At 34.4% G+C, this 139,627-nt stretch overlaps 23 protein-coding genes, 1 long non-coding RNA gene, 1 other non-coding gene and 1 pseudogene across 31 annotated transcripts; 13 read left to right on the top strand and 13 right to left on the bottom strand.

Annotated features, from left to right (window-relative positions):
- Positions 1-2,476: 2,476 nt before the first annotated feature.
- LOC142536996 (putative cinnamyl alcohol dehydrogenase 1) lies at positions 2,477-4,528 on the top strand. Its single transcript, XM_075642509.1, has 5 exons — positions 2,477-2,726; positions 2,838-2,957; positions 3,046-3,273; positions 3,348-3,787; positions 4,087-4,528. The coding sequence occupies exons 1-5, from the start codon at positions 2,653-2,655 to the stop codon at positions 4,152-4,154; spliced, it is 930 nt and encodes a 309-aa protein (XP_075498624.1). The 5' UTR covers positions 2,477-2,652; the 3' UTR covers positions 4,155-4,528.
- Positions 4,529-5,458: 930 nt separating this feature from the next.
- LOC142536995 (xyloglucan galactosyltransferase XLT2-like) lies at positions 5,459-7,401 on the bottom strand. Its single transcript, XM_075642507.1, has one exon. It carries the CDS (start codon positions 7,245-7,247, stop codon positions 5,742-5,744), a length of 1,506 nt encoding a protein of 501 aa, XP_075498622.1. The 5' UTR covers positions 7,248-7,401; the 3' UTR covers positions 5,459-5,741.
- A 3,051-nt stretch (positions 7,402-10,452) lies between these two features.
- Positions 10,453-12,233, bottom strand: LOC142538084 (uncharacterized; annotated as a pseudogene).
- A 3,925-nt stretch (positions 12,234-16,158) lies between these two features.
- LOC142536994 (uncharacterized) lies at positions 16,159-17,666 on the bottom strand. Its single transcript, XM_075642506.1, has one exon. The coding sequence runs from the start codon at positions 17,220-17,222 to the stop codon at positions 16,233-16,235; it is 990 nt and encodes a 329-aa protein (XP_075498621.1). The 5' UTR covers positions 17,223-17,666; the 3' UTR covers positions 16,159-16,232.
- A 3,639-nt stretch (positions 17,667-21,305) lies between these two features.
- LOC142536991 (putative prolyl 4-hydroxylase 9) lies at positions 21,306-24,130 on the top strand. Its single transcript, XM_075642504.1, has 8 exons — positions 21,306-21,691; positions 21,811-21,918; positions 22,278-22,435; positions 22,557-22,659; positions 22,799-22,894; positions 23,302-23,367; positions 23,477-23,596; positions 23,798-24,130. Exons 1-8 carry the CDS (start codon positions 21,566-21,568, stop codon positions 23,888-23,890), a joined length of 870 nt encoding a protein of 289 aa, XP_075498619.1. The 5' UTR covers positions 21,306-21,565; the 3' UTR covers positions 23,891-24,130.
- A 377-nt stretch (positions 24,131-24,507) lies between these two features.
- LOC142537874 (BTB/POZ domain-containing protein SR1IP1) lies at positions 24,508-26,929 on the top strand. The gene is given in 8 exon segments (XM_075643357.1): positions 24,508-24,525; positions 24,747-25,184; positions 25,186-25,314; positions 25,396-25,932; positions 26,242-26,322; positions 26,325-26,400; positions 26,403-26,590; positions 26,592-26,929. Coding segments are annotated over 8 exon segments (1,650 nt in total). The 3' UTR covers positions 26,775-26,929.
- A 3,310-nt stretch (positions 26,930-30,239) lies between these two features.
- Positions 30,240-31,953, top strand: LOC142536990 (peroxidase 51-like). The gene is made up of 4 exons (XM_075642503.1): positions 30,240-30,565; positions 30,653-30,853; positions 31,054-31,219; positions 31,368-31,953. The coding sequence occupies exons 1-4, from the start codon at positions 30,344-30,346 to the stop codon at positions 31,772-31,774; spliced, it is 996 nt and encodes a 331-aa protein (XP_075498618.1). The 5' UTR covers positions 30,240-30,343; the 3' UTR covers positions 31,775-31,953.
- Positions 31,954-33,252: 1,299 nt separating this feature from the next.
- On the bottom strand, positions 33,253-34,833 carry LOC142536993 (transcription factor MYB1-like). The gene is made up of 3 exons (XM_075642505.1): positions 34,424-34,833; positions 34,219-34,348; positions 33,253-34,138 (listed from the first exon to the last, which is right to left on the bottom strand). Exons 1-3 carry the CDS (start codon positions 34,554-34,556, stop codon positions 33,571-33,573), a joined length of 831 nt encoding a protein of 276 aa, XP_075498620.1. The 5' UTR covers positions 34,557-34,833; the 3' UTR covers positions 33,253-33,570.
- An 8,578-nt stretch (positions 34,834-43,411) lies between these two features.
- LOC142536989 (LOB domain-containing protein 37-like) lies at positions 43,412-44,623 on the bottom strand. The gene is made up of 2 exons (XM_075642502.1): positions 44,237-44,623; positions 43,412-44,151 (listed from the first exon to the last, which is right to left on the bottom strand). Exons 1-2 carry the CDS (start codon positions 44,418-44,420, stop codon positions 43,688-43,690), a joined length of 648 nt encoding a protein of 215 aa, XP_075498617.1. The 5' UTR covers positions 44,421-44,623; the 3' UTR covers positions 43,412-43,687.
- A 3,141-nt stretch (positions 44,624-47,764) lies between these two features.
- Positions 47,765-54,503, top strand: LOC142536987 (uncharacterized). Its single transcript, XM_075642500.1, is given in 6 exon segments — positions 47,765-48,902; positions 50,225-50,689; positions 50,792-51,832; positions 52,430-52,589; positions 52,900-53,624; positions 53,626-54,503. Coding segments are annotated over 6 exon segments (3,675 nt in total). The 5' UTR covers positions 47,765-47,840; the 3' UTR covers positions 53,848-54,503.
- Positions 54,107-58,865, bottom strand: LOC142536988 (calcium-transporting ATPase 2, plasma membrane-type-like). The gene is made up of 7 exons (XM_075642501.1): positions 58,249-58,865; positions 57,794-57,848; positions 55,758-57,706; positions 55,457-55,615; positions 55,184-55,355; positions 54,791-55,092; positions 54,107-54,690 (listed from the first exon to the last, which is right to left on the bottom strand). The coding sequence occupies exons 1-7, from the start codon at positions 58,420-58,422 to the stop codon at positions 54,445-54,447; spliced, it is 3,057 nt and encodes a 1,018-aa protein (XP_075498616.1). The 5' UTR covers positions 58,423-58,865; the 3' UTR covers positions 54,107-54,444.
- A 738-nt stretch (positions 58,866-59,603) lies between these two features.
- On the bottom strand, positions 59,604-60,782 carry LOC142537873 (uncharacterized). The gene has a single exon (XM_075643356.1). The coding sequence runs from the start codon at positions 60,780-60,782 to the stop codon at positions 59,604-59,606; it is 1,179 nt and encodes a 392-aa protein (XP_075499471.1).
- Positions 60,783-62,160: 1,378 nt separating this feature from the next.
- LOC142536986 (mitochondrial outer membrane protein porin 2) lies at positions 62,161-65,437 on the top strand. Its single transcript, XM_075642499.1, has 6 exons — positions 62,161-62,371; positions 62,459-62,526; positions 64,165-64,275; positions 64,353-64,439; positions 64,525-64,733; positions 64,856-65,437. The coding sequence occupies exons 1-6, from the start codon at positions 62,323-62,325 to the stop codon at positions 65,160-65,162; spliced, it is 831 nt and encodes a 276-aa protein (XP_075498614.1). The 5' UTR covers positions 62,161-62,322; the 3' UTR covers positions 65,163-65,437.
- Positions 65,438-66,027: 590 nt separating this feature from the next.
- On the top strand, positions 66,028-66,560 carry LOC142538083 (uncharacterized). The gene is made up of 2 exons (XR_012818641.1): positions 66,028-66,225; positions 66,452-66,560. It is a non-coding gene; the product is annotated as an uncharacterized LOC142538083 (long non-coding RNA).
- Positions 66,561-68,114: 1,554 nt separating this feature from the next.
- On the top strand, positions 68,115-71,035 carry LOC142536985 (BTB/POZ domain-containing protein At3g49900-like). The gene is made up of 4 exons (XM_075642498.1): positions 68,115-68,467; positions 68,580-68,652; positions 69,428-69,946; positions 70,178-71,035. Exons 1-4 carry the CDS (start codon positions 68,319-68,321, stop codon positions 70,925-70,927), a joined length of 1,491 nt encoding a protein of 496 aa, XP_075498613.1. The 5' UTR covers positions 68,115-68,318; the 3' UTR covers positions 70,928-71,035.
- Positions 71,036-75,058: 4,023 nt separating this feature from the next.
- Positions 75,059-80,337, top strand: LOC142536984 (peptidyl-prolyl cis-trans isomerase CYP65). 3 transcript variants are annotated; one of them, XM_075642494.1, is made up of 11 exons: positions 75,059-75,315; positions 75,407-75,469; positions 75,570-75,673; positions 76,833-76,924; positions 77,006-77,095; positions 77,203-77,278; positions 77,380-77,747; positions 78,799-79,055; positions 79,145-79,433; positions 79,584-79,694; positions 79,816-80,337. In XM_075642494.1, exons 1-11 carry the CDS (start codon positions 75,188-75,190, stop codon positions 80,023-80,025), a joined length of 1,788 nt encoding a protein of 595 aa, XP_075498609.1. In that variant the 5' UTR covers positions 75,059-75,187; the 3' UTR covers positions 80,026-80,337. The 3 variants fall into 3 exon arrangements, with proteins under 3 accessions (XP_075498609.1, XP_075498610.1, XP_075498611.1); XM_075642495.1 differs by having other exon boundaries at positions 75,180-75,319; XM_075642496.1 differs by having other exon boundaries at positions 75,180-75,319; positions 75,407-75,486.
- Positions 80,338-84,416: 4,079 nt separating this feature from the next.
- LOC142538082 (protein SHORT-ROOT-like) lies at positions 84,417-86,056 on the top strand. Its single transcript, XM_075643523.1, has one exon. It carries the CDS (start codon positions 84,470-84,472, stop codon positions 85,976-85,978), a length of 1,509 nt encoding a protein of 502 aa, XP_075499638.1. The 5' UTR covers positions 84,417-84,469; the 3' UTR covers positions 85,979-86,056.
- Positions 86,057-87,292: 1,236 nt separating this feature from the next.
- On the top strand, positions 87,293-88,102 carry LOC142538081 (uncharacterized). The gene has a single exon (XM_075643522.1). It carries the CDS (start codon positions 87,456-87,458, stop codon positions 87,945-87,947), a length of 492 nt encoding a protein of 163 aa, XP_075499637.1. The 5' UTR covers positions 87,293-87,455; the 3' UTR covers positions 87,948-88,102.
- A 1,018-nt stretch (positions 88,103-89,120) lies between these two features.
- LOC142536983 (single myb histone 1-like) lies at positions 89,121-91,451 on the bottom strand. Its single transcript, XM_075642493.1, has 5 exons — positions 91,319-91,451; positions 90,640-90,923; positions 90,231-90,314; positions 89,835-90,165; positions 89,121-89,395 (listed from the first exon to the last, which is right to left on the bottom strand). The coding sequence occupies exons 2-5, from the start codon at positions 90,916-90,918 to the stop codon at positions 89,379-89,381; spliced, it is 711 nt and encodes a 236-aa protein (XP_075498608.1). The 5' UTR covers positions 90,919-90,923; positions 91,319-91,451; the 3' UTR covers positions 89,121-89,378.
- A 1,498-nt stretch (positions 91,452-92,949) lies between these two features.
- On the bottom strand, positions 92,950-99,208 carry LOC142536980 (putative amino-acid acetyltransferase NAGS1, chloroplastic). Of its 3 annotated transcripts, XM_075642489.1 has the most exons (11): positions 98,776-98,893; positions 98,204-98,274; positions 95,973-96,060; positions 95,563-95,768; positions 95,258-95,409; positions 94,463-94,877; positions 94,255-94,352; positions 93,990-94,101; positions 93,746-93,905; positions 93,597-93,669; positions 92,950-93,536 (listed from the first exon to the last, which is right to left on the bottom strand). In XM_075642489.1, exons 4-11 carry the CDS (start codon positions 95,704-95,706, stop codon positions 93,386-93,388), a joined length of 1,305 nt encoding a protein of 434 aa, XP_075498604.1. In that variant the 5' UTR covers positions 95,707-95,768; positions 95,973-96,060; positions 98,204-98,274; positions 98,776-98,893; the 3' UTR covers positions 92,950-93,385. The 3 variants fall into 3 exon arrangements, with proteins under 3 accessions (XP_075498604.1, XP_075498603.1, XP_075498602.1); XM_075642488.1 differs by lacking the exon at positions 98,204-98,274 and having other exon boundaries at positions 98,776-99,208; XM_075642487.1 differs by lacking the exons at positions 98,204-98,274; positions 98,776-98,893 and adding an exon at positions 96,277-96,739.
- Positions 99,209-99,382: 174 nt separating this feature from the next.
- LOC142536981 (uncharacterized) lies at positions 99,383-103,809 on the bottom strand. Of its 3 annotated transcripts, none has more exons than XM_075642490.1 (10): positions 103,522-103,809; positions 102,391-102,607; positions 101,798-101,955; positions 101,521-101,666; positions 101,221-101,283; positions 101,032-101,124; positions 100,766-100,927; positions 100,570-100,676; positions 100,104-100,264; positions 99,383-100,006 (listed from the first exon to the last, which is right to left on the bottom strand). In XM_075642490.1, exons 1-10 carry the CDS (start codon positions 103,616-103,618, stop codon positions 99,741-99,743), a joined length of 1,470 nt encoding a protein of 489 aa, XP_075498605.1. In that variant the 5' UTR covers positions 103,619-103,809; the 3' UTR covers positions 99,383-99,740. The 3 variants fall into 3 exon arrangements, with proteins under 3 accessions (XP_075498605.1, XP_075498606.1, XP_075498607.1); XM_075642491.1 differs by having other exon boundaries at positions 99,383-100,000; XM_075642492.1 differs by having other exon boundaries at positions 99,733-100,000; positions 100,100-100,264; positions 103,522-103,808.
- On the bottom strand, positions 103,778-103,851 carry TRNAT-AGU (transfer RNA threonine (anticodon AGU)). The gene has a single exon. It is a non-coding gene; the product is annotated as a tRNA-Thr (tRNA).
- A 1,388-nt stretch (positions 103,852-105,239) lies between these two features.
- Positions 105,240-107,123, bottom strand: LOC142536979 (glycosyltransferase 6-like). Its single transcript, XM_075642486.1, has one exon. The coding sequence runs from the start codon at positions 106,669-106,671 to the stop codon at positions 105,367-105,369; it is 1,305 nt and encodes a 434-aa protein (XP_075498601.1). The 5' UTR covers positions 106,672-107,123; the 3' UTR covers positions 105,240-105,366.
- A 127-nt stretch (positions 107,124-107,250) lies between these two features.
- Positions 107,251-108,464, bottom strand: LOC142537872 (phytosulfokines-like). Its single transcript, XM_075643355.1, has 2 exons — positions 108,200-108,464; positions 107,251-107,879 (listed from the first exon to the last, which is right to left on the bottom strand). Exons 1-2 carry the CDS (start codon positions 108,326-108,328, stop codon positions 107,769-107,771), a joined length of 240 nt encoding a protein of 79 aa, XP_075499470.1. The 5' UTR covers positions 108,329-108,464; the 3' UTR covers positions 107,251-107,768.
- A 17,347-nt stretch (positions 108,465-125,811) lies between these two features.
- On the top strand, positions 125,812-126,423 carry LOC142537871 (uncharacterized). The gene has a single exon (XM_075643353.1). It carries the CDS (start codon positions 125,812-125,814, stop codon positions 126,421-126,423), a length of 612 nt encoding a protein of 203 aa, XP_075499468.1.
- A 10,837-nt stretch (positions 126,424-137,260) lies between these two features.
- On the top strand, positions 137,261-138,547 carry LOC142537870 (uncharacterized). Its single transcript, XM_075643352.1, has 2 exons — positions 137,261-137,485; positions 137,644-138,547. The coding sequence occupies exons 1-2, from the start codon at positions 137,261-137,263 to the stop codon at positions 138,529-138,531; spliced, it is 1,113 nt and encodes a 370-aa protein (XP_075499467.1). The 3' UTR covers positions 138,532-138,547.
- Positions 138,548-139,627: the final 1,080 nt, after the last annotated feature.

The raw sequence follows: 139,627 nt of genomic DNA, 5'->3' as shown, positions 1-139,627 counted from the left end.
GCACTTGTTTTAACCAGCAAGAGTGCAACAGAGAAAATTACTTAAAGTAAGAAGAACACAAGAATTTATAGTGGTTCGGCTTAGACCGCCTACATCCACTTTAGAACTCGGAGCAAAGTTTTATTAATGAACGTCAAAAAGACAATCCCAGAATTACAGTGATGAAGCAAGGAAGAAGATGACCCCGTTTTCAACTAACTTCTTAGGCCGTTTATAAAAGAAGTTAAATCTAATATCCGGCCCACAAGTAAAATTAGCCCAGCCCACTAACATTTATCCTAACAGGCCTAATCCTCTTATTCCTCAATTCATGTACACGGCTAATTCTTCCTTCATTCTTTGACGTTGAGGAATACTGATCATAGTTCAACAAAAAGCATCATTTTCTTTTGTACATATCCAGAACACACAGATTTTTGACAAACGCAATTTAAGAATATAGAAATTTAGCAGGCAACACTCTGCTTTTCTCTTAAAATACCAAGCCGAAACTTACTGTTAGCCATAGAGGAAGAAACCCCAAGACGGATGTAAGGGATGCCACAGCAATGCTTTAGATAATGCATTTGTAACATTTTGCTTACTGCAATCCATACATATTATTACATGAGAACTAAGCGTAAAAAGAATGGTAATGATGAGGAAATTATGTAGACCAAAAAATTAGTTTGTCGGGATTTGGCGACACAAAATGGGACCCTGGAAATATTGTCCTGAAGTAACAGCACATCAGCAACGGCTACAGCAGTTGCACTAGCACGCTCTGCTAGAACAATACCAACGGTGGCAGCAGCCATGGCCGGAGCATCATTAATCCCGTCACCTACCATCATAAGACCTCCATATGCCAAGATAAATCGAAAGATCGGATTATCACAAGTTGTACTGTTAGTTGTATATGAGCTGCTGGAGGGACGATTGAGTACTTATTGGATGGTAAATATAGCTGGTGGTCACGACGAATCTCAAATCTTTGAAAGAGAATGGTACAAAAGTTCAAGGATAACATTTCAATTACTATGTTGTATGGGTATCCACACAGCAGAGGAGAGGCCATTGTTGTTCCGAATAAAACCTAATGGGAAACAACATTTTATGCCACTAAACAGCAACAATATGTTTTAGGGAAACATTCTGCTAAAATTAACATCCTCATATAAACAAAAAAAACTAATTTATTAACATTTACTGTGTTGGGAAGATAATAGATATTGTTACCCGTCTCTCTGGGAATACTTGTCACATGATAGAGTTTGTCCTCTGGCTTTAGGCCGCAGTGAACCCTCTTGTTGTCACCAGTTAGCAGGCAACACTCAGCTTTTCTTTTAAAATACTATGCCGACTCAATTGTAAAACAATCGACCCAAATGTGAATTTTGAGTCATACTCAACTCACTCAAATATGAAAAGCTCGACCCAAATACGAAAAGTTCAACCTAAATAAAAAAAACTCGACCCAAACGACACAAACATGACCCAAATGTTAAAAAACTCAAGCCACATGTAATATATATAATTATTTATGTAATAATTCAATCGAATATGATATAATGTAGTGACAAGATGAGTTGTACAAAAATACATGATTTGGATCTGGATTAGATCAAAATGTGATCTTATTTTTTTTAATTTTATTTTAACAAACACGTGTGAAGATCATCTTGCCTTTAAATCAGTCTCTTTGACCAAATTTAAAAAGTCACTCTATCCAATTACAATAAATTAATGGAAAGCCATAAATTTTTAATCACCCCTTTTGACATCTCTTATTTTTGTTTTTCCTCTTCATAATTTAAAAAATAAAATAGATAATAATATTGTTGATTGGAATAAATATTAAGAAGCTCCCCATTTTATTTTTTAAAAGAAGCTACCAATTTTTAAATACTATTCAGTTTATTTAAAACTAAAATTTGCTTATTTTGAATATATCAAAGATCATAGTAAATAAAATCACTACATTAATTTCATATTGTTAACATGTTTTATAAAATATGATAACAAATAAATCCAACGCTTCATAAATTTTATTATAAATACATAAAAATGCTGATTTTACTTATTTATTAAACAACCAAAATTAAAATAAATTTACGAGAGTTGATATTTACACTCTATTTTTATTATTATTTGTACTCCAATCATGAATAAATGTGACATATATTTATATATATAGTGGAGTGTAGATAACACAAAATGGTATGTAAATAAACACCGTAAATTTTTTATATGTAACATAAATTTATATTGGTTGTAAACACATTGTTAATCACACAAAAATAGTTGAAGGCCTCGTCCCCAAACTCAATTTCCCGTCGAAGCAAAGTCTTGAATCCATCCATAACTAATGCATATTTAATGATTGAATTGCTCTCAAGATCGGCTGGGGGATCGATCGATCGATTATGTATGCTCAAGTCACTGCATGCATCATCACTTCAATTATACTTCAACTGCTATATTAAATTATTATAGAATATAATCTTAGCCGCCCACAGTGATCCATTATGCAGCAAAAAAGATTATCTTTTTAAATAACTCAGCGTGTACCTCTCTCAGTTCAATGTTGATTGTAAGTTTAGATTGACAAATGCAGTATTTCCATAATTAAGCTTCCACCCGCAGCATCATCAGTGTTTTCAGGTACAATTAATGGGAAGAAAAGTGAATGCTTGGGCTGCAATGGATTCATCTGGTCGTCTTTCTCCTTACTCATTTAATGTCAGGTATATATCTCTCCTTCACCAAATAAGATTACTACCGTGATAAATTCATCGTGAACTACCGAAGGTTCCCCTCCTGAGTTTGCTTCTCATGATTACTTGTTTTAACAAAAGGGAAACAGGGCCTGATTATATGCTGCTGAGGGTATTATACTGTGGAGTAGACCACACAGATCTTCATCAGATCAAGGGTGAACTAACAAGTAGCACTACCAACTACCCTTTGGTGCCAGGGTACGTGAAATAAAAATAATACTACTTTATGTGTATTTTTATCTGGTGTATATACACACACATTTATGGATGATATTGTTTCGTTAAGCCATGAAGTTGTAGGCGAAGTTGTAGAACTCGGAGCAGAAGTTAAAACCTTCACATTAGGAGATATTGTAGGAGCTGGAGGAATCATTGAATCGTGTGGTGAATGTAATTTATGCAACTCCAATCTGGAGCAATACTGTAATCACAGAATCTGGGCATACAATGATGTCTACAAAGATGGAACTCCAACATATGGAGGATTCTCCTCTTTTATATCTATTCATCAGAGGTTCAAAAATTAAATAATTTTTTTTGTATGCACGAGAACAACATCTGAGTTAATTAAAGATACATGTTGAACAGGTTTGCTGTTAAAATCCCACTAAAGTTAGCACCGGAACAGGCGACACCGCTACTATGTGCAGGGGTTACGGCTTATAGTCCTTTGAAACAGTTTATGGGTTTTGAAATGGTTTTCAAAGGGGGAATATTGGGTTTGGGAGGAGTTGGCCATTTAGGGGTAATGATAGCAAAGGCAATGGGCCACCATGTTACTGTTATAAGCACTTCGGACAAGAAAAAGGAGGAGGCATTGCAGCATTTGCGTGCTGATCATTTCTTGTTGAGTACCAGTGAGGTTGAAATGAAGAAAGCAGTGAATAGCCTCGATTATATTCTTGACACTGTGCCTGCTTTTCATCCCCTGGAATCGTACCTTTCGCTGCTGAAGCCAGAAGGGAAGTTGTTGATAGTCGGGGCAGCTCCTCAGAGACTTCAGTTTTTTGCTAGTGAATTGATAACAGGTATGTACAACCAACTTAGGATCCAAGAATTTGGGAGATGGTGGAGAGAGAGATTTTTAGGGCAAGATTTGTAATTCAAGAAAAGTCACGCTTAAAGTTTAAAATCTTTTGTGTCGCGATAGTGGTGATTCTCCGCCCCCTCTCACCTTTTGCAAGGCAGATCCACCCCATACATAAGAAATTCATATTTCTAATCCAATATTGTTGTCATTAGAAACCTTGTTTCTTATAATAAGCCCTATTTCTAAAAGATAAATATTGGTCAATCTACCTATTCAAATGCCATGTTCAATATGCAGGAAAAAAGGCGATAATAGGGAGTTGGCTTGGAAGCATAAAGGAGACGGAGGAGTTACTGAACTTCTAGGTGGAAAGGGGTTTGACAACTATGATAGAGGTGGTGAAGATGGAGTACATTAACGAAGCATTTGAGAGGATGGAAAAGAACGATGTGAGGTACAGGTTCGTGCTAGATGTAGCCGGCAGCAATCCTGAGTAAAATGCATCTCTGAGTTTCATTTCCTGTTGTGTCATGAAGAATTCTTTTGTCTTGTCCAAGATCTATGAAACTGCAATCATTTTATAATTAAGGCATGCTTCAACATGTGCACTTTTTGAGTCTCGAGGGAAAAATGGCTGGGAAGATTCAAGCATATGCATGCTTGAAAAACTTGCTGTGTTATATATATGGAACTTAAATCTGGTCTTGTTACATAAATATATTGATTTAAATCATTTGAACTCTGATACACTTCTATGATCTCTACCGTGCTTTCACTAAACTACAGAAATGCATTGAAATGAGGAAGGAGAGTTTCTGAATAATCCACCATCTTTATTATAATATAAACATGCGGAATAATAAATAGAGCAGACTACCCTCTGGTTCCAAAAACGGAAGTAGAGTAGAGGTGATTTTTACTAAAAAGTGCATGCATCCCTTCAATCATTTGCAGAAACAAATCCACAAGATAGGGATGCCCTTATCATGAGATAATGGAAGCTCTAACATCCTTGTCCAGTAGGCCTAAGCAATTGCTCTCATGACAGAGAATGAAGAGGTATATGGTAATGAAATTGAATGCTAATTGAATTAAAGACGGTGGACATTGAGCTCGGTTGTACTTTTGCACTACGAAAATAGAAACGCTATACTTACCAAGTGGATAAACATGGACAGATCTACACTGGGAGAAAGATCCCGCCACTGCGTCGCACTTAGCATTATGTGTTTTTAGCAAACAGAAATCATTTTTAAAAACAGAAAGAATGTCATTTTTCAAAATTTTCTCACTTGAATTGGGTGAGGACGATCAAACCTAACTATATCATATTTAATATGTGATAATAATAAACTTCGACCTTTTCGCATACTGTTGTAACTTCATAAAAAATAAAGTTGGCTATTGAACGAGTATAAATCTTACGTAGAAACAGAATAGAGAAGCACTTCAATGTTCCTGCTGGAAAAGATTAGAATTAAAGGTCTCGAAGATGATATTTTGAATTTCTAAGACAATGTAAGAGATTGGAACAACAAAAAATCCACCAAAACGAGATTAAAAGGAAAGGAAAGTAAAGTTGCCATAATTCTCATGCAATCTTAGCTTGAATAATCTATCTCCTTTCAAAAGAGTAACATAAAAGCAATTGATACGAGGAATACAGTAATTGAAGAACCAAATTAAAATGCCAATAAACAGGTAAATGTGGCATCATCATCTTATAATACAACAAGCTCTATAGATATTGTGTATAATGTTGGATTTTTCTGGTTATACAGCCAGCATACCACGGCTGGAAAATCAAACAGAGTAAACTGTAACTGCTTGCTTGTACCACCAGCAAGACACTGGTGATTTCTTGAAATCTCCTGGGAATTAATAACAAATACTTTCATATCCCGATCCCGGATGGATTCATCATTATCCCGTTTCCAATCCCAATCATCCTCTCACCTCAAGAAATCAGCCCATTCTTTCTCCTCCTTAATCCTCTCCAGAACTCCATCAAGAGCAATATCAAAAGCATCATTAAAGTTCCTAAATCCTCCATTTGGTTTCGCATAAATTATCCTTGGGATTGTCTCTATAACCTTAGCCCTTTTCTTCTCAATCTCATCCCTGCTGTAACTCAGCAGAACTTGCTTAATCGACGTCCCATTTCTCACCATCTCGTGATCTATAAAAACAGAGTAACTATCTGGATCACCAGGCAAGAACCATTCATACTGTTCGTAAGCAGTCCTCTTCCAGAAGAAGACTGGCACAGAACCCACCACCATACAATCAAACACGGATCTTCGTGTAAAGCTATCTCCTCTAGGCTGCAGGCAAAAATCCGAACTCAATAATGGCTTCAAGATAACCGAAGAATCAGTTGAACACTGGCTCACTGCGCAGTCCACCAGCTGGCACAAGGGGAATTCATCGCGACAGTAATTTAACAGAATACCTCTGAAATCGTTATTGACCCAATCGCGGGTGGCTCCTACAAATGTGAATAGGCTTGTCCTATTGTAGTTTTTCACGAAGTTTTGCCATTCGTTGAGGTTTTCCCTTGTTTTGGGGTGGAATCCGGTTGGGTAAGGTACACTTACATCCTGTTCATCTTCTGGCGCTTTCTCTATGATGAACCGGCTGACTTTCTTCATCGCCGCCATATTCAGAAAGCTTGAGCCCCAGGTTTTACCCGGATCAGACAACCGCCGGAAGTCCCATGTAATCCTACCTATAGTCAAGAAATGATCGGACCCGTTAAATTTATTCCAGTAATTTTGTTTTTTAACCTGTCGTAGCATCATTTTGCAATGCCAGTCCCGTTTGGAGGTGTCGTTCATCCAGAGAAATTTCCCCACCGCAAGCCCAGCGTAGAAAGGAATGTAGAACGCCGTAGCTGATTCCGGATCCGTTGTCCGGCATTTATGCTTCAGGATCCGGTGGTGAAATATTAGCTCCATCGAGAACTGATTGGTGTGGTACCATGATTTGAAGAGATTCTCCGGCAAGAACGGGCGGAGCTCAGTGGCGACCCCGCCATATCCATGGTTGGTTATAATGCCACACTGCCAGTTCCAGGGATCTAGTTCCGTGCAATTGGGTAACACCAGATCTCTGTTGAACATGGAGGGGAGATCGTAGGCGTAAATTCTACCCGACGGGCAGTCATCCGTGAAGGGAGGCGGACGTGATGCAGGTTCTTGCTGAGTCCCATTAGTCACGACGGATAAAGGCAAAGGGAAGTGGGTGACGACGGCTGTTCGGTCTGGGAAACACGGCGTCGGGGTTCGAACAAACGAGATGACAAGAGCTTGGATCCAGAGGAAAGTGACGAAGAGCCAGAATCGAGGGTGTGAAGATAAGTGGGAACGGATTAAATTGACGGTATTCTTGAAGAAACAGAAAGTTCTGGGCGGAGGTTTCTTTAGGGTTTGGGATTCGGAAGCGTACGCAGGAACCATCACTCAACTGCTGTAGGCTGCTGCGCCGAATGAGACGGCAAGAAAACGAAATGGAGAGACGGGAAAATGAAGCTGTTTCATGAAGTTTAAGTTTATCTTTTACCACCGACACCGTGGGGATACGAATTAATTTGCATTTCTTTTCAATGTGATTCTCACACTACTTTTCCAATGTAAATAAACACCAATAATCAAAAGTGGACATCATGTCTAAAGTTTTGTCCGGTCTCACGAATTTTTATCTGTGAGACGAAAGCAATACTATCAATATTCACGATAAAAAGTAATATTATTAACACAAAAAGTAATATTTTTTCATGGATGACTCAAATAAGAGATCCGTCTCAAAAAATAAGATCCGTGAGACCGTCTCTTACAAATTAGTGTCTTTATCCTTATTTAATTGAAACTCTAACCCTTGCTTTATTTTCTTCTACCTTAAATAAATTCAGGACCGGTCTAATTTATTTTCAGAATGTGTTTCAATAATGACTATGTCCTATTTTTATGAAGTTGACCTGTGGGAGGGAAACAAAGTAAAGATGAATTGAAGCCCAATATGTACTTTCAAAGACATGGTACAGATTTCAAAAAATAAAATAAAATAATTTCGACTAATATAATCTTTTTTCTTTGATTAAAAAATATTAATCCGATTCTATTTCTCCACAATTATAACAAAATAAAAAAACATAATGTGGCCTACTATACTATAAATAAATAAATAAAATAGTTGGTAAAAGTTTGATTAGGAAAGTTAAAAATTATATTTCTAAACGAAATTACAATAGAAGTTCTTTATCCCGGTTATTGCGGGGACATATATATCACATATTCACTAAATTCAATATACTCAATTTCACGTGTATTTCTAAGATATTTGTAATTAAATTCGTTTATGAAGTACCAAATTTTCATGACAATCGTCTTGTAAGATTATTAACGAGACGAGACCGTCTAATTCGAGTTTTTTGTAATTAGAGAAACGAACGGCACGAAAGCTGTACTGGTGCGCTAATTTTGGCGGACTCCACGGGCATAAGCTCGGATTACGGCTTACACAGTGTCATAAATGAAGGGAGTTTGGTCAAATCCCATTCCAGTTATTATTCTTTTAATTTAATATTTAATTATAAAAAAATAGTGATCAAATACCCCTATATATGGTAGAATATATATTTCTACCTTACACAAACAATATTGATAAAAATTTGTATGAGACGATCTCGCAGGTCGTATTTTATGAGACGAATCTCTTATTTGGGTAATCCATGAAAAATATTATTTTTTATGCTAAGAGTATTACTTTTTATTGTTAATATCGGTATGGTTGATCTGTCTCACAGATAAAGATTCGTGAGACCGTCTCACAAGAGATCTACTCAACAATAATATATTTTTCAGCAATATATTTGATGGCTATTATATATGCAACATTTATAATAGTAACTTTTATAAAATGGTATACATATATGTATTTGGTAATTATTAAATTATCGACCATCTTCATCTTGTCAAACTATTTTTGCCCATCTAATTTAATTATATAAATATAAAGATAAAATTTTCTCTATTATTCAATCTAAATTATTACAATAATCCATTTTAACTCTATATTTTCACGACATTCCTAAAAAATTTTGGACAGAAAAATGTAAGATGATGACGAGGCATAATGCGGTGTATTAGAGATATAGTTGTCGCACGTATTTGTAGGACTACCTTTTATTAAGTTTTAAAATTCTCCAATATTCATAGCCCATTTCAGTACGTGTTTTGTCACTCGATTATACTTGTTTGGATGCTTTTAAATTCCAAAAAAAAAAATAATAATTCGAATCAGTGAAATTCTCACATGCATGTCTGATAGTTTGTAATTCATCTACATCAAGATTTCAAATTTTGAAATGAGATATCGATTTCGAGAACAAGTTGTAACAGACTTCTCCCCAAACTCAAAAAAACGAAAATTCTCACGTGCATGATAAAGTTATTAATTTGAAAATCATAGATTAAATCATTTTCTTAAATTTATAATCTTTCACCCAAATGTAACTTTTCCAGTAATTCTGTCATTAGATTTCTTCAGTAACGATGAGATGAAATGAAACTTCATATTTTAAAATTAAATTTCATTTAAGTTTTGTACGATAAATGTAAGGATGAGTCGAAAACATGAAAGATTTTAGTTTCACATATTTTGTTCATTCGACGGATTTAGACGAGCCCTCTATTTTCGAAGGCCCGTTTTTACAAAAAGGCTTTTCTAGTATATTGTTACTTCTGCCACAGCCCGTTTATTTGATATATAAATTACGTGATGGGCTTGAAACCTGTAATGACCCAATAATGCTTTCCATGACCAAAATTTAACTATGGTTCATCAAAAAAAAAACCAATCGAATTTTTTTATGAGACCGACCCTTCTTATTAGGCCAATTAGAATTCACTTTTTATTAATTGGACTCTATTATTCTAATAACATTGGACATATCATAAATATCTTTTATCCGTCCCCTAAAATTTTTATTTTTATTGATTAGGAGGTTTAAAAATAATTATATATATATATATATATATATATATATATATATATATTTCGGCTATAGCATTAATTCTAATATGTTTTTATTGAATTATATTAGTTGGATGAAATGAAAAAAATTATTAATACATAGTTTATGTTATTTTTGTAGGTCAATGATGTTATGATAAATTGTTAATAATATTTTGTCATTTCTTCTATAATTTTTAATTTACTAATTTTTATATTTAATTTTTTTTCTTTATTGTTATCAATAATTTAGTAAATATACATAGTTTACTCGAAATAATTCAAATTTGAGGAAAATGCATTTATATGTTGTAATATGATATTTTGGGTAAGATATGGATATTCAATACTTCGATGTGTATGAGAATGAATATGAAATTGAATACCTGATGAGAATGAAGATGATGATTATGAATATAATAAATGAAAATGATAACGATAAATATGTAATCATTCTCAAACCCGATTCAATTTCATCCCTATTTTTAATCATACATATTTCAACAAGAGTAAAATGAGTATTTTTGTTGGCCCATATGAGTTTCAACTTTCAAGAGTAAAATGAGTTTTTTTGTCCCCAATTTGACAGTTGCTTGATCAATGTCTATGTAAAGCCCAGATGCCAAGTATCTAGATTATTATATAATCATATGGAACAAAAGATACCTTGAATCAAATAAATCAAGCATGAGACAAAATGTAAAAACCAAATGGAACCATAAATGAGAAGAAAACATAAGACTCCCCTCAAATTTTGGACCCTACGTACCAAAGAATACAAAGACTGGAAAACGCCCCAAATCCAAAATGTAATATAAAAGTACTAAAAAAAACAATGTTAAAAATGGACAAATTTAAAGATTGAGAAGACATAAGAATTAATCTCTAGAAGAAGAAGATTAAACCGAACAAGGCCCCTCCACCAATTGCCAAACTTCCAAGCAGCTTCTGCGTTATCACCAATTTCTCCGCCTTACTCTGCAATGTTAGCGTTCACCACCGTAAATTTTTTTAAAAAAAGAAAAGAAAGAAAGATAGATCCATAACTCAATGAAGTATTGTTTGTTTAATAATCAAATCCCATCTGACGTACGAAACAATATATCATATTGTATAATTATTTTTAAAAACAATTATAATAATTTTTTTCTCAATAATTAATGTGTCAAAATTAAAGTGTGAGCCCTGTACTAGCCAGACACAGTAATACTATATTATTGCAAAACTCGATATATACGCAGAGGGGGGTAGGAATGGACAGATTCAGCCTAATCCTCGTATCTTGCGCCACAAAATTTTAAGAATTTTATAATTTCTTGAGACAAGTTGGCATGTTCATTAGAACCTAGACTAGGTATCCACACTACGTAAAATCACAGAAAATATTTTACAAATATTAATATATATGTCTGGCTCTGGTAAGAGTGTGTGTGTGTCTGTGTGTTATTTTTAATTTTTTTAAAAGAAGTGTTATTTTAAAATTTAGTTTTATATATATATATATTCAACGATGTCAGTTCAAGATATACGTTACCTAGACGTACGTGAAAACAGTAGCACAGAGTTAATTACTTATTCAAATAATGGAAGAAGTGCAGAGGCTTATAAAAAACATGAAAGGAAAACATGCAAGAGTTGCGGTTGTCTTGTTGAATCGGCAATGGGGCCGCTTGAGCATTAAAATGCAGAGTTGCATGTTGTACCACGAAACCCTATTATAATTTATATCCCGAATTGAGTTGCTTTGGTTAGAGACATTACATTTACATGCATGTTTTGTCCTCAAATTAATTTGATAGCTCGTGCTAAAATTTAGCAGAAAATGAGAGGATGGTGTCACGCACTAGTAACGGATCTGGGATTTGCTTATGGATCGAGCTTTGTTGGGAAGAAAAAATGGAGAAGAATTTGTAAGTCGTACCTGATCGTTAGCAGCTGTTGGACTAGGAGAAATGGAATCAGTTGTTAGGGTAGATCCCGGGGTTGGCGCTGGCGGGCCAAGCAGCTTTGGCGCAGGAGCAGGCGCATTTTTTCCTTTCTTTTTGCTAGGGGCTGGAGCCTTAGCCGGGGGTGTGGGAGCTGGAGCTTGTACGGGAGGAGTCCTGGCCTCTGGCACAGGAACTGGTGGGGACAAAACTGGCGCGGGAGTGGGCGGGGAGGTGACAGGGACTACAGCTGGAGGCGAGCTTACCGGCATCAGAATCGGTGGGGAACTCACCTGGAACTGAAGCCGGGGGATTTGAAACGGGAGCAGCGACCGGAGGAGTGGTTGTAACAACAGGTGAAGCAGCGACCGGAGGAGTGGGTGTAACAACAGGTGAAGCAGCGGGAGTAACGGGGGTCGAGACTGGGGCAGAAGCCGGAGACTGAGCACCGGCAGTAGCCATTGCTACGCAGATGAAAGCGAGCAGATATACCGTTTCTCGGTGCATGGTTGTGCTGGATTCTTCGGAGGGTGGGGTGTGAAAGGGATATAAATAGTGAAAGTTTGGGAAAATGGACATGGGCTCATGAAACTGGACTGGGCCCTACTTCTATTGAATATATATATATATATATAACTTGTTAAAAATGCCGATCAATAAATTTAAATTTATTTTTAACAAGTATAATTTTGTAAGTGATCAAACGGTAACATAACATTTATAACAACATATCAAAATTTAAAAATACTTCTATAGTGCCCCATCTTTGACTTCGTTAAAAAAAAGTTAGTACATTCGATCCCTTTTTATCGATATTATATTTTAATGATAGTCATCATGGTTAATGGATTGGGCAAAATCCACAACCGGTTAATGTGGTTTAGGGTTAGATCAAATTTGATATTTTAGTTGAATTGAATTGGTTTTTAAAAACCTTGATTCGAAATTGAAACCAATCTGATTCGCAATAAGCTTTTTTTTATCTGGTCATGAATTTTTTTTTTATATAAAGGTTTTTGAGTAATTTGTTTTTTAATAAATGTCACTTGTAGTTCTACATATATCAAATACTATATTTAATTTTCAAATATGTTGTTTAATAAATGAAATGTTTAGGAATATATTGATTGAAGATCAAAAAAAAAGTTGAGTTTAATTCGACCTCGATTTGGTATTACTCTTTTCAAATTTGGTCCAATAGTCATCGAAACTATTGTTTCTTTCCTGTTTTCTCACTTAAAATTATCGCAACAACATTGACATTGACATTTAAAAGATAGATTCAAGAAATTCGAGTTTTTTTTATTACGACGAATTCCAATCGTTAATTTTCGATTTCTACCGGTTGAACACACAGAATTACCGCATTAACTTACAAACCATGCAATTTATAAGGTAGCTTACTCAATTTTGAAGATTTCCATATTAGAGACACAAACATAAAATATTAACAATTTGAAAATCTTGGTAACACCGACCTTTTATAATAATAATATATGAATTAAAAACTTGTACCATTGAATCTCCCTCGATCTCTGAATAGAGCTGGCAATTGTATGGTGACAGAATACCTTATTAGTCGGTTTGGATGTATATCGTATTAAAAATGTAATTTACAGCAATAATAAAGCGAAAGAGGGGCCCCAAATCCTTAATAATGGAATTACACCGAATTTTGGATCACCGATAGCTTGTTAATGTGCTGGAAGAACTAATGCACTGTGACATAGTCTTATTATAATGATGATGAAGTAATGTGACATGGAACTCGTGGCATGTTACCAATTATCATATTACTACATACAACTTCTGTCTAAATATTACTATGTATTTTTAAGTTTTTCTAATTTTATTTGGAGTATGTCTCTTGTGAGACGGTCTCGCAAATATTTATATGTGATATGGGTTAACCATATCGATATTCACAATAAAAGTAATACTTTTAGTATAAAAAATAATTCTTTTTCATGGACGATTCAAATAAAATATATGTCTCACAAAATACGACCCGTGAGACCGTCTCACACAAGTTTTTGTCTTTTATTTGACATGAATACGACGGTTGGATGTATATTGTATAATGAAAATACAATTTTTGTTCTATATGTTTGTTTCGATATCATATTTTAGTTGTATATTTTAAATTTTGACAATTTTAGTATTTTTTTATTGAAAATGTTGATGTGCCACTACATACATCAAAATTTCATCAAAACCGCATTCATGCTACTTCAGTGACATGTGGAAGAAAAGAATAAAAGTATCATAAATAAAAAAAAAATATTAAATTAATAGTGAAATTTGATAATATAAAGAATCAATTATTGTTAAAAAAAAAAAACAAATATACGACACTAAACATGCCATTTTTCTTTATATTAACACATTGTCTATATTCCATTTTCTCTACTTTATTGAATTTTAATGCTAGGTGAATAATAAAATAATTTAAAAATTAAAGGGCCTAACCGTTTTGCTAATAATGGGCCAAATAAAGCTTTGCCCAAACGACGAGGTCCAGATTACAATGTCTTTCCTTATACGTGATACCAACCCATTTAGCCCAACAAATCAATATGGGCTTTCGAACGTTCTTAAATTTTTATTTATTTTACAGTTACACAGCTGAAATTTGTAATAATATTCAACAATCAACACATGATATGTAATATAGGATTATTGTAATTCAAATAATAACCATTGATCATCATAGAGTTTTGAAAACTGTCAATGTTTATCGGGGCAAAGTGACGTTCCCAAAAAAAAAAGGGGGTGGGGTGTAAATGTGGGTGTCCTCGTATTCTAATTTTTCCTTTTTTTTCATTGATTTCACATAATTAGTGTCAATTTGACATCTAAAAATTTAATTATATCTGATTCTTAATTGAAATATTTGATTGGTGAGTATATTTTAAGTATCATTTTACGTTCGGTATTGTTTGGGTTAAAATTAAAGCAAAGATTTGAGTGAGACGGTCTCACGGGTCGTATTTTGTGAGACTGATATCTTATTTGAGTCATCTATGAAAAAATATTATTTTTTTATGCTAAGATTATTACTTTTTATTGTAAATATCAGTAAGGTTGACATGCTCACAAGAGATCTACTTTAAAATTAAATTGAAGCCCAAATGATTTGGCTCAAGTCCAATTGGACAAATTGATCGACAAAGTTAAAAAGAGACCCATCAATTATTCCAAGCAATCTGATTTGGTTTGACTCGCAAGTAGTTCAATTGATATCTCTGTGGTTGAAGATAGTGGGAAATGTAGGCAGAATGTGGGAAGGACTTCCCAAGAATTGAACTAAAAGAGAGAGAATGAACAAGACGACGACAAATTCATTGCTTAAAGCTACTCTACAAATTTTCAGTCCGTCAACTTTGTTATAACTTTATGTTTAATATTAATATTAGTTGTTGTAGATACAAAATTATGTTGGGAGTTTGTTTTTAATTTTTCCATCTCATTTTCTTTTTCTTAGCGTTTATATCAGCTTAGGAGATCATTGATAAATTTTAAATTTGATATTCGCAATCGTTCTGTTTTTATAATATAGTTTATATAACGTTTGTACTCAATCTAGTATATTTGCACCTGACACGTCGCACTCACAAAATTTGTGGCAAGAGTAATAAGTTTGAAATCCAATTGAAAATGCATACTTTTCCATCAAAGCAAGTTACACGATTTGAAATCATCAATGGATATCATATACATCAATACAAATACAATCTAAGTGAATAGCATATCGTACGACCTTTGGGCTTTGAAAGCGGGACAAGATTTAAAATTCCACGACGTCCGGATGTGTGCATAATTCCAACATCCACGAATGCAACTATTGAATTTTGGACACATTGAAACAGAGAAGAGGACCACGAATTGCGACATCTTGTGATGGAATAATTTAGGCCATAAGTTATTATTTGGCCTCATTACCATATTCATGAATTTTGCGTATATTCATTCATCTTCTTCCATGTAATGCATTTCTTGCCTTTATTTGTAAGTGTCTCCCGTGCTTCTTGGCAGTGATGAGATGCCACCAAAAGTGCTGCCAAAGTTTCACACTTTAACCATGAACCCACCGCTTTCAATCCTACTTTTAAATTTATATTTCTCATATGCATAATTATATATATATTTCAACTTTACCAGAATTAAATCTGACTCTGATACTATTAGCTAAAACACTAAATCAGAAATGGGAGCGTCTCACAAGAAAACTAATCAAACTATTGAACTATTTATGTCGGTCCAAATTTTACTTATTTTTTCAATTGATTATTGATGTATATAATTATTACATCAACCACTCATATTTTTACTTCAATACCTGGGACCTAAATTTTATCCCGAAGATAATCATTTAAACACTACATAGATTTTGTGATTTGAATTCCGTTAAGATTCTGCTGAATAAAGATAATTCAAAACTAATAATTAGTAAGATAATACCCACGAAAAGTAAATAAGCAGGCTAACACGATGTAGTGATTGGAATCAAGCTTCATCGGCTGGGCCTAATACGGAAAGTTGCTTTAACCATTCAAACGTTCGATGATGGGACAACTGCTTTTTTGACGCCTGCGGTTTCATGGGCTCGTTCTCATTCTCGACTTCAATCTTATGAGCTTGAATCTCGCTCTCACTGGAGCTTCTTTTGATTTCTGCGACTTTAGTACTAACTGTATCAGCCGCATCATTTGTACACATGCATCCACTAAGAAAGCCTCTGGGTTTCTTCTTTTTGTCGTCTTGGCTGATCTTGCTGCTGTTGCTTAGCGAACTGGTGTTGCTTCCCGTGCTGTTACGGCTCCCGAAATTCTTGCAATTCGTGCTGTTGTTGGTTGAACATCGTGTTTTGAGATCTTGCAATGCGATTTCGGGCGGAGCTGTGACCAAGCCCAGTGGGAAAATGTTCCATAGGGTTGATGATGTTTTCTTGGTGCAATTCCGGTTGTTTGAATTCAAGATTCCGTCTCTGTTTGAAGAGTTTAATCTGGGAGATGGGCTCGGGTGGGAATGGAATTGGTTTTGCGGGGGCTTCGGCCGCTGCTTATGGTGGGGCTTCGGGTGAGTGGCGGCGGAGGAGATGCCGCTGCTGGATGACTGGTGACTGCTGCTGATACTGCTGCTCCTGCTGGAATAGTATTCCATGGATTCGGACCTGGAAACTGACCGGGAAATAGAACCGCTTCCGCAGTACTGTAACAATCCTTTCTCCGAGCTTACCGAATGGCGTAATGGCAGAATTTGACCCTGGAAAAACACTTCATCCGCGGCGCACATTTCTGATTCTTTCGACAGAGAGCAGAAATCGAAATCTTCTTGAACTTCAATTCCTCTTAGAGGAATATTACTCCCGCTTTTTTCCTCGTCTCTCGTTTTTCTTGAATCATGAATCATCGGGAGATCACACAGAGACAGTGCTTCTTCCTCGTCTTCTTCTTCTTGCCGCAAATGAACAACTTTCTCCGTAGAAGTCTCCATCTCCACTCAAGAATTTGGTTCGGAACTCAAAATTTCCAACTTACGTCAAGAAAGAAAGAACTTCATCTCTAATATATAATATTACTGTCCCACAATTAAACGAGATTTCAAGAAAAAAACACAGCGAGACAGGTGGAACATAGAGATGAGAAAAAAGAAAAGTAAAGATTTCAGCTTTGATAGCAGATGAGATAACAAGTGGAAATGACGGCAGGAGACCCAAAATTGTGTGTCTGGGAAGAAGGAGAAGTCTTATTGGGTACCTAAGCCGGCTACCCTTTTTTAACTTAGCGTGAAATTTTTTTAGTTTCATTCATATATTTATTTCTAATAAAAAAGCTTAATTTTCCAGAACAACAAAATGATGACAAGCTTGTGCCTAAAGTGGGTCGGCCTGGGATTATTTTATGTATTCCCTTGCTTTATTCAGGGAATTTGAACTGAGAATGTTTCTAAATGATTAAAAAAAACTTGTAGTAAACTGTCACAAGGACGGCTTCTCCGAGGTGTGCGTGCAGTGTAGTCGGACAAATTTAAATATAGAATGTCTTACTACAATTGGAAAAATTCTATTGATTTATAAATCACAAACTCTGCAAAACTGAAACAATAAAAAAAGGGTAATAATATGAAGTTTCATCGTCACAAATAATCGAATTCACTTGTCACATCACAATCACGCCAAACTCTCCAGGAAATAAATAATTTTTTGTGGGGTTTGAGATTTTATGCAAGATCGTTATTAAGAATTATTGTTTTTCGATTTGAAATTAAAATAGAATTTGGTTTGTTAGAATGATCATACACGATATTAATGGAACAGATAGTGATGTTAGCTGTCTAGTACAGGAAAAAAAATAAATAAATTTAAATCCGAGACAAAACAGAGTCGCTGAAATTTAATATTCGGCAAAGTTTGTAGAAATTAAATAATGTTGGAAGTGGAACGAACCACTCTGTGCCTCAAAATGTCTTGGGGAAGACATTCGAACAAAGGGATAATAAAAGTAAAAGATATTATATTCTTTGGATTTATTATTTTTTTATTTTGATTCATTTACTTCTTCATTATATATATGTTTTGGTTATGAGATAAATGGGCCGGAAGAGGTAATTCACGTGTTTCAATATTTATAATTTTGGGCTCAAGAAATTTGAACCTAAATAATTAAGAATAATGTTAGAAGCACGTACACTGATATTTACAACAATTATATCGTAAGATTTTGTTATTATATCACGAGATTTTGCTATTATTTAGTGAGATTTTGTATTGAATTTATTATGATATTTTAATAAATAAATTTTTGTATTAAATTTTTTGTGTTGTAATGATTATTGTACAAAATTAGTTCAACATACAGCATTACTAATAATCCAAATGTTGAAAGCATTAAATTTCAATGAAAAAAATATATTTAAATTTTATATATAATATCTTGGGGAAAACATTATCTACCATGTCAGAACTAGGGATGTAATCGAGTCGAGCCGAGCCGAACTCTTGAATGTTTGAGCTTGGTTCGTTTATAATCGAGCCGAGCTCGAGCTTTATTTAACGAATATATGCATGACTCACGAGCTTATTCAAGCTTTTATCGAGCCTAAACAAGCTTAATAAATATGAATTATACATTTAAATTTTTTTTAAATTAATTAAAAAGTAAATTATATATTTTAAAAAAATATATTATTCTTATTAAAATTTGTCAATTTATTATAATAAATAAATTTAATAGATTTTTCTATATATTTCATAAATAATATGCAAAATCAATAAATCAAATATCAAAACTATTATTTTTTCATCTAAAAGATTACTCGTGAATTTACCAACGAACATCTTCACGAGCTAACGAGCCGAATACTGTAAAGCTTGAGTTTGGTTTGTTTATCTTAACGAGCCTCATTAAACGAGCTCAAACGAGCTTTTATCGAATCGAGCTTCGAATAGCTCACAAATGGTTTGGTTCGTTTACATCCCTAGTCAGAACTATTAAATTTAAGGGAATATGTTTTTTTAGTTGATTGCTTTTTCTACTTTGCTACATTTAACTTTCAATTTTTTCATATTTTGATTCAATTTAATAACGTAAATCACTAAATTTAGATAATGCATTAGTATTTTTGGGATCATAACAGCATTTTATCGTGTCAGATTATTATTTTTCGGTGTCACGTTAACAATCCGACAGGATAAAACTGAAAACCCAGGAAAAATCAAAATTAAAAATATCAGTCAACATTTGAAAACTATAAAGACAAAATAGAAAATTTTAGTAAACAAAAGTAGTTATTTTCCATGAATTTTAATAATGCATTCAATACAGTTCTTTTGACGTCACTCGTGACTGAGGTATAATAATTTATGCCAGAAGTATGACCCGTTTTGTCAAAGTCATCGTTCTCTAATTAACCACATATAATTGACTTGCATTCTAATAATTAATTATGCTGTTTCAATAATTATAGGGTATAAATGATTCAGTTACCTACACTCTTGCTTTAATTGATATCGTGAACTCTTTCGTTTAGAGGAAAGCAACCCTTTTGTGTGCATACAAAAATCATTCTCTCGTAACATAATCGTTTTCGGTCATACGTGCATGCATCACAAGTAGTATACAACGTCATACATATGCATTAAGAGGAAGATTTTAGTTGGTGAGCAGACGGACATTTAACAAGTGGTTAGGACATTGATTCTCTTTATCAAATTTTTTTTTGGGAAACTGTTCACGCATAGTTGGCTTAACGTAATTTTCTTGACTAACTTGTTTTGCGAGCTATTATGTTTATTTGAGGGTTTATCGAAATATATTTGATCTGAGTTGTTTCATAAAAACGGATTCCTATGACATTATTATTTCTTTTTTAAAAAAATATTTCATTCCCTTAGTTTTTTTTAAAAACTAAATATTTCATCGAATAAAATATTATTTTCAAAGAATTCATAATGAATTTACTCGTTTCATTCAATCTTTTAGGTCCCCCGACATCGACTCATAGTGATGTCAATTGAAAATTTGATGCTCGAATCTGGAGTCTTTCTCCAGCAAAGTCGAAGATGGTGAGCATGTTCTAATTTCTTGTCGGTTTTATTTGTATTATCCTCTAAATTTGTGGACATAATTTTAAGCTAAAAGAAAACATTAAAATTATATTATATTTTCTATGAAAGCCTAACAATTTATATTTTTTTAATATTTAATTTAATAATCGATGTGATATATATCTCTCTGTCTCTCCCTCTAAGCCGTTAAAACAACCTCTTATTCTAAAAGTGGCCCACCATTTTCAATTCGATAAGAGTAATCTATTCATCCCGGAAAGATATATCAATCTTCTCACTACTGCTAACATAAATATTTAGAAAATATTTCTGAATGATTTTTTGCGTTGCCCATTATGCATATGACCGTAGTTATGAAATGCCGTAATACTAATAGTGCTACTTTCATTTATCTCAAGACACAACAAAAGCCACCTAATATCACTGGTAAAAACTTGTGTAAGACGATCTTATTGAGTCGTATTTTGTGAGATAGAACACTTATTTGGGTCATCCATAAAAAAATATTACTTTTTATTGTGAAATATCGGTAGGATTGACCGTCTTACAAATAAAAATTCGTGAGACCGTCTAAAAAAAAAACCTACTCAATATCAATTTAAGAAACATATGATATTTTTGTGTTCGAATTGATAAAATAAGCTAAGGTTAAGCAGATGCAGTCGGCTGATATGCTCTTTATCTAGGTGAATAGTTAGAAGGCCAAGAGCCCACCAACAGTTTATAAAGTACTAGTATTTTGTACAAGAACAAGAATCCAACTAATCGACATTTCCGCATTTCATGAGTGCTAAATTTACAGCAGTTCGTATTTTAAGCTATTTGATAAAATGTTTGATAACTTATCATTGTATTATATATTTAATTTAAAAAACAGTCGTATGAGATCAGCTTGAATGTATAATTTTAACGTGATGGAATTATCAATTTGACTTGCAAGTTTGCCTAACTTTAGTGTTTAGGTGGTACAAATAAGCTCTTTGCATTTATTTGTATTAATGTAGGATAATTGATAAAGTTTGAATTTTAAATTAGATTGATTTAAAGATTTTGATAGATCAGGGTAAATCAATTTCGGATTTATCTTAATTTCAAATTTCTCGATCGTGCAAGCATTATCAAAATCTAAGTCGAAACCAAAAGAAATCCACAAAGAAAGTAGAAATTCCTACGAAACACTGAGGCTTTGCTTCAAATTCCACAAGAACTAAGGTCACTTGTATAAGTCCAATTACTATTTTGTAAGTGATCGAAACTCACATTTGCGATAATGAAGATCAAAGGAAGCAAATTTGGCGGAGGAAGTCGGACGAAATTAGGGTTGCCGTGGATTTTCCTCATGTGTCTATCCTGCTTCCTCGCCGGTTTTTCTGGTTCATATCTTTTTTCTCACCAGGTCAGTACGTATATAATTATTTTGAATGATTTTTGAAGTGTGAAGTGTTAAATCTGTATATGAGGGTACATGTTGGTGCTGTGTGTGATCGATCGTCCTTGTTTACTTGCGTGAGATAGGAGATGCCGAGGTCCCCGCAGCGGAGCATGGAGGAAGAGAAGATGGAATTTGAGCCTCTGCCACGTGGAGAATCCGGAGAAGAGTCCGTTGAGACGATACCCTTTCAGGTATGTTTCAAAATTTCCCCCCTTTTTTGCTGATGTCCCACAATGCAGTGGTGGTCTTTTCTTTTTATGCGGATTTGCTAGTTTCTGGTACAATAAACTTGGTTCATCTGAACTTGTATGTTTCATACACGATCAATATCACCTATTTGTCTAAGAATACAAAAGTTGGAGGATAAATTAAAAATTAATAGAAAAAGAAGGAAATAAACTTGCAATGAAGATATATGTGCAGTTAATTGACTCTTTGATGTGAAGCAGTTTGATGGCTGCAAGTCTGGAACTGTTTCATCCTTCCTTTGTATCTTTTTAATATCTTATTGTTTAACACGTCTATCGCGTTTCTTCAACTCAAACTGCAGATTCTGAGTTGGAATCCTCGTGCAGTTTACTTCCCAAATTTTGCGACTGCAGAACAATGTCAAAGCATTATCCAAATGGCAAAGGTGCATCTCACACCATCATCCTTGGCTCTACGTGAAGGAGAAACAGCAGAAAGTACCCAAGGAATTAGGACAAGGTGATTGATTACACATGCATCTGTGCTCTACGTGGTGGAGCAAGGAAGCTGTATATGGTCGTAGTTTTGCCTCTCTTTCATATCACCTTTTGTGAAAATGTTTTATGTTCTTTTGTACTAGTTCTGGCATGTTCATGAGCTCATCTGATGACAAAACTGGAATCCTGGATCAGATCGAGACAAAAATTGCTAAAGCTACGATGGTCCCTAAGAATCATGGAGAGGTAGTTTAGTTTTAATCTAGAGTATTTATTTTTTCTCCATGTAGTCTTTATTAGTCGAAAACTCTAATTAAACTAACAAAAAACATGATTTCAGTTTCTCTCTTAGATTTTCCTGAAAATGTCCTTGCATCATGTTCAGGCTTTTAATATCTTACGATATGAGATTGGACAGAGCTACCATTCACATTATGATGCTTTCAATCCAGCGGAATATGGTCCACAGAAGAGCCAAAGGGTAATGGAAGACAGACAATGTGTTATTCTCGAGTTCTTTACTGTGATAGGTGTTATGGTCCACATGTTTGACGGCTCATTACTTTGAGGAATCTTCGTATTAAAACTAATGACTACCCATATGTTTTTATTGTTCTGATAACTGCCAGAGTGTTCTGTTTCTTTACAAAAAGAGCTAAAACTTACACTGGTAAAATTTTGTTGTCACCAATCTCAGTTTTTTGTCTTTATTCACAATCGTTTGCATTTTTTGATCATTTTTTTTACAGTACAGCTGACCTATTTATCAACACAAGCATTACTGATTCATTTCCATGGGCTTTCTAATGCAACAATCGTTTCTCCTTTGTTGTCTGTGCTCTTACTAGTTTACTACTTTTCGTAACTCCTTACTCTGAACTTGTTCAGCTTTCTTCTTTCTTGTTGTATCTATCTGACGTTCAAGAAGGGGGAGAAACCATGTTTCCTTTCGAGGTAAGGTTCTCCACTTTTCACCAGTTTCTAGCTTTAAGTCCCTCTGGTGGCCATGCACCCCCTCGAGGTGCCAATTGCTAAACATAACAAAATGCTTTTTCATGTGCAGAATGGACAAAACATGGCTTCCAATTACAATTTTCGCCAATGTGTTGGTCTGAAAGTTAAACCCCGAAGGGGCGATGGACTTTTATTCTACTCACTGTTACCTAATGGCACAATTGATCTTGTAAGTAAAATTTAGGACATCTGCATTAGGATCCGTTCTTCCATAGAAAGCAATTCCATGTTTTTTGATCGTGTAACATGCTGATGTGTTTCGTTGCTTGTGATGATAACTTGATGAAGAGTTCATTTTTTCCTTATATTTATGTATCACAGCATATCAAAATATTATAAACTGATGCATTTTGCTTTGTTTGGTTCACAGACATCCCTCCATGGGAGCTGTCCAGTAATCAAAGGTGAAAAATGGGTGGCCACCAAGTGGATCAGGAACCAAGAACGTGACGAAGGATATTAATGTGCACAAGGAGCTTGGCATTTCTGAGAAATCAGTAGACAAAGTTTTGGATGTGCATAGGATACAGGAAACATTCATTTTTTTCGATAGAAGTAGCAAAGTTTATTTATATATGTTACTTTCAAAAATTCCTCCCACGTGGAAAGAAAAATTTGAGCAACATATTACATTGATGGGGACTGGTGTTGATTTACCTGCATAATTAGATATTCTGTTTCTGATTGCGATTGAAAATTTATGGAAAACAAGTAATAAACGAAGAGACAACATATCTGAATCATAGTGGCACAGACCAGGAACTATGTTTGGAACCCAAGTGGCCAACTTTTGGTTGGAACAATGTCTTATTTCATAACTCTTATTTTCAGTAAAAATAAAAAATAAACGAATAGGGAATGTTATGTGGAGTGGGAATATCAGAATACCAATATGGTCAGTGGGAATATCAGAATATAGTCAAGCCATTAAAATCAACAATTTTTTAGTTTAAATCTATTTCTACTTTGCAACAAAAAAGGCCATCTATCCCATGCCATCTCCAGGAAGTTGGATAAATAATTGTCGCCAATGGGACTCTCATATTTACCTGAAAGTAAAAACAAACTAATAAATAAGAGATGACTAATCAAAGCCTTGTAATGGTGGCGCAATGTTTTTAACACAACATGATAGCTACGAAAAGAAAAGTAAAGGATAACCATTGTGGCATGACTTTCAAACACCTATTTGGTCAAAAGTTATTCTGGCTAACATATATTTGACTAACATAGTTACTTCAAAGATATCTAGATTAACACAGTAGTGAAGTGATTCGCTAAGTCGGATTTTCCAGCGGCCGCCTCGTCAATCCTTATAGGTTATAGAGACTCTTCCCAGTGCCAATGCGGATGTTTCTGTAATCGAGATCCCTGATATCCCAGGCGGCGCCGATGGGTTCGAACTCGCTGCGAAAGTTTGCTACGGGATAAACTTCGAAATCAGCACAGCTAACATCGGCACACTGAGGTGCGTGGCTGAGTTTCTTGGCATGACAGAAGATTACGCAGTGGGGAATTAAGTAGGGCGGACCAAAGCCTATGTAAACGAGGTTGCACTCACGAGTCTTGCTGGAGCGGTGTACATTTTACATTCTTGCGAGACGATTTTACCTATGGCAGAGGAAGTTAAACTAGTGAATCGATGCATAGATGCAATAGCTTTTGCAGCCTGTAAAGATAGTCAGATTGCTGAAAAATTTAGAGCAGAAAACGGTTTGGACGACTCCAAGCCTGTTCTTGATCGGTGGGCTGAGCCCTGAGGATTTGATCGTTCTTCGAATTGACCTTTTTCAACGGGTCCTTGTTGCGATGATGGCCAGAGGATTCAAGAAACTTGCTCTGGGCGCGATAATAATGCTGTATGTGCAGAAATATCTTCGAGATTTCGTGAGGTTTTGTTCCATAAATTGGACTAGTGTGTTATACTATATGAATCACAAGTGTGACAAATTTTTCTTTAAATTTCAGGAGTTATATTCAAAGGATAGGAAGAATCTTGACGTAAGGCATGAACACGAGAAAGGGGTCGTTTTAGAAACCATAGTTGGCCTTCTTCCAATAGAGAAAGATGCAATTTCTGTTAGCTTCATTTCTATGCTTCTTCGTGCTGCGATATATTTAGAAACAACGGTGGCTTGCAGGCTTGACTTGGAGAAGAGAACGGCTTCACAACTCGGAAATGCCGTGATAGATGACCTATTGATTCCTTCCTATTACATAGCAGGGGACACGTCGTTCGATATTGAGACCGTGCAGTGGATCATGATGATTTTTTTCTGCTGTGAAACAGAGGAAAACAAAGAGGGATGCATTGAAGATCGAGATTATATATCCCCTTCGTCGCATGAGAAGGAAATGGTTGCGAGATTAATGGAGAGTTACCTTCAAGAAATAGCTTGTGACCGCAATTTATCGATTGCCAAGTTCATCAGTCTTTCCGAACTTATCCCTGGACAAACCAGAATCACAGATGGAGTGTATAGAGCCATAGACATTTACTTGAAGGTTTGCACATTCTTTAGAAATCTGGTACAATCTTAAATTATATCCGTTACCATTTATCTCACTATTAGAAAAAGCAAGTTCTAACATAACTTTAGAGACGGAGGACCACAAATTCAGGCGCTATTCCCTTTCATGTTCGATCAAGTTTTAGCATCTATTGCCAAACACACGACTAATATATATGTATATTTTGAATATTCTAGGTTAGGCCAGTTTGCAACTATAAATAGATTCTTACACAGGTTTTGTAGGCAAACGTTCTTTGTTATGGCATCAGCTTCATCTGTATCGTTTCGTTGTAATTTCCAGGCGCACCCCTCGTTAAGTGACGTTGAGAGAGAGAGAATATGCGGTTCAATGGACAGTCAAAACCTATCTCGCGAAGTTTGCGCGCCCATGCGGCTAAAAACGACAGGCTCGCGGTTCAAACTGTAGTCCAAGTCCTTCACGACGAGCAGCAACGGCTAACATAGTCATGGATGGCAGCACCAATACCCGAAATTCGTACTTCACAGAGGTTCACCCCGTTCCAGATGATTCCTCAATCTTGAATCTGCGGACGGAAAATCAAGACCTGAAACTTGAGTTGGCGAAGATGAAAATGAGATAGAAAGACTTTGAGAAATCTTCAACTACATTGCCTGGTCCTGCTAAGTGCTAGTCCATTAGCAGCAATCTCTTGCACCACTTCGAATGCAGTGAAAACGCCTGAGCCCCGGAAATTGTTCATGAGTTCGGTGTCCAGAAAACTTGGCGGATTTATTCGGGCTGATATTGAAAACATGCAAATTCCGAAAATTAGGACGAAATTGAGCAGAGACAGGCGCTACTCGATATCATGAAACTTTGATTTTTCCAAGTGAAACTATGTATTTTTTTTGCTCGAATGCTTGTGGCTTTGAACTTGTGGAGAGGATATGGATTGAATCCATTTTCTGTGTGATATTTGTATAAAATTAAAGAATCGAGTACATTTAAATCGATTTGTCTAAAACATGCCCGATTAAAATATTTGAATGATTTTTCGACGACGTGTGGCTTGTAATAATATATTGTTGTTTGAACAATGTTCATCAATACGAAGCAGTAAAATCGAGACTTCGATGAATGTTTTTATCGGTAAGACGAAATTATCCGTATAACAGTATTTTACGTTGACGGCAGTTGTCTTTAAGATACAACGACTTCGAATCGAGATAATGCAGTATTACAAACTCTTGATAATAGCGAACAAAAATATGCAGAACTTTCAATTATAAAATGAACGAGAAGTTTGTTCCGAACTTTCTAAATACGAACGCAACATTATGTGATAAATCAAGGGACGCACTGTTTGGTCTTTCTGTGATAGGCCAAGGGACACAAAGTTTCCGAATGAATACAAAGTTTTCGAATTGGTGCAATCTTTATTTCGAAAATATGAAATTATTTTTCAAATAAATTTTATCAAAAAAATTATTATAGTCAAGAGACTTTGTTAATGATCACTACAAATTTTGCCAGTATATCTTCACGTTTTTGAACGTAAAGATTCCATATTTAAAAATGGCATGTAATAGGACGTAATTTGTCGGAGTGAGTAAAACAGCACAACTGTAGCAAGTTGACCTCGATCCAATTAGTACAAAATATATAGATATTTAAACAATTTCATTCTTTTCAAAAGATTTTTATTTATTTTTTAATCTCAAATTATTTGTGTAAATACCATTATTCGTACCAATCACTAAATATTCAGATTTATATTTAACTTTAATTTCACAATTTCGATATTAATCTCCTAAAAAATAAATATATGTAGTTACTGCGTTTATTGAATTTCTTGAAGTGCCCATGATATACACATCACGGACCTCTACCACCATCTGGTATATTTCAATGTTTTATTATTATTATTTAACAAATAAATAAAATAAATAAATAAATGGGATAATTTTATTTTATCATGCTTTCAACTTTAGATTTTTCATTTGCTGTCACAAAATTAAATCTGGCTCAAACTAAGCGTGTTGAGCTCAATCTTCGACTATTATATATATAAATTAATAATTAATAAATGTATATGCAAATTAATAAATACCAAAAAAAGTCAACAGTTTATTTCACACACACACACATGTAGAGTAAGTATGCGTGTATAATATATATGTTGTATTAACATTTCAAGAAATTTCTCACTGTTCTTGTCGTTTAAGCAAATTCGTATCGAACCAAATAAAACTTGTGTGAGACGGTCTCACGGATCGTATTTTGTGAGACTGATATCTTATTTGAGTCATCCATAAAAAAAAATTACTTTTTATGCTAAGAACATTACTTTTTATTATGAATATCGGTAGGGTTGACCTGTCTCACAGATAAAGATTCGTGAGACCGTCTCACAAGAGACATACTCAATAAATAATTTTTAAAAACTCATATCTGAGCTGGGATAGACGAAGAATATTGAATCGATCAAACATGCATCAATTTGTTATTACGTACTATAATTAGATTCTTGCATGTTTCCCACTGATTATGTAATTTTTTTTAAAAAAATTCTTTAGTAGGTTCCCATAATTGCTGGTGCCAGCGTATTGATACCAATTACTTGCAATCATTAACATATCATATTTAATGTTCTTCAAATTGTTAAAAATAATCTTAAAAAAGTTAGATTCTTGAAATATTTACAATTTCTTTGAAATTATATATACCTATAAATCATCGCTATCCTTTTACCCAAAATATTTATACTGAGGTTGGATCAAAAAATGACCATAAGAGATAAACATATAGCAAGGGCTATACAAAGACTTTTTATTACAATATAAAAAATTTGAATTGTACTGTTATCACCCAATATAACATTTGGTAAATCGACGAGTTTTCGATTCTACAATCTTAAAATATTTAGATTTATTATACCTTTTAAAAAATAATCCCTAAAATTTTATTGTCTAGATCAATGTCAATTCCTTCAGCAAAGTGAAATGAATATAGCCAGCTAGCCACTCATATGGACTCATCTTTCTCTAAACTTTTTTCATCATGTTAGGTCATCTCCAATCTATATCCTCTATTTTTCATCCTCTATCCTCCAAAATAGAGATCCATGATCTCTATTTTCAAAAACATTCTCCAACCCATATCCTCTAAATATTACCAAGTACTCTATTTATTTCATTTTCGACCCATATGTCTAAAAATATCACATGTTTATCAATTTAAATTAAGTCAATAATAAGTGTTTATAATAAATTGTGTTATGTATTTCTTTGTCATTAAATTGTTCATTAGTTCCATTTGATAACTATTATAAATAGTAAATTATAATTAATTTATTAAAAAATTAAAACAATTTTTGATCAACAAGGTCGACCCAAGCTTTATCTTGGTCGACCAAAGCAAGACCAGTCTATCTTGCTTTGGTCGACCATGCTTTGACCAAAGCATTGGTGTGCTGTCAAAGTATGGTCGACCAAAGCATCTTGCTTTAGTCCACCAATGCGTTGGTCGACAAAAGCATATATGATATTTTCCTAATTTTTTTCTCAAAAGTACTATATTGTAATTTTTAAAATATTTATTTTTTAATCATTTCTCACTCTTTTTCAATCCTCTATATGAACAGTGATTCTCCATAAATAGAGGATTACTGTTGCATACTCTAAAATGGAGGAAGCAAATAGAGCACGGTTGGAGAAGATTTCATCCTCTAAAATGGAGGAATCTTCCATTATGGAGAACGGTTGGAGATGCCCTTATGCGTCGCCAAGTGTAGGTTTAATGTTTTTATTTAAGTAATCTTACAACGTAAACATCTATTGACAGTACGACTTATATATATAGAATAAGCTCTTTGAATTAATTAAATAATTTGAGAAACAATGAATAACCCCTTCTTGTTTTTGGGTATTAATAATTATGATAAAAATTTGTGTGAGACGGTCTCATGGGTCGTATTTTGTGAGACAGATCTCTTAGTTGGGTCATCCATGAAAAAATATTACTTTTTATGCTAAGATTATTAATTTTTATTGTGAATATCAGTAGGATTGACTCATCTCAGAGATAAAGATTTGTGAGATCGTCTCACAAAAAATCTACTATAATATTATTTACTAGATCTTACTTTTATCGTTAGATGGGAAATACATCATATATCAGTCGACGCGTTCAACTTTTATAAAAAAAATCAACAAAATAAATTAATTGGCGGCCATGATTCGAATAAAGTCAACTTCAAATATATAAATATATAAAAAGAACATGCAAACACGCATATGGTACGCATAAATAAAGCTGGAAGCTAAATATCAAATTTGACTACGTCTGTTAATAATTCGGACGATACCTTTTCGATGAGTACTATCTCTATATAAGAACCTCCCACCCATTTTCTCTCAAATTTTCAGAGCTTAAAAGCCAAATGGATCGGTTCAAATGTCTAATCAAGCTATTGTTACCTCTTTGTCTGAGTATTATTTTATTTTCGAGCTCCATTTCAGCACAGCTGAGGTCAAATTTCTACTCAAAAACTTGTCCTGACGTTGAGAAAATTGTCCGAACAGCTGTGACGGCCAAATTCCGACAAACATTTGTAACAGTTCCCGCAACCCTTCGTCTATTCTTTCACGATTGTTTTGTTTCGGTACGTCCAATTTGAGTTGATGTTTCTTTAAACTTCAATATAGACGTATTAGCATTTAAAATCTGATACGTGTTTATGAATGTATAGGGGTGTGATGCATCGGTTATTGTAGCGTCTACACCAGGGAATAAGGCTGAAAAAGATCACCCGGACAATTTATCATTGGCCGGAGACGGATTCGACACAGTGATCAAAGCCAAAGCTGCCGTGGATAAAGTTGCTAGATGCAAAAATAGGGTATCTTGTGCTGATATTCTTGCATTAGCCACTCGTGACGTCATTGTCCTGGTTCGTAAAATTGGAGCATTGTTATTACTGTTACTATTACTACGTGATGTTATATACAATACCATTGTGACATGTGCGTGTATATACATATATATAATATATATAGTAAATTCATACATTTAGATTCAATAATATTCTAATTTTTTTGCAAATTTTATTCTGATATATGAATAATCATTTCTAAAATTTGTAAAACATAGGCTGGTGGGCCTTCATATACTGTGGAGTTGGGGAGATTGGATGGTTTGAGTTCAACTGAAGCAAGTGTTGATGGAAATTTGCCTCAGCCAACTTTCAATCTGAACCAGCTTACTTCCATGTTTGCGACAAGAGGCCTAAATCAGACAGACATGATTGCTCTCTCAGGTAATCAATTTCCCATGTAGAATAATTAATCAATGAACGAACAAGCATCATAAATCTGTCCTTATTACATTAGAGTAGTAAATGGTCAAAGTTTTGGAAATATTTCAAGACTATGTTATTTTATGATATTCACTATTGTTCCGTGCAGCTGCCCACACACTAGGATTTTCCCACTGCAGTAAATTTTCCAACCGGATATACAGTTTCAACCGGACCAACCCTATCGATCCAACCCTTAACCGGCAGTATGCGACCCAGTTGCGAGGAATGTGTCCCAAAAAAGTTGACCCGACGATTGCAATTGACATGGATCCTACAACACCAAGAACATTCGACAACGCGTACTACAAAAATCTTCAGACTGGAAAGGGCCTATTCACTTCGGACCAAGTCCTTTTTACTGACACGAGATCCAGACCCACTGTTAACACATGGGCATCCAATACTCGAGCCTTCAATGCTTCTTTCATTCAGGCCATAACTAAATTGGGCCGGGTCGGAATCAAGACCGGGAGAAATGGGAATATTCGGTTTGACTGTGGAAGATTTAACTGAGTTAGGGCTTCCTATATGGGTTGGATTTTTTATTTTATTTTTATTGGGTTTCATTGATTAAATGTATAGGGACTCAGAATTATTTAATAAGCTGAATGGGTCTGTGTTCATTTTTCTAATTATTATTAAAAAGGATTTTTCAATAAAACTCATGGCGTGTAGATTCAATTATGAGAAGAAATAATGATTTAGTGGAAAAGCATTTGTCATTTCGTTGGTTATTAGCGACTACATGACAACCAATTCGAAATATCACGGAACTCTAGGAGATCTAATCTCCCGTTGTAACTAAAAATTTTCTTTTGACCCTTTCTTATACTTGAGCAAGAGGTGATTGATTCACTCGACCTATACGAGACTACGGTATATATGATGCCCTCTCCTCTCAAATCAAGCGGTAAAAAAAAACTTCATTATTTGTGTTTAATCTAATAATAATATTCGTGTTCGATCTAATGTATACACTTGAGTATTTTCGAAAATGCAGTTTCAAACTCCTATTGACATAATACATAATTAAACCATGAAGTACTAATTATTTAAGGAGATTTAGAATAAGAAGAAAACATAAGTAGGTTTGGTTTTCTCATAATCTCGTCAATTTTATTTGTTTAATCAGTGATGCAGTCAGAGTCCATCGGTATTGGATTCCAGACAGGGCATCCACATTCGTTATTATTATAATCTCATCAAAAATCGTAGGATTCACATGTCACATTCAAATTATATTAACACATCTGTCCTCCTACATTCATTTTACATTAACACTCATTATTTGTAGGTTCCGCTGTCCACTCATTCATCTTATTTTTATTTAACATTAAATAAATTCAATTTCAAATTATTTACACAATTTAAATTATTATTATTTTATATATATATATATATATATATAATATAATATATAGTACGTAAAGTTATTTTATCTTATTTTATAGGTGTCATTTATTTAAAATTAAAATTTTATTTTAAACTTGAAATGAAAGAATACAACATATAAAAATAAATCACACTTACATAAAATTTAAAAAACTAACATATAAATTAAACTTAAGAGAAGCTGTATCAATATGAAGATAACTTTTCAAATTTCTATTATTGAGATCTTTATTTTATCAATAAACAGTCGCATATACAAATTTATTTTTTGCCTTTTCTTTTTCGTCGACAATTAAGAAATAAAAAGGGATCTTGGAAAATAATTGTTGGAATCTTTTGCCAAGGAAAAAAAAAGTATCAAGTTACGGATATAAAACGAGTTTATTAAAATTGGAAAACAATTTTCCAAACAAAGCGAGCTGGTAGTCAAGTAATAGGCCCTTTTGTTGGCTGCAAAATAGAGAATTTTGCCAAATGCGGAGAAGAACAAATTTTAATAAATTCTTCATCATCCATAGCAGCTGTCTAAATACACTGTCAATGGACGGCCTTTCCCCGTAAATCAGCAAATAATCTATATAACAGCATGCTTCAGTAATTTCGTCGCACCAAATTCATTCTATAAAGAGAAATGATATTAAATGAATGTCATAAAATATGATTGTATCGATGACAGATGACAAGCATTAGACAAAAATTTCTAAATCTTGATCCATTATGCTCAACAATTTCACAAAGATAATGTTGTAGAAAACTTCCACCCTCCATGTCATTAATTGCAGAATAATCATATCAATATTGAACTCAACCAATACATGGATGATTCGGTCTCAGTCACTGACTCGATATCAAGATCCGCGAATTGAAATGAGTTTGGAGAGTAAACAATAAACTTTCGTTTGTTCGCAATCAGTCGATCAATCTTGAAACCAGTCCATCTCAGGATCTATATTCATCATCGATCCCATATCAAAATCCTGCTGCTTTTCATCAGGAATCTGACACGAATTTGTAGTAGGATAGCCGGTGCTGTTCTTCATGTTATTGAGTGAATCCTCCCCCAATCCATTATCCAGCTTCTGATCAGAAAATGTGAAGAGCTCAGAGCTGAATAGATCGGAAAAGAACTTGTCGTCCAGTTTGAAATCCACCATGCCAAACTGATCAGATTCCAACTTTTCCGCCTTATGATTTTCAACTTGTGACTGTCCAAATGCAGATGTGGATTCAACATTTTCAACATTTTGGGACGGATTCGTTACGACGAAAGCCTCAGAAGCCCTTTTCGCCTTCGTACGAATTACATGTGATACTACGCTGTTGGGAAGTTGAGGTTGGCTTGCTGATGGATTTTCTTTCTTCGTTGTGGATTGTTTAGCCAGTTTAGGATCAGCCATTGCTCGCTTCTTGGCAATGTTGGTGTTCCAGTAATTCTTGATTTCATTGTCTGTTCGCCCCGGAAGCCTTCCAGCTATTAAAGACCATCTATATAAAATTAAAAGCACATTCAAGAGTGCGACACAATAAAGCTTCTATATAAGAAACAAAATGAGGCAAACAACGACCTGTTTCCAAGGAGCTTGTGAAGTCTGATAATAAGATCCTCTTCATCTGTACTTAGATGTCCTCTCTTGATATCCGGTCGTAAATAATTCAACCAACGAAGCCTACAACTTTTTCCGCATCTATTAAGGCCTAAATTTTCACAAAAAATGGTTATTTCAGTTAAAAAGAAAATCATATTTGATAAAGTTGAATTCCAATTTTTACCTGCTTTCTTGGGTAGCTTTCGCCATTTTCCTTGGCCATGTATCTTAACATAATCTGTGAGAATTTTGTCTTCCATGGCAGTCCATGCCCCTTTGTTTAAGCCTTCTTTGGAACAACAAGGACTTCTCCCCATTCCTTATTTCAAAAATCTTGATAGTGTGTGTTCCAAGTTTGAATGTGTCTCTTCTATGCCATGAGACAACACAAATTGTCCCTTTAAAGGTTGAAGACTTGTGGGGACTTGTTATTTTCTGGTGGGGTGTGAACTAGATGTCGTTTGGACCTCCTTTTCATGTAGCAATTTGGGAAATGCTAGATACATAAAGTTGTTTCACACACGATTTTGTTACATCATTTGATTAGATTGAGTAGCGTAAATGTAAAAAGTAATAGAAAAAATCGTTCTATGGAGTCATAGGTCAGTGCATCGAATCAATAAGATGGAAAAATATTGGAAGTCTTAGATGGAGATTAGGGTTTGCCAACATTGGTAGGGAGTTTGGAAAACTAACTGAAAAAAGCTATTTTCTCATTTTTATGATATATCTTGAACAAAAATCCCTTATGGTTCATTTGAAGGGATTTTATTTCAAAATGGATCGATTCAAATTTCTATTCAAGCTATTGTTACCTCTTTATCTGAGTTTTTTTTTATTCTTGCGAACTCCATTTCAGCATAATTGAGACTAACTTTCTACGTAAACGCTTGTTCTGACGTTGAGAATGTCCGAAAAGTCGTGACGACCAAATTCCGACAAACATTTGTTACAGTTCCTGCAATCCTTCGTCTCTTCTCCCACGATTCTTTTGTTTCGGTAACCCGAATTTTGGTTGATGTTACCGTTTCTTTAAACTTCAATACAGACGCACTAACATTTAAATCTAATACATGTTTATGTATGTGTAGGGGTGCGATGCATCGGCTATGGTAGCGTTCACACCGCGCCGGAATAAGGCTCACGCGGACAATTTATCATTGGCCGGAGACGGATTCGACACAGTGATCAAAGCCAAAGCTGCCGTAGATAAAGTTGCAAGATGCAAAAATAGGGTATCCTGTGCTGATATTCTTGTAAATTAGCTACAAAAACTCTCTCTATATATATATATATATATATTTTTGTGTCGATGGTGTAGTCATGAACTGATTTTGAAAATTTAAAGTTGTAAGTAATGTATGCTAGTTGATTTCACAGAATTCTTGAAATAATGTGTTTTTGGTTCAATTTATGTATGCAAAAACACATTATTTCAAGAATTCTGTGAAATCAACTAGCAAAATAAACGCTTTGATTTGAAAGTGTTCAATTTATATGATAAATATTTTACATAATTAATATTATCAAAAACGAAGTACGTACTAATTATTTGAGAAGATATTACATTATAATATTATTAATAACATATAATAAAATTATATAAATTCGTATACAAATTCAAGATTGACGCAAGTTATTACCTTGCCAACCTCTACCACCGAATATTCATTGGAATACTTTCTGGAACAGGAAGAAAATATAAAGTAGGATTAATTTTCTCATGAGAATATTTACTCACATGACTTCCAAAGCAAATTTTACAGTTTCTTTTTCGTTATTGAAGAAACAAATTCTTTAGTTCTCGATGAAAATTATAAAATGTTGGTAATGTCCTGTCGCAGTTAAGCTAATTAAATTATTGGGTTCTGGATATTGGTACTACTACTTGAGATTCTTTTTTCTTTTTCTTTTCCCCCTCTCTTTTCAATAAAAATATTCCCTCTTTTTAATTTATCTTTAAGAAAAAAAAAAAGGCAAAGATTATACATTGCCTAATTGAGGACAGATCCGTATGATGTTGAAAAATAGGAGGACACGTGAAGTTCATGTGTTGCTGACCCCTTCCTGTCGGGGTTTTCGAACGACTTTAGTCTTTACTTTTATTCTAATAAATCTATCAATTTTATTCTTCCATAATTCATGAGGAATAAATCATTTATCATACGGTATATAAGTCTTTCGATTTATATTTATAAAAATAATAATATTTTTGACAAAAGATTAATATTTTTTTCTTGAAACGGATAAGATTAAAATTGATTTTATTTTCCTTTATGATGCCCTAGCTTCCTCTTCGTCTATATATTCGTTAAAAAATATAGTCAAATCAAAATTGTTATCTTATGTTTAAATAATTTAAAGGGTATTTATTTCCATCTAAATTAGTTGAGTTTCAGGCAAGCATAAAATAATATCATGTTATTTATTTTTGAGTCCCCACCAATTTCAAATCTGACATTTTTTTCATATTATATAATATCAGATATATATATATATATACTTATACACACACACACACACACACACACACAAATATGGGAGGGCAGAACCCGAGATTAAACGACCTTGAAATCTATTGAAAAGCCACGTTCCTCCCAAGTCGGAGACAAAACGTTTCGAGTTTCAAGTGCCCATAAATTTAATAATTTTAAAGCTAAATTAATATATTTATCTAATAATAATAATTAGGCAGGCAAAGGAGGCCCAGGCATTGACAATCTCAAAACTCCGCCATGCGATAGAAAATTATGAGGATGATAACGTCACAGCCTTCATTTTCACCTACACTTTGTGCAGCCAACTTGTTTTAAGCAACTTGCAAAAATAAAATACGAATCGTACATAAATTGTCACAGATAGAATGGGCCCCGTCAAGTACTACTTTCTGATATTCTTAAATTAAAATAACATTTCAATATAATTCAAAATTTCAATGATTTGGAATCAATTTTGGCTCCGTTTGATACGTGTGATGGGATAAGTAAATGATTAATAATTAGAGTGATTAAAAAATGAGAGTTATGGATTAATAGTATGGTGGGATAAATAACATAATGTTTGGTATGATTTTAAAATGATAGATTAATTTTGTAAATTTTATTATAATGACCAAAATGTCGTAAGTGTTAATTAAATATATATTCTTAAAATAACATGATAGTTATTAAATTATTATTATTTATTACTATTCTTATCACGTATATATTATTTTTATTAGTATTATTGTAATTCTTAATATGTTATTATTTTTTCTTACTGTTTTATTATTAAACCTTTTTAAAAATGCGTACATTTTGTGATATATTGTGAAGTAAAATATCTATTTTTTTAAGCTTAAAAAATATATATTTTTAGTATTTTGAAAACCATTTTATTTTGTAATCAATTTATCATTTTTTCATTTCAACCTTAATTTCACATTTTATCTCAAAAATTAACGAGGTTGTTGAAAAACTATAAACAATTACGTCAGGTTATAAGAGTAATAAACTATTCTAATCATAAACATGCACAAAGAATCACACCTCCAAAGAATGATAAGACATCACACACTGTCGGTACAGTACGGGCCCAAATGAGGGCCAATAGGATAACTAAGAACATATAATATTCCAACCAAACGCAGGATGATGAATGATTAGTTATTAATCCATCCTTTATCCACCAACCAAAACGACGCTTTCAGTTCAATTTACAATAGACAATCGCGTCATATTGATAACACAAATTGGATTTAAAAAATTGGGAAAAAAACGCAAATTTGAATTTATATGAGTTAAAAGTACATCTGATTGTATTTTTTAAGAAACACACATTTTTTATATACTGTTTTAAATTAATTATTTAATTGTTATTGCCAAGAAGAAAGGAAAATTTGTCGTCATTGGCCGAGATCAACGAAAAGGAGCGGTGGTGAAACCCGCGTCACACTTGCCACTTGTCTTGAGTTAATATTACAATATACAATGATTTCATGTCCATGATCATACATCCCACTTCCCGACCATGCGTATGTTTTTCTAAAAAAAATTAAATAAACCGACCACATCGTTAAAAGAATAATGCTTTAATTGCCATTACTTTTTTTTTTATTGTCACAATTTTACCATTGCATTTCATTTCTAAAACAATTTTAATTTCTCTACAACTATATTATTGTACATGAACGATCAACTTACGTGTTCCCATTTTGTAGATGGTGCTCAACGTTTCAAGCGGGAACTGCTAATATGTTTATAGGATTAAACTAGGGTCGATCTTAACAAATTTTAGGCATGAGTCAAAATTTAAAAAGAGTTTTCTATATCGTCACGTGCATTCATATTTTTTTAGACTCGTCACAACTTTTTTCGTATTAAATTACTATCTAGAAAACAATATAAAAATTAAACAATGCACAATAGTCAACAAAATCTTTTTTTTATATATCGATACTATTCTATTAAGTTTAAGACACTTAGAGTAACTACACTACGAGAAAAATGATTTTCTGCAGCACGTCATCAACAGCGTGCATTAAAAGCACGCTGCGAATACTAATTTTCACGGCGTGCACCCATATGTGCGTTGTTAATAGTGTTGCACTTGATACTATTAACGGCGTGCATTAAAAGCACGCTGCAGATATTACTATTGACGGCGTGCATTAAAAGCACGCTGCGGATAGTAACTTGATACTATTAATGGCGTGCATTATAAGCACGCTGCGAATATTACTATGGACGGCGTGCATTATAAGCACGCTGCGGATAGTAATATCCGCAGACTATCCGCAGCGCACAATAAATGCACGCTGTTAATAATACTATTAACGGCGTGCATGTTTATGTGTGCTGCTAAAAGTAAATCATTTTTTTTAAAAAAAATTGTGTTCAGACATTAACGGCGTATATTAATAGCACGCCGTCAATAGTATTATTCACGGCATGCATATTATTAGCACGCTGCGAAAAATGAGTTCGAATTTATAAATTAGCGACGAATTCGTAAAACCGTCGCTAATATAGCGACGGTTTCCTTGAAACCGTAGCCGATTTAAAATGGCGACGATTTGCATTAACCGTCGCTAATATAAGTATATCGGCGACGGTTTACGGTTTAATAAATAACCGTCGCAAAAAATCGCAAATTCTCTATTTATATCCAATTTTCGTTTCATTTTACTTCACAGCACTTAAAAGTTTTCTCTACTTATACGATTTTAGAACACTTAAAATTTTTCTCTACTTATACGATTTTATTTTCGATTTAGATACGTGTTTTTGTTTCAATTTATGGTTAATTTTTTAATTATTAATTAAGAGAATGTGTATTAATATTATAGTTGTATCGTTAGTTTTTATAAAAATTTATTAAATTATAAAAGTAAATTTTTTTTTATTTTTACGCAAAATTTAGCGACGATTTTGGAACTGTCGCGAAATTTTAAAACTGTCGCTAAATTTAAAGATCGTCGCTGAATTAGCGACAGTTTTGAGGTTTTTTTCCGTCGCCGAGTTGCGACGGTTTTGTCAAAAACCGTCGCTAATATTTTATTTTTTTTACTATTAACGGCGTACATTGCACGTTGCCGAAAGGTGTATTAACAGCGTACAAATGCACGCCGTTGATAATAGTATTAACAGCGTGCACATGCACGCCGGGGATAATCTTGAGCTTTTAACCTGCACGCTGCGGAAAGCCCATATGCGCGCTGCGAAAAGCCATTTTTGTTGTAGTGCTAACTCTGGTGTCATGGTCTGTTTTAATAAATATATATATTAATAAAATGTTAAAATTTTATTGCAAGTTATATGTAGTTCAGTTGATATAGTCATTGTTTCTTGGGATTTAGGTTATAGGTTCAATTCTTACTGATGTCATTTTTGTATTTTTTTATTTTTTAATTTATATATCAAAATTACAGTGTAGTTCCTCACCATTTCTTATAATTATATTTTGATCCTCATTTAAATGTAAATCAAATGAATTATAAAAAATATTATATAAGCACGCAACGCGTACATCGGTGCACTAGTATATTATTAAGTTTGATTAGGATATAGTAACTTATATATTAGTAGGATGGTATGATTTTTTTCTAATTTTCCAACAATACCCTAATCAGTTTCTTCACATCCTCTTAGATTTCCCACGTTTTCTTATCAACAACAAGGTACCAAGTTAAGAAACTGCTTAATTCTATTTTAACGTTGATCTCCTTCTGCATTTGTTCCAAGTATTCCATATATTGGAAAGAGTTTTAACTTTTCTCCCAGTTCGTTTACAAACTTCTTCTACATTTGAATTTTGGCAATAGTAGCCATTAAAGTCCAACATGGTAGGGGAACCCCGCTCTTCCTGGCTAAGTTTATATAGCAGAATTGTGGATACAGGTAGATTTCTCTAAGGTTGTATTTAGATAGATGTATTTGAAATATATGGATTTCGATTATATTTTTATTGGTAACAATGAAATAATAGATGAAATCCTAAATCCATATCTTAATTATTTACACAATTATAACAAAAAGTAGATTGAATTTCAAATGTATCTGTTATTGAAATAACTATGAAACATTATACAAACATGGAAGACGTGGATTTGAAGTTCATTGTCTTCTTTCTCTAAACTACAAAAATACATTTGAAATATATTTGAAATCCATGAATTTAAAATTTATCATTCCAAACATAACTAAAATTTTTTTTAGGAGAGATTTCTCTATGTCTTGTGCATTACTTGTTTTTCATTTATTTTTTAAACTTAATAGCATTTGTAATGATTGATGTTCAATGATGTATTTTATGTGCACGGAAAGTATGTGTCATTGTGCCTAGTATATATTATAATTGAGTAAAAATATCAAGCGAGTTTTAGAGTTAAAAATTGCAGTAATTTATTTTTTAATTGATAACATAAATAATTCATTCAATATTTTCTCGTGACGTGGTTGATTGGAAAGATATGTTTTGACGAACTTTAACTTTAAAAAACTTAATTTTGTACTTACTACTATAACAAAAAGACCAAGAACAATCAACAAGAATTCATAAACAATATGAGTAATTGAGAAATCTTAATCTATTTTCTTCGATTAAATAACTACAAACCCCTTATGAGTTAAATAATAATTTTTATATTGGTCAAATTATATTGCTACATAAGAAATTTATATATTTTTTGTTTATATTTGCCACGATAAAAATTAATTTATGTCGGGAAAAAAATTTATCAAGTTACCTAGGAACAATAAATTTTGTAAATAAATTTATTGCGAGGCACAATAATTATAAAAAGAAAAAAAAATCAGAAACAATAAATTAATATTATGTCAATCTACACAACTATATATATAATAAGTTTTTTAAAAAAATCACGAGACCCCCAAAAAAATATGACTGAATCAAACGACTCTTTTGCCTCCAAATAGTGGAACGGCCTGGATTCAAGTAGCGATGGCCAGATGAGGACTGAATTATTCAAGATATGGCACTGACAATAGCTTTAGAAGCAATTTATTAAATAAAAACTATAAACTAACAACAATTTTTTTCTCAGCCAAAAGAAGGAATGCAACATGGTTTTTAGTAAGACGGTCTCAAGAATCTTTATCTGTGAAACGTGTCAACTCTGTCGATATTCACAATAAAAAATATAACTCTTAGTATAAAAAGTAATATTTTTTCATGTATGACCCAAATAAGAGATCTGTATCACAAAATACGATCCGTGAGATTGTCTCACACAAATTTTTGATCTAAAAGTTAAACAACACCGTTTTGGTGGGTCCACACAATAACAATTAAGCAATCCTTCATTATTATATGTGTGTGTGTGTGTTTCGTCGCTTCACACACTCCAAAGGCCAATTGTTTCACACCTAGCAATTTGTAACTGTCTTTGGCCCTCTCAGAGAATAAGCTGTCGTATAAACCGAAAGGTCCACAGATTTACCCACCCATTATTAATAACAAAAGCCAACGAAGCCCATACCCGTTGACGCATTAAACCTAAATATATTTCATAAAAAGACAATATATTCCAAGAAATGTCCAACAACTTTCTTTCTTCTGTGGATAAGTTCGGATGATACACATCAATAGCACTTCCTTTATTGAATAATCTCGCATCGAGTACTCCCATATTAGTTATTAAGAAGTTATGTGTACATTTAAACTTGTAACCTTTGTCCAGAAAATATAATTTAATATGAATTGCTAGACAAATTAACTATTGCCACGTAATAACCATCAGGGTTGAAATTTTTAATTAAGTCAAAGTTTGACCCCAAGCAAGTAGGAACTGGCTTCCCTCCAATGTGATTGGAGTTTGGAGATTCCTTTCTTCATTCCTTAGCATCACCAATGTTTCTTCAGGAGAGCGAACCGATGGTCCATTTCACATTTATTACTTGTTTAATTCCATGTCCTTTTCCTTCTAAAAATTAATTTATTTAGTAGTAAATCTAATGATCCATTATTCAAAATCATGAAAATACTCGTGGCAAGATAAATATTATATTTAGGTCACAAATAAAAATATATTATTTTTATTATAAATATAGGCAATATTGATTCGCATCACGAAAACCGTCTCATAAAAAAACCTACTCATTCAAAATTACTGTCTAACAAGTGTGGTGAGTTGCCAAAAATTTTGAAATATTTAAGTCATGTATGTGGGGTATAAATAATTCCATTTTATGTAACTTGGTGAAAAAAAAGTAAATAGATTATACATATTCACATATGTTATAATTAAATTGATCTATCCTCTCATCTCACGAAGTAAAGATGGACGCAAATTAGTCATTAATCGGCTTAAATGTGCATATTTAGTCAATCCACATTCATCTAGCTAAAGTAACCTATGCATTTTAAAAATTGTCCAAATACGTATCTTAATTAATTCATATACAATGAAACACAATCGGTATTTATTTATACAACATAAAAATATCTCAATTAACATAATACTCTTATTTTCAATGTAAAATTCTTTTAGATTTAATTTTTTTTATTTATTTATAATGGAAGTGTTAAGATTTAATACGTACCATCACTCCCATGTGCAAGAAGCATAATTAGCAAGTAAAGTATCACTATCATGTAAAAGAATGACATATATGTAAATCAAAGATATGGATGTGAACCAACGGAAAAGGGTCAAAATGCTCGTGAGTGTGTCCCAATAATTCAAGTCCAACAGTCATTAGACACGATTCAAGAAATTACATCTACGAGGAAGAAAGTAATCGCAAGAGAAACTTGAATTTTCCCTTTCTTTTCCTTACTAAGATAATTACTAAGAGGGGAAAGAGGGGAATCTTGCGCCGCTCGTTAGCTACAATACCTCGCCGGAGTAAAATTCCCGGAAGAAAACTTACCATTAATACGGGATAAGAGCTAAAAAAAGTTGAAGATGATAACCAAAGTTTAATCCCTCTTTTTTCTCGTTACCTAATTAATTGAACAAGTTTAGAAGTTTTATTTCGTTTTTTGTTTGATGATCTCCACAAGTTGTCGTCATAGATTCCTCGGAATTCATCGATGGGCTCCCCAGTCGCCGCGTCCTGGGTAAAGGGCTCGTATTTTTACCATGGAAACCCGGTGTTAAACTGAGATCAAGATCAGATAACTGCATGATCCGAACCGGATCCTCCGGGAGACGGCGGCGCTTCTGCAACTTTGATCGTGAAGTCAGGGATGGATCTCGGAGATTGAACATGTTCGTGCAGTCAGACAAGTCGTCGGGATCGGACGCACCGCCGAGGAACTCCGCTATCGGCTTCAACGCGCCACCACGGAGAACGGTCTCAACCGCCGTCTGGCAAACGTGCCAGTTCCCGGTCAAGAGAAGCCCCACCGCGCCGTTTACAGGGTTAACCGTTCTTCCTGCAGCTTCAAACAGCAAAGACTGGAAGAGGGCTGCGCAAGTTTTTCATTTTAGTTTCAATTTAGATCATCAGCTCAAGAATACGGGATGCTAAATTTTGAAAAAAAATATGTTCACCAGGTCTATGATTTTCCGGGACGGCGGAGATGAAGGACATGAGACCGGCGCGGCCGAAGAACTTGGCCACAAAAACGGTGGCGTGGCCTTGAGATTCGGGGCTTTCAATCCACTGTAAACAGTGCCTCAAAATACACGTTTCGCTGCATCCCTTCCGAAGAACCCGGCATCCATTGCAACTCATCTCTCCTGCTAGGTAAATAATAAAATTCTCCTGGTTATTCCTCTGGATTACAACACACGAAGATCTGTTAACTGCTACTCAGATGCTTAAGAATCAAGAACCAGAAGCAGCAAGAGAGAGAAGATCAAGATTAGATCGTGAAAAGAAGAAAGGTTGATATATAAAGAGAAGTGGAGAATGGAAGTAGAGCAAGAGTGGGGTTAAAGTTTAGAGTAGGTTTAACTAGGGTTAGGTCAGTTGAGTGGGTGCGACTGGCGAGTTAAGTCTTGCATGGTTGGGTTAGATTCCAAAGTGCTGGGCGATAGCGGCTCCGTGTTTCCGCGGATAGGAGTCCCTCAACCGTTGGATTCTGTTTGCCTTGCAGATGCTCAGATTCTTGATGATAACCTCACACTTTATTTTTTACTACTCGTACACTCTATTATATATACAATACAAAACTCTAGTTCAATATGCTAGTTGTGAAAGGGACCACCCTTTCCATTTGGAAAATGAGGTCAGCCGTATTTTATTTATTTGTTTATTTTTATAGTAGAGCTTTCATTAGCACATCATCTAATCAAAGTTCATAGTTTTCTTAATACACAACAGAGTAGCATTCTGATAAAACACATTTCCGCCATTAAGAAAACTATGACGGTAAGTTCGTCGGCGACTTGGTTGGGATTCCAAGAGCAATGCTAAATCGAAGTTCTTGGTGAATTGTCACAGATCAAACAAAATATTTTCGCGATATTGTTTTCTTCAGAAAAAAAATCGTGATTAATCTATTAGATTGCATTGGACTCAGGAGCCAACATTGCCATCCCGATGTTTGACCATCAATAACCCTTTGTGGGTAGCTATTAATTCTGCCATTAGGAGAGAATTGACCTGTCAATATGAGACCTTCAACAAAAAAATTGTATGTAAATAAGTATGAAAATAAATTTAATTTTTTCGATATAACTTATCCAATAAATGAAAATACAATTAAATATATGAATTTCAAATCATTCGGTACAAACACAACCTTAATTTCATATAAGATATTTCATGTTTTTTTTTTGTATATTAATTTACATGGTCTTAGATGCAATTTGTTCTAGAACTTTAATTAATTTACTCCACCTGTTTTTTCTTCGTATTCTTAATCAAAATTTCATCATAAATTGAGTGAATAAATGTGTACTTACATCCAAATTTCTTGTTCAGAAAATTGTCATTGTCTTTTTCCGATTGACTACGGCGGGCGTGGAGTCCTCCTTATCCTACAACCTAGCCCTTCCATAGTTCCATGCAATTTCATTTTGTTATCCAAGAATCGGATTTTAATGTTTTTATCATTTAATCGCCATTTATAAATTATATATATATCATCATTTAATCTCCATACTTCATAATTAAAATGCGTAACTGGCCTACATGTTCATCTATGGGGATGCAGTTAATTATGGGGGAAAGTATTTAAACTCATCTCCACGAAATTTCACGTAACAAATATCCATGACATAAGAATGTCAAATAAAGAGTCCATTACTCCATACCACTAATTTTCAACGTGAAAAAAAAAAAATACATTTGACCAAAATTATTAGATTTTTTTTTTTTCAAAATTATCCTTGTGACATACTTGTGAAATTACATTCCCCATAGACATCTCGAATTGATTAAAAAATCTTGTGTATTAATTGCTATGAAATAAAGGTAGTACGAATTAACAGATTAAGTTGTTTATGCATGTATGTTGTATTTGAATGGATGAATTTGAATTCTTGAATCTATAATAAAAAATCAGTTGTTTTTTTTTTTTGGACAAATCAACTCTACGATGAATTCCAAGTTTCAAATATTTATTTTTTGAGTTATTGTCGTTGATTTCAAATGCATCTCAAGATGAAATCATTTTAAATCATCATTTCAAATATATTTTTAAATCTAAATCATTCAATCCAAAGTCCAAACACAACCTTAATTTCAACATGGATTTTAGATACAAAAGCTTAGTAAAGTTTTGTCAAAGTTAAATAAAATTGAACCGATCTCATATGAAATAAATCTATTTTCACAATCATATTTATATTTTTATTAAAATATTTAACTTGTTGATTTTAAAAATTTAAGAGATAATTACTATGCAAAAATAAATAAATATATTTATGAAAAAATATTTAAGGTTCTCACATGAAATTTATATTTTAAATTTAAAAAAAAATTTAATCATAATGCTAAGGAAAAAGAAGTTTTAAAATCTCAAGTAACAATTGAAGAAACTAATTCACAAAATCTCCATTAAGATATGATTGATACTCAAAAATTTTATGTAACTACTGTTCGGTCTGATGAGCAAAAATTACTTATGATGGTTGGCCTAGACCAAGTGATCCGGGGAAAAACAGCTTGATCGTGTGATGCTGAGCTGAATCTTACGCAAACGAACAAGTATTATAGGTCACCGAAAGTGCTCCTGATGTAATTCCTCTAATGCTTGAGTCAATCTAGATATTAGACTTTAGTGTGAGTATAGCAGTGGCAGTAATAACAGTTTGTGAATGTGTCTAACAATGTGGAATACATGGTATTCATAGAATTAAGACCAGATATCTTGGATGAATTTATAAATTCTTAGTATATTTCTATTCTCTCGGGATTATTTCCTTGCATCAAGAGATTTGTTCTAGAATTTTACACGAATAGGACTTTATTCACTATCATATTTAGTTTGAGTTTGACTCGGTGCACTTTCAATTCGGCCGCCCGACCCTAATGGGCTCAGCTCTCCTTGTTCCATTGTGCTATGTCTGTTACCGGACAAAGAATAATGAGTCGGACTCCGAGTAGTATGTAAGCTAGATTGACAATATCTCCGTCCACCAAAACGCAAGTCTACTCATCGTGCCCGATGACAGGCTGAGGCGAGTTCGTGATCCGTCCCGCCTAATAGCATGTCGCGGATTAGTCAATCCTAGCCTATTTTGAAAGTGCTAATCATTACACAATAGATATACAGTACGAGCAATACTATTTTTATTTTAAAATGAGATGGGAAATTGGGTCGGTGGATTTTAAAATTTCGAGGTGTGATTGCTTGTTGGGCCTATAAAAAGTGGGCTAGCCTAAAGGCTCTGGACTTACAGTAACTAATACAAGCAATAACACGAGCTGAGTTGATTACTGAACATGTTAAATGGGCTGAAAATCATTGATGATAATATGGGCCTTATCTTGAAACTTTGGATTAGCTGATGGATACAGGTGCGTCCAGAGGCCCAGTATAACGCCACGATGTTTTCGGGTTAATGTGTGCGTTTATTCGCTGAGATCTTAATGGATAAATTAAATTTGCTTGAAAAATGTTCAAATCCCCCCTCCAAGATGAGATTCAAATATTCATCTACAAATACAAATTCCGCAGTTAGATTCACATAGTTCCATTTATTTATGGAAAAAAGGCTCCGATTCTCGCTGCGAACCTCCGCCGAGGATTTCCTTTCATCCGCCGCCAGTCTTCCCTACAAATCCTCCAAAACCACCGTCAAAGCCTTAATCAACACCCTTGCTCCCACATCTAACTTGACGTCCACTCTCCCTGTATTCCTACGCAGTTCAATTTTACAATCCATTGTCAAATTCAAAAACCTAGCTGACTCAACTTCCAATGCATCGCCCAAAACTCCTCCTGCTAAGCGCCTCCGAAGGTCCTCTAGAAATAAGCAAGATGACGAGGCATCTCACGCCACCAACTGCGAAGATGAGAGGCAGTCTATTGCTGAGAAGCTTCGGGTTTTTGCACACATTTTGCGCCTCTGTGTTTTCCATCCTGAAAATGTGTTTTCCGCTTCTGATTTGTTGCCTGCTGCTCAAGAGTTGCATGATAACTTAATTTTTTTCGAGTCTGACTCGGGTTTGCTTTCTGAAATTGCTACTTTATGTGAAGATTGGTGGAAGGGGAATTTATCAGGGAAGGAAACCCTGATAACTCAGTCGCTGCCGGTTATTTTGTCACGATCATTGACTTTGAAAAAGAAGGTGGACGTCCACAGAGTGTACGCGCTTCGGGATGCTTTTATGTTGTTTGATTTTGAAGATGACAGCATTGAGGACTTGAAGCATTTGTTGATTCGCTGCGTGATTTCACCTTTGTATTTGAAAACAGAGGACGGCCTCAAATTTATAGCTTTTTTGTTCGGACTAAGTGCGCAGCTTGCCAAGGAGGTGTTTGCAATGATTAAGTCTCAGATTCCTTATCGGCGCAAATCAATGGTGGAGGCATATGGTGAAATTATTTTCAGAGCATGGAAAGCAGTGGAGGGGTCCAGCAAGGAAGAGATTGAGAAAGGGTTCTTGCAGGGTTTGATTGAAGATGCGATATGTGCCAGCTCGGAGGCATTAGCTGCATCAGTTAGGCGTATTTTGAGAGTTTTTGTTAGTAACCGAACTATAATTGGAGTGGAAAAACTGATTTTTCATCTGACAGAGCCCGTGATTTTTCGTTCACTTCAGGTATTATTTCTAGCTGGTAGTCTTTACGGAGATGAGAGTATAAGATACTATTCAACCAGATCATGCATTTTTTTTAGTTTGGTTTGTGTTCGTATATAAATTTTAAATACCTAAATAGTCCACAGCTATGAAATGCATGAATCAACTTGTTGAATATGTTAGTAGAACCTCTTGAGATTTGAAAGAGAAGGGATTTCTGGAGATCCTCCATTAGTGATAACTTTGTTATCCATCTATATAGAAGCTAAAAAGTGACGTAGAAATTATAAAAAAACACGCAATGGGGAAGTTTGTTTGCGATTGATGCCCTTTTGTCATGCTGAAGCATAATTTGCAGCCACCTAACCTGCTTTGCATCAAGAAGTCAATTAGTAGTTGTGGACCTTTCATATTCTGTTATTCACTGATAGAGGCCAACTAATTAAGCATTTGGCAGGTGCTGTTTTTACTTGTTAAACCTGCTTGTGATGGTTATCAAACATCTTGGAATTGTAGCACTTCGATAATGGACGCTGAATGCCCATTTATCTTCCCAAATCTAGCTTGGACTTTGAATTGCTTATCTTAAAGTGTTACCCTTCTACATGCATTTGGTACCATTACATGAAGGAAACAGAATATAGGACAACAGTAATCTGGAAGCTCCTTGCCCTTGGCCCCTTTAATTCCTCATCGTGAAAGATAATAAGGAGCTAGATAATTGATGATGAATAGAATAATAGTTTCCGGAAAATTTTATTCACCACAGTCTGTACAAATTTCAGTATTTAGCCTTCCTTTTATTTGATATAACTAATTCTAGAACCTCGGATACAAATAGAAAAAAAATCCAAAAAATATGAAATTAAATATAAAATGATATTGTTGTACTTGTTTTGTACTGCATGGTAACATTATTTGTATCTTTAAGGTGGAATAGTAAACCTTAAGTTTGTTTTTTTAGCTTTTTCTTTTTCGTAGTAAATATGTGGTTCTGGCATTACATGAAGTTGAATCTTGATCAATTACAAAGCGGTGGAAATTATACCTACCTACCTTTTCTGAACTTTAAATTGAGAATTGAAACATACTTGTTTAGTTTTTCCTAATGGAGTTATTTATGCATTTAATAATTATCATGATACTCCATGAATTCGAGGAGAATTTTTGACTGCCTTCATTTTTGCAAAATGCTCATGACATGAATCATGATCCAATTTACCACCTACAGGTAATTTTGGCTTCTGCAATGCTGTGGATAATTAAATTTGAGATTATGTGTACTGACTTAATGTTGTATTTGCATTATATGTTCAAAAACTTTATCGTTCCTGATTATGCAGGCATCAAACTCAAATGTTCGTCAAAATGCATTGCACTTACTTCTGGACCTGTTTCCGCTTGAGGATCCTAATGCAACTAAAGAGGTCAAGGATACACTACTTGAAAAGCAATTATTTCTGTTGGAGAAACTGCTCGTGGATGAATGCCCAGATGTCAGGGTTGTATCAGTAGAAGGCAGTTGCCGGATTCTTTGTCTGTTTTGGGAAATCATTCCTTCATCAACCATTACAAAGATAATTACAATAATTTTTGACCATATGACACATGATGCTTGCACAGAAGTCAGACTCTCCACTGTGAATGGTGTTATGTATTTGCTTGGGAATCCTCAATCTCATGAGGTTCTTAAAGTGCTTTTACCTAGATTGGGACATTTGATTTTAGATTCTACATTAGCTGTACGTGGTGCTGTCATTGATCTCCTACTTCTCTTGAAAGACATCCGGAATTTTCATTTCCACAAGGTACAGATCAGACCTTGAAATTCAACCCCATGGTATTTACCCCATGGTATTTACCCCTGTCTATGATTCTCTTTCTATGACCTATATTGTTTGCCCCTTCAGGTAGTTTCATTAGATACATTGTGTTACACACTTGCTAATGACCAACCACTGGTAGCAAGGAAAATCACTAAACTTCTTGTCCCGTCATACTTCCCATCTAAGGTTACCGAAGAAGAAGCATGCAAACGTTGTATCACTTTAATTAAAAGATCACCTACAGCAGGAGCAAGGTTTTGTGAGTTTGTGGCATCAGAAGGAGCATCTCGTAGATCTCTAATGAAACTTTTTAAAGTTTTGATCAGTTTAACTCTGTCATCTGTTAAATTGGAACAAGAGCAGATTGTGGGTTTACTTCTTGCTGCATCCCACCTATGCAGCAAGCTTGCACATGATGGTTCTTTCCTGACAGCTCTCAAGGAAGCGTTACCAAGTGACAAACTGAAGCGCCTGTTTACTATTGCTTCCACTGCACGAGCTCAATCTTCTGTCTGCAACATGGTCTCAGCCACCTCTCCGGGTGCTGTAGATGACCTTTTTGAGGAGTGCCTGGGTTTGACCACAGAATGCGGTGATTTATCAGGTAATGTTGAGAAGCAAATTGAAGTGAGGTCTGCCCACAAGATGATCTGGTCTTGTGGTTGGTTCAATGACATGTTTGAGGCTCTAGTTGGATTTCTGCAGAAAGCTGCTTACGGATGTCATGTTACCTTTGCTATAGATCTAGGTAAAAATGGTAATCATGCAGCAAAACAGAGGAAGAATAAGTCTTCCACTAAAACATCATTACAATCCAGATATAGCAGAGGAAAAAAGTCATCTGACAATGCTAAAAATAATTTTTTCATGGATTATGCAATTGCTGCTGGAGTGTCATGGCAAATTACGGACTTACTGCAGTCTGAAAATTCAAGACAAGCTATATTAGAATCTCGAAATTTAGAAAACGCATTCAATGCACTGAAAGTAATTTCTGAGGCTAGTATCCTGAATTCCCTGAAAAATGATTGTATGGACACATCTCCTGTTGCTGCTTATATGACTCTTACTCTTCTTATGTCTCTTCATAACATCAGAATAAGCGGGAACAAGGATCCTACACAGGCAAGTGATATTTCCTTCTGCTATGATTTTAACAAAATTCCGTGGGATTTGGTCTTTCATTTGTTCATATGATCTTTCACTTGTTTTATACAACCCCTAATCATGGTACATTTCCTGACATTCTCTTAGATGTTTAAACTGAATGCTAATGAGTGCTGGGTGTATGAGTGAAGGATAAGAAGACAAATAAAGTTCAAAGAAATAACATGAAGGAATTTTTGTGAGATATTTATTATATATGCATAAACATGTAACATATTTTTTAGTTTAACAGCCATAATCATATTATGTACTAAATGGCGCACAAAATTGTCATTAGGCTTGGCATTGGTCAATCTTCCTCTGTTAAATTTAGGCCTGAACCTTCAATCAGGACGACCTTATAATTTCGAGGTTAAAAAAAGCAGCCTTTTACGCAATTCACAGCCAAAGGGAGATATGGCCAAAAAGATAAACTGTGTCCCCTTATGATTTACCCCAACCGCGGAAAGCCTTTTATGGTTATCATCGCCATTAAACTGGCAAGTACGACATGTGTTATTAAAATGCGTGCAACATTTAAAACCAATTTCTCGCCTGTCTCTTTTTCTATTCCAGGCAAGTATCATAGACTTGACAATGGACCATTTGCTTCACTGTGCAAACAAGATATTCAGAACTAATGAACATAAAAGGCCAGAAAATATGCTTTCTGTATCAATGAAATCCAGCAAGAGAGCGCCTGTCTATGAAACAAACACAAGGGAATCTCAAACAGGTATGTCTTGCTCGCCTACGACGGCAGCCTACCTTTTCCTGGTCTTTTCAACTTTTTAAGGCAGATTAGTGCAAATTATGGAACATTTTGTCGACTTCTTGGGTAAAAATGGCTTTTTAATTGTGAAAGCTGTTAATTTTGTGGATTATTTGATTTTTATTGACAAGAAAGATGACATGAACACTCTGGATCTTCTTCTGATTGATTACAGTTGTGTTTTCACCTGCATTTTTATGATTCTAGCTTGTTTTCCTTTTTCTGATTTCAGAAGGCATGCATTGAATCTGTCAGCTTTGATACTTCTGTACAGGTGCCAGTTTAAGTAAACACATGGGGATATTGAATGTGGAGAAGATGCTACTTGCAGTTTTAAAGTTTATCGTTGATGCAAATGCTATGAATCTTGTTCCAAACTGTCAAGAAAGATGCTTGAATTTTGCACTGGAAAAATTGAAATTCATCATCTCCAATTTAAGGCGACACTTCATTGCTCGGACACAGTTCTTAGAAGAAGACCTAAAGGAAAATTTTCATTGTTTAAAAAGCTCGTTTACATACGCAGCAAAGTTACTTAATTTAGTGTTTAAAACTTGTGAACCTTCATCACCACAACCAAGAGCATATGATCTTGTCAATGAAATGTTTAACCTCGTTATTTCGATCGAAGAGTTTTACGGATATGGATATGCTGCTCGTTTTGCTGCCATTGTGGAGCCATGGATTCCTGATCTGATTTTGGCTCTCGGATCCTTCCACTTGAGGAAACATACTCAAGAAGAGGGTGTTGGTTCTGTTCTATCCAGGAATGACACATTACCTCTTTCCTCATGGAAAAACATCCTAGCAGTTATCGAGGTTCAGGAACTTATAATCTTAGAGGAGGATACTGAGTTTATTCCAAACTCACGGTTTTCTGCTTTCAAGAAACTTGTGGAAACAATGACTCAGATGTTGAGAACAAACAATAATGTGCTAGATGCTGTTGGAGCGATTTTATTAGCTGATTCACTACAGGCACTACAGAGCAAGAATTACAACATCGTCCTTGGGTCTTTTGCATTTTGTCTGCGTAAAGTTAGTCCAGTCAGAAGACCTTGAACTGAAAGAACTAAAGTTTATGTTGGCGTCCTTTGAACAGCTACACTCTAAATTGGAGACTGAAACGGAGGAGCTAGGTGATGGTGATCACGACAGACAAAAGTTGCTCAAAGCTATAGCGTTGCTCGAGCCTGTTTTCATGTCTTCGGTGTTTGATTGACAGAGGAGATGCTCAATGGAAGAAATGTAAACATTGTGTAGGTTCACAGTTTACATGACCTAGCATTCTTTTCATTAGTTTGTGTAATTGTTCCTATATAAATGGATGCTTAAATGCTGTGCAGCCACCGATACATTTTAGTGATGATGCTACAATTTATTATGTCCTATTTTGTAAGACAAGCTCAAGTATTGTTCGTGCACTGAATGAAAACATTTATGTGACTGCACAACTGATTTTTTTAACATTTATACTCGTATAGAACAAGAGAAATCAGTTGATTGACTAAAAGACCTACACCATTTGGCAGTTTACATGCCAAAAAGCCAAAGACATCAACTGTTTGACAGACTATTTGCATAAGAATGAACAATTTCCCTACTCCCTTTACCTACACTAACTACTTCCATGAAATGGTTAATCACAGGTTTTACTTGATTCCTCTGGGAACTCCATAAAATCCGCAAAAAGGGTATGGAACTTCTCGACTTTCATTACCAGTATAAGATTTCTTACAGTCCCAGCCGTCAATTCTTATTCTTGGGATGATGTGGCGAGCTATAAGGACCATGTCAAGAATCTTGCATCATTCATCTATTAGCTCTCTATAGGAATTCTCTTCAAACCTACAGCAATCGGCATGCCCAAGAATCCAATGAATATGCTGAAAAACCATTGCAAAAAGGTAAGTGGAGTTGTGTTTGCAAATGTGCCAAGGTATTCAACGATTATGATCTGGAATAGCACTGTAGAACCAAGAACTGATGCAAAAACATAGTTATCAAGAATTCCTTCGAGCACATCGATTTTCTCCATTTCTCTGGAGTTCACCTCATTGAAGAGCTGCGGCAAACCAGAAGTGTTTAAGGAATATAGCACAATGAAGAATCTGTGGACATGTTAATGGACACTGTTTAAGAAAATTATAGATAGCAACAGATACCTGACAGAAAACAAATGAGTTGAAAATAATCGTGTTGAGGATCAAATCAGAATCAGGGCAACTATGAAGCATGAATATTGTCTTTCCCCAAGCTTGAAGAAACCATATGACCAAAAACTGATACAAAGATTGCCCTAGGATGTTCCTCCACATAACAGCACTAATGAAGTTGCCCTTCCTTCCAACAGGAGACCTTTTCATTAGCTCGTCGCTAGGAGGCTCGGTTGCCAGTGCGAGTGCACCTAATGTGTCCATAATCATATTTACCCACAGGAGTTGAACTGCAGTCAGAGGAGCAGTTCCTGAAAATGCCACTTCGAAGCATGAGAAAAAAATATATTTCCCAAGTACAAAAGGATGGAATCTTATATTTGCTTAAAAAGGCTTTGTTACCAGTCAAGCAGGCAGAGGAAAAGTTTACGACCAATGCAACAATATTAACAGTCAGCTGGAACTGCACAAACTTCTGTATGTTAACATAAACTGAGCGTCCCCATTTGGCAACAGTCACAATTGTGGAGAAATTATCATCCAAAATTATGACATCCGCACTCTCTTTTGCTACCTGATTTCATCACGTTGTAATAATTAATCTCATGTATGCAAAAAAATTGATTGGACAAAAGGCACATCATTTTATTCAACCATCTCGTTTTATTAAATTACCTCAGTTCCTGCAATTCCCATTGCAAGTCCAATATCCGCTTCATGTAGTGCAGGAGCATCATTTGTCCCATCACCAGTCACTGCCACAACCTCGTTAAATGTTGTTCTCAAGTGCTTAACCAATGTGTGCTTGTCTAGTGGCGAAGACCGAGCCATAACCTGAGATGCATGCAGATGACCATCAACCAAAAGCTGTGTGTGATCTGACTGTCATGTTTCATTAGGCCTTATTGGGAGGTGACAATTCATATTTCCTAGTTGGGAAAAACTAGTATTTTTCAGAAGTAAACGTGTTAGTTACCTGAATCTTGGGAATTAATTCAAGCAATTCCTCCATACTTTTTTCGCGAAAAACAGGACCTTCAATGGCTATACCATCATCAGTAAGTATCCCACACTCTCTCGCAATAGCTTTTGCAGTGTTGATGTTGTCTCCTGTAACCATCCGAACAGTCACGCCAGCTGAACGGCAAAGTGCAACAGATTCCCTTACTCCGGGACGTACAGGATCTTTGATTCCCACAATCCCTATACAAGTATAACCAGATGCTGGAATAGCATCGTTTGGGGAGAACCCGTTTTCGAGTTCTACATAGGCAAGACATAGTGTTCTCAGAGCCTCACTCGCAAACTGATCAATGGTTTCTTTAAGACGACAAATGGATGCTTCATTGAGGGGGACAACTTCACCATTCGAATCAATCACCTTTTCACATGCAGCAAGAATAATCTCTGAAGCACCTTTAGTATGAGCTCTAAGTCCGCGTCCTGGAAGCTCCAACACAACACCCATCCTCTTCTTTGTGGAGTTAAATGGTTCGACCTTCACTAATTTATTCGCTTGTCTTTCTTCCCGAAAATCGCCTCCAAGAGACAGTCCAAACTCCAAGATAGCTGTCTCAGTCGGAGTCCCCAAAATCTCTCGTTTTCCTTGCTTGTTAACCACAACTTCTCCACCAGTATTGTTGAAAATGGACTGCAACAGAGTTTTAACAACTGTTTCAGGAAGCTCAGAGCGTAGAGCAGATGTAGTTCTTGGTTCGCTCAGATCCTTAACCTCCATACAAATGTATGATTTCACCACTGTCATGTGATTAGTCGTCAACGTCCCGGTTTTGTCACTACATATGGTTGTGGCCGACCCCATTGTCTCACAGGCAGCCAAGTTTCGTACAAGAGCTTTATCATTCATCATTTTTTTCATGGCAAAAGCAAGGCTCAAAGTCACGGCTAGAGGGAGCCCCTCAGGAACTGCAACAACAACAATGGTAACTGCAATGGCGAAGTATTCTAATAACTCTAAAGCATTGTCTCCTGACCAGCGAAACATTGTTCCCTCATGCCATTTAAGGCCAACCATTTTTTGAACTAAAACAGCAAATGTCACCACAGCAAAAAAGAGGCCTATCTTTCCGATAATAGTCGCCACCCCATTAAGTTTAACTTGCAATGGTGTTTCCTCGTCCCCTCCTTCACTTAGTGTTGCCATTAACTTCCCCCACTGAGTTCTCATGCCAACAGTGGTAACAAGCATCTTGCACGAGCCATCTTGGACCTTGGTTCCAGAGAGAAGAAATGGATTTTCGGAACCAACCATGACCGGCTCACTTTCTCCAGTCAGACTAGATTCGTCAATCAAAACAGAGAATCCTGAAAGAAAAAGCCCATCTGCAGGGACTTGATCACCGATTGAAAGATGCACAATATCACCTGGAAGAAGCTCGTATATTGATATCTTCTGTCTGTACCCGTTTCTTGTAACCTGGATGGCGATTTTCTTCTTTTCCTTGTCCAAATCCTTGAATTGCAAAGACTGACGATAATCACTTGTAGCTGTCACAAACACGACCAACAAAATACTAGCAACGATCCCCAGTCCATCATGAGCTCCCTTTGGCCATCCCTCAGTGGCAATGCCAACCATCAAAGAAATAAACGCACATACACCAAGGATCATGAGGGTCATATCTTGAAGGGCTTCCCAAACAAACACCCAAAAGCTCCGAATTTCGCTTTCTTGGAACTTATTGATGCCATAACTCTGTTCTCTTCGACTAAGAGATTCAGTATCAGTAGAAAGCCCATCTGTGGAGCTTGTGGCGAGCTTTTCTACAAGGCCAGATGCCCCCCCATGAAACTTTAGCTTTTTAACATCGTGACCTTCGACTATGGACCCTAGTTCATCAGCACAAATCCGAAAACCAGCAGCTTCAACTTCCTTAGGTACAGTGTAATCACTCGGCTGCACACCTGTACATAATTTAGCAACAATGGTTCACATTTAAGAATTCATGGAACCAAGAAACTTCTGTTCAAGCAATTTATCAGGAAAGTTACCTTGTATGAATTGGAAGGCAGCTTTTGAGACCAGGACCGCTATTCTCAACTTCTCCTGACACACACACACACATGTATATAACGAGATATATATACAATCAGCCACATTTGCAAACTATGTATAAATTATGATCACAGACAAAGACTGGAAAACAACCCGAATTTTATTTGATACAACAGCAAGAGTAAAGGAATTTCAGTGAGAAGAGGAACAGATTGACTGCGGGTAATCCCTTTTTTCATTATCCAATACATTTGAGATTCTCCGACATTTTAAAGATCAATCAATATTCATAATTGTGACATTAATTTATGACCAATCGAGAATTCTTGATTAAAAATCCTCCATTCCAAGAAGAATACATCCAGTGCATTTCTAAGAATGATGTAAAAATAAAATAAAATGCTGAAAGTGAACTACACATTGTAAAAATGTTGGTTAGAAGAAGGGAAACCTGATTAGTTTTGCGCATGGCAGCAGCCTCGTGGCGCTTGGATAAATTAGCAGTGAATCTGAACCGTCGCTTTGGGTTCTTAACGAACCCACAGAGATCCCTCCATCGCTGCAACGCCTCCGCCGACGCATGCTTCGGCTCCACGTCCCATTTCTCACTCAATAAACTCTCCATCCCCCCCTCAACGAGCTAGCTCTCTTCTAACACCTTATTATTATTATTATTATTATTATTCCAAAATATTTGGCACTATATTTCTCTTGGACACTACAATCTTCTATCTTTTATAACTACTCGTTGCATTTCGAATATTTTATAGCCAGGGGCCTCGTCAAGGGACAAAGCTCTGGATAATTGGATTCGGAAAGAAACGGGTACATCCAAGAAATTTCCAAGTACTTCCCTGAAAGAAACTTCCCACTAAACTTCTACTCAGAATCCGCCAAAAGAAAAAACGATGTTAGAGATAAATTTGTTGGAGTAAAACGATGATCCGATTTCTTGGCAGGGGAAAGTAGAAATCTGTGGTTAAAGATTAGCGAAATTTGCAGGAATACAGCTCCTATTTTCTCGGAAGGTTGAACGAAAAGTGCGAGTGAAGATGAGAATTTTCATGTTGACTTCGAGGTTGGTTAATGCTGCTGTTATAAATTATGTTGTGTGTCTATAAACGTGTAATAAAAAGTATCGTACAAAAGAAAAATTAATTCACTAAAGATTGTCTAGCGCGTTACTTTTTCTCGGTCCCCCTTCCCACGCACACGCGGAAACGAGTTAAAACGTCACTTGGTCTGATATATGATGTCATATTATATTATATTATATTATAATAATAATTTTGGTGGTCTCTTAGGCACCCGCATTGGTGGGTGTTATAACACCCACCACCTCATCAAAAATCGTGGGGTCCACATGCCACATACACATTACATTAACACATCTATTCTCTCATATTTATTTTAACATTCACACTCATTATTTGTAGGTCCCGCTGTCCACTCATTCATCTTACTCTTATTTTACATTAAATAAATTCAATTTCAAATTTTGTAAGAAATTTAAATTATTATTATTTTATATTAATAATAATTTGTTTTTATTCAGTACGTAAAATAATTTAATTTTATGAGTGTCATTTAATTAAAATTAAAAATTTATTATAAAGCTAAAATAAAACAGTACAACATATAATAATAAATAACACTTGCATTAAATTTTAGAAAATAAATTAAACTTAAGAAAATATGTAAAATACTAATTGATCGGAGAGTTACATTAACGAAAATGAAAATTACAATGAATGAAAATTATAACAAATGGAAATTACAATAATCGAAAATTACAATAACTGTAAATTAAATATTCCATCTCCCCCTAATCTCTTGACATAGACGTTCGTGGATGATAAGTTGCTCATATGTCATTTGCGAAGTATCCTTCGAAAGGATTGCATATTCCTTTAGTTGAACTTTGGCCATAGCAGCTTTTGCTTTCATCTCCTCTACTTCGAGTTGTTTTTGTTTCATTTCAACTTCAACTTTTTTCATGCTTGTATATTCAGTAAACTTTGCAAACATATTGTCCAAGTTTGTTGTCATACACTCCATGTCCAATCTCGTTTTACTTTTTCCCTTCCTTTTTGCTGCCTTCTGACCCATTGGACGATTTTCTTCTTCAATTAGGTCTACATGTAGACTCGCATCTTGGTTGGATGAGGTGTTGCTTGCTCCCGACTCCGAGGTCCTTGCCTTCTTCGTGCTAACATGGTAATCAACGGACTGTGGAGTAAACATTGGACGGTCTTTTACGATCCTCCACACATGCTCAAGATTAAATGCGATGCCGTTATTTTCCGCACGATATTTTTCATACGCAAGTCGTAGTATATCCTCATCACTGTGGCCGCTACGATATGCACTATAAATACTATTGTAATTTGCATTGAAGCGATATACTTTTTTTTGGATGGTATTGTGCCAGTGCGATCGTACGACACTTGCACTTCTATTGGGTGTACCTGCGGGACGATTATCATTGTAGTAGCTTGCAACACGTCCCCAGAAAGCTTCCGCCTTTTGATCATTGCCGATGATTGGGTCATCGCTGATAGTGACAAACGATCTCGCTAAGACCTCGTCTTCAACCTTTCTCCAGGTTGACCGTTTTTTTCTACCCTCAGCGCTTGAATCCACATTCTCCAAATTTACGACTTCAATTGGGGATTCACGGTCGAACAATTGAGTTTCTGGGACGAAAGTCGGAGTGACCGGTTCATTTTCCGTCAGAGAAATAAATGGCATACTGGTTGCATGTGGATTAGATGGATAGTTTGGTGGATATGGATTATATGGATAGTTTGGTGGATATGGATTGTAAGGATAATTTGGTGGATATGGATTATGTGGATAATTTGGTGGGTGTGGAAAATATGGATATTTTGGTGGAATTTCCGAATTTTGGGAAGAAGTATTTTCTTTCGGATTTTTTGGATAACTCACGAAATTTCTAAAAAATCCTCGGTAATTTTCATCCATTTCGGAACAAAGTAGGATTTAAGAAATTTTTGAAAAAAAACATTTTGAGATGATGAAAATAGAAGAGAGAAGATTTTTGGAGTGAAGAATAATATGTTTTGATGTTTGAAATAATTTGTGTAGTGTGTGAATATTTATAGATGAATATATTATTTTTTTAATAAATTAGTCGTTATCTAGCCGTTAATTACCCGTTAAAACAATTTTTTAATTTTAAAAACAAAAACATTTTTTATTTAAGTTCAGCGACGGATTTGAAAAGCCGTCGCAAATAGCGACGGTTTTTACCAAACCGTCGCTAAGTTTCGAATTTTTTTTTAAAAAAAACTGACACAGGGGCGTTCATACACATATGAACGCCCCACACTCTCTCTCATGTGAGTGGACGTTATAACGCCCACTCACATTGGAGAGTGAGTGTTAAAGGGGTGTTATTATATATCTTTCGATATAAACGATTACTTTGATAATAATTTATTTAACAAATCGGATGCTTCACAAAATATTTAAAATAATGGTAAAAATTTGTGTGAGACGGTCTCACGGGTCGTATTTTATGAGACATATATCTTATTTAGGTCATTAATGAAAAAGTATTACTTTTTATGCTAAGAGTATTACTTTTTATTGTGAATACCGGTAGAGTTGACACGTCTCACATATAAATATTCGTAAGATCGTCTCACAAAAGACATACTCTAAAATAAAAGGCTTCTGCTTGAGGTCAAATCTAAACCACGTTGCTTAATTTATTTAAAGAAATATATGTTGAGCCTATTCAAAGTTTAATTAAATTGATATATATTGATTTTGTGTCATGCACTATAAAGATTTTTTTTTTTTTTGCCTTACCAATAAGAACGCATATATATAAAATTAGTACAAATCCTTGAGCCTTAAATTTTGATGAATTTGGGATTGTCAATCATTATCCAAATGCCAAGTGAACTCAACTTAAGATTTTAGACATTTTATTTTCTTGATAACGACCAATTATTAAATAAATTGTATCACAATATTGCTTCAACTATTTACTTTAACAAATTTCGGATTATATTTTTATTTCCTTAAACATAATAATAAAAAGTTTAGTACAAGAAATGTTACACACTTTGATTGGTTTTTATGTTTGATATATTTCGTTCGACAAAATTAAATATTTGTAGTTATTAATTTAATAGGATTTTATAAATATAACATAAATTTATCTAAATGCATATATATATGTGTATGTGTGTGTGTGTAGAATTTTCAGCGTGCCAAACTTGTAAGTTGGAGTGACTAGTGAGTTAATATTCTGTTAATTGATGAAATAATCAAGGATACATAATAAATAAATCAATAATTAGTCGCGAAACTGGTCCGTCTCGGATTTTTACGACAGGCCCCAGAACTGTCATCCCTGAACATGGCCCAACCTTGACGACTACCAGATCGCGGTATTCTAAATCAACGGTCCAAAACACAAATCCTTTTTTTTTCTTTTGCTATCATTTCGTGTTGAGTTGTGTTTCTGTTTCTCTAAATATCGAGCTTCAAAATGAACAAGGGACCGGGAATCTTCTCTGATATTGGAAAGAAAGCCAAAGGTAAATGTTCGATCTAAATTTAATTTAGTATCTGCTGTTTAATTTTTAAGATATTTTTTATTTGCTTATTTACGTTTTCATTTGTAGATCTGCTGACGAAGGACTACTTTTCCGATCACAAATTCTCTGTATCCACCTGCACTGAATCCGGAGTGGTGCGATTTTCCTCTCCTTTTGTTTTCCAAAGCATTAATTGATGGTGTTTGTATGGATATTATGATAAATTTGTGTGTGTGGTTTCTATTATTATTTGATTATTCAGGGATATTATGATATATATTTGTGTGTGGTTTCTGTTATTATTTGATTATTTCGGAAAACATCGTGTCATGATTTAATAATTTACAATTTTATGATTTCTTTTTTATTTGTGGTTTCTGGAATATGTACTCTATCCTATACCATTATTTTGTTTCCTTGATTCTTGTCGATTGGCTTTTGACATATGCATTTAGTAGTCTAAATAAATTACTCAACAACTACTGCACTTAGTTTATTGTTGTTTTGTTTCTTCGCGTGACTGCTGATGAATGCTTTCCAGTTGTTGCTTGAGTAGTTCATTTATCGGTGTCGATTGAATGAGCTTCAGTACTTCTGTCTTTTGACATTTTTCCTTCTGATTTCTGTAATATGTTTTTTCGTCAGCTGCATTGTTCTTTTCCAATCTCTTTCTTGCATTGGCTTCAACGGAGATTAGGATCTCTGGTTTAGTAAGTGCAAGTGTCTTCATAAAATTTTGGTAATCTGTAATGGATGTAGACTAGATGGAAACAACAGGCTCTATCTCAGCTTGGAGAGTGGTGACATGTTATGAATTTTTATCCGGTGTTATTTCAAGAGGCAAATGAAATAAGTTCGTACTTTCGAATGAAACCCGGCTCTACCAGTACTGGTATCGAATAGTTATATTTGACATTAATACCTAGCATAAATTGGATTGAAAGGTTAAAACAATCATCTATTACTTAAGATGTACCTATGATTGAAAATGTGTTGTCTATTGCTGCAGAAGCCTATTTACTTTACATTCTAGTTTAAATGGTTCCTTGTTTTGAATATATGATCAGTTCTCGGAAATTGATGTATCTTCGATACTTTATGAAAAGAGAAAAGAATCCGTTGCAAAAAAATATGCATGTGTTTTTGGCTTTTTGCTTTTGAATTCTTTTGTTTATTGCATGTGCCAAGTTTCTCAATAACATCTGGTGTCTGATGTTTTCAATAGACAATCTATAACAGTCTGCCGGTTTATTTGGGTATTTTTTAAAGTGTATAATCTATGAAAGAATTGAGATTAGAAGGAAGAAAATGAAATTGCGGGTACTTACAGAAGTTGGAGGAAATGTTAGAAGGTATAGATGAGAAAAGATTTTGGTTGAAGTTATTGGGCAATATAATTGACAATGAACCCTTGGACCCTTGAGTTGTTTCTGGCGCAGAGATCATGACGAAAGTATGTTAAGGCTCTTGTTGTGTTGGGATACCACTCAAGCTGTTGGAATAACTTAGATGTCAATGTATAGCCGTAACAAGTCTCTTTACTTTCTGTCTGAGATGGTTAAAAATAATTCAGTCTCAAGTACAAGGGTATGCTCTGCTAGTCCCTCAGACTGCTTTACCTCGAACATTCGCTTTGGGTATTCCTGTTAGCTACTCAATATTTAATGGTTTGAGTTATCTGTCAGCTTGTTTGTCAATGTCCTACCTTCCTCAACAGCCAACTGCTGTCTCCATATGTTGTTTTTTTAATCCTCGTACTGCACTTTTTTTACTAGTATTTCCTGAATATATAGGCCTTGATCACGTCCACTGTGAATAAAGGAGGCTACTCCTCTGGCGATGTGGCAGCACAATACAAGTATAACAATATCTTTGCTGATGTCAAAGTCGACACGGAGTCAAATGTTGGATCCTTAAATCTTTATCTCATCGAAACATGCTTATCCCATTGTCACTCATATAATCCCTCTTCTTCACACAGATCGCAGCAACTCTGACTTTTTCTGATATCGTCCCCTCATCAAGGACCATTGCCATCCTAAAATATCCCAATTATGAATCCGGCAAGGTATACATTCTTTATATTTTCTGAACAATTTTAATCTCCCACTGGCCTTCTTTATCTCACCCACTTTTACATTTTGCTTCTGCAGCTGGAAATTCAGTACTTCCACCCTCATGCATCCCTCACTGCAGCTGTTGGTATGAATCAAACCCCTCCAATTGATGTTTCATTGACCCTCGGTACCCCCATGGTTGCTTTGGGTGCTGAGGCTGGTTATGACACCACTTCTGGTAATTTAACAAAATACACAGCTGGCATCTCTCTGAATAAACCCGATTCTTGTGCTTCAATACTTCTGTAAGTCCAAACATTGTTATATTATATCATCCAATACATATATTAGATTAAAAACACTCTCTCGCTGACTTGCTGTCATATTCTTTTAAGAAAGATTTAGACCCTTGTTCAATTCTTGATAGGAGTGACAAAGGAGACACCATAAAGGCATCGTACGTACACTACATCGATCAGTTGAAGAAGAGTGCTGCTGTGGGAGAGATTGCCAGAAAATTCTCAACGAATGAGAACACATTTGCATTTGGAGGATCCTACGCCATTGACAGGCTGACTCTTCTGAAAATGAAGTTTAACAATCATGGCAAATTGGGTACCGTTTTGCAGCATGAGTTCATTCGCAAATCATTGGTGACTGTATCCAGTGAATTTGACACCAAGTCTTTGGATAGAACTCCAAGATTTGGTTTATCACTGGCTTTGAAGCCTTGAGAACATCTTACCGAAGTATGATGCTTCTTTTATGTGGAAGTTGCGCTGGAAGGAAACGCAGAACAATCAGTTGTAGAATGAAACTGTTTACAGATTTACCTCCTTTGTGATTCTTGTCGAGGGTTTTTGATGTGAAATATTCTTTAGAGTTCTTCGGTGCACGTAGAACTCATTTTGTGATTAAATTTTACTTATACCGAGCAAAATGCGTGTATTTCTTCGTGCCAGTTGCCATCAACTCTCTATGCATGCATGGGAGGGGCGCTTTTCCAGTTTGTCTATTTTCTTAATTTTGACCACATCGCATTTGTCTTCGCCGTGTCTAGTATTTTCCAACTCTACCAACCACAAGATTCAATTATCGACGTCGTCGTTGCCATCACTAGCATTTCATGCATTTTTTACATAAATTTATATATTTTTAATTTTCAAACATAAAAAAAATGCGATTTCACTATCTGAGCTTCCAATTTTCGTTTTGCCCCCTATGCCTAATTCATCGGATCTTTGTCTCTTCTCTACTTCCCGTGTTTAATTCCGATCTCGTATTACATTCCAATCTCCCATTACCGCCTATACGCATACTTGTTTGAAATTTTGGGCGTGCAACTACGAGGCATCACAAACAGACGGGTACTATTTATCGAGACTCATAGAAAGGGTTCAGTGAAAGAAATGCATGTGATAACATGATCACAATCTTCCCTGCAGTTCAGGTATTTGGTTTAAAAGTGGTGAGTAGAACAAAATAATGAGGCACCAGTCCTACCCGATTAACGTGGAATGCCAACGAAACTTGAGACATTGTTCCTTTTTCACACGTGTAAATAACTCCAAATTAAGATAAAATATTTTAAGATAACATTGAACTGATGTTTGTAAATTTTAAAGGATAATTCATAGAAAAAACAATGATAATCATGTTCTTAATATTTTATTCGATTTGAACAAAAAACGCCATGGAACCAGAACCCCGAAACCTCTTTCCCACAGCACCTAGCGTGTAGTAGAGTCAAGGAGAGTCGCATTGGGGGGCTTTGGCGTGTACTTTGAAGAATCGTAAGTTGAATATCGATTGAGAAAACAAAAAAACATGCACGTTAAAAAAACTGAGAAAACATCCATGGAAAGCCAACTGAGCTCACCAAATGTTTAAAAAGGCAATGAAATTCTAATTTAACTCGTTTACTTGTAATGATATGTAATCATTACTCAAAGATTAAATGTACGGTCCCATCGAAGGCCTTGTAAGTCGAAAACATAGAATTTCAGGTGAAACGAGATTTAAGAGAGAAAATCAAATTACAACGAAAACATACATAGTCCGCCACAATCATATTCCCTCTGATAAATCCAACAATTAAATTAAAACATAATAAAATAGCAAAAAAAATTAACGGATTCACCTATTAATCGATGGTTTGCATAATATCCTCAGCTGTGAACTTAGTAATATTAGATAAGAAATTTTCTCACCCCATTGTATATAAAAAAACTGGAGGAAATCCTTTTGTTTTTTGGGCTTATGTTAATACTAATTTGATGCCCAATAAAATCTATTATTAACTTGTTTTTGGATCCTGAATTTTTCGGGAACTAGGTTTTTTTTTCAGTTTGAAATTAATTTATTTTTCTATGTTTATTTAATTAAATATAAAAAATAAATTTTTGAACAATATTAGGAAAGTTGTAAATAACATGTAATTCATCGTAACACACTTATTATCATACTACAAAGTTCAAATTTTAATTTAAATCGTCAAAAAAAAAAATTTGAAGCTTGTCATTGTAAACCTTAAAACTTTGTTTCTTTATTTTTTTCAGGTAAAAGCTTGTATCAAGTCAATGTCTAATAATAAATAATAGGTCTATTGTGAAGCTATCTCAGATATGTTTATCTGTTAGACCAATCAGCGTTGTTCATATTTACAATAATAAATAATAACATTTTTTCGTGGATTATTCAAATAAGAGACAAGTCTCACAAAATTGACTTATAAGACCGTCTCACAAAATTTATTATGAATAATAAAATTATAATTGTTCAAATGCTACTACTAAGCTAACACGTGAAACGTAAAATTATCTATAAATACATGCATACGTGTATTTATATTAAGAAAAGTCCAATAAAAGATTTGCATGTCTTAAATGCATTGCTCGCTGCATTATCGATATGCCTTATCTGATGTAGAAAATGACTTAATCCGATAATTCGGAGGAAATTGTATTTTTTTAAAAAAAAATTAAAAAAATCGATGAAATATTTATATGAAAAGTAAAAGAACATGTCAAAAACTTGTGTGAGAACGTTTTACGGGTCGTATTTTGTGAGACAGATCTTTTATTTGGTTTATACATGAAAAAATATTACTTTTTATGCTAAGAGTATTACTTTTTATTGTGAATATCGGTAGGTCGGTTCGTCTCACACATAAAGATTCATGAGATCGTCTCACAAGAGACCTGCTCAAAAAACAGAGAGAAGAGAGTAAACAAACATGCGTGTCAATTTATTTTATATATGCATCATATACGTACATATATTTGATAAGTGATGTATGTATACACAACAAATGCTTTAAAAAGGGGAATTAAAAAATATAATCTGACGATTAATTTATCTACATGTATAACTACAGAAAAATCTCCCAAAATGGATGGCCTCTTAAATAGCCAATTGATATAGCATTCGATTTTCCCGTGAAGGTCTTAATGACGAATATAATATCAGTTGAGTAATTCGATTTTCTACTCTTTTCACCATTATATATAATATCTATATATACGCACATTTAAATTTGGTATCTTTGTTATAACTATCTTATCTACTTTAAAAAATCTTTTAGATTTATAAAAATATTTATTTATCTTTACTGCTAGGAAGGGGGCCGGGGGTTTCCCCCAGAATATGTATGAATATATACAATGTGAATGAATGAAATGTATCACAAAACGCAGCATTTATGATTCTTCACATGCCCACCAATTAATGTACCAACCCCAGCTCCCTAATCTAAACCAAACAGGCGCTCAATATCTTCTTCACGCTCTCTCATAAACCCTTCAAAAAATACATATACATTCTGTTATCAAAATCTCTCTCTCTCTCTCTTATATATAAGTATTTTATGTAAGTATTCTTCAAGAGAGACGATGGAAGCGGGGTTGAGGGGTTGGAATGAGTTGGGAATTGTGGGAACTATATATGAAGAAGAAGATGAAGATGACGATGCGGATTCGACTATACCTTCTCAGGAAACTACCCCTTCGCCTATCCTACATGTTTCTACCCAGAAACCTTGGTAAAACAAAGTCAAAACAACGAAAAATTTGTGCCTTTCACTTCTCGAGCCTCACTTTTCGATGATTTGTTAGATTTTTATTTTTGTTTTCTGTGTTTTGTTTTTGTCTCAGGTCATTTGGTAGGGTGAATCAGCATCCGGATGTAGTCATACATGTCCAGGATTCTTCTTTCCGCCTCCATAAGGTCTGTTTTTATGGCTTATTTTTTTTCCCTTCAATTCCCTATTTTTCCTTATTTGGAAAACGTTATGACTTGTGAGTCGTGATGATAATTTTTAAGCTTAATCTTGGCTATGGATGGTGAAAGGAAATAATCTCTTACAGTTTTAAAAAGAGACACGAAGTTGGAAATTACTAGGTTTAAGAGTGTTTGTAAATATAATTTACTATATTTTGCTGGAAATGTTGCCACCAGAAATTTCTGTATATTTTTTAGTAAATGTACTTAATTTTCCAAGGGAAAGTGGCAGTCATCTGTAGGTTGTTGGTTTGTAAAACAAGAGCCATTTTTACATCCACCAATTGACAAAGGGAGTAAATTTTTTTTGGTTAAAATTGTAATGAAACCAATAATTTGGATCTTTTGAGGTTGTGTTTAGATGGATTTATTTGAATTTGTGATGATACATTATATTTATTAATTAATAAATTAACTAAATGAAGGGAAACATTTTGAATTTGAAAAGTCAAAATTTTTTAAACAACTTCAATGAATTTATATTGCAGATTTGAAATGAGTCCTTCCGTTTATTTATTTTTTGACATATATTGATTTTATTTACGTAAATTTGATATTAATTTAATATAAATTAGAGTTGTATAAATAAATAATAAATAACCCTATGTAAATTAAATTAATAACATAGAAAAAATTGGTTCGTTAACCTAAATAAGTGTGCCATGAATTGTCTTACATCGAATTAAATGCGGCATATTTACTCTTACCTCCCCGATGGCAGCGAGTCCTGATACTGAGGAGTGGCTACTTGAAACGGCAGCTCAGCAAATTGACGGAAATAACCCTCAATCCGCCGTTAAAGATAACGCCCGAATGCTTCGCCTTGGTAACGGACTTCTGTTACGGATCTTACATAGCCATAACGCCGTTCAACGTCGCCGCACTCCGTACCGTCGCGGAGTTGCTGGAGATGACGGAGGTTCACGGCCCGAGGGACGAGAATTTGCAGCAGAAAACGGAAGCCTTTTTCTGCCGTGCTGTTGCCGTTAACAAAGAGTACGCCTCCATCGTGTTGCGGTCATGCTTTCCGCTGCTTCCGGAGGTGGAGATGACGGCGGCTCTTGTTAGCAGATGCATTGAGGCGTTGAGTTTGATCGGTGAAGTTGACGGCGAAGAGGCATGTTTGGATCACGTTACTAGATTGCATGTTGAGGATTTGCAGTTGGTTTTGGAGTCCATGAGTCAACGCTTGACTGAAAGTCACGATCTTCTTTACAGAATCATTGACCTTTATATCAAGGTACAGTTATAATAATTTATTTTTATTTTTAAAGAATATTTGTTCTAATTCCTCTGGAGAAACAATGAAGCAAATTTCAATTGCCCCATAGATGCATGTTTGCCGTGCATCATTTTTCTCACAGCCTAAGCTCTGCAAAACAACAGTAACCGCTTTAGTCGTACATTATTGTTTGCATGTGAAGTGACTCAATGCGAAGTCCCGAGCTTGAGCTAGTAGTTTACCACGCAGGAGAAGGATAGAACAGTATCGGAGGACCAGAAAACCCGGATGTGCAACTACATAGACTGTAGCATCCTATCCCACCGAGTCCTCATGCACGCAGTCCAGAATCCCAGAATGCCGCTCAGATTCGTCGTCCAAGCCATGTTCGTTGAGCAGCTGAACACTCGGCGCTCCATCTTATCCAACCAAACCCATAAAAGTCACCAACCAAAAGACCCAGTCACGCTTGGCGCCATCCTTAAACGCGATGTGGCACTCCGCCAAGTGACTCAGCTCAAGAACGCAATGACCACGACAACTTCGAGAATCCAGTTCTTGGAGAAAGAGCTGAGTGGCATGAGGAAGCTGTTGAGTGATGCGGAGAATATGAATATTATTAATTCGGGTCGGTCTGCCAGTTTTCGTTTCAGTTCGGAGGGAAACAAGGTGGATAGGGGACAAATTGGTTCCATATCTGCGTCAAGTGTTCGAATCGGGAGTAGAATCGGGGCAGAAGGGTCTTCTTCATCAGAGGAGTCGTCTGAGGGGGCTCGAAGTGTCGAAAAGAATCTTCGTCAGAGATTAATGCATGGATTGAAGAGTGCATTTCGGTTACGAAGTTTGGTTTCCAAGAAGAAGTGTGACGCTAAAGGGTCTCTGAAATTCGGAAGAAATGTTGAAAATTCAGGTAATGGAGGTGGTGGAAACGAGGAAATTGTTATCATAAGAAAGGATCAAGCTTTTCACAGGCGTTCTCGTTCTAATTCTTCTGTGTAAGAAATCTGGTAATGGCAGTTGTAGGTTAATTTAGACCAGCCTTGTGTGAATTCAGTGTGCATAAACCACAAAACTGTATTTGTTTACTTGAATTGACGGTTTGATTCATCCCAAGGACCATATATCTTGACATCTCGAACTTTTTCCAAACCTCATCTTCAAATCTTCAAAAATATATACATAACTTTAAATGATTTGTGAGTTGGGCACAAGTTTAGTCCATGTAAGTTGATGCATGATCGAGCTCTGCATTGCTCAAGCAGCTAATTGCAAAGGAGCGTCGCTTTCTTCACTAAATTCTTGAAAAGGAGATGCGGTTAGATACGGCTGTCAGCTTCGTGGTTCGGTTTCCAGTTCTTGAATCATGCAATTATTATCGAAAATGATACGAGTGAGTGACTCCTCATGACTCATTAATTGTGATCACGATGTCTACCATCCTTTAAGTTACATGCCAAAATTGTATCTATTTTTTCATCATACTCGATTTATTTTACATCGACTGTAATAAAGGACACTCGTCAGAAATTGTGAGTTGCGCCAACCAGAATCTATGCACATAGAATGCTATTTGAGAATATGGAACCAAAGTAAGATGAATAAGCTATTTTTCAGGTGTACCCCAGCACTTTTTTGCTTGTTTTAAGTAGCTTATTTTTCTCAATCGAGAGGATTAGGCTCACGACACACATAGGAGGAGGTTAGAATAGACTTATATTTAACAAATAAAATTTGGAGATATTTTTTAAGATAAAGATGATCCATCAATAGGTCCATGTTCAGATTCAGGGTGCTTACTTGAATTGAAAACGAGAGAATATCTGAGAAAATTGACACCCATTCCACTTCAGTCGTAGTTAGAACACAAAGCATAATAGCCATGATGAACGATCTAGCAAAGGAGCTCAAAGCATGAAAATGGCAGCAGAACAATAATCTTGCCAACTACCTATATTTCCTATGCTGCGCTCCGGACAATCCACAGCTTGGCTAGCAACCCCGCCCTAGTAAAAGGCTAAACAGCTTAATCTACCACCTGAGCCACGATTTCTGAATGCTTAGAACTGAAGTACGAGCAAAAGGAAAAGAATGTCATGGACGCTATTCAACACTCAACATCTTTATGTTGAAGATGGAGGGGAATCTGATGAATAACCACGAGAAACATCAGTTGCATATACGATCAAAAAGCTTACATCCCACGACTTTCTTTACCTTTATTCAGCTTTATCCTAAATTAGAACCCCATCACAAATGGTGTCTCTCATTTGCATTTTGTATAACTATAGTTGTGTCAACACAACAATCATGAAAGCCTGTTTTGGTTTAATGAATTACAAGAATATACTTGAATCAAACTTTAGCCTGGCATAAGCTTCAACATTCTTTTCTCATTCCAAAACCTGGTTAGGAAAAATCTTGAACAGGGAGTAGGTACTGCGACCATTAAAGTATGCTATCTCCCATTTTGGGCGTTCCCTCTCATCTCCCTGGTTACCAATGGAAGCCATCTTTCTCCTCTAATCCTTTTCAGCCCTGCTACCTGTTCTTCCTCTCTTTTTGTGGCTGCCTTAGCTGCTGCTTCTCTAGCTTCAAGTTTAGACAACGACTTCTGGCATGGAACCCTTGATGCAATAACAATATCATCCCATCGACAACCGCAGACTGCAGTTGCTTCTTTAAATACAAAAAAATAATGAAAAAAATAAGCCGAACAAAATGAAAATTTTCACCTGGAGTTGGGCTGTTACTCGTTGTAAAGCATCAATTAATTGTTTTCACCACCTTCCAAAAAATTGAGCTTCGGGAAAAAAAATACAAAACTCTATAATGTAAAAGTTCAAGACCCTACTGCACAATCCCCTTTATATTTGATTAAGATGGTATTAGGGGTAGGTAATTTTATGGGCCTTTCTTACCCAATACTAAACCACATGAACTGGTATACGTTGGATAATTATTCTGGACATATTTTTTCGGTTTCAGATCTACATACAAGGAGGCATGTTAAAACAAAAACCTTTTGTTGTCAAAATTTCTATTGAGCTCAAACTTTTGGGGGAAGCGAACTTCTGAAAATTGTTGCCAAATCAGAGAAAGCTCACCTTCTTTGATTTTTCATTGAGCTCTTCTCCAGGGAGAATTTTTGGTTTTTTTTGGGGTCCATGAAGCTCATCTGGTCACACAAACAACTTATAATATCAAATTCAAGTCAACAACGACAAAAACAATTCACAATTCCTAAAAGAAAATGATCAAGGAGTGCACTTCAAAGATAGCCAGCAAGCATCTCTAGGTAGACAAATTTAAGGTACTGTAATGAAATGTGAGCAGAAACCAACAGCAGAATTTATAGTCAGGCAGCTCTTTACCTACGTGATAAAAAAACTATCCCAGGAGGAGCATTTTTAAAAAGTCGAACTCCAGCATCACTCGGAGTGGAAATTTTGTCCGGAGTATTGTGAGTTGTAATTGCCACCACTTCGAGAGTCTTATACAATATCTCATCCAGTAACTTTCGCGCCTGTAACATAGATAGACAAAGAGACGCCAAAGGCATAACTATATAAAGAGAATTATGCAATTTGGCACACCCTAAATATGCATTTTCTAAGGGTTCCATAGTATAATTATAGATGGCAACAATATTCAAACATTTTTGAGAAATGGGCGACCACAATTTTCAACAAATTTTGAAATGTTACTCAGAAGTCATACTCATAATATTAGTAGTTTATTAAGACCGGACAAAACAGCTGAATTTTATAAATTATCTTGGAATCATAATATTAAGCAAAACTGGAAATATCTTACACATTGAAAAAAATCACACCCCTGCAATCTTCAAGAAAACATCAGTGATCTCTTGGTGGATCTTAAAAACATTTCAAAAAATATAGTTAAGCAATAATAAATAATTGATTGAATGAAACATTATCAAATGTGCTGTTTACTTTTAACTAAATATGCACGAGGATCTTGTCCATAGTGCTATTGCTTTCCACTCGCAAACACTGAGGGAAATAAAAGGTTTATGTCCATTCTCATAGAACCAAAACAAGAATCAAACACTTGAACGACGTTCTCAATAAAATAAGGCAATGGGTAAAAAAAATCCTAAAAATGCTATTTTTAGATTTTCTTGCTAACCGTATCGTCAAATAAAGACGTGAACGAACTCAGCTTAGTGATACTCCTGGCATTGTAGCACAACTGGGATCCGTGCTATGTCGAACTTCAATTTTTCTTTTTATTTTCCGCAAATAATATTTGATGCATCGGTGTGAACAAAGTGATACCTTAGTTTGGTAGTGTTTGATCTGTTGGGATTTGGGAATTCCTTTTTCTTCGTGTTCACTGCTGCGGGAGTCCTAGAAGACCCAAACATCAGAAAAGTTACTTTAACACTCTGGTTTCGCCCGGACTAGAATTTTAATCTTTAAAATTTTTAATATTGTAAATTTATATACTCGGGCTAATATCATATTATTCTAAAATTATACAAAATTTACCTATAAATTTTTTCAAAAAAAATTGGATCACCTGGGCATCAAACCAAAATGAATAGCTGAGAGCTCTGCCTCCAACAGTGATCTTGGTTTACGTATGCTTATGGCTGAGGCAACAAAAATAATTCCAAAATGATTTCGAATCACAGCACCCACGCTATATTTACCAACATTATCATTAAATCCAGTATCGACATCAAGTCGCCACTGCCCCAACGGAGGAGGCACCCACCTCATATCCCTGCTATTCTGCACCTCCCCTGAAGCTAAATTCCAAGCACATCTAGCTGTTCTAAATTACTCAAGATATGACATTACCCACTCAACTTTAATACATTTATTGGGAATATGGCTATTATGTTTTAAAATACAAATCTCTTTCCAAATTGCCCAAGCAAGCATTGCAAACAATTCAAATTCAGCAGGTGAAACTTGATCCATTAGGTACATCCCACGTGATATCTTAAAGAGTACGTATTTTTTAACACACGTCGTTTTTTCTAATAAGCACGGATATGGAAAATGTTAATTTTTAAATTATATTAATTATTTAATTTAATTGTATAAAAATATACAAAATAATATATTGGTACACTCGTTCTATTTTATGTATAATAATGGTATACGATATCACCAAATTATTCCCAAATTAAACCTAAATCCTCTCAGCTTTGAACCATCCTCTCCCCCTTAAAACCCTAACCTAACCTGATCCTATCCAATTTTCTGGGAAACCGAAGTATTGCCAAAGATGGGTAAGAAGCAACACAGCAAAGACCGGATGTTCATAACGAAAACGGAGTGGGCCACCGAGTGGGGGGGCGCCAAATCCAAAGAAACCGGAATCCCCTTCAAACGCCTTCCTTTCTATTGCTGCGCGCAAGTATCCTTTTCTTTTTGGCCTCCCAATTGCATAGCTTGCGTGATTTTAGTGGTGCTTATTGATTAATTAATTGATTGATTATTGCAGTCTCACGTTTACCCCGTTTGAAGACCCTGTTTGCACAGCAGATGGCAGTGTATTTGAGACGATGTTAGTTATTTACTGCGGTGGAGCTTCTGCTTTCTCTTGCTTTTTGTTTTTTGAATTTGAAGTTGAGGAACTCTGGTGTTGATATTTTCATTGGATTTAGGTATATAATGCCGTACATCATGAAGTATGGGAAACATCCGGTAACTGGATCTCCGCTGAAGCAGGAGGATTTGATTCCTCTCACTTTTCACAGGAATTCTGAAGGTAAATTATGTGTTATGTCATTGGTTTTGAGTTTTCCTTCTTATTAAAGTTTGAAATTTTTGCAGAGGAGATTGTGGTTGAAATATGTCCTGTTCTTGGTTATTTGAATGAAATACGGGCAGTTTAAATCTTGTAATTTTATTTGATAATGCTAGATATCCACTCTGTTTTTTAGAGTTGTAAATGATTTATATATGAAAAATAATTGAAAAATAAGTTTTAGCATGGACTTATCAGCTAAAATTTCACTTCTCTGCTGCTTGAACGTTGAGTTATTTGAGTTTAAATTTTATGTTCCTATCATAATCATTGTATGTTGCTATCTATCTCTGGTACTTTATCTTTCTATTCCTCGATTGTGGCATTTTTATGGTTCTTTGAGGACCCTGCTCTGGGTTTGAGATGGGGATTTCTGTATTAGTGGCTAGTGGTGATGGTGGTATATATCTGAGAAGAAAGGAGAATGGAGGACACAGTAAGAGATTTTGGGCGACAAGAGCAAAAGATATATGGGTTTGGGGATTGGTGAAGTGGGTGGAGTTGGATCACAATCTTGCTGAGTTGACAAGATTCAAGCTTGACTGCTCGAGTATTTTGAAGATGCAACTTTGAGCTCAAACTTAGTGGTTGTTTGTGAGCTTATTTGTAAGCCTTTTAGTTTTCTAACACAAGTTTCTGTTTAATCAGGACTTATTATAAATTTTTATCCATAAACTCATGACCATGCTCATGGACTAAGCTAAAGTATTGATATTTGCACCTTCTGATTGCAAGCTAAGTGTAAATATCTTGAGTCTTTTAAGCTCTAGCTCCTGCTCAAATTTGGAAGTCGAGCTCAAGCTCATAGTTCCACGGTTTCAACTTGTTTACACTACGGTGGTGGATGGGCATAGTATCAAACCTCGGTGGGAAGCATAATTAGTATGGTTGTTAGGCACAGTACATGGATATGTTCTGTAGTTTTGAATATAGCCAAGTTTGCTCCTGCTATTGTTGTAGATAATAAGCTCAAGAAAAGATTACATGAGCCAAACTATCTAATCTAGTAGGAACTCTAGGAAATTTCAACTGTGATTTCCTAATATTAGAATTTCAGGTTTCTTCAAGTTTTAAACTTCACATTTATTATAGTGGGTTTAATACTATTCTCTTTTCGCAGGAGAGTATCATTGCCCGGTCCTGAACAAGGTTTTTACTGAGTTCACACATATAGTTGCTGTGAAGACCACTGGAAATGTGTACTGTCATGAGGTACACCCATTGTTGGATTTTCACAAAATTTCTCTTTTCCCTGTTGATATGTTCATTCATTAAGTCATTGTTGCTGCCTAGGCTATCAAGGAATTGAATCTCAAAACCAAGAACTGGAAGGAACTTCTAACCGATGAACCATTCACCAAGCAAGACCTTATAACCATTCAGGTGGAATATGTTGCACCACGTGTTTTTCACCAAATTGATAAAATCTTTAATTAAATTTAAATATTGATTGGAGTTGGTAACAGTATGTGTCTGATTTTCATGAGTAGAATCCCAATTCACTTGATATCAAGACTCTGGTGGATTTTGATCACGTCAAGAAAAATTTAAAAATCGACGATGAAGGTTAGTTTCTATAGTTTTTTTTTTGTTGTTAAAACGCCTGCCTTCCCTGTTTCTTGGTTGCTGCCACATTATATTAAACCATCATGTTTCTCCTGTGGTAGAATTGAAGAAAATGGAGTCCGATCCGTCTTATAACATAAACATTAATGGGGATATCAAACAAATGCTTAAAGAACTCGGAACCGAGAAAGCAAAGGAGATTGCATTACATGGTGGGGGCGGAAACAAAGCAAAAAATGAAAGGGCGGCGGCCCTTGCTGCCATTTTAGCCGCAAGATCACGTATCAAGGACAACGCTGACTCAAAGAGCGGTGAATTGCCCAAGCAGACATACAGTATAGTAGATGCGGCTTCTGCTGCTGTTCATGGAAGAAGTGCGGCTGCTGCAAAATCTGATGCCGGTGATAAAACTGCTGCTCGAATAGCCATGCACATGGCTGGTGAAAGAGCACCAGTAAATGCAAAGCTGGTTAGTTTTGGTTTTTGATAATCATTTATATTATGTTCTCTTTGCATCTCAAAGATGATGATGATAAGGTGGATGTGTGGACATACAAAAATGGGTAGACTAAGAAACAAGTATCTTCGCCTATTGAAGAAAAAATGATGGAGACACGTCTGATATGGATAGGCTAAGAAACAAGTATATTAGAGAAAGGTTTGGAGTTGCGTCTATCGAAGAAAAATTGAGGGAGGCACACCTGATATGGTATAGACTCTTACAAATGCGACCGATAGAGTTAGGAGATGCGAGACCATGACTAGTATCCATAGACGAAGAAGGCTACAAAAAAAGACTTGGATAATAACGATTGAGCATGATATGCATTATCTTAATATAGATGATGAAATAATAAGAGATAGAGCACAATAACGAAGTAGGATCCATATAACTGACCCCATTCAATGAAATAAGGGATTGTGTGTTGTTATTGTTGTTTTCTCTTTGCGCTAAAAAACATATGTATATGCTCTGATCTAAAATCTTGGCTGATTCTATGCACAACCATTTAATTTGTGTGGGAAAGAATTGGGTTCTTTAGTTATGCTTGCTGTTTGGGTTCTTACTTTTTATTTTTAAGATGCTGCCTTTTCTGATTATTTATGTGCGAACATGTAAAAAGATGAAGACCGAAGGAAGAAGTTAGAAGTGTTAAATGCAGCTCTTGTTCTATCTTCCTTTTTACACATAAAATTCAAAACGTTAGTGAATATTGCATCTGACGCTGTGCATAGGGAAATCAGAGATCAAGATGAAAAGTAATAAATGCTGTTTTTCATCTATGCATGGGCACTGTCAAGCTATCAAAACATTCTATCTTGAGTTTTGACTTGATTGTTCATCAATAACCAGATATTTTAAAATGTTAATTTTTTTCTTTCTTTGTTGATGAGATTACTTATTTGATATTTCTTACCATCAGTAGAGTGCCATTTCTTTGCTATCCTCTTATGTAGTTTGCTTGCACTGTCTTAAGAGGAGGTATGATTAACTTTGATACTCCTTGAAAATATTCCAGGTTAAAAGTCGCTTCACAAGTGGTGCTGCTTCACGATCTTTCACCTCTACCTCGTATGATCCCGTGACTCAAAATGAGTATGAATATGTTAAAGTTGAGAAAAATCCCAAGAAGAAAGGTTATGCCCGGGTTCAAACTACACATGGTGATTTGAACATTGAGCTGCATTGTGATATTACTCCAAGGACATGTGAGAACTTCATCACTCTGTGTGAACGAGGTTATTACAATGGAGTAGTTTTTCACAGAAATATTAGGTACTTGAAATAATCATTCAACAACCCTTCTAAATTTTTCTTTTACTCTTAGGACTTTAATATTAACTAATGCTGTACCCAATGAGTAGGAACTTCATGATTCAGGGCGGTGATCCTACTGGGACTGGGAGAGGAGGCGAGTCAATTTGGGGAAAGCCCTTCAAAGATGAACTTAACTCCAAATTAGTTCATTCTGGGAGAGGTGTTGTTAGTATGGCAAACTCAGGTCCTCACACAAATGGTTCACAGTTTTTTATATTGTACAAATCTGCAAATCATTTGAACTTCAAGCACACAGTTTTTGGAATGGTCGTTGGAGGGTTGACTACCCTTTCAGCGTTGGAAAAAGTACCTGTTGATGATGATGACCGTCCTTTGGTTTGTAATCTTACTTTCTTATTATCTGTTCTCGCCTTCAGTCCCTAATTTGCTGTTTTAACCTTTGTGTGGATGCTCAACGTTAATTTTTCCGGTTGTTACGTTCTTGGTTTTGAGCTTCTATTTCCGCTTTTCCTGTTGCCTTTTCAGGAAGAAATCAAGATTATAGGTGTTGAAGTATATGTTAATCCTTACACAGAATCTGATGACGAGGAAGAAAACACCGGTAAAGAGAAGACCGCTGCTGACGACGAAGAAAATGTTAGTCTATGATTGTCTTGTTGCAGTGATTGTCATTTCATGATGAAATGACTTTTTCTTCAATTTTCAAATGACAACTTTTTTGTTTTGTTTTCAACATGTTTTTTTGGAATACTTTCAGGATAAGATAGGCTCATGGTACAGTAATCCTGGTACGAGAACAGCAGAAACTCCTGCTGCGGGTGACGGTGTTGGAAAGTACTTGAAGGCAATGATTGCTCCAGCTGCATCTGTCACCACCCTAGATAGTGATGTGCTTGCTGGGTCTGCTGTAAAGAAGAGAAAATTTGGCAAGTCAACTGGAGAACTTAAAGATTTTTCTGCTTGGTAGGATTTCCTTAATTTGTGTTATTTATCTGTCTCCATTGACTTTAAAAAATGTGACACCTTGGAAGAGAAGCTGGAGAAAAGGGTTGATAGCTTAGATTTTAGTCGTTACGTCTGCATTTAAAATAACAGTTTTGAGATATTGTAATATCTCTCTAATGACCTTTTCATCACCGAATAAAATTTGTGTAATTTATCACTGTAAACTTTTGAAGAGTTACCTCAGAACGCGAATTCCATGATTGTTACTGGTGCTGTTTAGGGACTAAGATGTAGTGGTTTTGCTTAATACCACGACTTACCCATCCTTGCGTAATCTTGGTGATTTAATGCAGAATTCAATAACAGGAAAAATATGTAGCACCGAGAAAATCCATGTTTTTGACTCTCTACTTTGATTTGATAGGATACTTTTAATCATATTTGAACTTTGGATAGAGCAGACTGACTCATTTCCCTACTGTATTGTGTCTCCTCACATTGCGAACCTCTAATTTCCTTATTCCATCATTTATCGAGAACATGGTTTCTATGTTCCTGTAATTGCTCAATCACACTTTTAACTCTCAGGCTATAATTGGTTGTTGAAATTAGTATATGCCTGGTCTTGAACATCATTTTCTTGCTGAAATCTGTCAGAAAAATCTGTAGTGTTCTGGTTTTAGAGTTATATGTGATCCATTGCTTCATTAATATGCTTCCCCCATTTGGCATAGATCACCGAAAGGTGGTTCTGTTTAGCTCCCTTTGCAAGTTAAAGTAGTGACCACGTGAATGCTAATATGCTTGATTCCATAACGGCCAGAAAAAGAACGATATTTTTAAGCTGGAGTTTCCAGTTTCTTGTGCTATAAAATCTTATTTTTATCGATCATTAATAATATCCTAGCGATTTCAGAGCACGAGTTGTGTGACTGACTTTTAATTGTGATAAAATTTAGTAAGTTAAGATTCATTTTATTTATCTATTTTGCAATTTTTTTTATGAGTTTGTTTAAATATATAGGAGGTAGTCATTCTAATACCTGTTCTATTAAATGATGATAAATATATGTTCTCACACCATCACATTGTTAGCCCCGAGTCTAATTGACGTCACAAAATAAATAAATAAATAAATATTACTGCTACAAACACCAGGAATATAAGAAAAGATTGGCGGCTTACGTTCGACGACGGTAGGTGGAAACAACTGACGGTATTTGGTTGCATAAACAATTAATTAAAGAATGTAATGTACTATTAAGTGTGAATGAATGTATATGTAGAAAAGTGTGAATGAATGTATATGTAGAATCTCTAACACGACGTGAATGAATCAAACCGTTTGGGAGCTAATTGAAATTTCGTTCGGTTTAAAACTCGTTCGAAATTGTTAATTAAAGTTATTGAGCTCGATATTATGGATATTCAACTCGTAAGTTCGCGAATTTGAATTCGGTTAATTTGTTGAACTTTGAATGTACAATTGTCTCACATTGGTCAAGTTAGTGAAATGGAGAGAGTTAGAATTTTAAATATGTAATCCTTTAATGTTTCACACATACAATTTTATAACAGAAAACAATTAAGAAAATAACCCAAAACCACTTAATTGATTCCCAAAATAAGGAAAAAAATAGACAAACTTAGACGAGATTTGTACACAACTAGCACGATATATTGCCTTCTATTTGATGCATTTATCACCAAACCTAAAAAAAAATCTATAATCAAACCTGCAAAAACTACAAAACCTAAATATCTATTTTCCAAAGGGACAAATGCATGACAAAGTTATAACAAAGACCAAAAAACTTGAGGACTTGGTTATTTTTTCCAGGATGCCATTCTCCTCGTCCTCTCATTTTGATCAACCCTATCGAAACATTTACACCTTCGTCTCTATTTACGTTTCGGAAGTGGAACAGACGCGGCTCTGCCCGGTGGCTGTGAAGGAAGCCATGTATCCTCCTTTTCCATGTCTAACAAGGCAAATTGATTTTGGAAAGTCTTTTGAAAGCCTTGTTTCAACTTCTGCTCATTGATCATCTTCCGCTGCTTGGCCAAATACAGCTGCTGAGAGGATATTTCTCCGCTTCTTTCAATTTGAACTGGAGGTGGTGATGTCAATTCTGACGGGACCATGCAATCTCGATTCTGTTGTTTGATGGGAATAAGAGGAAGATGTCATGGATTAGAACTTGACACGCGAGTCAACGGGAAATGCTTGCAAGAGACTAAGTTAAATCTGGAAATATCTATCATGTTTTAGCCCACATGAAGTAAGAAAAGTTTAGAAGGTTCCGAAACACTCACTAGTTTTGTAGAAGCAAGTGAATTCGTCTAGGTTGTTCCTGAAGTGTCTTGATCATCCTAGAATCTTGTTGCAGGATCTAGAATATTCATGAGTATTTTGTGATTGTATTAATCTAGAGTATTGTAACAACTTGGAATAATCTAGACTCATGTAGTTGTGCATAGAGTAAAGCATTCTAGAATCTTCCTATTGTACATTAGAAACTATACATTTTCTTTCCAAATCCGTGTTGATTTCTCTTGTACTCTTGTTTGATTAAGGCTTCCCACGGTGCTCGGATATAAAGATATTGATTTCTCTTGTACTCTTATTTGATTAAGACTTACTCAAGCATCTTTTTGAGAAGATTGCCCGTGTGTTGGACGGTGTCGGATATAAAGAAACAGCACGTGACAAAGAGGTGGTGATGGTTGCGTTCCCTTGATGATGCTCCGTCCCTGAGACAAGCACACAGCAGTAGAAACCTTCGCAAAAAGCTCCATACTTACTCCACTTTTTGCCCCAGAAAGTGGAAGATATGGCAGCGGTAACATCCCCTGCATGCTGCTTCGTGGGGACAAGAGAGTGCACCCGCACATCCTCCAGCATTGCTTCTCCGTTATTAGTTTCAAAAAGTGGAAGAGGAAGTGGCGGCAGCGGCGATGACATCTTTTCGAGTCTGCTCTCCTCTTCCACCACTTGTGGCGGCAGAGGGGACGGCTCATCCTTCACTTCCACGCATACAGAAAAGGGATCTTGATTTTTTCTTCCGTGCAATCATCCCGTTTTCTCTCTCAGAAAGTGGACTAAGAGGAGGAGTTTGCAGCGACGGTGACATATGTTCGATGGGCCGTCCAGCCGCTCCTCCTTTGCCACTGGTGGCGAGAAAGGGGATGGCTCATCGAAACTAAAATCTTTTCGATAGAGATAGTACGGCGGAGACTTGCATATTCAGAAAAACGGTGGTTGATTATCTTGAATTATAGCAGGAAAGGAAACTTTCTAGTATGGTAAACACAAAGGATAAATAAACATTTAAAAATATAAATCATTGTTACATGATTTTGGTTATTTATAATATCTTTTAAATAAGATATGACATCATCATTTAATTTTTTTTTAGAAATAATTTATTGTTATATGATTTTGGTTTCTTATTATAAATTTAAAATAAGATATGATATCATCTTGTAAAATACTAAAACTACCTTGATATAGATGATGAATCCGAATTTGGAATTCAATCAACGAGTAGGTTTTTGTGACATGGTCTCACGAATCTTTATCTGTAAGACGAGTCAACCCTACCGATATTCACAATAAAAGGTAATACTCTTAGCACAAAAAGTAATATATTTTCATGGATGATCCAAATAAGATATCTGTCTCACAAAATACGACACGTGAGACCGTCTCACACAAATTTTTTCTCAACTAATACCCTACACTAATAACATAACAGCATGCTTCGTTGGATTTATGGATGTAATGAGTCAAGAATGAAATGAACGGTATAGCTTTTGGAACGAGAACAATCAAATTCGAAAGCTTCTCTTTGTGGTGATAATATCAAAATATCAAGTCGCTCAATCATCTTTATCTTGATCAATTTTGAGTTTTATTTACTAAGTAAATTTTTGTTTTTTCACATTAATTTTTATTTTTAGCTATTTTGGTCAAATTACTAACATGTAAGCAAATAAGTCATCAAGTTTCGATGTCGTGTCAATATTTATAAAGTCACATCAGCATTTTCTCATTTCACATGAACATTTATACGAAATATGATTGAAAATTAGGTATATCAAAACTAAAATTCGAAAACTACTGTGGACCAATCTAAAATAGATAAAGTTAGCGTAGCAAAAAAAATTGTTAACCCCACTAGTCTATCCCTAACTCTCTAAACTCTAAATTATTGGATTTATTACTCCCTCCATCCAAAATCTCAGCTAGTTAACAAGATTCCAAAAAAAAAAAAAAAAAGATTTCAAATTCTTCAAGATCCTCTACTTGATTCAACCCCTCAATATATACCCATTTCAAAGTTAAGAAAAAGCAAACAACTCCATATATATTTCTCTCTCTTCCACTTTAACAAGCACGTACAATTACCAATTGAAACAAAGATTCAATTTTTATTTTCATGTTAATTAGGTCTGTACATTAGATGGATACTTTGTTTCGACTAGAAAGCCTCCAATCTGATCGATCCTTCAACTCCAGCAGAACTTTCGGTGGCTCTAGATCTTCTAAACAATACCTACATCATCAAGATCAAGAAGAAGAATGCTATAACATTTTCATGGATGATGAAGATTTCTCCTCCTTTTCTTCCAGATACTACGATCCTTACCACCACCAACAACAGCAGCAAACGTCCAACACCACCATGCCAACCACGTCCACTGGCGGTGCCACCCCTTCCGAAAACCATGCGTACGGCCCACTCACTGATAAACTCTCTAACAGTTACTCTGCGGCACGTGATTTAAGTCTTGAATTTGCAGCCTCACTTTCTGGGCAAAATGGTAAGTGGGCTTCTGATATTCTCTTGGAAACAGCGAAAGCTGTTGCACATAGAAACACTGGTCGAGTGCAGCAACTCATGTGGATGCTCAACGAGCTTAGCTCGCCATACGGTGATGTCGATCAAAAGCTGGCTTTTTACTTTCTCCATGCCTTGTTCTGCCGCATGACGGATTCCGGTGAGCGTACGTATCGGACAATGATATCGGCATTGGAAAAGAATTGTTCTTTCGAGTCTACAAGAAAAGTGGTCTTAAAATTTCAAGAAGTTAGCCCTTGGACTACGTTCGGTCATGTCTTTTGTAACGCTGCCATAATTAACTCTTTTGAAGGTGAAAGCAAATTTCACATAATTGACATCAGCAACACCTTCAGTACGCAGTGGCCTACTCTTCTTGAAGCCATAGCCACGCGCACACAAGAAACTCCACATCTGAGGCTTACCACTATCTTGACTACAAAATCTGGCGGCACAGGGGTGCAGAGGGTGATGAAGGAGATAAGAAGCAGGATGGAAAAGTTCGCGAGACTCATGGGCGTGCCCTTTGAGTTCAACGTCGTACATCTTGCAGGCGACTTATCCGAACTGAATTTAGCAGAATTAGAAGTCAAAGAAGACGAAGCCCTAGCCGTAAATTGTGTAGGTAAATTACATTCTGTAACAACAGGTGGTAATCATAGGGATTTTGTAATGTCCATGTTCAGGATGCTGCATCCTAGAATTGTTACAGTTGTTGAAGAAGAAGCTGATCTTGATGTGGATGTAGATGAGGATGATTTTCCAAGGAGTTTTCAAGAAATTTTACGTTTTTTTAGGGTTTACTTTGAGGCCTTGGATGAGAGCTTCCCAAGAACAAGTAACGAACGTTTGAGGCTGGAACAGGCAGCCGGGACAGCTGTAACGGACCTGATAGCTTGTCCACCGACGGAGTCAGTGGAGAGGCGGGAGACGGCGGCTCGGTGGTCACACCGCCTGCAACGCGGTGATTTTAGACCGGTTTCATTCAATGAAGAAATTTGTGCTGATGTGCGCGCATTGTTGAGGAGGTATAGAGAGGGATGGTCGATAGTTCCGTGCTCGGATTCCCCCGGAATATTCCTTTCTTGGAAGGATCAGCCGGTGGTGTGGGCTAGTGCATGGAAGCCTTGATGACTATCAGAAATAGCGCGTGTAAATGTAATATGTTGTTTTGAGCACATGCCTCGTGCGAGAATTAAGTGCATGCAATCGATGAAAATATTTTCTTGTAGAAGAACAGGAAGATGGAACAGTTTTCTCGTAAGTCATCCTTTGTTTGTCTTTGCCACAATATTAATTAGTTTAGTTAATGCTAGTGTCTTAACCAATTGATTAAATGGAAGTGGTCCTAGGATTGTTGAGAAGACGTAAGAAAAGGAAAAAAAACATTTGTGAAGATCAGTGAAATAGACGAGCGTTTTCGGAAATCTGTGCAAATGTTATTTACTTTCTTGCCTTCTTCTTTTAATGGTTCACATCTTTATCTTCTGATGAGACTTGCCCCCTCCTTGTCTGCATTTTTCCACCCACTGTCTCTTTCATCCTTTTTTCAGATTGTAGAATAACTTCTTTATAATAATACAGTTCCCTTTATGGGGATTCTTCGATATATTGATTTCAGTCTTTGATTTCTTGGATTTGAAGGTTGACAGGTACTGTCTATTATTTCCCACATTGTTTGTGGAAGCAAGTTGAAAAGAACCTGTTATTGTATATTTCCAGTTATTTTGCTTGTGGAAAAAGTGCACTTCCAGAGTAGACTACGGATTGGGGCCATGTAATATCTTATTGTATATTTTCGAAAATTCAATTTTTGCATGCCCTTGGGCTGGGCCGTGACCAAGTTATAATTGGGACAAAAATAAAAGCTTGCTCAGAAAAGTTGATTAAACATTTAATTATAAATTATCATAACTTTGATTATATTTTATAAATAATAACTTCATAGTTATTTAACTAAATTGAAAAGTATCATTTCAGTATATTTTTTTTTAGCAAAAACTTGAGTGAGACGGTCTCACGGAGCGTATTTTGTGAGACAGATATCTTATTTGGTCATCCATGAAAAAATATTACTTTTTATGCTAAGAGTATTATTTTTTATTGTGAATATCGATAGTATCAACCCGTCTCACAGATAAAGATCTGTGAGACCGTCTAATAAGAGACCTACTAATTTTTTTTAACCTCAATCAACAGAATTTCCTACCATCTACACAAATTAAGATTTGAACCCACGACATTTAGATATTTGACCATTTTATAGTTTTTCATGAATTTCAAATATATTTTTTATTTTATTTTTAGAAAAATAAGACAATAATTTTTATATCATATTTTAAATTAAGTATCATAAATTTCAAAATCAATCTATTTGTGTTAAGTAATCTAAATATATAATTTCAATTCAATTCATCCATTGCAAATGAGGTTTTTGGCAAACCATTTCGAAATTTTTTGATGGTTAATTGTGATTAGCAAAAGAATTGATCCAACCTAAATCTGCTTCTTCTGCCTCGTTGATTTAAAACCCTAATAAATCTTCTCCGTCGCTCCAATCTTTTTCAGATGCTACTCTAGATAACGCATCCAACACTATCTTCCCATTATGTCCTCCGTCGTCTCGAAAATACATTCCAAGCCCCTTGCCCGAACACTCTTCTTCCGTACACTCTGCGCCGCCACTGAATCACGGACCCAGAAGCTCGAACGAATCGCCGACGAGCTCTTGAATCTCGACAAGATCGAACGTCATGATTACGTCATCCTGTTACGCCACAAAATGGGTTTACATCGATACGGTCCGGCGCCATCCGCATCCGGATTGCAGTCCCCTTCGGCGGCCGCTGGTGGATCATCCGCCGCCACTGATGCGGCTAAAGAGAAAACAGCGTTCGATGTGAAATTGGAGAAATTTGACCCCGCGGCAAAGCTTAAGGTGATTAAGGAGGTAAGAGGGTTTACTGATTTGGGTCTTAAAGAGGCTAAGGATTTGGTCGAGAAGTCCCCGGTGGTGGTTAAGAAGGGGGTTTCCAAAGAGGAGGCTGAGAAGATTGTAGAGAAGCTCAAAGAAGTTGGTGCCACCGCGGTATTGGAATGACATAAAACGATATCGTTTGCAGTTTAGGCATAAAGGTGTTAATTTTGTTGTCCTGCTAATGTAGAATCAGACGGGTTGTGTTTCATAAAGCAATTGAATTTTTTTTGAATGAATTATGAGGCGTGCACTAATGATAAGAGAAAGCCGGTGGAATATATATTGAGTTTCTTTGGTTGCTAAGTATTGTATCTTGGTTCTTTTTTTCTCGAGACTCTAATGATGCATATACGGCTTTGATAATCTGTATCATGAAATTGTTCTATTCGACATCTCATGTTCCCACATTGGGATACGGTTCACTTAAACAAGATGGAGAATATTTTGCTTTCCTGCTTAATCATTTTAGTGTTTTTGAGTCGGGTAGCGTGATTAGGGAAGCCCATTGTTCATGTTGCAGTCTGAGGTAATTCCCAGTTGTTTTCTTTTTCTTACGTTTGACTCTTTTAGAACATCCAAGAGCATCATGAAAGGGGTCGACAGGTATAACAGAGGGGGAATGTAGAGTTCTGATCCAATGTTCTCGCTCTCTGTTTTCATTTTCTTTATACCAAGCTAGTCTTTGACAAGATAAGGTATTTCTATGTATATCTTGGGCGTCATGGTAAACTATGTTGCACACTATGTGAATGTCCTGTACAGAAAGTTGTGTGATAGAATTATCCTACTTTTGTGCTCCGCCTGATAGCAGCAGACTTGTCCAACCGGATCATTCTCAAGGAGTACGTCCATTTATTTCCGAAAATTGGAAACTGAGATTTTGAGAGCTGATGAACCTAAATGTTTTCACATGCAGCTAATTCAGATCATGGTCACGAAACCATGACCTTCTCCATGATTGTCAAACTAGGTAACTTGTTTAGGCTTTAACATTAAGATTCATGTGAAAGTGAAATTTTGATGCCAAAAATAAACTATTTTCCTAATAAACATAAGGTCGATAGAAGTTGAACATGTGAGAGAGTTTTGTCCCCTTTCTTCGTGCTGACAGCATATTTTTATGAATTTACGATAGTATTCATAATTATTCAAATAGCATTTGCCAATTCTGAGATTGCAAAGAGTCAATGGCGCACAACTAGCTGTATATAGTTCTTTTTATTCGACAAAATCATGCAGCTGACAATAATGGCTTGTTCTATCCGATCAAACCATGCTGGAGACAAGCTTAGTGCATATTATGAATGAAATAAATGTTTTATCACGGCCTGTAGTGTCATTAGACTCTTAACAAGACTAACAAGGTACTCTAATATCAACCTTGGTAGGAATAAATTTGATGAACTCAAACTATTTACGAGACAAATATAGTTTCGATTTACATTTCTGCTACTTAATTATATTGTAGGAACATGGTCGCAAAAGACTAGCACAATGATATCAAGACTTAACTGAATGAATTACCCTGCCTCATATCGGGAATGCACTCAGTAATTATTGCCACTTGATCTCTGCACATGAAAGAAAAAAGGGCTATCAGATAAAGAAATAGTTTACAGGATAACATGCAAACCAAACTTACCAAAAATTGCAGTAGTTACAACTTCCAAACTGAATGTCGCACGAAATGTTTTTCTCCCAGAGATCAGGGAAACAAATTTTACAATTTTTTTAAACTAATGGTAGAACCCGAAAGTCACACTCTAGGAAAGGGATAGATTGAGTTCACCAAGAATCAGAAATTGAAAACAGTCAATCGGCCAGCCTTTTGAACATTTGAACTTGTATTCATGCCAACATGATTTTAGAAAGCCCAAAGTGCTACAAACTACCTCCAAATGTGTTGTCGATCAGTGTAAATTGGGCCCAAAGTCATACATGCTATGAATTAAGTTTATGATAGCATATAGAGTATCATAGCAAGTGCTCAAATTCAAGTATTGACTTTACCAAACCCGGATATGTCACAATTCAGCGCCTTCTGAGCTGCATCAGCAACACAGTGTGCTGCCTCCGCCTCAGCCTCTTCTGCTTCCATGACAGCTGCCTCAGCTACTGCAATTGCAGCTTCCGCTTCCGCAACAGCTTGTGCAGCAGCTGCAGCAGCCTCTTTAGCAGTCATGCTCTTCATCTTCTCCAGGTCCGCGTCAATCTGGGCTTTAGTAAGAATCACAAGACCATCTTTACCAGCATCCGAAAGATTCTTCTTTGCTCCATTTGCATGCATCAAAGTAGGGTCTTCCCCTGACGACCATGGTGCGATTCTGTAGAGATTCCTCACCTGTCCAATATTAGATTATGATTTGAAACAAGAAAACTGGCCAAATCTTTTCTTGAAAGAAGTACCTTAACCAACCGTCTATTTTCAGTCAAAAGTTTCAAATGTCTAGCCAAGGTACTTTCAAAGTCTGGAGGTGTCCAGTGATGCTCCTATCACACAAACATAAATATCAGAATTTGAAAGAGGCACAACCATAGTGGATAGACAGAAGTGACAACTATCTTGAAAAATCATGTTTTGGGAGGCATTATGTTAGCAAGGGTGAAGAGCATACTCCACGTCCAAAAAGACTATTCTACTAGGTGGGAACCTTATAAGCCATAATAGACTTGGGATTGCAATATATTGACACAAAATTCAGAAGGGTGATACGAGCCAAAACTTCAATTCTCCTTAAACTTTAGCTAATATAAATCAAGCAACAATTCCATTTACTGCCATCTTATTTTTTTATTCATCGGATGACAATAATACCTCTATGTACTCAGCTATTGAATGTCGACTAGATCCTCGAGGTTCCTTCAACTTTGTTACAGCCTCCAATATAAGATCATCCAGGCTTGACATCTGTTTTGTGGAAACAGAAGCCTGGAATTTTTCTTGACATTGTGTGACGGGAGTTCCATAAAGCACTCCATAATCCTTCTCAATTACCAAGCTTTGACTGGTGCCTTCTTCTTCTTCTTCACGCTTGGGAATCAATTGATTCTTTTTATGTGTGGTCCTAGCCCTATGCCTAGACCCCAATCCCATTTGTCCTGCTCCACAAGTGAACACAGACATGAAAAAAATATTTACAAATAGAGAGAACAATTCCTATGTTATTCATAACAAATAATAAAACTAGGTAATAATGGTTCTTGTTATTTCACGGTTCACACGCTACATCAGACAACAATGGGCATTTTTTGTTTATTCAAAATAAGAGTTTTCCAGCTCAATAATGATCTTTCTTAAATTGACAAAACAGGTGGATGCAACGAGGGGGATAGACCATCGCTAGCAACGAAAAAAATTAAATAAATTTTTATGCGTAACTTCAAATTTCACGCTCAATGCTTCAGATCATCCTTCATTTCTGCCCAGCCCCTCTCTCCTCAATTCTGAGGTCCACCCTTGATTGCCACGTAGCAGAAAAGGAATTATTTTTTACCTTCAGGAACGAGATCTCAAAACTCTACTAAATTCAACATCTTTAAGGATGGTACTCCATTTTCCCACCCCATACTGTTGAATGCCTGCTTTAAGAGCCGCTTCTTCTTCTGATGTCCATTTCTGCTTCGGAGCACCCATTACCAGAAGCCAAGAAGTTTCACAAACAAATCATCTGTAGATACGCACCCTGTTGTTACACCTGAAACATGAAGACACATACCAAGACCCATTTTTTGGTACCAGAAATATCTACTAAAACTTGCAAATATCAAACATAAAGGATAGCTGCTTTCAAATTAAATTAAGCGGTAGTGACATTTTATATAACTTCCGAAGTTGCACGGATTGGATATTATATAAGCTGACTCCTTCAAATGGTCAAAATCTTGATCTCTCAAGAAGGATATCTCAGGAAGCAAAGAAGCAAGCAATCCAACAAAAAAAAAAAAGTTAACAAGAAGTTGAAAACAACGCACAATTCACCCCATTAAGTCGGACTTCTAAGCAAAAAGCTTGGAATGATGATTAATCCCACTCTTATTTATCACTAATCGAACAACAAACAAGGACCCAACGAAAAATGAAAGCAAATTATTAAAAATTTTAAAATTAAATGTTCATAAAAAAATGTGCTCGAAAATTTAATGGGAGGAGAAGAAGCCCCCGAAAATAAAATTTGTATTAAAATCCAAAAGAAGCCCCCGAAAATAAAATTGCGCAAGTTTTCATGCGTGGTCAAGAGATTTAGATTACCTTTGGCGAACAAGGAGGAGAATTCCGGTCCATTTGAAAGACACACGCATGAATTTATCGAATCCCGACTCTTGGAAACGAGTCCACGACGATGAGTGGAAGCAAAAAGAGTGTGAGCTATATTTTCTTATTCATTTGCCATTCTCCTTCCCTCGACACACTTCCTTTGTCGACCTGGAACAGTCTTGGATTAATATAATTATTTTTAAACTAAATATAAGGGAAATTAACCCCAGAGAATTTTCTTAAAATGTTGTCCATTGTTAGATTATAAACATAAGAGGATATTTCTCTAAAAACTTACCTAATAATATTATATTCTTCTTAACATTTATAAACACAAATGTATTTATAAAACACACAAAAAAAAGCTATTTTTAGTTAAGGATGTCTTGGACTAGCGTCTCCAAAGTAAAGAGTAAGTCAATTGTGAGACTATTTCATATATATCTCTGAGACTCATGGAAGGAAAATTAATATTTTCAGTATAAAAAATAATATTTTTTGATACATCGAATCGGATAAGAGATCAGATAATGTCACAACATTTTTTGTATAATATAAATTCCATTTATGTAGGTAAATTAAATCATATAGATTGAAAGCCGTCGTTAAAAAAAGGGATATTTTTATAAATAAAATGCAATACGTTCGATCGGCAATTTAATCTTTATTGGGGTTTTTAATTTTTTTTTTTATTTAGTGTCTTGTTTTTGGCCCCGTTATCTGTTTAACCGCAATAATTTCCGGGCCACTCATATATGTTTCTTGATAGATTAAAATCTCTTTGCAAGGTTAATACGTATGCTGCTGAACCAATCTTACATGTTAGCTTCATTCTTTTTTTTGGGGAAAAATATAATAATTCAATTAGCAGACCAAAATAACTTATTTTTAATCAATTGAGTACGATCGGCTGATTTAGTCAGTTCAATCGATAATGAAATCGACAGATTACACAAATTTCGCATTAAAAAAAAAAAGAACATACAAATTTCAACTTGAACGCATTCAGAGCCACACTACATTTATTTTTATTAAAAGTGCAATAAATTTAATCCTCCCAAATTCAAGGGCACGGTGCAACTTCGGTTGCAATTTTAGTAATTTATCCTAAGCAAGGCCTCACTGATAGATATGCTGGAAACAAACAAATTAGAACTTTGTGAAGTTGTCCTGCAAGGTACAGCCATTGTCTACCTCCCTATAGAGCAGATAATATTTATTTGAGTCGGTTACAATGAACTATAGCTTCTATGTCATTGTATTATCCTGTGTGTATTGCGATGTATAGTTGAGGACAGGGTTCAGGTCAAGTGAAAGAACTGTTAAAGCGTATTCCCATCATATCAGGTGATATTCTCTTCGTGTAATACTTTGATCTACGTGTTAAATTTATTATTTTCCTTCTGTGCTCTGGTATGCAATCGATGGAACACTCGCAGAAGCCTCGCCTTACAAACCTGTCAAAGATGAAGTGAGAACACACATGATATTAGGCAACCTGAATCAGGAATGCATACCAATCTTCGGTTCGTGTGGTCAGTAGGAAAAGCATTTGCAGTCCAAGGGAAGATGCCTTCTTCTCGATATAATCTGCACATTCAAGTCATGCCATCAAAATGATTGAACAATGTCAACTCGATATGAAATGAAATATAAAGAGTCTTACCGAGTAATTTGTCTCCTTGTCCCTGCCCACGGCACTCAGGAGAAACAGCAATAGCAGCTACCTCTCCACACTTTTCTTCAAAGAAAGGGAAAAGAGCAGCACAAGCTATAAGGTGACCTTCCCTTTCCATAACTATAAATGAATCCAATGCTCTGAGTAGCTGACATGCAATGAATACAATTATCAAAGTATACGAGGGCTACTTTAAATTGTTTCAAATAATATAAAGATCACAATCATTAACCTCTTCTTGAGACCTTTTTATCAATACACCAGAATCTTCTAAAGGTTCCAAAAGCCGCTTGATTCCTTGAAGATCAGCAACCTTAGCCGTTCGCATCCCTTCATAAAGATCGCTGACAAATTAATATCAAGTGTTAGCAGATAATATCAACATATTTGATCCCAACTTTTACTGTGATACACTTTTTTCTATAGTTTACCGAGTAAAAGGTTCCTTTCAAAAGCATCCCCTATAGAATACAAATGGTATCCAAAATGTGGTTTACCTTGCCACCATTGTGCCTACACCATCTCTTTGAAACAATTCCTTCAGTAACACTCCACCAATTGTACCATCCAGAAGATGGACTCGTTGAACACCTCCCTGGTAACACACAGAATCAAAATTATAATAAAAAAAGTTAATAAAAATTAATAGGATCGGTAAAAATGTAGAGCAAACAAAGGCTGCAGCAGCTAATTCTGGAGGCTTACTCGACAAACAAAGGCTGCAGCAGCTAATTCTGAAAAGTAACCATTTAAGCGACTCAACCTTTCTTGCCCTCCAATAGCGAAACCTTGTTCACTGGTCCAAAGCCCATTCCCATTGTCAAATCCAACACCATTCTGAAATTTTGGAGCTTGATCTAAAGCCTTCCCATTTGGAAAAGAAAACATATTGTTTGAATCGTCGTGCACACCACAGGCTGAGTCTTCCTGAGCAACAGCTTTTACATAATTTGCAGCTGTCTCGCTTTGTTTAGCTCGTTTACGTATTAACATGTCTGCATCTTGAAGAGTTAAAAAGCGTATAAGCCTTCCTTGTTCATCCAGAATTGGTCCATCTATGATGCAAATAAGTTTCTCCGCTCCGAGAGCCAAGGCAGATGCAGTAGCAACTTCATAAGTACTGCAATGTTGAAAAGCAGGTACCATTGGATATTAGGACTCACTTGCTCATTGGCATCGCCAAAAACTAATTAGCAATTAATATTAACTCAAACGACAGTCAAAGTCAAGAAAAAGAACCAGCAAAAGTGTTACAAGAGCACATATTTAAATAACTTGGGCGTTTCAGTGAAAAAATTAATCAATGAAGAAAAATGTTTATAACTCAATCAACCACCAAAATAAAACATATAAATAAGCCAACCCAACATGGAAAACAAGCTATCTATCATGGATATAAAATTTAAAAAATCAATGAAGACAAGTGAAAGAAATTAGCCTACGAACAAATTATGCAGAAGTAAATAAAAATCATATCAAAAGCCATATGATATAGCATACTTGCAATTTAATACTTCTCCGGAGCTTGAATAACCAAGATTGTTCAACAGCACTATGCAGTCTTGATCAAGACTCTCACGAATGCGAGGGACGTCTATTTTCTTTACTTCACCAGTTGAAAGATAATCAGTTCCCTCCACAACTCCTCGTCTCTGCCAAAGGAAGAATATCAAATGCCATCAATACAAAAAGGAAACCCCAGTTGAAGACTTCCTCTAAAAGAAATTTAACCAGATTATGGTAAACACATAACTTATTATTCAATACAAGTCGGAAGCTGGAGAGTGGAGACCCGATATCCTCACCTTAGCTGCCAGAAAATTACCACTAGCAACACTGACACCGTCGTACCAACGGCTGTTGTCACCATGCCGTCGGATACCGCTCAATGAAGGTCCAGGAGATAGCTTGGCTTCAATCATACTACAAATCCTTCCAGCTGCATCCATTGCAGCCCTGAGAGACTCAGGTTCGGTTATCCTGTAGCTACCAACATACTTGGGTTCCGATCCTAAGACAAAACATGCATATTTATATGAACAGAAAGACAAATCAAATACGTATTTGCACATCAGCATGAACCATTTAAAAGAAATTTAAAGATGATTGGAGTCAAAAAGCTTTTCATGGTTCGAAGTAAATGAAGTCCAGCATTATGAAAAGGTAGCATCTTAATTTTTACTAGGATATATGATAAAATGTAAACTTCTCTGACCTCTTTCAGCCAGAAGCCTGTCGATTTGGACATGGGTCCCAGGAACAAGAACAAACTTTATCCCTAACCCATGAAGTAGAGAAATATCCTACAAACAAGGCTTCATCGATCAGACAACCCACCATCCCAAAGCCAAAACCTAATCCAGCTTACTACTAAACAAAGAGGCAGCAGCCTTAGCGAATTAACATAACACCAGGTAAAGTCTCCAAAATTCAATCTTTTGTCCCATGAAGTTGTGAATTAACGGCATACATCAACAGCTCATTTGAAATAATAAAAAAAGAAAGAAAATATATCGTGCCATGAGAATAGGGTCCAAATGTGGGCTATCGACAATTTCAGCAGATATCAAAACAACGAAAGTACTCCCTCCGAAAGCTATAAAGTACGGCCACGCCTCTCGAAAGAAGCTCACGACCAACTCGTCTTTAACCGAACTACTCGCTTCGATTCCCGAGCTTTCTGTTTCTCCTAACACGTTAATCTTCTTCCCTCGGCCATTCTCCCCAGAAGACGAGATTTTCGCCGATTGAATTCCGGCAAACTTCTTAATGATCCTACCATTGTCAAATCTCAGCCCCCAAATCGAGCAAGGAGACAAGAATGGCTTTCCAAGGTGGTGATCGTTTTGAAGTGAACCCGTCAAAGGGCTCGCAAAAGACGCTGACATGCTATACGATCCTACGTGAAATGGATTGAAACCCTAATCTAAACTATGAATTGAGCTAGGTTGCCAGAATCTCCAAAAAACGAGTGGATTTTTAGTTATGTATTCATGAAACTTTATAAAATAATAATAATAATTATTATTATAATTTGAAAGAAAAAAGAGAGAGAGAGGATGTTACAGAGATATGTAGTATATTGTTAGGGATTGTAATTTCATCCCAACCGGAAAATTCGATATTTGATCTGAATGGAGAAGAATATGGAAGAAATTTTTTCCCCATTAAATGAATGTGTGATCGGTTATGAAAATTTTTGGGTATAAAAACATAGACGGATGTAGTAACATTCTACTCATTTATATATACATATATTTATGTATTTATTTATATTAAAAAATATTAATTATAATTTATTTTTGAATGACAGTAGTTGGAAGAAATCGATAAAATTATTACTATAAAATTAATGTAATTTTTATAAGATAATAGTGTTGGAATAAATTATTTATAATATTTTGTTATTTTTTATATGATGTTTAATTTGTTATCTTTTTGTATTTTTAATCTTTTTCTTATTGTTTTCTTCAGAATTTGGTAAATAAAGATAGTTTTATCAAAATAATTCAAATTTGAAAAAATGCAATTATATGTGGTAATAGGATATTTGGGAAGAATATGAATATTCAGGACTCCGACAGCTATGGGGAGTTGCAGATGAAAGTTGAATACCCGACGGATATAAGAATGAGTATAAAGTTAGATGCAATAAATGAGGATGAGAATGGAGTTGGGGACATAGGCATGAAATCATACCCGAACCCGTATATTGTCATCCTATATATTATATACAATTCATGTTTATTTACTTCATTTTATTTCTTTTGTAGGAATAATTCATGCTTATTTATTTAATTTATTTTTGAAAAAATTTGGGTCATGACTCGAATGTGAAGCTATCCCAATCTGAGACAAAGATATTACTGGACCCCGGGCAACTAAATACTATCTATATTTACTATATTATTATGTTTGAAATAATTAAAGTAACTCGTTTTTATGTCATTGTTTGATTTTTTATAAACAAAAAATAAGTAACTCGTTTTTATGTCATTGCCTGATTTTTTATAAACAAAAAATACATTTTTTCCTCAAATCAAAACATCTTATGTTTTGTTTAATAAAAATATCATAAACACATTTTAGTAAATTTGAATCTTATCTATCTAGCATATACAAATGAAATACTTCTTATATTTATCTATATTTTGAAATTTTAAATTAAATAATTAGATCACTCATAACATAAAAAATTATTATTAAAAAAGTTTTTTAAAACTTTAAATTTTAATATAATATCTCGAACTAACACAAAAAATATTCAACATTAAATTTTTTTAATATGCATGTATAGTGTGCCAAGGGACACTAGTGTCAGGCGTAATTTAATTTTGATAGAAAATTGAATAAAAAGTTGAACCAACACAAGATTTCGAAAAGTTTAACTGTAATAAACATAAGGCGGCATAAATTACAATTAATGAAACCAAGATTTGTACTTACATATCATTTGATGCAGAGTAGGTCTTTTGTGACACGATCTCACGAATCTTTATCTGTAAGACGGACCAACCCTATCGATATTCACAATAAAAGTAATATTATTAGCATAAAAAGTAATATTTTTTCATGGATGACCCAAATAAGATATCAGCTTCACAAAATACGATCTGTGAGACCGTGTCACACAAATTTTTTACTTTGATTTAATAGTGATGCCAATATGCAACGTTTCGCCAAGCATATTAAGTTATCGAACCATCTTGTCCGCAAGGGCAAAGTTCTTAAATAGGATTGACAAGTGCAAACTGGAAGGGATTGTTTCACCCTGCCTGCACGGGTGCCTGCACGGGCAATGCCAGCAAGAGTAGGGTCGAGTAAACCAACTGGAAGCATGAACTGCCCACACATAAACCAGTGAATCACTTATTTCACTTTGCTTAATCTTCGGGTTGCTTAAATAAATAAGTACGTGTCATGCATGAAATTCTTCGAAATTCTCTTCGCTTTCCTCCTCCTTTGACTGAAAGAAGTTCATTTTCCAACTGCAACAAGACAAGAACAGAGAGGCATACCTGGAGAATGGAGGTCAAGTACGGACCATCAACAATCGCACTGGACAGCGCCACCACCATCGTACAGTCTTTATTTGCCACAAAATACGGCTGCGCCTCCTTCATCGCCTCCGCCCCCGTACGACTTCCCGCAGCACGGCAATTCTTGGAACAACACCTTGGGAGGGAAAGCTTTCCCTTCTTATGTTTTCGACCATATGGAAATCCAATCTTCCCTTTCAAATCTGCCCTTCTGAAATTTGTTTTCTTCATGGCTCGGGAACTGAAGAAACAGAGTTAAAGACTTTGCCATGCACATGTTTTGAATCGGTAAATCTAGAGAAAAGGTTAGAGAAAAACTATAAGGTGGTCCAAAAGATGCAGCAGAATGTTGATATTGGATATCTGATCAAATGAAGACAGCCGTGTGACTTTGAGCACCTGTGTTGATGCCTGTGAAAGACACGTTCATGAATTAAATATAACGATAGAGCGTGATGAGACCACACTATGGCCAATCAAAATCTGCATCACATATTGCGTCCAAAAAATATCTGCATCACTCAACAACTCACAAATCGCGACACTTTACACTTTGGAAAAAAATATATTTATGTTGCATCAGATATATAGATTTTTGTTTTTGATGTGTCAGATCAATTGTAAGATTGGCATTGAAATAAAGTTTTACATTATGACTACAATTAGGACAATAGCTTAAACTTTTGACAAAATCACACCAAGAGTCGAGAAATTGCGGGAGTTCAGATGAATTGGCTGTGCCATTTGAGGGGGGAAAGGTGAATATTAAGCAATAAATCATCGTGTAAATAATGGATCCTACATTAGCCACGACTATTTTTGAGTAAACATCGTCCAAGTCAATAGGTTAGCCGGCCTAGAGTTGATAAAACACGAGGGTTAATCAAACAAGTATCACCACTCTAAAGTACAGAATGTGCGCCAACTTGAATCAACATGAATCTTCAAAACAAACTGAACCATCTCCGATTCTTGTTTTCAACTTCCTCTTTCTTTGGAGCCAATGTTATCCTATCCGCATGAGCGACGGCCCATTTGCTAAAATCTGGAGAAGAAACAAGCCCTTCTAGCGCTTGCTGTGTGGATTCCCTACTGAATTTATTCCATTCAGCCTTGGAAAACTTTCTTCGATAAGGGGTCTCATGGAACGTGGAATAGAACGTCTCTGCATTAGACAATCTTGTGGGCGACTGGCTAGTTGAAGCTGAGAGTATGGGAAAAATAAATAACATGTCAAGAAGACTGCATACTTAAAATTTGATGATTCAGTTTGAAGGAAAGAATATTAGATTTCCAAGGAAACCTGCCTCGACTGAAAGAATAAGTTGTTCTGTTCAAGGGTTTGGCATCTCGACTGGAAGAATAAGGAGTTCTGTTCAAGGGTTTAGCATCGGATGAGATGTTGGCTGGTGATGTATAGGGATCGGGTGATTTTCCATGATTGATCTTGTCGAATCTTGACAACTTTCTGCAGGAATTGCTCGTATTATTTTGCATACCAAAATGCAATCCGCTGTTCAATATAGTTTTTGGAACAAACATCACAGAAAAGGACAGAGAGCACGCAAAAAATTCTCCTTCTTTTCAGACTGTCACATAGCTTGAAATTCAATGTATTGTCAATTTCCTAGAGGACTCGTATAATCGAACGGTTTGTGCTACATAGAATGAACTTGACCAAATATAGCACAAAATTTAAATACATTTTATACAACGATAACCAAATTTTATCAACCAATATAACGGATGCATATGCTGGTACAACAGACTTACTTATAAACACGACGAACTAGCTTCGGGCGTATCAATTTTTTCAACACCGAGGAGATGAAGATTCCACACACCAATGCCTCTGCAGCTAACAAAGGGTCCACAGAACACTGAAGCATACAATATAGAGCATCTCAGTACTTTCTCAACAAAGAGATGATCATTTTGACACTCAGGTGCTACTAAACAAAAAAGGAACCTGAAGAATCATCACAGAGGAAACGATCCGAATAGCCCACGCAACGAAATGAGAGACACCTAAGTCAATGGATCCATCCTCTGTGAGCACAAATTTGCGAACCACCCAATAACCCAGCCAAGCTCCAAAAATTGTTAAAAAAACCAACAGAAATAATACCATCTGCGTCAAATAGACAAGTGTATGTAAGTGCAATGGCTGTATTCCACCGTCACGAGAGAATTTAATTAATGGTGGAAGATTGTGTTGGAATCTAACTTACTTACAGGATCATATATGTCTTCAGAAAGTCCAATCTCAATAAGTAGTGATCTAAACAATCTTGGCACGTACTGTAGAAGGAAAGTTCCAAGTCCAACCTGAATAAAGATTTATATAAAATAGACACCATCATTGTAGACAATCAAATTAACAAAACAGAAGAATAGGATGCTTTAATTTTTGTATATACATACAAAGCATGAGTATAGGAAAATCGCAAGCGAACTCTTCCGTCCAGTGGGAAGAAGCTTCATACCCTGTCAAAGAACAAGAAAAAATGGTGGAAGGAATTACAATGAAGTACGCAGAAAAAGAAAGAAAAACTAGATATATGCATCCCCGTGAAATATAAATCAATTGTGTCCATGAGATTCTAGGACTTCTAACAAGCCAGCCACTCAGTATAAGTTCAAAAATTCTCTGTAAATCATAAATCAAGAGGTCTTTTGCACCAGTAATTAATAAATAAATGCATGCAAAAGTAAAAGACAAACCTGGAAAAGGACCATTAGTGCCACAAGAAACACTCCTACTGCCATGGCACCACTATAGTAGAAAATTAAAGATTTACTTAGCCAGGAAGCAAGAGCCATCATTAATATCCCCCAAAACAGGAATATTACACGGTACAAGAAAAATTCTGCAAAATGAGGAACTATCACTAACCAAAAGGGCACGGCAAAAAATGAGAAATTGAAACAGGTAACAGAAGGCCAAGACTGCAGCTGTAATAATGATCTCAGCATCAAAAAATGGATTATCGAGACAAACCTTCAGCTAGAGAGACCTGAAGGCTTTCTGAATTAGATCCTGCCATCCTTATATCTAAGAGCTTGTGATCAAAAGGAGACATCGATTTAATCCATAATCCCTCGGTAAACCTTTCCCACTTGTCTTGAGAGCACATTCCTATCCCAAGAGATAAATTCCTGCGATTTATAATTGTGCGATAAAGTCTGTTCTTAGAAGACAGCACACAGATAGATGAGGCACATGCACATCTTAACATATAATATAAGTAACAGAAAAGGAAAATTTAAGATGATCGAAGTAAAAACGAAATGGTAAGATGATCAAAGTAAAAGGAAACACAAGACAATCAAGGTATAACATCAGCAAACACCAATCTAAAAATTGGTATTGAGATTTTAGCTTCAAATTGATGGCCCTTTCTTGCCTAAGTGATAGATTCATGTATTATATTAATGAATATTTTTTTGCCCAACATTTGAGTGGCATGCTTCATGAGAACTTATAACTCATTCCGAGCAGATACGAACAAGAGAATAGAATTATTAGGAAACAAAACAATAAGTTATTAACTAAACCCAAGTGTGATTTAGTCTGCTTTATACAAAACTCACCTATGGAAACACATCTCAATATTTGGAGAACGACCAGTCTGGTTTGCATGCGAAACTTTTACCTTCACAGAATTGGCAAACTTGTTCAAATGCTTACGTCTTGGCAATCCATGAATTTGAACTCTGTCACATTTTACTTTCGTTCCAGGCTTCAACCCTGGAGATTTTTCTACAACCAAGCTGGGAGATAGATGCAACGTTGTAATCTCAGAAACAACTGCAAAACAAAAAGGACTCAGATATTTCCAAGAATGGCAAATGCGCGCTGCTCTCATCATTAAAAAGAAGAAGAAAGAAAGATAGGATTTATCAATGTTCTTGACACCTACATACACACTCTTCCCAAAATTGAAACCATTCCATCTTCTGCTTTTTGGCAGCAATTTTTTATTAGGCTATTTAAACTCCATTAGAGGGTATCTAAGAATTTAATAATAAATTATAATGTGCTCATCAAAACCCTTACTTGAGATGTATGATGATACAATCCCAGTGTTCTATTAGGTTGTGTTTGGTAATATGGATTTAAAATCTATGGAATTCGATTATAGTTGATTGATACAGATGAAATAATGGATGTAATCTTAAATCCAATAACTTAATTATTTACACATTATTACACAAAATATAATGAATTTCAAATGTCTTCGTTATTGATCGAACTTGAAATTCATTATATTTAACATAAAATACCATGCAAAAGTGAATTTGAACTTTATGTTGTTTTTTTAAACTACAAAAATATGAAATTCATGGATTTAAAATTCATCTATCTCAATGCAACCTTACAGTATTATGAGCTAAATTCCCGGGAGCCAAAAATATGGGGAACTCGAAAGATCAATTAGTTTGGGAAGATAGTAAAACCAACTTCCGAGAAGAAGATTAATAACTTGCAAAAAGATAATCTTCGCACTAAAACCCTAAAATCACAAACCAACAGATAGACAACTTGAAACAAAATCGATCAATATTGTCACACTTCAATCTATAACCACAATATTTATTTCCCTACTCTAACAGCTAGCATACGGGAGTCGAATCTTTTCCTTCTAGCGGAAGAGCTATTTTAAAAAAAAAGGAATCTTGGAAAGCAAATAATTAAAAACCCAGCAGTGGCAAGAGTTTTACCCAAAGAAAAGTCCGCAGCGGAGCTAATTGAAGGAAAGACGGAAGCTAACACGAGCAGAAACCAGAGAAAGAAAGGCGATGGAGTTGCAACGGCCATTGCTTCAACCCAGTGAAGATGACATTGAAATCAATTTCCTTTACAGAAAATTATACAAATCTTTTACATTGTTCGGTCATCGGGATAGCGTTTGAAAACCCTAGCAGGCGTGAATTGTCAGAAAAGCTTAGAGACAAAATGATGAAGCAAAAATAAAACTGCTCTCGTTGAGAGTCGAACTCAAGACCTCCCGCTTACTAAACGGGTGCTCTAACCAACTGAGCTACGAGAGCTTGTTCCCACGGAGGATTCGCTTTATTTATTAGATATAATATAATATAATAAATACGTAGTGTCCAATGTAAAAGATTTGTATAATTAATTTAATGGTCGATTTTCTGAAAATAGCTCCATCAGCCAAATAATAATTATCAAAGTGTGTTAATTGCCTCGCATCGGTTGGATAAATAAACTAGGAATTACATATATGGACTTGGACAATCCTCTTCCCTTGAGCTAATTTTTGGGATTGAGTTAGGTCCAAATTACAATATTAACAAAGTGTGTTTGTTTCATTCAAAGTTCTTTAATTTAGTGGCCAAAATTTCCGGGTAATCATTCCTATCCTCGTCCTAAAGGCACGATAAAGTTCCCCTGATTAACGGATTTTAATCCACTGGGAGAAAGAAAAAGTTAAGGCATCTGGGATTCTGTATCCTTCATCCTTTACATTCCTTTTATCAAAGCAATGGCGTTATTTCACTTTTCGATCACTATAAGACTAAGTGCACCCATCTTTATTTCCTTGCCGACACCAAACACTGTCGAGTTTTGTTTATGAACAAGTTCTAAACTTTAAAATTAATTATTAACAATCTTTTTTCCCGGTTTTATAAAATCAGGACAAATATCATTTATCATATTCACAAGAACACACAAATTACATGGCCTCCTTTTCAAAAAATGATATTTGAAAGTCCTGCGTTCTTAAAAATCAGTGTGTATCTGATTTTTAAAAACACGATAGGGAAGATTTTGCACTCTTTTTTTTGTTTTTCATGTTGTGTTATGTTTTTGAAACCATTTTACCGAAGAGTAAGTCTTTTGTGAGACGGTCTCACGAATTTTTATCTGTGAGACGGGTCAACCCTACCGATATTCACAATAAAAAAGTAATACTCTTAGCATAAAAAATAATATTTTTTCATGGATGACCCAAATAAGAGATCCGTCTCACAAAATACGACACATGAGACCGTCTCACACAAGTTTTTGTCTTTACCGAATACTCCTATTTACTCAATCAGATGTGTGATTTTGTAATTTTTTTTAAAAAAAAAATTAACAATATATACTTGTTTCAACAATATAATATTGCCTGAAGCTAATTATATTATTTACAAAATATTTTTTTATCATGTTAACAAAATAAATTTACAATCAATAGATTTTCTTTCCCCATTGACTAATTATTTAAATTTTATCGTATAACGTTTGAATTCAACTACGATACTATTAAAACATAAATTTTTAAAAGTAAATGTTAAGTTTGACTGTTTGAGTAAGACTTCGCCGCAAATCTTAAATCTCAAACTAGGAAAAAAATCAATTTTATCATTAATCGACTCAATGGCTTGTGTTTAATTAACTTGACTCGATTGAAGCTATCGTGAGAAGCATAGAAAGTTGAAATATCTAATATCAATAGAAAAGTTGAAAGAAACATTTAATAACTTCCGGATTTAATATGCAAAATATTTTTTTTTTCAAGAAGGAAGAAAAAAAGACAAATTGCATGATTTCTAGTTTCAGGTGAGCTCATCGGATTCATCACCTGGAAAATCGAACGGCAATGGCCTAACGGTGGATCCATCCTTGATATTTGGGTGTCTGAAACCATAATTCCTCAGCACCTGATTATCTGCGAAATTCAAAGCTCGTTCCATCTCCAATCTGCAAGAATTTTCCCCGTACTCCGGGTTCTGCTCCCCGCTACACGGCTGGCATCCAGTAAAATGAGTAACAAAAGGCCGCCGCCACCCTGCCGCCACGGGACTTTCTCGCGCCGCCGCGAAGCTCTCCGTCACCGCTTCCGCGTGCCTCCTCCTAAGCTTCGGCGCTGCTCTTTCTGCCTCCTCGTATTTCTCATTGATGCTGTCGAGTTTCCCGACAATTTCACGCCAGTAGCCATGCAAGAAGTACTCGTTTTCTACGTAAATCATGTCGCCCCATTTCTTCTTCTCTTTCAACAGTAAATAAACAAGTGCCGACTGATCATCCGACTCGGGGAACAATTTGTCTTTCAGGGTTGATGTCAAGATTTTACCCCATTTCTTATAATCTGGACTGCTTGGACCCATGCTTGCCCATTTTTGCAAGATATCCATTGACCATTGACAGTTTCTAATCAAAAAAATACCCGCATTCAGCCCAACCCAGCTCTTCTTCTCGTAAATCAAATTGGGCCAGCCATGAACGACGAGGTTGTGATCTTTGTACCTCTCCAGTGGAACCTTGAACTCCATGTCTGTGAAAATGGCATCCGAATCGACCCAAAAGATCCATTCCACTTCCGGGTGGGCCACCATGGCGGCCCGGACTACCGGGATCTTGGCCCAAAAGGAGCGCATTTTTGGATTCAAAATCGCGTTGTTGTAGAAGATATCATATCCATGATTTCTACAGTAATCAACCTTGTTCTTGAATAACCTTAAAAGCAAATAATCCCCTACATGATTTTTACACGGAGTGGGTTGAGAACCCGTCAGGACTAGCACACGGGTCTCCACCCCTGACACGAAAGTCGGATGATTCTTTAGCCATTCCCTTTTCTTTTCATCCCAGTCCACCACAGGTCTATCCATGGTGTAACCAACTTTTGGGTCATCATGGAATGTTTTCTTTATAATTTCTTTGTTCATGTTCAGGATTTGCGCTCCTCCGTCACTGCAGTTTTTCCGGTCGGGTGTCGAGAAGAAGGTGGAAAAACTTGGGAACGGGTCCGTAAAGATCCACAGAGCACAGAACATTAGAATTGCCGTCGCAGATGCTAAACCGAAAGACATCTCTCTCCCAAGATTTGAAGGTTTTGTTTGGACAACAGATTTGGCCATGGCTGATTTTGAAGAGCGTATGGAGAAGGGAATAAAGTTTGCAAGATTAGTGCATAGCAGCAGATTGCTGTCTTGATTGAAATTTGAAAGGCATAATAAAACGCAAAGGTGACATTAATTGTGATTTTAATAACGACATGTAGGTGGGATTTTAAATTTTTGAGGAGTGTGAGAAATAATTTCCACTTAAGCCAATTTATTTATTTAAAAAATAAATCGCGTAATGCTTCTCCAATTGGGCTTGTTTTGAACAAAACTATGTTTTAATTTCGACTGTTTAAGAAAGATACATTAAGTTAAGGAACCATTGTGCCAATTTAGAGTCAATTAGAGGCTTACTAAATTCAGAAAACTGAAACAACAATCTGTGTCAGCGTGGGGCTTCTCACCAATGCACATACTCTGAAAATACACCGCTGGAACATACACACTTACAGCCAATCAAACAAAAGCTACGGTACCCAGTCTGAGAAATTTTCCTTGTCTTTTTTTAATTCTACAAGTGGGTCTCTTTTGAGACGGTCACACGAGTCTAGTCTTTTATACGTGAAACGAGTCAACCCTACAAGTTTTCGTATAATTGTATAAAGTATTATTACATGAGCATCCATCAACTTCCATTCCACAATTTCAAAAATTGTTGTTGAATGCTGATAGCTACGAAACATTTATTATCACATTCAACTGTCAACCACCTTTACTACCTCATTGATCGAAAGCACAACCTGCGAATCTTCTTCTGATTTTTCATTTTTGCCTTCAACTTCCCCGAAACGTGATTTTATTAACCATCCCTCAAACATTTCCAATGGATTCATCTGCTACATACTTGTTACCAAGATAGAAATTAAGCAATTTACTGTACATACACGCGAGAATACATTACAAATGCATAAAACTATATCTATTCTTTGTTACACGTAATTTTAAATAAAAACTTTTCGATTTTTTTAAACTTTTAATTATTATTATAAAAAAGTTTATAAAGTTAAGGGACACCAGTATACAGAACCCGACCCAGAACTTAATATATATATTTAAGCAATATTAACTGATAAAGCAAGCTAGATTATATTTTTTTTTTTTTCTGAAACTCTTCATGGCTTGTTTTGTTGGGTATAAATGTAATCAATATGAGCAGCCAAACTCCTCCTCATCAAGCATTCTTCATCTCCAATTCCCTTGCAGCTATTTTCCATTTCTAGTACCTTAACAATAAGTATAAATAATAAATTTTTTCAATCAAAATCGTAATGTTAGAACAAAAACTTTAATGTTATTGTAAGATCGAGCATTTGTTGTCTTACTGAAAGATATAGTCAGGGGTAACAGTGCAACTCAAATTTTTTAAACTGTACAACAGTTCAAGCATCACGTTTCAATCTAGTTTGTACGATTTTTTGGAATCTACATACATGCACACGGGATCGGATCCAGGCCAATCGAGACATAGTTTTATTAACTCGTAATGGTTTAATAAATAATAAAATATTTATTCTCTGAAGGAAAAAAAAACATGATGACATACCTCTTGTTTGGCTTCCACTTGATCGATATGAAGAGGGGGATGATCAGGAAAAGTTGAGAAGGACAGAGAGAAGCTTGAGAAAAGGAGGAGTGCCATTAGGAAAACAACCTTGGCTGTAGCTTTAGACATTTTTACTTTTTAATTTGTTGTTTGCTGATGATATGTGGAAAAAGTTTGGAAAAGGAGTCGATTTATATAGGTCTCGTGGTATGGTGTTAACTGTATAATGTGAAGGGATGAACTCGGAAAGCGTAAAATGGGAGACTTGGATTGAATCAATGTTATAAATGTAAACAACTTTATTTTAAAAAAAATATATGCAAATGGGAGACGATGACGATGGGTATGAGACCAATTATTTGTTGGGTTAATAAAATCAATTGGGTTTAGCACTATTGAGGTCCAAAATATTGATTATGCTTGCAAAAGCCCAAGCTCATTAGACTCTTTTAAAAATCTATAAATGTAGGAATTTCTGTCTAATTCAAGATATGTTCTCATTTTTATAAAAGTTATCTTGTTCTCTGAGTTTTCTTGGAGCTGCTTACTGACTTGAGCGTCAGAGTGTTTACGTCGGGAATCCTCCCGAAGCCCACTTGACGAGTGTTCGTGACGCTGGTGAAGTCCAACAAATTAACTGTGTATTGTCTATGTGGATCCGTTTACCAGCCAGATGAGCTCATTTACGGGCCAAGTGGACCAATTTACTAACCATTCGGATCTCGCGTGCGCAGTCTGCGTGACTCATTTATTTTAGCTACATCAGATACACTCTCAGGAAAGTAATTAAGCGTGGAAGTTTCCTTCGGGTCGTTGGTTGATTAATTATTGATTTTTGGAGAAAAGACCTGTCCACAAAATATCTGTCTGCATTCGGAATTTTGAGCATGATTGATTAGGAAAATCAGGCATCTTCAATTTCCTTAAAAAAATCTAATTCATGTTTTTGGAATATTAGTGGAAAAAGATATTCAGCATTCTCATAAATATCACAATTAACGTGGTATGATCTATCCATTTGATTGCAAAAATATGATGTCACAAAAGCCATGTCACTATATTGATATTAAATATCTATGGACCTGAAAAAATCTACTGTAAAAAATAACTCAATTTTTGTAGAATGAATTTATCAAAACTACTCCAACATATTTATTATTATAAATTTGAAATTATTAACTCCGATTTCGATTCTTTCACTTTTATCTTTTTTATTTTTTTTTAAAATCGTGTATTTCTTTGAGCTGTTAGAACGAGTTGAAATCCGGCCCAGTAACTGGGAATTAACGGGCCACGTCGAATGGGTGTGGTTCTAAGTGGGCCAGGTCTTAATCACTAATGTATAAGGGCTAATTGGCAATGCGCATATTATGTATTTCTTTGAGCTGTTAGAACGTATACAAGCCGACCTCCGTAGCAGCCCACGTACTTTTCAGTATTCAGTGGATGCATCATAGATCCTAATTCAACCTATTTTTTTTATCGACTTTAATCCGAACGTAGCAATTTTCTAGGTCGCCATTTTCGCTACGCTGACTCTTAACGAGAACAATAATGTTATGTTGTAAATCTACGATAAATCTAATCTAAAAAAAATTGTATATTGTGTGGTATAACCTTGCTCGATTTATGAGTTTTTCTTTATTATTTTTAATGTTTGATTCAGACATTTGTAACATTTGAGAGGAAGGAGCTAGACCGACAAGGTGCAACATGGTGGTGGAGCCGCAAATAATGTTCCACGTTTGTTTATATTTCATGTAGGAAATGAACAAAGCCCAATGTGACTAACTAAAAATTTATGGACAATTTGACAATAACTCCTCAATCTTAAACTTAACTTTATCTTCATTCCTTACTCCTTCAAAAGTTTGTTTGAGTCCCGAATATTTTAAAATATCCTCAGGCTTCATAATTATGGTATGTAGTATTGTTATACCATTCGAATATTTCTTAAAGACATATAGCCCCGGGTTTTATCCATCGGATTTTATAGATTGCTCCTCACATTCTAACCACACAGTCGCAACATTTGGTTCTTGACGTAGATTTCTTCAACAGCACCTAACACAATCTAGTTTCGTTTTCTACCTCATGGTGCATACAAAGTAATCAATTCGAAAATAATACAAGAGAGGGGCAGTAAGCCTTGGTCTTTTTATACATTTTATTAATACATGGTAGCCTCTTGTATAGGATGTGAAACTTGTTTACCTACCATAGTAGTCGAAATTACAAATAAAAGTATTACAATTTTATTTTGAGAGAAAAATGAAGATGTGAATTATTCTATCATTTGTGGCTAACAGCATCTTGTGAGTGATGGTCCTTTCAACAACTAATTAGTGACTTGTATTTATGGGTGTTTGAGTAGTTCATCTTCAACCAGTTAGTAAAATCATTTTTAAGTATTGGTTCATCCTCCACTAATGGAGTTGTTAGATTGCATGTCTGCTTTATCTTTGTCAGGAAATCTTTTGCTTTTGTACGGTTCCCGAAAAAATTGTTTTTGTATGGTCCTTCACAGAAAAAATTGAGAAGATGGCCATATTATTGCGGGTGGTTCACCTCCAGTTGTGAATCTTCAGATCTACGACCTTCAGATTTGCAAAAAATTATGCAAGGTCTTAGAGATCATTTAGAGCAATCCTTTCAAAAGTTGTCATCAGATTAATTTCTTCTCAGAGAAATTTTTAATTATATTGGTCATTTTTATCTTTGTCAGGTAAAGGTTTTGGCATCAACTTGGTCGTCCATTTTTTATGTAATATATGTTCAATATCAAAGGATGGTGGTAACCCTGCTTATTGAAGTCATTTTACGAGAACTTGCTTGTTGTTCTAGAATTTGAATTCTTGTTTAAATATCTTTTAGTTTTACAAGAATTTCTTCTTGTTTTTCTTTGATTTTTTTTTTTCACTTTTGTGGTATATAATACATCATACCACCATAATTATGAAACGCCTTTTGGATTTCCTTAAAATCTCCAAAACGCTTAGAAGAATCTAATACTACTTCCAAGAACTTATTAGACTGAATCATAAATTTACTTTTGAATTCTAATAAGTTTCAAATTACTTCTGATATCTAACATTAGTTAGATCATTTTGTTTCAAATATTCTAAAGTATTGAAATAATTCTTGCAAATGATTAATCTCTAACCTATCTTTGGATCCATATTATTTGAGAAAATTCTCCTGCTCAAATATTTAATTACACAATAATAATAATTTGTGTATTTGAAATAATTTTACCTCTACTCTGATACTATTTTTGGCCCAAGTAAATCAATCAATTAAAATCAATAAATATAAGAGTATTTTTGTCGTCTTCTTCTTCTTTTTCCATTTCTGACCCAAATAAATCAATCAATTAAAAGCAATAAATATAAGAGTTTTGTTATCATTTTTAGCATTTCGGGGAATTTAAACAAAGGTTTTTTGAATATAAAAAGTTAGGATAAATTTATATTCCGATCTAAATATTTATCTCCAATTTAACCAAAAAGTTATTTGATCGGTCAAATTATCATTTTTTATGCACCGTATATCTATTCAAATACATGTCCATCGATCATATTATTTAATTTGCTAAATGTAATCGCAAAATATAAATTCGTTATATACTATAATTTAGTTGGACACATGTTGACTATCTAAATTTGTTCTCTAAATCTGATATCGGGAAATTAATGTTTAACATCTTTTTTATTATTATTTTTTGAACACAAATTCTAACCATCATGTCGTTATAGTTTTAAGCATACGATCATTATGTTTGATTCCCACTTTATATAACTAAATAATTTATCCTCCATTGACTATCTTTATTAAGCTGAATATTTTTGCCAAACATATTTTTTTCCTCTAGAATCCATTTATATTAATAAATTTCCTTTCAAATACAAAACTTATTCAATTATTAATCACAAAAACTCATGTGAGACGGTCTGACAGATCAATTTCGTGGGTCGAATTTCTTGTTTGGGTCATACATGAAAAAATATTACTTTTTATGCTAAGAGTATTACTTTTTATTGTGAATATCGGTAAGGTTGACATGTCTTACAGATAAAGACTCGTGACACCGTCTCACAAGAGACCTAATATGTGTGTGTGTGAGACGGGTCAACCCTACCGATATTCACAATAAAAAGTAATACTTTTAACATAAAAAGTAATATTTTTTCATAAATGACCCAAATAAGATATCTGTCTCACAAAATACGACCTGTCAGATCGTCTCACACAAGTTTTTGCCTATATATAAAGTGAATCTTAAAAATAAAGTTAAATTCGTCAGGAAAAAAAAAGGTAAAGAGCAGGTCCCCAAAATTACCCAAACAATAAATTAATTACTTTAATCTTACATGTGAGAAATGTGGTCCAAATAGCAACATTATAGCTTGGTGCCGCCCATGTTGGTAACTGTTAGATCCCAATTTAGTGTGAAAAAAGTGATATAATGTTTACTATTCAAATTCGGGTGGCTTGACTGAGTAGAAAAATGGAGAATTTCAGGCCTAAAATAATTAATAAATTCCACATTATAATATAAACGTACATTTGTTACGCACACACGCAGACATGTGTGTGTATATCATGAAATAATTAAAGAGTTCTAGAAGATAAATGTTAAGAATAAAGTATAATTTCTGCTTACATGCCGTATCACAACTCTCAAGTTTTCAGACACAAAAATATCACAATAAATATCAAATGTTTGAAAGCCTTACATTGTCTTACACAAACTCGGGACTTTTGGAACTGTAAACAATGAAGTTTGAAAATTTACAAATAAATTTATTTTATTTTTTTCCGAAAAAAATGGTTCAAAGAATGTGCGTCAAATTCACCTCGGTGGTGGTGACAAGCAAATTTTAAGTGGAAGTTCGGAAAAGTCTTAAAGCTGATAAATCTTCATTCTTCTCTTTTTCATTCCTTTTTCCTTTAGATTCGATCTAATCTTTATTCCTCTGTGGCAGAACTATTTAATTTTTATGGTTTGTATATAAGAATTAAATGCAGTATTTTGAAATTATTTTTCTACACGTTTCACGTATATACGCGTGTACTTATTGGTCCCTGCTTTTCCTACACGCTCCATGTTAATTGTCTCACATCGGTTGGATAAATAACCTGGGAGTTGTATATATGGGCTTGGACAATCCTCCCTCCTTAAGCTAGCTTTTGGGGTTGAGTTAGGTTCAAGTTCCAATCTTAACATGGTATCAGAGCCCGGGTTCTACCGTTATGTGTTGGACTGCCTATAATTAGGTCACATTTTCTGCCCATAATTGGGTCATTTGTAAACTCCACGCTCCAGATATTCATTCCTTGGCGTGAGAGGGTGTGTTAATTGTCCCACATCGGTTGGATAAATAACCTGGGAGTTGTGTATATGGGCTTGGACAATCCTCCCTCCTTGGGCTAGCTTTTGGGGTTGAGTTAGGTCCAAGTTCCAATCTTAACACTCCACGTTTTATGTATGTATGCATGTATGTGTAAATTTATATCACTGTGATTACCAAACACAAATGTTTGAAGACGCTAATGTTTTTTTACTGAGATGTTAAGAATAGCAGGTTATTTTGCTTAGTTTATAAAATAGATAACATATTGTCGAAATCAGAGCTCGGTTTACGAGAAAAAGCTTTATGTATCTTGCAGTTTTTCCATTTGTAATTTTTTTTTTTTTCGATTTGATTATCTATATTATCAAATATCTATTTTTGACCGCTATCTTTTTTTCATAGAGATGTCAAAATAAGTTTGCAGAACAAACAACTAGTTTTTTGCGGGTTGAAAAGTTACGAATCCAACCACCTATTTAAGGTGGCAAGATGTGCCAATCGACATAACCTTACCATTTTTATGAATAATTTGGTAGGCTAGATTAGCTAGCCCGCAACATAACAATAGGCAGAGAGGTGACCAACTTATCTATTTTACAAGGTTAGATGGGTTGGTCCGACATGTCTAATCCATTTTAAGATCTCTATTGAGAATCCACATAATTATTATCAAATCATTTTAAACATTTTTGTTATAAATATATTTCAAAAAATTAATTTATCTGCTTTCCTAATAATAATTGCAGGGAAATTGACCTTCAGTCCCCAGCCGTCGATTTTTTTTTTGTGTTCAGTCTTTGGGTACTTTTTTAGTACCACATTTTCACATGAAGTGTACCACATTTTGTATGACATAGTACCACAATTTTGTGGGTAGAGAATGAACCCAAAGAAATGTTTTGATTGGGGATTTTTCACCAACTTCCCCAATTGTTGTATTTAGTTGTTATATTTAGTTCAATTTTTCATCAATCTTAAACTACGTACTTACCATTATAAAAATACATATTAATGAAATATTTGTAATTAAACATCAGCCAGACGATTAAATTCCAAGATCAGATAAGCGAGAGCATGGAGCGAAGAAAGCTTATAAAATTTAAAAAATTAAAATTTTAGTAGGTAAGTTTGATGGATCGGTCGAGCACCTTTGAAGGTGCTTCAAACACAATATTCTCAATGAGCAGCAATATCTCGTGTTCTAAGAATGTAAACACCGATGAAATATATCGACTTTGGTTTTTAAACCAAGCAGAAAATACTCGAAATAATCATTCGTTAAGAAAGCTAATCAGTTTAAAATTTTTAACTTGTGTAAACTGGTTAACTGATATAAAGGAGATCAGTTCTTGCGTATATCAGTTCAGTTATGGTGAGAACTGAACTGATAACAGCTCGAACTGATCAAATCAGTTTTAAAACGAAAGTTAAGCAGTTAAGTACACAAGATATGTTTATGGATGTTTGAAAACTTCAACTCCTCCTACATCACCTTTTCTACCACCTCGGGTAGGTTCCACTAGAACACTTTGATTTATACAATGTCTTGTACAAATCTACTCAGCTTAGGACTTACCCTACTGCCTAACTGAACTCCTAGCCTAGACTGAAGGCAACACCTTCCAGCCACCACTTGTTTAACGTCTATGTGTCAAAAACTACATACACAAGTTTAACGTCTTTGTGCAAGACTCACTCAACTTATCAGTGCGCTCAATTTCTTTATGTGAGTGATTGTGTGTGGGCGTGTGTGAAAACTGAACTATGAATACAACACGAAAGTGTTCTCACACACTGATAATTTTGCTTCTATACTAAGCAGTTGGCATGTCCTTTTTCTTTCTTTTCTGATATTCACACACCTGTGTGTTTTTCCACACACTTGTATAGATGATCTTGTTCTGGTATTTATAGAAGCAATGAGACCGTACACCAAGACTTATCAAATATGAACGTTACAGTTTGAATCCGTACACCAAGACTTATAAAAAATTCTAGTTATTGTATAAAAACCAAACATTTACAAATTACAGGAATAAAATCCAAAATTGACAACTTACATGACAAAAATTGCATTTTTTTTCTTATAAAACTATTATCGAATAATTTGAAGGGGTTTAGTTAAATCTACTTTAAGGATATTACCTTTGTGATAAATTTTGTATTAAAAAAATATTTTTATGAAAAAACCCCTAATGTTTGGACCAATGATCATCCTTCAATGTAAAGTGGAGAAATATTTGCAGATTGCAACGTAGGATCTCATTAATCGAAGAAAAGTCCTGCATCGTGCAAAAGTCAAGAAGTAGCAGAAATGGGGTGAACATTATAATAGTTTTTTTTTAGAAAAAACTGATATATTACTTGTCAAGTTTCACTGTATCAACATGAGTCTTATAACGTGATTATGTCATCATTCACATATATCCTAATAAACTTTTCAAAATATCACTAATATCATAATTACATAAGTCAAGCACGCTGAACTTTGAAATTTTTAAATGATTAGCTCTGGAAAAAAAATGTATCTTCTTGATAGAAGTGGTAGCTATATAATCTAATCTTCAAAGTCTTTCTCAAATTTACTCTGATGCGTACACACTTCCAGAATCATGTTCTTTCTTGGACCAAGTGTCACATTAAATACTTACGGGGTTGTTAAATAAAAATGCAAGCAGTATCCTCACCTGGGGGGAAAGCAATTAAAACATAATAATGAAATCGAACAATTTATAGAAGAGATTGAAACAAAAGGGATCGGAGCAACATGCTAACCATTAAATTAAAATTACGCCGTAAAGTTTTACCTCGCTTTTTTCTTAATTATGCTCCGTTTTGTCCGAATAAGATTAGTTAAAGATGCCTGCTACGGAAAGAAGAAGCAAAGCAACCATGAACGGAATCCATGAACAAACAATGGCGATTCTTAATCAATCAAAGTGGACAAGGAATAACGTAGGAATTACTTTAACCATTTTCTAAAGATTTTAGTCGCACACACTATATGGTGAAAGTGATGAGATTAATATTTTTAAAAGTAAGATGGTGTTTGGCTAAATTTATTTTAAATGATTTATAAGCTTTTACGTCTTTTAATTTGTTTTAACAGCTTACAAGCCGTGAAGTCTTATTTTAAAAATAAACCGATAAATGTTTGAATGAATTTATTTTAAACAACTTAAACATATTAATGTTTTTGGAATTAAAAAATCTTTCTATTGACAAAATTATAAAAAATGATAAGATACAATGAATTAATGTAAGTAGCTTGAAATTAATATTTTATTCCTTAATTAATTTTTTCCTTGATAATATTGATATATTAAAATATGAAGTTTTGTCTTTCTAGATTAATAAAAAAAATTAATATTGATATTTTTCTTTTTTATAATATTTTGATATTATTAATATTTATAATAAGATATCTAGATATTATACTATTGTTCAAAAGATTTATTTTTTAATGAAATTTTTGTTTTTCTATTTGTATAGAACTATATACAAGGAATAAATTTTAGGACAAATACAGTCTATAAATAAGATATCATTGTTGCTGCGTAAAGTGGTTTTGAGACGGTGGATTTGAGAGTCGAAGGAAGAGCAAATACTTATATCAGTGAATATTTCCGTGATCGACTCACACTGTTTGTTGTGTTGTCGTGAAGTGTTGGAGACACTTGTGTAAAGTATTGGTTGAATAGTTATTCGTGACTTCGGATTTCGGCAATACGGTTGTTGCATCCGTGGTTTTATTTTTGTTTATTTGTGATTCAATTTAGTTTCTTAACATGTTAAGGAAGATCGTTTTTCGTAGTTTAACTAGTATTGGTTTTGTAAACTATTTACAATTTTTCTAGTGAATATTTAATCTCAATATTTTTCTGTATTTTTATGTTAAACAAATTAACTTTAATAGATATATATATACGAAAATAGGTTTATAATTTTAATATTTTTTTAAAAATAAATATATTTTAAATATTTATTTAGAAAAATATATGTTAGTTGGAGAAAATAAATATTTATTATTATTTTTAATGTGTGAAAATAAAATAATGATTAAAAATTGCAGTTAATAATTTATTTGATAAAATATTAACATTTTTTTATATCTTAATAAAAAGATAGAACCAAACCGTATTTTAAATTCGATAAAAAAAAAAACAAAGTGATAAAGTGAGCATTTAAAAAATGAAAATAAAATTAGAATTTAAGAAGATATATAAAGATATTTGGAGAAGTGAAATATAATATTTTTTAAAAAAGGTATGGTATCCCAACTTTTTTTAAAAAAATTTGTAACCCGTTAAACAACTTATTCTGACCGCTTATAAATTGTTTGCAACTTTTTTTATTAAACAAATTATGATAGCTTGTAAGTTCTGTTAAACATTCTCTAATTATTAAATACATTTTAATTATATATTGAAAACATTAATGAAGTTACGAAATTGCATACATGATTTTCTTACAAATTTAAATGTTTTGACATCTCATTTAAAATCATGGAAATTAAGTGTTATTTATTACACTCCGAAGTTTTTTAGTTATCAGTTATGTATCGCTTTTCTTAATTATATTATAATTTCCATTCACCTTAAAAACTCAACTGCATTATTTTTGCATGATAACGACTAAAATAAATAAGCAGCCGCACAGACTTATTTTGCCTCGGGAAAATAACCACTTATTTTATTTAGTTCTAATTTTAGAGACAAGAACTTGATAAGGCGAGTGCTCGGTCGTTGTCGCGAGGTGTGGATCAAGAAAATTAATTATGAATTATTAAAGCAACCACAAATATTCACTTAAGAACACGTATCAAAATCAAATGCCATTTTCCACCACATATAAGTACGCATGTCGGGCTGCCCTCTTTTATATAACATATATAACGCTGTCTTCCGCGTTGGATCCAAAAATTAAAGTTGAAGTGGAGTTGAACTTAATATAATAAGTTTATTTTTATATATATATATATATGAGATATAATATGAAAATAGTTAGCAAAATGATATTGGTATTTTTTTTATAAAAAAACCTATTGTTCTAGCATATTCGAAATAAGAGAGTTAACTTTCAAAAAGAAAGTTTAATCAATATTATCTTTCAAATTTTATATATTATTTAAATTAATATGTAACTCGTGTAATATAAGATAAGTTTCACTAAGATTCAAAATTTACATTTTAAAACTATATTTAATATATTTTAAATGTAGTTTTAAAATTAAATTCTATTAAATAAAATAATTGATAAAATTGTTGAAAAATATATTTAAAATGTGAGTATTGAATATTTGAATGTTGAATATTTGAATGTTGAAAATAAGAGTTGTAAATATTGAAAATTAGTGTGTGATGATGTAGGTAATGATGTATTTTATTTTTGGATTATTTGTAAAGATTTCCTATAAATAGATCTCTCATTTGTGAAGAAAATCACAATTGAGTAGAGAGAAAAATATTATAAAGTGTGTAGTTTGGTAAATTTTGAGAGTTTGAGATTTTTACTTTTTACCATAAATTTTTACTTTTTCACAACACGTTATCAGCACGAAGCTCTAAAAGTCCTACATACTTTTCCAAGCTCCAAACAGAAGAAAAAGGTAACAAAAATAATTATATTTATTTTACTGTTATTTATTTATTGTGTATTTATTTAATATTAGAAATAATAAAAATAAATTTTTCATAAACTTGTTATAAATCCTGGGAGGATGTTAAGACGACATCCCACACTCCCGGTAAGGGATACGACAAGTATAAAAGCCTATAAGGTTTTTAAACAAAATAAATTATGACACTCATTATAATATTATGATATGATATACATAATTATTTAAACATGTCTAATATTATATATATCATATTATTACCATAAAATTATACAAATACATATCTTTATTTTTTTGTACCCCAACGGTCATAAATGGTAAAAAACGGCTAGTTTTTGCCCTATAAATATGATCTCACAAACACATTCCATCACTCCAACTTTCTCTTCTTCTCTAAAAATTATTCATCATCAAATTTTTCGAAGAAAAAAGAAGATGGCTTTCTCAAGGATATTTTTAATTATTTTGGTTATCATACTCACGAGTCTTTTATTTATCGGAGAATATCCTCCTCGTGCGTTTTCTTTATTTTTACAAATACTTGTACTTGTTGTTTATCCGTTACTTTGTATTGCAATAATTATTAACTAATAAAATGCATCGTAATTTTTTTTAGTACCACCATGTCAAATTTAACAAAGCTCGAATTTGTTGCGCTCGACATCACAGGAAAGCATTATATGCCATGGACTCTAGATGTAGAAATGCATCTTGAGTCATTGGGTCTAAGCGAGACCATTAAAGAAAATGGCATATGCACGTCACAAGAAAAGGCAAGAGCCATGATATTTTTGCGTCGACATCTCGACGATGGATTGAAATGTGAATAGCTGACTGAAAAAAATCCCATGGCTTTGTGGAAGGGATTAAAAGAAAGATTCGAACATATAAGAGAAGTTATACTTCCGACCGCCCGGGATGAATGGAATACATTGAGATTCCAAGACTTTAAAAAAGTCAGTGATTACAATTCGGCGATGTATAGAATAATCTCGCAATTAAAATTTTGTGGACATGAGGTCACAGAATCTGAGATGCTTGAAAAAACATTTTCCACGTTTCATGCATCAAATATTACTCTACAACAACAATATAGAGTACGTGGATTCGCGAGATATTCTGAACTCATCGCCTGTCTTCTTGTGGCGGAAAAAAAACAACGAGCTATTAATGAGAAATCATCAGTTCCGACCCACTGGATCAACAGCATTTCCAGAAGTAAATGCTGTAAGTAAAAATGAATTTAAACCTGGAAACCAAAATCAAATTCAAAGACAAGGTTTTGGTCGAGGTCGAGGTCGTGGACGTGGACGTGGACGTGGAATTGACCGTGGTCGTGGTCAAGGCCGTGGTTTTGAAAATAATCGAGATAGTTATTTTTATAACTCATCTCAAAAGAACGTCCCAAACCATCCACAGAAAAGGCATCATGAGAATACAAGTGTTAATGAGAAGCACTCAAAAAGATATGAAAGTTCTTGTTACAGATGTGGTACTCCAGGACATTGGTCCAAAGTTTGTCGAGCCCCTGAGCACCTTTGTAAACTTTATAAAGAATCATTAAAGGGGAAAGAAAAGGAGACCAACTTCACTGAACGCAGTGACCGTTTGAGTGATTCAACTCATTTTGATGCTGGTGATTTTATGAATGATTTCTCTGGAAATGATCAATATGTTGGTGGGATAGAAATGAACAATATTGATGCTGCAGATTTTCTCAACGATTTCTCTGAAAATGAACAATATAATGGTAGAATATAAATGTACAATAATCTATTTTTCATAGAATAATATTTTATTGTATAATTATGATTTGTGTTATATTTAAATATATATTGCAAGTAATTTATTTCATTGCATATTTTTTTGAAGTTCAAATATGGAAAATGCTATGAGCAAAGCTGAAGTTTGCATACCCGATAGTGGTACAACGCACACTATCCTCCGAGATAAAAGATATTTCTTGGAAATAAAACCAACAAAAACAACGGTGAATACAATATCAGGTCCTGTAGACTTGATTAAAGGATGTGGTAAAGCACAATTTTTGTTACCTAATGGTACAAAATTTTTGATCAATGATGCTTTATATTCACCACAATCGAAAAGAAATTTGTTGAGTTTTAATGATATATATTCCCATGGGTATGATACTCAAACAATGAATGAAGGGAATGAGAAATATATGTGTCTTATCACATATAAATCAGGAAAGAAATATGTGATTGAAAAACTACCAATGCTCCCTACTGGATTGCATTATACACATATAAGTCCCATTGAATCAAACATGGTAGTTGATAATTCTTCGATATTAACCAATTGACATGATCGATTGGGACATCCTGGTTCAACAATGATGCGAAGAATTATAGAAAATACACATGGTCATCCACTGAAAGACCAGAAGATCTTTCAGAATAATAAGTTTCAATGTAAAGCATGTTCTCTTGGAAAACTTATTATAAGACCATCACCAGTCAAAATCCAAACTGAATCACCAATGTTTCTTGAACGTATTCAGGGTGATATTTGTGGACCAATCCATCCACCATGTGGACCATTCAGATACTTTATGGTATTGATTGATGCCTCCAGCAGATGGTCACATGTATGTTTATTATCAACTCGAATGTTGCATTTGCAAGATTACTTGCTCAAATAATAAAATTGAGGAATCAATTTCCCGATTATACAATCAAGAAAATTAGACTTGATAATGCTGGTGAATTTACTTCCCAAACTTTCAATGATTATTGTATGTCTATGGGAATCATTGTTGAGCATCCTGTTGCTCATGTACATACACAGAATGGATTGGCTGAATCATTGATTAAACGTCTGCAAATGATTGCTAGACCAATGATTATGAAAACAAAGCTCCCTATTTCTATATGGGGACATGCAATTTTACACGCTGCTTCATTAATTCGCATCAGACCAAGTGCATATCATAAATACTCCCCATTGCAGCTTGCATTTGGTAAAGAACCAGACATTTCTCATATGAGAATTTTTGGATGTATGGTGTATGTGCCTATTGCACCACCGCAACGAAAGAAAATGGGACCTCAAAGAAAGGTTGGAATTTATATCGGTTATGATAGTCCATCAATCATTCGATATCTTGAACCTCAGACAGGCGACGTGTTCACAGCACGTTTTGCTGATTGTCATTTTAATGAGGAAATCTTCCTAATGTTAGGGGGAGAACAGAAACATACCGAAAAGGAAATTACATGGTATGTATCATCATTGTTACATCTGGATCCAAGAACAAAACAATGTGAAAAAGATGTACAACAAATTGTACACTTGCAAAGAATAGGAAATCAAATACCAGATGCATTTGCAGACACAAAAGGGGTAACTAAATCATATATACATGCTGCAAATGCCCCTGCTCAAACTGAAATTCCAAAGAAACAAATGGAAGATACTCATGATGTCATTAAACGCCTGAAGCGTGGAAGGCCAGTCGGTTCCAAGGATAAAAATCCTCGAAAAAGAAAATTCATAGAGAAACACGATGATCACAAAATAAAGAATGACGTTTCTGAAGAAACACATGAGGATCACAAAATAGAGAATGGTGTTCCTGAAGAAACACATGATGATGAAAATGTTCTGTCAGAACCACAAACTGACGAGAATCATGAAATCTCTATCAATTATATTAATACTGGAAAAATATGGAACCGAAAAGATATAGATGAAATTGATGATATATTTTCTTATAATGTGGCAATCGACATCATAAATGATAACGAAGATCATGAACCAAAATCTTTGGTGAATGTAAAAATCGGCAGGATTGGATAAAATGGAAAGATGCCATCCATGTTGAATTAAATTCGCTAAATAAACGTAATGTTTTTGGACCTATAGTCCTTACACCTGAAGGTGTAAAACCTGTTGGATACAAATGGGTTTTTATTCGAAAGCGAAATGAGAAAAATGAAATAGTAAGATATAAAGCTCGACTTGTTGCACAAGGTTTTTCTCAAAGGCCTGGAATTGATTATGAAGAAACGTATTCTCCTGTGATGGATGCAATTACGTTTCGGTATTTGATTAGCTTGGCGGTATCTGAAAATTTAGAAATGCGTCTTATGGATGTTGTTACAGCTTATTTATATGGATCACTTGATAGTAATATATATATGAAAATCCCTGAAGGATTTAAGATGCCTGAAGCACAAAGTTCAAAACCCAGGGAATGTTATTCTGTGAAATTACAAATATCATTATATGGGTTAAAGCAATCAGGTCGAATGTGGTATAATCGACTAAGTGATCACTTGATGAAAAAGGGATATGTAAATAATTCAATATGCCCTTGTGTTTTCATTAAGAAAACAACATCCGGATGCGTAATTATTGCTGTATATGTTGATGATTTAAACATCATTGGAACGAATAAAGAAATTCAAGAAGTTGTGTCATACTTGAAGGAAGAATTTGAAATGAAGGATCTTGGAAAAACCAAGTATTGTCTGGGTTTACAAATTGAACAAAAAGAATGTGGAATGTTTGTTCACCAGAAAAATTATACAGAAAAGATCCTTAAACGTTTTAATATGGATAAAGCAAATCCTTTAAGTACTCCAATGGTTGTTAGATCATTAAACATAGAAAAGGATCCATTCCGTCCATGTGAAGATGATGAAGATATTCTTGGTCCAGAAGTACCATATCTAAGTGCCATCGGTGCCCTTATGTACCTTACAAATTGTACAAGGCCTGATATATCTTTTGCCGTGAATCTGTTGGCAAGATTTAGCACATATCCAACAAAGAGACACTGGAACGGAATTAAACATATATTCCGTTATCTACGAGGAACGACAGACTTGGGACTTTTGTATTCAAAAGATGCTAATCCAAGTATAATTGGTTATGCTGATGCTGGATACTTATCTGATCCACACAAGGCACGTTCCCAAACTGGATATGTATTTACTCGTGGAGGCACTGCAATATCTTGGCGTTCTCAGAAACAAACGCTCGTAACAACTTCATCAAATCATGCCGAGATTATTGCACTACATGAAGCAAGTCGTGAATGTGTGTGGTTAAAATCAATGACCCAACATATCCAAATTTCATGCGGATTATCATCTGATGAGAAGCCTGTGATACTATATGAAGATAATGCTGCATGTGTTGCTCAAATGAAAGAAGGATACATAAAAAGCGACAGAACTAAACATATTCCTCCTAAGTTCTTCGCATTCACTAAGGAGCTAGAGAAGAATAAATATATTGATGTTCGTCACATTCAATCAAGTGAAAACTCATCAGATCTCTTCACAAAGGCACTTTCTACGTCAATATTCAGAAAGCACATATATAATATTGGGATGCGCAATCTACGAAATTTGTGAAGAATTGTTCGTGTCAACATGAGGGGGAGTTTACGTGACTGCACTCTTTTTCCCTTACTATGGTTTTTATCCCAATGGGTTTTTCCTAGTAAGGTTTTTAACGAGGCAGTATAAAAACACGTAATGAAGACAATCATTATGATCATCATCACAAGGGGGAGTGTTGAAAAATATATTTAAAATGTGAGTATTGAATATTTGAATGTTGAATATTTGAATGTTGAAAATAAGAGTTGTAAATATTGAAAATTAGTGTGTGATGATGTAGGTAATGATGTATTTTATTTTTGGATTATTTGTAAAGATTTCCTATAAATAGATCTCTCATTTGTGAAGAAAATCACAATTGAGTAGAGAGAAAAATATTATAAAGTGTGTAGTTTGGTAAATTTTGAGAGTTTGAGATTTTTACTTTTTACCATAAATTTTTACTTTTTCACAACAAAAATAAATTTATCACTTTTATGAGTTATTTGCATCCCACCCCTTTTGAAATATCGAAAATCTACATTTATTCACTGTAAAAGTTAAATAGGTATTCTAGATATTAATTTTTATGAGTTATTTGCACCGTGATATCTTTTAAAAAAATTAGATTGTGCTTAAATATCTACATATATTAACCCAAAAAAATTAGAATTAGTTTGAATCTCTAAAAATCATTGTAAAAAAAATTGGGTTGAGCTATAGCCTAAGACATGCCAAACATAGGTCCGTCCCTGGCTGTCTTGATATTTTAAAATTAAATAAAACATAGATTAAAATTCTAAAACAAATTTGTTGTAAAAAAATTATCGTCGTATTTTTGATCGAGAAATATATTTATTATAATTGAATCTTAAATACGAGACTCAGCTGAGAGTTTTAATTAAAAATGCCGAAATTTGGTTGGTTAATTAATTAATGAGAGGCTCAAAAGCAATGACCAAACCTAGCAAACCCAACCCACATTAACTATGTCACCAAACAGCTTACCAAGGACCGACACGTGTCCGGACAGAACCCACCTGTTTTTCTTCAGAACTAAGCTTAAAAAATGACCCACACGCTGACGTAAGCACAATTAAAAGGATACTAACCCCCACCACAGATGGTGGTTCATGACTCAAAAGTTAACCGCGCCAAAAGACTAAACTGCCCCTAACTTAGTCCCAAAATTCCTCATTGTTTTGCCGATAAATACCGGCTCCCTGCGCTTACATTCTTCCCTTTTCCCCTCCTCTCTTCTCTCCTATGTTATCTACAGCCCCAGCCATGTTTCCATCCTTCGAAAACCTATTCGAGGCTTTCGAACCCGGTCTATCTCCTTGGGGGGTTTCTGATGATAAAGAACCTCCTTTTGTCTTTCACGCACACGAACCGGCTTTGGTCGTCACCCCACCACCGACCTCCCACGAACCGGAGAGTTCCAACTCCGGTTCGTACAAACACACTCAAGTCCTAACTACTCCGGATTCCGGCTCTACAGAACCGGTTCTAAATACTTCTAAAAACTCAAATTCCGGCTCGGTCGTAGATGAACGAAAGCATAAACGCATGATGTCGAACCGAGAATCAGCCCGGCGGTCCCGCATGCGGAAACAGAAACACTTGGACAACCTGAGGAACCAGGTGAACCGGATTAAGGTCTCGAACCGGCAAACAATGAACCGTCTGAGTTTAGTGGTGCACCAGAACCAATTAGTCCTCCGTGAAAACGAGTACCTCCGTTCGGAATCGGCGATTCTCCGCCAAAGACTCTGGGACATACGGCAAGTTCTTCTGGTCCGTCAGCTTCAGCAGAACATGAATCCCTCTGCATGGCCATGCAATAACTTCACGTCCACTAATGGAGGACAACTACAGCACCAGTCTTTGATTACATGACTTAATTAATAAACTAAAATCTGCTTAATAATCATCAATTGGCACTATCGAACAGGCGTGAAAATCCCCCCCCCCCCCCCCCCCCCCCCCCCCCCCCTCTCTCTCTCGAGTTAAATATAGTTTTCCAAGAAATTTAGGGATGAATTTTGGGATTGGTTTGGGAAAAATGGTTTGTTTTTGGCTAACACAGTAAATTATTTGTAATTAAAGTCTCTCCAAAGCATGGGTTTATTTCATTTTAGAAGGCTTTGATTGATTAGTGTTACCCTAGCTATGTATCTACATATATAGTATTAATTTCATATATTATTATTATTATTGTCGTTTTCCCATGATGATTTTTTTTCAGCTATATATTTTTCTTGGTTCCACGTCCATATCGCGTACAAAACAAAATCCAATTATCAATCGATCATTAAAGCAAGTGGATGGAAAATCAATCATTGAAATTGAAATTGAAATTGAAATTGAAATATTATTTCAGACCGAGAGAGCGGTGTCTCCTTTAAATAACTTGTCAAGAGAACATACATAATATCCCAAAGAAAAAGTGAAGGATTCGTGTTATATTATATAATAAAGGCAAGTAGTGGAGTGAGTATAAAAACTTTGATAATTAATAAATACTACCTAATAATTTGATTCTATATTGATCTTATATAATTACAAAAAAATTAAGTAAAGAAATTCAAGTGATATTTAAAAACATATTTATTAATGATTAGATAAAATTTATTTAATACCTAAAAACTTTTAATTATATGCACGAATCGTGAATGATTTGTCATCGTTAGTGTTTTAATTTATTTCATAATGTGAATTAGTTATCAATGAAGTAGTATAATTGAAAAAAATTAATAAAACTGACAATATATTTATATATAAAATTTAATTTCTATGAGATAAATATAAATAATTTACTTTTGAGCCGTAATGCCGCTTGACGACAAAGAATTGACTGAAACCGTGAAATGACATAACCAAAAATAAAAAGGGTGTAAAAATTAGGCTCATCCAGATATCGACAGCTAAAATTATAGAAGTGCTCGTCCTTAGTGAAACCACTTACACATATACGGCTGAGCATTCGATTCCAATTGAACCAACCAAATTGAAATCTGAATCAAATTTAAGTGACCAGATATATATATTTTCCATCTAACTTAACTCATAAAAATATAATTCACGAAATCGGTATTCTACCAAATTGAAATATCCGTGCTGATTGAACAACAAAAAAAAACAATAACAAAAATTATCAAACCAAACGGGCTAACAGAAAATACAAAACCAAATCAAAATGCGAAAAATTATTTTTCCAAGAATGTTCGGTTTGTTCGGTTATGAAAGAAAACTAACATACTGGCATCTCGCATGTGTTCTGGGCGTGATAACTCTTACCTATCGTTAAATGATGGATGTAGTTGTTTCTTACTTATCTATTACATAACTTGACATTTTCCTAAAATTAAAAAAAAAAATCAACCAGAGGTGGGAGGAGGATCTTTATGTGGACAAGCGAGTACCACAGATACCAAATTTTCAAATCCACTTTTTTCCTTTTGCTTTATCTTGATTGGTATTCGATCAAGTACAACAAAATTGTGCCAGTTTTAAGAATTTAATATCAAAAAATGGGATACTACTGATGCAGAAAATATTAATAAAAAAAGTTTGAACCAAGAAAATAAAATTTTAAAAGAATATACACCTGCAACTTGTGGAATTACCCGTTTTCCTTACAAGAAAAAAACAAAAAAAAACAATGCTTACGTTTCTTCCTCTTTAAAAGTCGACTTTAATTAATGATAGCTGTAGTTTTATCCGAGGAAGGGTTAAGTTTTCAGGGATCGAGTGGAAAGACGTCATAAAGAAATAGATATTAGAGTATGTGAATTTTTGGGCATTTTTGTGAAGGAACTCATGTTGGATCTTCAATATATGGTTAAGAATTTAAATCCTTGGAAAATAGGATTTGTTAAATAGTATTAGAAAAATTCTCGAATTTATATGTAGTTTAGATATCAATTTTCTTAATATTAATTAATTTACTATCTTCGATTTTATTTACGTACATGAATAAATAGATGTCAGCTCTAATTTCAACGATTAAGTAATTAAAGTTGTAGGTGGATTAACTATTTGTTAATTAGTGGGAGGCTGAGTAAAGGTTTGATTTTATTATAAAAGGTGCGATGGATATTCCTCATATATGTTGTCATTTTAATATACACGGAAAATATAAAAAATGACTAAAATTTCAAAATATTGAAATATACATGATTAAGATCAAATTTTGAGAATATTTACCACTAAAATCATAAAAATAAAAACATACAAGACCATTGTTGCACTTTTCCCTTAAAAGTATTTAGTACCCAATTAAATGACAAATATTTGTTGATTAAATGTAGAATGTGTGAATCCCTTATATTTCATATTACCTAAGATCAGAAACTTCCGACGAGATTTCAAGAAATTAAATTTCAACAAAAAAGAACATAAAATTCCATAACCTTATATTATAAATATAATATTCAGATGAATCATGCATACAAACATTAATTTCCCATAAGATTTCATTCAATTATGAAATAAAATTACAAAACTTTGGACTAAAAATAATTTCATTATTTGAAATATATATGAAACATTCTACATATTTGTTTTCATAAACAAAATTATTTATTAAATCGAATCTGAAAGAAAACGTCGACTAGTCGATCTCGAAAAACTATTTGTTAGTCAAAAGAGAATCATATTACAGTTGTTGGATTTATAAACTTTCTACAATTGAAAATCTTTAATTATTTTTCCTTTTTATCCTCCACAATGACCTTTTTCAACTGCTTTTAAGTTTTTCCGTGATGAATTTTTCTTCTCATTTTTCAAATAATGCTCTCAGTCTCTCTCATTCACGTTTGCTAAAAGAAAATAAAATTTACATTGATAGCCACATATGCGTTAAATGAGATGCTATACTTATGTCATTATCTCAATGATGTATTTAACGATGAATATTTATTAGGTCGATTATTTTTTATAGTGGATCTCACATGTATTATTAAATGTTCACCCGGATATGCATTATTGGAGTTGTACTCTCGTATTTACAATATATATAATCGTGATGATGTGTAACAATATTTATGAAATATCTAGTTATACACAAGTTAAAGATTGAATAAAATAGATATAGAATTAGTAAACTAAACATGCATAAAAAAATCGAACATATAATATGTAACGGTTTTTGTTTTTGGGATCATGATTGTATGTAGGTTTTTTTAGGCGGAGAGGTGGTTTTGTAGTCGTCATTAGATTTCAAACTCAAAACTTCGTCTTAAATTTAAGATTTTTTGTGTCAGATAAAACTATATGTTATCAGGAAAGAAAAAAACTTAGAATTTGAAGCCGTGATTCTTATGTTATCTTCCATGTTAAAGTTCATTTTCCTAAAAACTAGGTTAGGCTATTTTATCAACTTTGTGCCCATATATTCATACTAACATACATCCTAAATTTCTAGCATCACTATCCATGTCAAGGACATTTACATTAATAATCGGTATTTAATAATTTTGTATAAAAAATCCAGAAATTATATTAAAGGCAGAAACTTGTGTGAGACGGTATCACGGATCGTATTTTGTGAGACGTATATCTTATTTGGGTCGTCAATGAAAAAATATTACTTTTTATACTAAGACTATTGCTTTTTATTGTGAATATCGGTATGATTGACCCGTCACACAGATAAAAATTCGTGAGATCGTCTCACAGATAAAGATTCGTGAGACCGTCTTACAAGATATCTAATTTTTATTAAAATAAAAAATTTTATATTATAGTATAAAGAAATTCGGAACAAGTATTGTGCAATTAAATTTGAATGGAGTCGTGAATAAAAAAAAAAGTGACATTCATTTGTCAAAAGGTATAACCATACGCGGGTAGTACGTGTCAGGTTTCTTTTCATGGAATCTCACAGCACGTGCCAAATTCTGATAAGAGATTTGTAGCTATCTGATCACTCGAGAATCAGAATCATATAATCGAGATAATGTACTGCGAGTTTCATCTGGTTAGTCACAAATAGTTTTTTATATATAAAATAATACAAATAAAATTTTTTTTATTGTCATTATAATAATTTCAAATTCCATTAAATAAGATAATAGTGTATCTAATATTGAAGCGGAAAAAGTATATTAATATTTATTGAATTAGCGGCATAAAAATTATGTATAAAAAGATAATTTCAAAGAATCAAAAAAAAATATCAGTGCGAATAAAAACTCGTGAATAAAAGTTATCTTCTTTCGGGGGGTGTGTGTGTGCAATTGTGTGTGTAGAAATACATTCTTATGTGCAACGATCTTACTTATATATAAATCCCTGAAACAGATCAATCATATACATATTTGCAATGAAATAATATTTTTGACGTAAAAAATATATATTTCACTCGTATCAACATATATTTCACATATACTTTTGACATAAAAAAATGTTACTTTTTACTTAAATCACTATATATTACATAATATTTGTACACATGTATGTAACAAAAATATATATATTCAATGAAAACTAATACTTTCGACATGTAAAGTGATACTTTCATGGGTATCGTCAGGTCAGATATCCGTTTCACAAATTAAATGTTAGAGTTCTGTTTTCCCGCACTGAAGAAGCGACATAAGTTTTAAGAAAAATATTGTTTTGACGTTCAAAACGTTTTTGGGCGTCTATGATTTAAAACATTCACAAGGTGTTAATTTTTGATTTATCGTTACATTTAAGAACGATACATACCAAACCAGTTCAGGATTAACGTATTTAGTCATTCTTGTAAATCTCTACAAACTTTCTTCAACCTTCTAATCATGTTCATAATCAGAAATTTTGTTCCTCATGTGGATTGCACTAAAAATCCATTCGAAGTTATGCGTTGCGAATAATTTGATCAATCGCCAGAAATTGAAAATTACGGCGAGGCAGCGACGGTGCTACATCGGCAAAGATTGGTGTCGTGGTAGTGCTCGGTCATGAGCCTTGAACAAGGTGGTGTCGAGTATCGTAGTGGATAAAGAGAAGGTGATGGAAAATATTGACTTGATTTTTTTGTTGTGTTAATTGTTATCTTTTTTTTTTTACAACACTTTGATATCTTGTATTTAATAAATACAATATTCCAATCTCATCAAGATTCACCTCGAATCAATATTCTATATTTTCATTATTTGAAACTTTCGTATGATATTTTTTAACCTTTAAATCCTATACAGAATTAAGTCATCTTCAACTTTTGATAAAATATATAATTAAATCATCATTATTTAATTACTTAACTAATTATTAATCCATCAATTAATTCTAGACTATTTTAAAATAGTCAATTAAAATCTTATATTTAGTATAGCTGATAATAATGTATTATTTAATTCTCATTTTCTAAATTCACTAAATAAATCATTGTGAACTCACTAATATAATGAATAAATAAAAATTTAAAAACACACATTTTCTACATATTCGTTTTTCGCAGCTCCCGGTTTTGTGAACTCGTTAAATAAAACCGACATTTGCACTCTCCTTACTTAATTAGTAGTTAAGCTAAATTCCACATTTCCGATAATAAAATCTATTTTTGAATTCTTTTATAAGAAATCTTTTTTTATCTCCATCAAACTACAGTCGCCAAATTGAACTCCTTGAATTCGAATATCTCAACGGGAATACATATACAATACTTGTGTGACATTCAATGGTTTATGAATACAGCTAGCTGTGGATTCACAACATTATATGATTTAGAATAACATTTGTTTTTACTCGGGCTTATCCTAATTAGTCTCATTCTTCTCATCAACCCCTTTATCAAGAACGTTAGAACTCAAGTCTGATTGTTCCTAGTGGTTAACGTATAGTACGATTCTTTCTGCTCATATATTCCGATCGAATATTCAATCATTGATATATCAAGAGTTGCATATGAATTCAAAAACGATGTGATGTATCTTCAAGTAAATAATAATAGTGACACGATATGTGTAGCTAAAGAAATATATTTCCATTATGCACATGTCTTACTCTGATTGGAAATTTTTTACACTAATAACTCATCACATCACATATGATATATTCACCCGTATGTGAGCGGTGAATCCCCGAATACAATTAATTGGCTCTACGTATTTCGAAAATATACACAACCTTACTACCTAATGGCCCTCAATAGAATCATTAAACAGATCAAAGTGCATACTAATAATGATGTACAATAATAACCACGAACTAATTCACTCGATACGTGATAACTACTTAGAAATTATGAGGAAGGTTGTTCAGTGTCTCATAAAATGAGCACACACACATATATATGAATGGTCATCTCTATACCCCCATCAGTGAAATATGACGTTTGCATCACAAATGCTACTATCAAATTTAAGTTAAATTTATCTTTATTTTAGGTGACTGAATCGACCGAGAACCAATTTAGAATCTTCAGTAAAATTTGTAATGAGTTTCACGATCTTACGTTGAGAGATATGCATTAGGTGCTTATTTTATGTTAAAAAATTTTATCTATGCAGCTTGAATGTGTATACATATAAAATAAATTTCATAATTGGATAAAATAATAAAATATTATTAAAATAAATTTTTTTATATTAAACTCAATAAAAAACAAGCCACAAGTTGGCTCGCTGGACACATTCTAATATTAAACTCATGAACCCTATTAAGATTATATATCTAATTGTTTATTTTATATGAATTGAAGAAAACAGACCGGCGATAGAGGATCATTATATTACATTGGAAGAGTGTAGAACAACCCAATGTGGTCCCTATAAAAAAATGAAAAAGAGTATTTTTTTTTATTAAAAAAATAAAATAAAATTGAAGTTATCAGTTTTTTCAATTGAAATGGTAAAAAAAAGGATATGTTGAAAAGAAAAATATAAAATATAGAGTTGAATGATGAAAAGATAATTTTGGAATAAGAAGAAAGCTTATTCTGCATATCAACATTTATTATTATAGGAGGCTTAGCTTTAATTAATAGCAAGTATAGAAAAATTTGCCCAACTAAAAATATTAAAATTCAAGTTTCAATAAAAAAAAATTTTACGTTATTTTAATAAATATAAACAATGATTTAAAAAGTTCAGACCTGAAAATTCAAACTTTATGCGTGTTACAAGAAAAAATATTTTCATAATTAAACCTAAAAAAAATTCAAAAATTGAGAGTTTCTCGGTAAACATATAGTGTAGAATAGATAGATACAATATATTCACAAACACAAATACGAACGTAACCATAATTTGGGCCCGCCTCTTGTAAATTCAAAAATAACTAGATATGTAAATAAATCGAATCGATTCGAATATGAGAAAAATTTAAAGGGTCAAACTAGTTCTATTCGAGTTCGAGTTCGAACTTGATTGGAAGTTTTAAAATTTTAAAAATTTTGGATCGAATTCGGTTCAAAGTAATACTCGAGTTCGAATTCGATTCGAAAGATTCGAACATTTTCACGAAGTATTTGAATTATTGCTCGAAAATAAGTATTCTCAATGATCGAAATTTATTTATTTAACTAGTTACTATGCACACGCGATGCGTGTGTGTACAATTTTTTTTATCATTATCGATGAACTAAAGTAAAATTTGACAAATTATAGAGGGACTAAATTGATATTTGAATTGTCGAAATTAAAAAAATAAAAATAAAACTTGTGTTGAAATAAAAAAACAACAACAAAAAACAAAAATATAATATTAGTATCATATAAGAGTAAAATTGAAAAAAAAAATTGGTGTCCCCTAGGTGGTTACTGTCATATCCTCACCTTAAATAGATAGAATAGATAGGTGCTGTTGAAGAGAATGGTAAAAATGAAAGAAAATTTGGTGTCCTCGTCAAGCAGTTTTTCTAACACACTCATACTTAATAATATAGTATAGATATATAATAATATTATATTAATAAAATACTAAAAATTACGATCACCAGGGCGGGACATACATATTTTAGCATTTTTCTTGCCCCGCTCTTGGGAAGTAAAAATTTTTTTTTTTAGTTTTGCATCGTTTTATATATATATCATTTGTATTTACTGAAGCTGATGTACCTTTAATTACAAACCACATTTTATTGGAAACTAAAAGTTTACGCTACCTCTATACAAAATCTAGCCATGTGGCTAAGTTTTATAATAAAATTCTAGCATATGCTAAAGCATTACTAAATCATCAAATTTGTCCAAAAGCACGTAATTATTGAGCACTTATAAACTATCACATTATCATACGATTTTATTCTAAAAATATATGAAAACTATTATTACGCATAAAATATGCAAAAAAAATTATGTTATATTTTCCTCTCATACAATGCTTCATCTTTCGTTATTATAATTCACAATTGTTTTATAAATTCAGCGTTATTAATTTAAATTGTTTATTCTCATGCACGGAAGCTATAGTATTCCAACGTACGTGCACATAAGCTATGATCTTGAATTTTTATAGGTCAATATTTAACTAGCATGTTATATAACTCCAAATTTGAATTTTGTGAACTATTTAATTAGATATTGAATTATAATTTTTTTTCCTTATATATTGAAATTATAATTTTTTCACTTCAAAAAGTTTTTATCTGTTATAAAATAACAAATCGTTTTACAGAAATTGGTAATTGATATATGTTAAAAAAGATTTTGCTTTTCTGAACATCCAAATTTGCTGAGTATATATAGCAGGATGAGCGGAGAGAGGTTACGGGAAATTAAATAAATACCGAGTCCCTCTATTTACTGTGAAAAATTATATATTTGGAATAAATTAAAATGTTATAATTTTTTATGATTTGGTTCGGGTTGAGATATTTCTCATAAAATTGACCTGTAAAACCGTCTCATTTGTAATTGATATATGTTAAAGAAGATTTTGGTTTTCCGAACATCCGAATTTGCTGAGTATATATCACAGGATGAGTGGAGAGAAGTTACGGGAAATTAAATAAATATCGATTCTCTCTATTCACTGGAAAAAAGTGTTAATTTTTTTATGATTTGGGTCGAGTAGAAAAATTCTGTCATAAAATTGACCCGTAGAAATATCTCATTAGTAATTGATATATGTTAAAAGAAGATTTTGTTTTTCTGAACATCCGAATTTGCTGAGTATATATGGCAGGATGAGCGGAGAGAAGTTACCGGAAATCAAATAAATACCGAGTCCCTCTATTCACTGTGAAAAATTATATTTTGGAATAAAATATTACAATTTTTTATGATTTGGGTCGTATTGAAAATTTCTCTCATAAAATTGATCTATAAGAGTTTTTTTTATAAATATAAATTTAATATTTCATGTAATCCCAAATTGAGTATCACACGTCAATTTGACCAAGTTAAAATATAATTTTGAAAACTGATCTCAGTTATATTTAAATTTGTAATAATATTAAAATTTATATATCATAAAAAATGAATTGAATGTTGTATTTAAATAAATTTTCTTAGATATTCATTTCAATGTTTTCATAACCATATTGGTGATCAAACCGATCTATTTTAAAAAACGTTCAATCATTCATACCAGAATACTATTATATTATATAAATATTAATATAATACTAATGAACAACGCACATGCGAAGTAAAATAATGAATATTATGTATATGAACCATAATATTAATGATGATCATTAATAGATCGAGTTGATCGATAAAATTTTGTTATAATTTTAATTATTATTTTAATAAAGATATCACAATTATATTAAGGCAAAAACTTGTGTGAGACGGTCTCACGGGTCGTATTTTGTGAGACGGATCTCTTATTTGGGTCATCCATGAAAAAATATTACTTTTTATGCTAATAATATTACTTTTTATTGCGAATATCGATAGGGTTGACCCTTCTCACAGATTATGATCCATGAGACGGTATCACATGAGATCTACTCTTATATTAAATATTTGATTTGTAGAGATAATATGTATTTTTTATTTTTTTAAAGTAAATAAGATATTATATTTATGAATAAATTATACGAAAAACATTATGTATCTAAATGAATAGAATATTTTAGTAAAAACTAAATGGTGTCGCAAAGTTGGATAATGAATAATATATTTTAAATTTTATAAAACCTAAAAGATATAATATATAAATTGACAAAAAAATTATTTATCAAAGTTTAAAACTATATTCCGGTTGTAGTTATATATATATCGTGACCAGTTCCTGACCTATTCGATTTGATTTTGAAAACACTAATTCATTTTACTATAATAATTGTAAATATCATTGTAGATAAATGAATCCACTTTCAATATTTCCTTGGAAGAGCAGCCGCAAATCTTTTCTATATCAATCACTATTGGTATTCTAAAATGCATATATATGCTGCAACTAAATTAAATATAATCCTCTGTTAGGTTGCTCATTTAACTCAACAAAACCTGGATATATTTGATTGATTTATCATAACAACCATTTGTGTTGTATCAATATATATATATATATACATATATACATATATATATATATATCATCAATTTTTTTTATCATCTTTTTTGAAAAAATATATATGTAAACTTTGGCTGCGCAATTGACGTGGGCAATGCCTCAAATATTTCTTTTGATGTACAGGAAAAGGTATTTTATATTTGGCGGGTAACATATATTTCGGATTTAAGATAATGCTGATAAAACTCAAACTAAAATTCAAGAAAATCAAAGAAGATCTTAATCCTGCACAATCTCTTCGCCCTCTACGATCCTGGTTATCTCAATTCTGCAGTCAATGGAGTCTGAAAGCAATAAGCTTTTCGTTGGGGGAATAACACACAGCACTAATACTGAAAATTTAAGAGAGTATTTCAGCAAGTATGGGGAAGTGAAGAATGCCCAGGTTATGAGAAATCGAGCCACGGGTGTGAGTCGAGGGTTCGGATTTGTTTCTTTCGCCGACCAGTCTTCAATGGAAAAAGCACTGCAGAATGAGGAACACGAAATTCTCGGAAGAAGGGTTAGCAAATGTTCTCTCTCTTTTTTTTCGCGTTTTCTTCTGTTTTGTATTATTATGATGTATGTTTTTTTGGATGGCTACTCATTTCTTTTCGATTTTTTGTTTGGTCTTGCGATGGTTGATGGTCTTGGTTAATGTAAGTAAAATGGGATTCACAGGTCGCCGTTAACATCCCGAGACCAATAGAGAAGAAGCCCCTGCAGCTTGAAGTTTCGGTAAATGACAGCAACCAAAACAGTTCTCCATCGAAAACCAATAAAGTTTTCGTGGGGGGTTTGCCACCAAGTTTAACTAAAGAGGAGTTCGATGGTTATTTTGAATCTTTTGGTAAAATTGTAGATTCAGTGATCATGTGCAACAAAGAAAACAACAAGCCTCGGGGCTTCGGGTTCGTTATCTATGATTCCGAGGAATCGGTACAGAAAGTGGTGATCGATCGCTTCCACCAGCTTAAGAACAAGTGGGTCGACGTGAAAAGGGCCATACCTAGAGGAGAGGCATTAATAACTTTTCACGGCCATGATTCATACCTAGCTTCTTGGGGTTATGCTCCTTATTCGATTTATCAAAGGCCTAGTCCCAATATCGGTGGTTATTGTTACGATGCCTATGCTAGAATGGCCGGGACATCAAATTCAGGTTACTATGGTCCCCAAGTTTGGGTGAATGCACTTTATCCATCCTATCGTTATAACACGCCATTGGGTCAACTGGGAAATTCTTATGTTGATCCAAAGTACGAGGGTGCAAATGGGAATGGACGGTGGAGGGATGATGGGCCTTCTCCTAGTTCCAATACTGCTGGAAATGGCAATGGCATTGCCAAAAGTGCAACAATACAAGAGACAGAGGTTGTCGAGAACGGAGTGTCTGAAAAGCCAAATGATGAAATATCAAAGGTTGTAGTCCATGCAGAGTGTAGTTTATGTGGAGGACCTAAGGCTATCGACAATGGAATATCTGAAATGGCGAAGAGTGAAGATTCAAAGGTTATAGTAAATGGAAATGGCGTCGTAAATGGTCATGGTACACCGAAGACTTTATAAGCTTGTGAGATGTAAGCCATTACTCGAGATGAAATGGAGTTACATAGTAAATGGTTCGTCGAATAACCAGCGCTGAGCCAGGGTATATTATCAAAGAACCACATAATATTGTGGGTTTTGAACAGACAATCATCCTCGAATTCTGATGGATGCATTCTATATTTCATTTTTTGAGTTATTCTATTCGTTTTGACGTACTTCAAAATTTACATGCAACTTTGATACATTTGCTTTTGTTGGTGGTGTATCTTAAAATTTTTGTATCTTACCTTCAATATTTGAACATTGCATTTTTATTTAAAACATATGTGTATTTATAATAGCATTATTAACACAAAAACTCCTGTGAGACGGTCTCACAGATCAATTTCGTGGGTCGAATATCTTATTTAGGTCATCCATAAAAAATATTACTTTTTATGCTAAGAGTATTACTTTTTATTCACAATCGGTAGGGCTGACCCGTTTCACAGGTAAAGATTTGTGATTCTGTCTCACAAAAGACCTACTCCATTATTAAATGTTCTCGGAATCCTAACCGAAACATGGTTATTTCTCACATGACCAAATATTAGAATTACATTTATTTTATTTTATTGAAGGAAGGATAGTATGTCTTAGATTATTAATTATTAAAACTTATAAATGTGACAAAAATTACGAGTAATAAACTCCATGTAAAAAGGAGACAATTAAAAATTTTTATGTAGATATGAAAATCTAGAAATCAATTTTTTATTAAAAAAAATTGTAGGATTAAATCTTTTTTATGCTATAGATACCATTCGAAAAGTATATTGTATATATCAATAAAAAAGGGTACATCAGATAGTCCGCCATTGTGATCATTCTCATGCCTTCATAATTGTAGTTAAAACACCATCCCTCACACTATCGATACAACAACATGAAATAAAATATTGGGTAAATTTTGGATTCTTGCCCTCATTCGGAAATTGGATTAATCTTCCGTTTGGTGGGAGTAGGTCTCTTGTGAGACGGTCTCACGAATCTTTATATCTGAGACAGGTCAACCCTACCGATATTCACAATAAAAGTAATACTCTCAGCATAAAAAGTAATATTTTTTATGGAT

This window comes from Primulina tabacum, chromosome 2 (genome assembly GCF_025594145.1).
Source record: "Primulina tabacum isolate GXHZ01 chromosome 2, ASM2559414v2, whole genome shotgun sequence".
NCBI classification, from domain to species: Eukaryota; Viridiplantae; Streptophyta; class Magnoliopsida; order Lamiales; family Gesneriaceae; genus Primulina; species Primulina tabacum.
This window is presented reverse-complemented; position numbering and strand designations above follow the sequence as displayed.

Excerpts from the sequence above, each read along its gene's own strand:
- LOC142536996 (XM_075642509.1), top strand. The coding sequence starts at position 2,653 with ATGGGAAGAAAAGTGAATGCTTGGGCTGCAATGGATTCATCTGGTCGT. Across the intron at positions 3,274-3,347 it reads TTTATATCTATTCATCAGAG|GTTTGCTGTTAAAATCCCAC; the intron begins GTTCAAAAATTA and ends CATGTTGAACAG. Across the intron at positions 3,788-4,086 it reads TGCTAGTGAATTGATAACAG|GAAAAAAGGCGATAATAGGG; the intron begins GTATGTACAACC and ends TTCAATATGCAG.
- LOC142536995 (XM_075642507.1), bottom strand. The coding sequence starts at position 7,247 with ATGGTTCCTGCGTACGCTTCCGAATCCCAAACCCTAAAGAAACCTCCG.
- LOC142536994 (XM_075642506.1), bottom strand. The coding sequence starts at position 17,222 with ATGGAGACTTCTACGGAGAAAGTTGTTCATTTGCGGCAAGAAGAAGAA.
- LOC142536991 (XM_075642504.1), top strand. The coding sequence starts at position 21,566 with ATGAAGATCAAAGGAAGCAAATTTGGCGGAGGAAGTCGGACGAAATTA. Across the intron at positions 22,660-22,798 it reads TCCCTAAGAATCATGGAGAG|GCTTTTAATATCTTACGATA; the intron begins GTAGTTTAGTTT and ends CATCATGTTCAG. Across the intron at positions 22,895-23,301 it reads GTCCACAGAAGAGCCAAAGG|CTTTCTTCTTTCTTGTTGTA; the intron begins GTAATGGAAGAC and ends GAACTTGTTCAG.
- LOC142536990 (XM_075642503.1), top strand. The coding sequence starts at position 30,344 with ATGGATCGGTTCAAATGTCTAATCAAGCTATTGTTACCTCTTTGTCTG. Across the intron at positions 30,566-30,652 it reads TTCACGATTGTTTTGTTTCG|GGGTGTGATGCATCGGTTAT; the intron begins GTACGTCCAATT and ends ATGAATGTATAG. Across the intron at positions 31,220-31,367 it reads AGACATGATTGCTCTCTCAG|CTGCCCACACACTAGGATTT; the intron begins GTAATCAATTTC and ends TGTTCCGTGCAG.
- LOC142536993 (XM_075642505.1), bottom strand. The coding sequence starts at position 34,556 with ATGGGGAGAAGTCCTTGTTGTTCCAAAGAAGGCTTAAACAAAGGGGCA. Across the intron at positions 34,349-34,423 it reads AAAGCTACCCAAGAAAGCAG|GCCTTAATAGATGCGGAAAA; the intron begins GTAAAAATTGGA and ends GTGAAAATTTAG. Across the intron at positions 34,139-34,218 it reads CACAAGCTCCTTGGAAACAG|ATGGTCTTTAATAGCTGGAA; the intron begins GTCGTTGTTTGC and ends AATTTTATATAG.
- LOC142536989 (XM_075642502.1), bottom strand. The coding sequence starts at position 44,420 with ATGAGTTGCAATGGATGCCGGGTTCTTCGGAAGGGATGCAGCGAAACG. Across the intron at positions 44,152-44,236 it reads CCCGGAAAATCATAGACCTG|CCCTCTTCCAGTCTTTGCTG; the intron begins GTGAACATATTT and ends AAACTTGCGCAG.
- LOC142536988 (XM_075642501.1), bottom strand. The coding sequence starts at position 58,422 with ATGGAGAGTTTATTGAGTGAGAAATGGGACGTGGAGCCGAAGCATGCG. Across the intron at positions 55,356-55,456 it reads TGGGAATTGCAGGAACTGAG|GTAGCAAAAGAGAGTGCGGA; the intron begins GTAATTTAATAA and ends TGATGAAATCAG. Across the intron at positions 55,093-55,183 it reads TTCCTCTGCCTGCTTGACTG|GAACTGCTCCTCTGACTGCA; the intron begins GTAACAAAGCCT and ends TGGCATTTTCAG.
- LOC142537873 (XM_075643356.1), bottom strand. The coding sequence starts at position 60,782 with ATGGATGAAAATTACCGAGGATTTTTTAGAAATTTCGTGAGTTATCCA.
- LOC142536986 (XM_075642499.1), top strand. The coding sequence starts at position 62,323 with ATGAACAAGGGACCGGGAATCTTCTCTGATATTGGAAAGAAAGCCAAA. Across the intron at positions 64,276-64,352 it reads AAGTCGACACGGAGTCAAAT|ATCGCAGCAACTCTGACTTT; the intron begins GTTGGATCCTTA and ends TTCTTCACACAG. Across the intron at positions 64,440-64,524 it reads CCAATTATGAATCCGGCAAG|CTGGAAATTCAGTACTTCCA; the intron begins GTATACATTCTT and ends TTGCTTCTGCAG.
- LOC142536985 (XM_075642498.1), top strand. The coding sequence starts at position 68,319 with ATGGAAGCGGGGTTGAGGGGTTGGAATGAGTTGGGAATTGTGGGAACT. Across the intron at positions 68,653-69,427 it reads CTTCTTTCCGCCTCCATAAG|CGAGTCCTGATACTGAGGAG; the intron begins GTCTGTTTTTAT and ends CCCCGATGGCAG. Across the intron at positions 69,947-70,177 it reads TCATTGACCTTTATATCAAG|GAGAAGGATAGAACAGTATC; the intron begins GTACAGTTATAA and ends TTTACCACGCAG.
- LOC142536984 (XM_075642494.1), top strand. The coding sequence starts at position 75,188 with ATGGGTAAGAAGCAACACAGCAAAGACCGGATGTTCATAACGAAAACG. Across the intron at positions 77,096-77,202 it reads AAGACCTTATAACCATTCAG|AATCCCAATTCACTTGATAT; the intron begins GTGGAATATGTT and ends TTTCATGAGTAG. Across the intron at positions 79,056-79,144 it reads GTTTTTCACAGAAATATTAG|GAACTTCATGATTCAGGGCG; the intron begins GTACTTGAAATA and ends CCCAATGAGTAG.
- LOC142538082 (XM_075643523.1), top strand. The coding sequence starts at position 84,470 with ATGGATACTTTGTTTCGACTAGAAAGCCTCCAATCTGATCGATCCTTC.
- LOC142538081 (XM_075643522.1), top strand. The coding sequence starts at position 87,456 with ATGTCCTCCGTCGTCTCGAAAATACATTCCAAGCCCCTTGCCCGAACA.
- LOC142536983 (XM_075642493.1), bottom strand. The coding sequence starts at position 90,918 with ATGGGATTGGGGTCTAGGCATAGGGCTAGGACCACACATAAAAAGAAT. Across the intron at positions 90,315-90,639 it reads CAATAGCTGAGTACATAGAG|GAGCATCACTGGACACCTCC; the intron begins GTATTATTGTCA and ends TTTGTGTGATAG. Across the intron at positions 90,166-90,230 it reads AAAATAGACGGTTGGTTAAG|GTGAGGAATCTCTACAGAAT; the intron begins GTACTTCTTTCA and ends AATATTGGACAG.
- LOC142536980 (XM_075642487.1), bottom strand. The coding sequence starts at position 96,645 with ATGTCAGCGTCTTTTGCGAGCCCTTTGACGGGTTCACTTCAAAACGAT. Across the intron at positions 94,353-94,462 it reads CTGCAGCCTTTGTTTGTCGA|GGAGGTGTTCAACGAGTCCA; the intron begins GTAAGCCTCCAG and ends GTGTGTTACCAG. Across the intron at positions 93,537-93,596 it reads ACCACACGAACCGAAGATTG|GTTTGTAAGGCGAGGCTTCT; the intron begins GTATGCATTCCT and ends CATCTTTGACAG.
- LOC142536981 (XM_075642490.1), bottom strand. The coding sequence starts at position 103,618 with ATGGCCGTTGCAACTCCATCGCCTTTCTTTCTCTGGTTTCTGCTCGTG. Across the intron at positions 102,608-103,521 it reads CGCTGCGGACTTTTCTTTGG|TTGTTTCTGAGATTACAACG; the intron begins GTAAAACTCTTG and ends TTTGTTTTGCAG. Across the intron at positions 100,265-100,569 it reads CTAGTTCGTCGTGTTTATAA|AAAGTTGTCAAGATTCGACA; the intron begins GTAAGTCTGTTG and ends CAATTCCTGCAG.
- LOC142536979 (XM_075642486.1), bottom strand. The coding sequence starts at position 106,671 with ATGGCCAAATCTGTTGTCCAAACAAAACCTTCAAATCTTGGGAGAGAG.
- LOC142537872 (XM_075643355.1), bottom strand. The coding sequence starts at position 108,328 with ATGTCTAAAGCTACAGCCAAGGTTGTTTTCCTAATGGCACTCCTCCTT. Across the intron at positions 107,880-108,199 it reads AAGTGGAAGCCAAACAAGAG|GTACTAGAAATGGAAAATAG; the intron begins GTATGTCATCAT and ends CTTATTGTTAAG.
- LOC142537871 (XM_075643353.1), top strand. The coding sequence starts at position 125,812 with ATGTTTCCATCCTTCGAAAACCTATTCGAGGCTTTCGAACCCGGTCTA.
- LOC142537870 (XM_075643352.1), top strand. The coding sequence starts at position 137,261 with ATGGAGTCTGAAAGCAATAAGCTTTTCGTTGGGGGAATAACACACAGC. Across the intron at positions 137,486-137,643 it reads ACGAAATTCTCGGAAGAAGG|GTCGCCGTTAACATCCCGAG; the intron begins GTTAGCAAATGT and ends TGGGATTCACAG.